At 38.8% G+C, this 129,623-nt stretch overlaps 3 protein-coding genes across 8 annotated transcripts; 2 read left to right on the forward strand and 1 right to left on the reverse strand.

Moving 5' to 3' along the window:
• The first annotated feature begins 14,415 nt into the window (after nucleotides 1–14,415).
• On the forward strand, nucleotides 14,416–32,513 carry LRRC72 (leucine rich repeat containing 72). 4 transcript variants are annotated; one of them, XM_050971725.1, is made up of 10 exons: nucleotides 14,416–14,461; nucleotides 15,092–15,222; nucleotides 16,025–16,098; nucleotides 19,459–19,528; nucleotides 21,589–21,670; nucleotides 22,888–23,001; nucleotides 27,277–27,366; nucleotides 29,274–29,438; nucleotides 30,614–30,641; nucleotides 32,137–32,513. In XM_050971725.1, exons 2-10 carry the CDS (start codon nucleotides 15,178–15,180, stop codon nucleotides 32,300–32,302), a joined length of 834 nt encoding a protein of 277 aa, XP_050827682.1. In that variant the 5' UTR covers nucleotides 14,416–14,461; nucleotides 15,092–15,177; the 3' UTR covers nucleotides 32,303–32,513. The 4 variants fall into 4 exon arrangements, with proteins under 4 accessions (XP_050827682.1, XP_050827683.1, XP_018765025.1 ...); XM_050971726.1 differs by lacking the exon at nucleotides 15,092–15,222 and having other exon boundaries at nucleotides 14,421–14,461; XM_018909480.3 differs by lacking the exons at nucleotides 14,416–14,461; nucleotides 15,092–15,222 and adding an exon at nucleotides 14,817–14,958.
• A 1,087-nt stretch (nucleotides 32,514–33,600) lies between these two features.
• On the reverse strand, nucleotides 33,601–57,147 carry ANKMY2 (ankyrin repeat and MYND domain containing 2). The gene is made up of 10 exons (XM_009086018.4): nucleotides 56,922–57,147; nucleotides 53,768–53,832; nucleotides 45,893–46,031; nucleotides 43,992–44,090; nucleotides 41,768–41,928; nucleotides 40,400–40,614; nucleotides 39,141–39,276; nucleotides 37,284–37,412; nucleotides 36,744–36,885; nucleotides 33,601–34,642 (listed from the first exon to the last, which is right to left on the reverse strand). Exons 1-10 carry the CDS (start codon nucleotides 57,130–57,132, stop codon nucleotides 34,419–34,421), a joined length of 1,521 nt encoding a protein of 506 aa, XP_009084266.3. The 5' UTR covers nucleotides 57,133–57,147; the 3' UTR covers nucleotides 33,601–34,418.
• A 166-nt stretch (nucleotides 57,148–57,313) lies between these two features.
• On the forward strand, nucleotides 57,314–113,722 carry BZW2 (basic leucine zipper and W2 domains 2). 3 transcript variants are annotated; one of them, XM_009086021.4, is made up of 12 exons: nucleotides 57,314–57,461; nucleotides 77,527–77,591; nucleotides 83,744–83,920; nucleotides 85,005–85,108; nucleotides 88,189–88,254; nucleotides 94,171–94,306; nucleotides 98,241–98,350; nucleotides 100,161–100,331; nucleotides 100,724–100,870; nucleotides 104,992–105,130; nucleotides 111,530–111,652; nucleotides 113,266–113,722. In XM_009086021.4, exons 2-12 carry the CDS (start codon nucleotides 77,534–77,536, stop codon nucleotides 113,292–113,294), a joined length of 1,260 nt encoding a protein of 419 aa, XP_009084269.1. In that variant the 5' UTR covers nucleotides 57,314–57,461; nucleotides 77,527–77,533; the 3' UTR covers nucleotides 113,295–113,722. The 3 variants fall into 3 exon arrangements, with proteins under 3 accessions (XP_009084269.1, XP_050827681.1, XP_030085781.1); XM_050971724.1 differs by lacking the exons at nucleotides 57,314–57,461; nucleotides 77,527–77,591 and adding an exon at nucleotides 84,247–84,380 and having other exon boundaries at nucleotides 83,773–83,920; XM_030229921.2 differs by lacking the exons at nucleotides 57,314–57,461; nucleotides 77,527–77,591 and adding an exon at nucleotides 84,247–84,326 and having other exon boundaries at nucleotides 83,773–83,920.
• The last annotated feature ends 15,901 nt before the right edge of the window (nucleotides 113,723–129,623 follow it).

The raw sequence follows: 129,623 nt of genomic DNA on the forward strand, positions 1-129,623 counted from the left end.
TGATTAATTTAGTGTCAATATTCTCTAAGCCATGCAGAATTTCTTCAGTTGTAGTAAAATACGGACATTTTAGGTCTTCCTGACTCCATTGTTGTTGAAAGATGAAAATGGGCAAAATGTAATGCAGCAATAAAGAACACTGTTTATCATGGGGTTTTTTTTTTCCAGATATGGCAGTTTAATAAGCTGTAAAATTTTTCCTTGAGCATTCAAGAGTCAAAAAATGTATGTGAATTTCAAGAATCTGTGGTTGGTAGTTGTGAAATATGCACACAACTGTTCTTTCCTTCAGGTGGGTCCCAAGGCCTATGTTGTGGGCCATTCATAAAGGTGGATAAATATACTTAAAAGAAATGTTTATATTTGCAAATAGATATTTTTGTACTATAAAATTTGGTTTTGCTCAGGTATCTTACAGGTTCGTAGCCATATTCAATCTCATGCTAAAGGTAAGAATTCTGATGAAAATCTTTCACAAGCACGGCCCCTAAGTAGCTCAGACTATCAGATCTTTGTGTTTAAAGCATTGATTGTAACAAAGTTCAAATGCTGATGATACCCACGGCAGCATTTAATCACTGAAATTTTAGCTTGTGCTTCAGTATTTATCATGTTTTTATTCATATCACAAAGCAATCTCAAAGCATACAAACCAGGTAGCTTCTAGATAAGTTTGATCTAGAAGATAAGCTCCAAAAGCACACCTTATGTTCTCCAGGCTATCATCCATCTATCTATCTATCTATCTATCTATCTATCTATCTATCTATCTATCTATCTATCTATCTATCTATCTATCTATCTCTCCTAGAAATACCTTCCTGAAATGTGTGATGTGGCTGTTAAGTTCTCAGAACTAACTCATGCCAGAAATGCTTTCCCCTTAGCCTGCACTGCTCACTAAAGCAGACATCATTCATGTGGCTCACCTCAACCTGCCTGTAGAGCAGAGATTACCAAGACAGCCTTTGCCAATCTGACTGGAAATTTCAGCCCATACAGCCAAGCGAACTACAAAATGGAAACACAGCTCGGGCAGGCTCTTCTATGCTTGAGGATTCATTGCATGTACTTAAGATATGTAACGTATTAGCGAGGTAAAAAAACCTGGATCAAAACTTTTCTCTTTAGTCAGAGTCTAGAGTAATTAATTTCTAGAATATGCTTTTTTTTTTTTCCTTGGTGTCATAGGACAAATGTTTTGAGATGTTCTTAGAAGCAGAGTATTCTACTGAATTTTCTATCAGTAAAAAAAGAATTTTGAAGATTTTGAAAACAGCATTATTGACAATGCATATGCACTTGCCTGAAAAATGCATTTTGTCTTCTATTTTATATTTCTCATGAAGCATGCAAAGAGAGAGATAGAGTGTCTTTTTTAATACTAAAAAAAAAAAAAAAATGGAGACAGAATTGCATCTGTGTATAATTATAGCTGATGTGCTGAAAATTTGCAGATCTATTGTGAGGTCATCCTCAGCAAAACCTCACACAATCACCCCTTTTTGTGCCAAGAAATGAGTTAAATAGCCTGGACTTTTCCACATTGCAGTAGTGTTGGGAAATATTACCAACACCACTGTATTTCTAAAGAGGTATCATACTTTTTTTTTATGCTGGTTTCTAAGTTAAACTTGGCTGTAAATTTGTAAGACATGCAACCATGTAGTACTTTCCCATTATATGATAGATTAAAGAATCTTAAAATACACAAGTTGTTTATGTAAAACAAAGTAACCTCAAATTCTTACTATTCAGATAGCAGCAGTATTCCTGTAAAGGGAGGACATAATTTACTGAAATTACTTTTATTAGGCAAGTCCAATTTTGACTTTTATGAGTAAGTAAGATAAGTAACATGGATTTCTTAAGTTCTTTTAACAACAAACTGAACTATTCAAGTCTTACATTCACTTTTAGGATTAATAATGCTTAACAGATTGAGCCTTGCGTTCACCTAATAATCTAAATTTAATTTTAAGAATGTTAGAAAGGTTTTACTGGGTCAGACCAATGCTCTATCCAGCCAAGTTTTCCATCTTCAGCAGTGGCAATAGGAAAAGTTATTCAGAGATTGACAAACCCAGCTGTTCTCAGAGGTCCATTCCTCTTTCTCTGTCCATGACACACCACTGTTGTGTCAGGGCTGTCAGAGGTACCTCCTCACCCCATTGTGATATTGTCCATCTATTTGTCTAATTCCTTTTGGAACCTCTTCATGTCCTGAAATCCCATGTGACAGCAAATGCCAGAAGTCCACTACTTTGTGTTTAAATAAATGCTTTTTAAAATTTGTTTTAGGCTGATATTCTATTATTTACAAGTTTTCATATTATAAGATAGAAGGAACAGAAATTTTGCTTCTACCTTATCCAGAATTTTCATGACAGTGTCACTTCTCTTCCCCACCTTCTCCTTTCACTAGTGAGGACTCCCAGTCTTTTTTGTCTCTCCACATAATGTATTGCTGAATTCCATATTATTTTGTTCCCATTAGAGCTACATGTTTTATACAGAATGCCAAGACATTTTTTAATTTTCTGAGAGCTTCTCATCAACTTTGTGATTCAGCTGCTATACTGGCAAAAAGAAAACTGAAGTTTTTCATATTATCAATGTGATAGTTGCTTTTCTAGAAAGACAGGTAACTTTTCCCTATTATTTATGCACAGAGATCCAAAAATTACTTCTAGAGAATACACTTTGATTTTCCTCTTTATTAATTTCCAACAACTATTTTATATGTAATGCTATCCATTAACTTAAGGTTTAATATTTAAACAGTACCTCATTTTTGCTGTGGCAGGCTAATATATTTAGCTGTGCTTCATTAATACTGACACTTTCCTCTAGTGTGCTATTTGCTTATTCCTTTAGTGCATTTATCTATATCTACAGCTCTTTTAATTATGTTAGGCTCTCCTGGAATGTCTTTAAAGTGTTGCTCAAAGATTCTGAATCATGTATACTCGTTGCCTTCTCTGACACTCAGTATTTCTTCTGCTCTAGCAACTTCGACCGAATACTTTTCACCTTCATTTGAGGGGTGTTTTTTTCGACCTCATCTGCTACAGAGTTAATTTTGCATTAGTAACAGGTATTATGTACAAGCACAGAAGCTTATGGCCACAGGTAGCTATCTTTTTCTTCCTCCCAGGAGAAAAATACAAGCATTGTGCTGACTGTTAGACATTTATAGAACACAAAGGCCTCATTCATTCTCATTTCAGGGTCATTGCTGTGTGATCTTCTTTGAACAACTTGCAGATAAGCATCAAGAAGTCCTCATGAATAACAATAACTAAACTGTCAGGGCAGTAATAGTATGATTGAAGAGAGCATCCTTTACATGCAACACATAGTAAGGAATGTGGAGAAAATTTCCATGCCTTACAGTTGAGATAAAATGCCAAGTGCCATTCTTAATATCACGGGGAACTGGAATATTGATTGGAAACAAGTCTTGAACAAATGGCTTATTTAACCAAGAAGAGAGGGAGGTTGTGTTTTGGATAAAGCAGAGCAGTGTGTGGGAAGCTTAGAGAATACACTATCTTTCTCTGGCTCCTTTATTCCTCTGTGGGAGGCCACTTAATAGCATTCAAGGAAATGCCCTGATGGTGCTGCTGAGTTTCATATGAGCACATTGACAGGATGCACAGTTTGGCACAATTGCCTATTTCTAATCTGAATTACAAATAGCAGTGGTGGCAAAGATCCAAACTGACCTATATTGGTGGAATAATTTAAGTAATTATTCAGGAAACTGTAATGTAAACACATTTAGTTGTTTATTTTCCTGTGGGGTTCAAAATGCTGCAAGAATCTCATGGTATGCTACACAATTGTGAGTTCCATGCTGCATACATAGATTAATAATATGGTGAGGTATTTCATGAGACTGAGACAAGAAGATACATACAAGGTTCTAAGGAGCTATAAACAGGGTTTCTTTAATTCCTGGATAAGTTTCATAGAAATAGGACACATGTGAAAATTGGACAGTAAAGATTCCCATGCCCAGATCAAGTAGGAATGTCATGTATACTAATTAAGCAAACAGAAACAAGAAAATAACTTCTATGTATTATTGAGGTGCATACAATTCACAATAAGACAGGTTTCCAGTCTCAGTGCCAGATAAGCATAGTCAAAAAAGATAATTGATTGGTTTTATGCACCATTGCACAGTGTCTAAAGGCATTCATAATCTATGGTTGATTGCATTTTGAATATTGCCAAAACGAATACAATCCCCTCACTGTTGGACAAGATCACAATATTTATATTGACAATTAAGAACTTTGAATAATACATGGTCCCATCATCTTTTCTATAAAATTAAGGATCTTTTATGTCTGAAATCAAAACCAGTCCAAATAGTTAGGATTCTGACAGCATTTTTTAATTACAATTGCTTATTTGTATAAATTGTGTCTTTGTAATATAAATATGAAAATACATTCTCACGGTATGGACTTGGATTCAATTAAATTTCCAGTTTTTCTTAAATGTTCTTATAGTAAGCTGTATGCCCTTACAAAATGAGATATAAAGGAAGTTCTTAGTTTGTGAAACTGAGAGAAAAAAGCAAGGTTCCCATTTAAAAATTCTGTCTCAAAAGTTAGCATTAAATACAGAGACATCTTTCAAGAAGAGTGCTCACATTCACTTTGCCATAGCACAAGCTGAGGGAAGAGTATGTTCTCTCTCTGAAAAATGTCCTGCTTCACAGTCAAAATTTGGAATAAAAAGCTATTGAAACATTTCTGAGGGAACATGGGAACCACCACTATAACCTGTGAATGTCCCAGTCAAGCAAGAATGCTGAATCACTTATAACCTACTCAGGCTCAAACTTCACTGTATGCATTCAAGTATTTTAAAAGTTTTAAAAACTATTTTATAGGAATATCTTTCAATCCACTTCCTTTTTTCTCCCTTCTAATTGCAGAGAATTCTACTATTTGGGCATCAAGATGAGAGTCAATAGATCTCAATTTTGTTTCCGTCAGTACTATTTTGTGCTTTGAACTTCGCACTGATAAAAATAAATTCTTTATTAAGCTTCAAAATTTATTGATGGAAATACCTATTCACAGAAACCAATGAGACTAATTTTGGTTGCTGGCTCCCAAGAAAAGCTCTAAGTTATCTAGATATCCTAGAACAAATCTGAGACCTAAAACCAAACCAAAGCCATAAGTGGAATAGGTTCACATCTGCAGTATATCCAGTGAACAAGCAGTTACATTTTGCTCATGGAAGCCTTAAACTGAAATTCCTGCCAAAAATCTGAGAGAGGAGCAATTTTGGGCCCTCTATACTCATTGGACTTGGGGCATAAATTACCTTCTCAGAGGAAAGTACACGCAGAAGAACTGATGCAACTGACATGTTGAGCTGATGCTGGAGAGCCTCTGAGATAAGGGGAATCCCATTGGGAACTGGTGCCACTGCCCAAAGATTACCTCTGAATGTTCTCATTCTGTACAGGCAGAGGAAGAGGGTGCTGGGGTGCTTTGGACACCTAGCAGATGTCAAAGCTGCTGACAACATTTCTGTTGGCTAGCTCAGTATACAATCTGCACTGCATACTGATTTCAGTTAATTCCCTTCTGGACAGCTAATTTTTCCAGCATGGCGAGTTCACTCAAAATTATTTCTGTAAGTAAGAGGGTTTTCATGAGTCAGGCAAAGCAATACTAAGTTTTATAATTCTTATGCTTCCCTTCTATAAAAGTCTTCTGCTTGTGAGTATTGAATAAAGTTGTCACACAGTTATGTTTCATAATGGGATTATTAAGCCAGGGACACATTTCTGGTAGGTTTTATCTTATATTTTATCTCTATTTATTTTTTTCTTTCTTCTTGTCTACTGTTTCTCCAATATCCTTGCGATACAAAATGACATGGGCTGTACAACTTAAGTGATAATGGATAGCTGAAGAAAATACATTGCTGAGAGTCAGGGTATAATTAGAAGCTGCACAATTAAGAACTTTAAAGCCCAGCAGTGAAGTTCTGAAGGCCATTTGAGCGTTAAGATAGAGGTGTCACACTGTGGTGCTTTCAGCAGCTGAAGGCTGCATAGGCACTTGTCCATGTTGGCTGTTCTGCAAGGGCCATGAGGTCAGACTGCCTTGATGAGGGGGATGAGGATGCTTTGAGGTCCAAGAACACCCATTTATTTTACCAAGGGAAGTCTCAGGTGCCAGTTCCATATATTAACTTGAATCACTTTTGAAATTCTGTGAGAATTCTGCAGAACTGCTTTCTACCTTTGTTGACACTGTTTCCAAAACATTAATTGGGATTCCTTTGGTTCTTTTAAGAAATATGGGAAAACATCCCAGAAAATTGTTCAGGATGTACTGTTTAATTTTAGCACACACATTGTATGCCAGAGTTGTTTATATATGTGGTTAGCAGAGCAATAGAGAGGGGGAAAAAAACCTAAAAACCCCAACAAAAACCTCAAACCAGAAAGTCAGTTGCAATGAATGGCAGTTCAGCTTGTTCTTATTTGTGGTGATTTTTTTGCTGTTAATTATTTTGGAAAAAACCCAGTCTTTAATTACTCTGGAGTTAAATATTCAGCACTGCTTACTAGTGACCTAACATTAGCACTAAAAAGCATAAGTATTACTGGCTGTTAATAATGTTGTAATAGTGTATGGTTTAGCCAGTTCTGAGAATTAAGATGATATTGTGTAAAAAGCTTGCAGATATATATCCAATTCAAGCAAATTCCCAGAAACACACTGACAGACATGGGAAATCTTGTAGAAAACTATCAGAGTACAGACTTGGCTGTATTTTATTCCTGCCCTTGTTGAACAAAGTATTTTAAACATGTGAAATCCTTTTTTTTCAAAGGCCTGTTTTTGAAATTTGAAAGTTCTGCTATTACATTTCTCCTTTCCATTCTGAAGTTACATGTTTCCTGGATCTCTAGGACCTAGGACTTTCTAAAAATGTTCAGTTTTCACAAAACAATATATTTGGGCAGCATTTTTTAGGTAAAAATCGTATCACCTTGAATGAGCTAAAATAAAAAAAAAAAGCCAGTGCTCTGTGTGTGTGTGTGTGTGACTAGAATTCTTTTTATTGCATGAGACATATACTTTTAATGGAAAAATATTTCTAATCCTCAATCCACACAAGACAAGGACCTCCCTTGTATCAATAACCTTTAACTAACAGCAAATCTTCTCTTCCCTCAAGGCAAACAATCAGGTAGCTCTGACACCTGCAGCTACTGTAAACATTCACCTAAGAAGGAATCAAACTAGTGGGAGCCTGGGGAAATATAAATACAGCAAATGCATTAAAAATACTTCAGCTGGTGCTTAGAGATTGTGCAATCATGAAATACTACTTTTTTTTCAATTTAAAAAAACCCTATAACTCAACCCCCATAGCCTACTGTGGGGTTGGAGCAATTATCAGATACATTTAGGAGAGGAGGTGTAGTATGGATTAAAGCCATGTTCATACACCAAACTATTTGAGGGTAGAACAAATGTCTAGGATGAAAATTCCTTTTAAGATCTGCTGGCATACTTACAGAACACATCTAGCACATTAAAAAAAAACCACAGATTTTTCTGTAGAAGTGGAAATGGGATCTATTGATATATGATTTTATAATTTGTGCTGGTCTTTTTAAAAAGAAATCCTAAATTCATGCTGACAGACAAGAAGTTAAATTCTTAAAAGTACCACTGTACTTATTATTCCAATTGTCTAAATGTTCTTTATAATTGATGTTTTTTTAAGCAATGCCTCTGTTTTATATATTTGCAAAGGGTTCATATTGGATTTAAATTGTCTTCCGCTACACAGACTATTACTTGCTCAAGTAACAGAATTACTCTCAATATTTTTCTCCCCACTGCACTTGAACACATACCTTTGTTAGTCATGGGCCTAAATAATGCCAATACATATCAATATACATACCATACCTCTACATATCATTGCACAAAATCACTGTGAAAAATGTGAATATGGGCAAAAGAAAATTTTAATCAGAATTTATTAAACTGTTCCTCTGTGACAAGGAAATCATCATGACTACCACCTGTAGAAAAACCTCCAAAATCAGTAACAATTATGTAGTCTGTGAAAATCTTGAAATTCAGGAAGCTGCTCTTCAAGTATCTCCTCCAGCTTTTTATCATTCAATGTTACCTGCTCCCTTCTTTTCCAACATGAATGCAAGAAAGAAGAAACAAAATCAGAAACATAATTATAGTATTTTCATACTGCTGCTAATTGACAAAAATATGAAAGATTTATGAATGTTATTACATGAACCTAAGAGGAAAACAGTGGACTTGATCCTGAAGATCTGTTCTAAGTCTAGATCCTATTTTTGGTGCAGTACAGTGCTGCAATGGTGGCTTTTTCAATGTACAAAAATTTAAGAGACAACGGAGAATTAATCCATTACTTACTTTTGATGCACTGCTATGGTGTCCAGAAGGCATTTGACCCTAACACTTTTACTAGGTTTAGCTACTTTTTCAAAGCTTTAGCCTAGGTACAGTACTGAGAAAATGGCAAGAATTGTAGAATAAGAACAGTAGTAGTAACATAATGTGTAAGTAAATCATTCACACAGTTCAGGTCGGTAAAGCTTTGATAGACTAAACAAGAGTCACAGGATAACAAAGTCTCAAATCAGTGACACGGTTAAGTCGGAGTTTCTCCCAGGCAGAACGCATGAAGAACCAATTTCAGTGCCAGGCAGCCAAGAGACATAATGTATCCCATATTTAGATTAGGATGTATGATCAGTGTTATATAAATAAAGATTTTTTTTTATAATTCAGATAATAATTTTAAGATTCCTGATACTAAGATTGCACTTATTTTCCCTTGAAAGAATGTGCATGCAAGTTCTTACATGAATAAATTCAAACTCTTCTTCAGACTTTAGTTTTATTTTGTATTGCATATAATTTGTATCTATTTAATATTACAGTATAAATTCAGCACAGGACATGTATTATCTTCATGGTATTAGCTGACCAATTAAGTTATTACACTTGTTACTGGGAATGCTTATGCTCTCTGAGCACTTTCTCTAAACCCAGCTGGCTCCACAGAGAGTCTTTAGGGATCAGCAATGGATACAGACCCTCCAACACCCAAGGAAATTGATTCAGAACTGCTTTTGTGCATCTCTGTGTGTTTCAGTCTTGTACAGTCTCATTGTCAACACATTAAAAAGACAGAATACTGGAAGTTTACACCTGATAATTACATTGGCAGATATCACTATTAAATATTATTTGAAAATGAAAAGTTAAGTGCTTTTTTCAGTATCTGGAGGTTACAAAACAGTTCTCTGACAGAGAACTTTCTGAATTAACAGAGGCACCGGATCAGGCATCAGTAAGAACAGTATTGACTTCAACTCGTAGAGAGCTCTGCAGATGTTCTTCTAGAAAACAGTTATTACTTAGAGGTTAAGGTAGTCAGCATTGTTAGGAACCAATATTAAAAGTTTTAAACATGCATAAATATGAAAAATACAGTAAATATTAGTATATATATTTCTATATGTTTATATATCTATTTTATATATATTAAAATAGCTATAAACCATAACCATCGTGGAAGTGCACAGACAATATTTTGAAAGATTAGGATGCAAATTTCTGAGACTAGAGTAGGATCATTTGCCATAAGGATGTTGTTTGCAGAATGTTGTTTACATACCCATAAAATAGTGCAGCAGACAATAATTTCTTCTCTAACTGTTGATCAGACTTAGAAGCCAAACTGCAGGAACACTCCAGCATGCAGAATGGCCAGGGAAAAACGGCAAGAGTTGGCTACACTGAAGTGAAAGATATGTCCAAATTGTGCTGATAGAAAAATAAGACAGAGTATTTATAAAGCTGTTGGACCTCCTCTCCAGAAGGCTTGTCACATTAGTGGTGGTGGTCTTTATAGTGGTATTCAGTTGTCAAATCAGAGTGAAGCTGGATTCAAACAAGGTGGTTCATCCATATGATGCAGTCTACTGAGACAATTTTGCCATAGGCTGAATCTGGACTGTTTTATCTTCTTTCTGTCCACCCACCATTGTGTATCATATATTAATTTATATCCCACAAAATACTAGAAAAATTAGATAATGCTTTCAGGCAGCAGCCTAACCATTGCAGTTAATCATTACCTTCAAATTGAAAATAGTCTAAACTGTTTAGATATAGGATCAACTTGTATTATTTATTGGGAAAAAAAACCAAAACCACCTCCCACAATTCTGCTCCTGAACCTGGTAAAAGGTCACTGGGATGCTATCAGTGCCATCAGCAAGATTAATAGCATGAGTGAGAGAAGTGATTCAAATTCCTGAATGCTTTAGACAGTGCTGAGTATTTGAAACATCTGCACAGGGCTTGCAGCTACTGGACCTAGGAGGGAACTGCACTCTTCTGGAGCAATAGCTGGAATGCAGGTGGGATATCCTACTGATCTTTCCTCAGGCTTCTGGCTTTCACCTGAAAAACACTGATAACATATTTCCGGTTACAAGAAGAAAAAAAAGGAAAACAGCATTTATCTGCAATATTTTGCATTTCACTTTCCAGGTGAAATGTATTTAATAAACTCAAAAACAAATTGTACTAATTTCTATGTATCATTAGTATAACATAGCCAATTTTAAATTCATCCCTGATAGTACTTTTATTCTTTGATGGATGTTCTATAAGTAGCAGAAGTGCATAAACATGTGAGATGGAAAGTAATTCTCTAGCTGAATCTACTTTCTTTGGGAGGTTGGACTAGATGACCTCCAGAAATTCCCTCCAATATAAATTAAGTGAGTATATAAAATGTAGATGCAGTTTTTAAAAATACCCTTGTGGAAAAGCCATACAGCACAGTACCTCTTCTAATATCACTGGCAAAGAATAACTGAATTATGAAAATTATAAACTTTGGTGATTGAAAATATCACATATTAGGCATTGGTTTTAGTATATTTATTTCATCTTTCACAGCCATTGAACAGGTTAAATTACAAAGACCTATTGTGCTATTGGTTTTTCAGTAAAGTACTGTCAAAAACATTGAGAAGTAAAAAAATGGCAGAATGATTTAGCACATCAAATCATTATTGTCCAAGTGTCAGTTGCTGGACTGTGATAAAACTCTTCCATAGAAGAGTTTTCCCCAGAGATGGTGAAGCATGTGGGCAGAACAAGACAGCATCCAACAGAGACATGTTACATTTTAAATCAGGTTTAATGTGAATTTTATTGTCCCTGGCAAATCCGTGTTTCTATAACGTGGTTTTTAAAGCAATACAATGACAATCTCCTATATCTGTGGTGTTTGGCCAAAGCATGGACAGACCAGGAGGCCTCTGAAGTAGAGAACAAAAGGTGTCACTTCCCAAGGCACCTGTAGCCTGATGATTTACAAAATCAGTAACCTCCTGTTCTGCCCTATCATCTTCGTCAGTAAAAGCAGATCTTTCCCCTATTTCTATGTTCTGGTACCACATACAATAAAGTCATGTTGTCTTGTTCCAACTACCTATCCATGCATAAGCACATTAAATATTTTTGCTACATAAATATTAGAAGTTTTTTTTAAAAATATGTATAACCGATCAGTCATTATTCTGAATAACCCAAAGGAAAAATGATTGTTCACTTATGGACAGCAACTCAATTCAGGAATAGTAATAAATAGGTGATAGGCTACATATTTTGGAAAAAAAAAAAAAACCAATACCAAGCCACTGTAAAATACAGTCACAGGTCAGTCTGAATGAAATAAATATTCATTTTCAGCCCAAATTCCATTAAACTCATTGGGTATTTTAAGAGTCGATTTCCAAATGCAGGAAGAAACAGATATTAACTTAACTGAATTTGAGACAGTTTCTATTTAATCATCCAGATTAAGTTTGTAGCTACCCGTTGCTAATAGAGACAAGCACCTTAAAACCCCAAAGCATATCAAAAAAACCCCTCACCTCACGTACATCATACCTCTCTGAGGGAATACAACAGAATACCTTCCAGATGTTCCCTCTCTCTCTCTTTTCCCATATTTAATTACTGAATTTTCTTGTCCTAGCATATTAATTGGACTAATTGATAAGTTACTTTCATTATTAAATGTGATACCTACTTTGCCTCTCACAATTCTAAACTGGTAGCTCTATCTTCTTGACTTAAAACACTGGATTTAAATGTAGAATGAAAAAAATACAGAACTCTAGTACCAGTTTGTTCTTCTCCATTACAGTCCCTTTTTTCATGGTTTTAAATACCCTAGAGATATTTTTAGAAGCTAAAATAAGGGATTAAAGCAATTCCTCCTGTCAGTTTTATACCTTTAACATGTCTAGTTTTCTTATTTGAGGTTTCTATTTGTTTAAAGCTACCTAGCTGAGATGGAAGCCACACAGAGAATTTTTTCCATGAAAATTAGATATTTGCAATATAATACTTGTACTGTAGTTCCATTCCTCCATCATACACACTACATCTAGCTTCAGTGGTCTGAACAAGCAGAGGCATGCACATAATTAATTCCATGAGGGACAGCTTATTCATGTATTTGCACACACAACTCTTGTTCTTTGTATATCAGTTACACATAATTTACAATGACTATTTCTGCTAACTTGAGTACTCGGCGTAAATTAAATTCTAAATAAAGCTCCAAGTTTTCAGACATATTTTTTGTTGTAGCTTGATCAAACATTTTCTTTTGTCCTACTTGCACATGAGTGCGTGCACACACACACACTGGAAATGGCTTTTTCTATTCTTCAGCTTGTGCTATGCAGTAAAATGGTTATAAAAATAGCAACATGGCAACAGTTGCTTGCACATGTGGATGTCATAAACATTTTGTGTTCCTTTACAGCCAAACTCAATCCAAAGCACTGTCACAGCAGTGGGCCCACTCCAGGAGCCTGCACGGCAGAGGGGCTCTCAGGCACCAAGGTGATTTGCAAGTTGCAAGGGAGTAATACATACGGTGTGAATTAGCTGTAAATTAAATGCACAAGTGTTTTCTTTATAAGTGACATGTATTCTGGAGGAATTTCTTCACAGAAAGGGTGATTAGACATTGGAATGGTCTGCCCAGGGAGGTGGTGGGGTCTTAGTCCCTGGAGGTTGTCAGGGAAAGACAAGATGTGGCACTTAGTACCATGGTCTAGTGGGCATGGTACGTTTTGGTCATAGGTTGGACTCAGTGATCTCAGAAATCTCTTCCAACCTAATCAATTCTGTGATTCTGTGATATACATACATAGACACCGGATCTGTGTTTAAAAATAAAGAAACCATAGAAATATTGTTTAAAAAAAAATAAAAGCAAGCAAACATGGGTTGTGAGCAAATATGATCCAGGAGACAGCCCAGAGGTATCCCTGGCGGTATCCCAGTTCCCCCTAGCCACTGCCCACCAGGGTCTCTTGCTAGCCCACCCAGGACCTCTCCCCGAGTCCTGCCTCCCAGTGTGGGTACCCCTCGCTTACCATGGAGCTCCTTCCCCAGGTCCTCGGGCTCCCGGTGTGGGTACCCCTCGCTTACCATGGAGCTCCTTTCCCAGGTCCTGGCTCCTGGTGTGGGTACCCCTCGCTCACCATGGAGCTCCTTCCCCAGGTGCTGGCTCCCGGTGTGGGTACCCCTCGCTTACCATGGAGCTCCTTTCCCAGGTCCTGGCTCCTGGTGTGGGTACCCCTTGCTCACCATCGAGCTCCTTCCCCAGCACAAAGCCCTGTCTTGATTCACGCCCAGGCTGGGGCTCCCACTCCAATGTTACACCACTGCTACTGCAACCACTTCTGGGACCATCACTTCAGGAAGGACATTGAGGGGATGGAGTATGTCCAGAGAAAGGCAAGCGAGATGGGGAGGAGTCTGGAGCACAACTCTTAGGAGAAGTGGCTGAGGGAGCTGGGGTTGTTTCACCTGGAGGAAAGGAGGCCCAGGGGCGACCTTATTGCTCTCTACAACTCTCTGAAAGGAAGCTGTGGTAGGGGTCGTTCTCTTCTCCCAGGCAACCAGTGACAGGACCAATGTCAAGCTGTGCCAGAACAATAAATAATATCCTCACAAAAAGGGTGATTAGACATTGGATTGAGTTGCCCGGGAAGGTGGTGGAGTCACCGTCCCTGAAGATGTTTAAGGAAAGATTAGATGTGGCACTCAGTGGCACAATCTAGTTGAGGCGGTGGTGATCAGTCATATGTTGGACTTGATGATCTCGGAGGTACTTTCTTAAACCGATTCCGTGACTCTAGGTGCGTGCGGGGACTCCTGGCCCCGCAGGTCCACTCCAGCCTGGCCCGACCGCGTCCTGCCCGTCCGGCCCAGCGCCGCTCACTCCGCGTCTCGCGATCCCGCCCGCCGCCCGCCCACAGCGGGGCTCTAAGATGGCGGCGGCCGCCACGGCCGGCGGGCAGGTGAGCGGGCACGGCCTCTCCTCTCTCCTCGGCCCGCCCTAGCCGCTCCTCTCCCCGCCCGGCCCCGCCCGGAACGGCGGCCGCCCCAGCCAGGCCCGGCCCGGCCCGGCCTCAGCAGCCTGGCCTCGGCCTGTCTGCTCGGCACCGGCACCGCACGCCGAGGCCCGGCGCGTTCCGTCCTCCCCCGCCCGGCCTCGGGGCGGCAGCGAGCGGCTCGGATCCTCCGAGAGAGCCCGGACAGCCCTCCCGGTCCTTCCTAGGCAGCCAGTGAGCTCGCCTGAGCCGTGCGGGCCCCGCCGGGGCCGCGCCGTGCTGCGGCGCAGAGCCGGGGCTGACAGGGACGGGGCTCCAGGGTGGGGAAGAGGATGAGATCTCGCATAACGGAGTGTGGGAAATACGAATCTTTGAGCACAGCTTTGCTGTGGAGCGCTACGCCCGGGCTGGTGCTTTCTACCGTCGGTGTGCCTTCCCCATTGTCACGTTGGCACTCCCCATCGGTGTGTTCGCAGTGCCGGAGCCTGACATCGGCACACTTGGGGTGTCTCACAGCTGCTTTTCTCCAGAGATCACTTGATGTTCCATGGGGAGATTATGCAAATGTAGTAACAAAACTATGGCCATTTGTTCCAGACCTTTGCCCTTCCCAACATCTGCGGTTGACAGCTGGCCTGGCCGTGCCCGGTTCTGTCCAAAAGGCAGGGATACAAGCGGTCTGCATGTGCCTGGCTGCCCCTGGCCAGAGACTGCCACAGGTCCCACACGTATGCAAAACCTGTTTTGTGTAGGTTAAGCATACCCAGAACACGCTGAAGTGGTTGTGCAGCCAATACAGGCCACTCTCGACACGCCTGTCAGTGCTTCCAAGCCATTTTGTGCTTGTAAAGTTGTATCAATTTTGTGTTTTAAGCAATATTGGTCATAATGATGTTAGGCACAATAGCTCATATTTAAACCCATTTTTTTTTATACGCATTTTATGAACCACTAGTAAAAGAGATACATAATTCTTACGTTAATGGGTTTCATTGCTTTTGCAAGTTATGACACATCAGGAGTATATTCTGAAAATAAAAATCATGTCTGCATTTTTCAGTGTTAAATGTATAAGCAGAGTTTTCTAGATGCATAATTTTAAAAGGTCACGTGCATAGTTTTAAAGTAAAGCTGCATAAAATAAAGTTGCAACTGTAATGCAAAGTAAGCAGTTTCCTTGTTCATCACAAGTACTGGGTTAGCTGACCTGAGTGAGAAGCCCATTCTCCAGTTAGCATATGTTAATTTCTCTCTTCATGTCTGCCATCTATGATTCTCCACAGGAAAAGAAAATTAGTGTGTGTAGCCTAATCACCAGACTATTTTTATCAATTTAAAATAGAGACAGGAAATTTAATACCTCTTTATATCTCTTAGAACATGTTACAGTTTGCTGTAATAAGGTGCTGTGATACATGTATTAATTTTGATCTGCATGTTACTTTAAACAATGTGTTTGCATATGTTACAATGTAATGACTCCATAGTGATGCAACATATTATACTGACTAATGTACTGTGTACTGTCAGGCAATAGAAAAACAGCTGAAGATTTGTGGCTATAAGAGCAACGTGGATGTCGTAGCACTGTATCTAGCTAGACAGTAAGTAAAACCTTTCTTGCTTTGACTTTTACTAAAAGTAGAGCACACAGTAAATATAAATCTTTCACAGTGCTTTCTGTACCAGGAACTCTGAACATCATTTACTCTGAACATCATTTACATGTGAAATACCAGTAATCATATTTTTATGTAGTCCATACATGTTGTGAATGAAGAAATGGTAAAAGTGCACAGACACACAGCAGCACTGTGCTCACAGCTAACAGCCTCATCCCTAGATACACAGTCTGTCTCCAGCAGCCCAGAGTTGCTTGAGGGTCTGTGAGTTCACAGAGTTGTACATGAATTTCTGCCATGGGGAGCAGAGGAGTGAGAGTTGATGAGCTGATCTCTGCCTGTTCTAACAGGCGCGTAAGACTGGGTGGAAGGAGTATCAAATGAAAGAACATGGGACCTGCCCAGTCTAGGAACTGCCAAATTTCTGACCTCCCTGAAGAAATGTGTTACTGCAATGGCAAAACTCAGTGGTACCACCCTTGAAATTACCTGCATCTGTACTGCTAAGAACTGAAGGGAGGGCAGGGCAAGATAAAGTGAATACAAGCACAAGAATACTTCTTTTGGGCAGGCAGTACTGATGAGAGAACTGATCTCTGAGAGCTTAATGAAACAGCTTGAGATGTAGGGCAGATGAAGAGAAGAAGACGTGCTAAGTGAAGGAAGGCAAACTTTCATGAACCTGTGGGTGATCTAGGTTGATAGAGGTGTATGCTGTAGTATGAACACGCTGAGAGGCTGCCATAGAGGGATGGATACATGACAGGACATACTTCAAAGTTTTGGGAAAGCGTGCTTGGAATTTCTGGCCAGGGCACAATTCCAAGTGTTGCATAGCTGTCTGCAGCCTCCCAACTGCATCCACTGCTCACGTGGTTGATGGCATATAGAAAAACTAACATAGTTTAATAATTCAGGGACAAAGTTTTCAAGGTCTCTTGGTTCAATGAGTGAAAAAAAAAGGTCTTAAGGGATTGAGGGATTTCAGTGCTGTCTAGTCTGTTTTTAGTAAAAATTATATGGTCTTGAAAATCTAAATGTGCTCACTAATATGTTTAAATTCCTTATCACATCTCCTGATTTACATCAAGAAAGTATTTGATGATTTGTGCGGTAAAACATATAGTTACTGTCAAATTTCTTAATATGTGCATTTTAGATAAAATTTAAGGGACAAGTTTCTATAATGAGAAAATTACAAGGGGCAGATATACATACTTTCTAAACAATACAATTATTATACCACACGTGTAAAGAATTAAGACTGTGTATACAGTCTTAATTGGCAGATTTTCTGTTTTTAAATGCTTAAATGTGTGCCCTCCCTGGCTTTCAAGTATTTTTTTGGTACAGAATAAAAAGAAATGCTCACATGGCAGATACATAAGTGATCTGTCTTCCCATTAAACCATTTTGGTAAAGATGAGGCAAAATAGATTCTTTCATGATTGGATAGAAGTGAACTCCTTTTATTCTGTATCAGTTTATATAAACTTGAGTCCCATCCAAGCTCGGTATCAGATCATGCCTCCTTTAGTGTTGTTTTGACATATTTTTCTGATAGCTGAAATAAGAAAATGGAAATCAAATAAGAGGGAATGAGTTTATATTTTTAAACCACTACTGTTAAAGGGACATGAAACAATGTATTTTGGATGCTGAAAACTGTCATCCCAGGAAACGTGATTAACTTAGCAGTAGGTAGAAAAAGAGTGCTGCAGGCCAAAATGGATCAGTTTATAAAAGACATACAAAGTCTGGAAGGCATGTAGAAAAGGACAGGCTCTTTTAAAATGTTAGAGGAATTAAGCTCTACCTGGGGCAAATTAAATGCCTTAAAATAAAATTTAAAAAAAAAAAAAGGCAATACAGCAGACAAAAACCAAAAAACCAACAGATTGAGGCTTGGAGATAGTAAAGATGAGGCTGTTACTAAACAGGGAGTAAAGCCAATTAAATGTAAAGCTGTAATCTAGTTATAGAGTGGCAGTGATCAAGAATATAAGAAATTTTGGCTTTGCTATCTGAAATGTAGTTCAGGGATGCACAGGAGAATTGGATAGAAGCTCTGTAGGAGCTCTGTATGTCCTGTCAACAGCCATCAGCTTGTCCCTGCTACTTGCAGTAGTATCTTTTTCTGTTACTTGTGACAGCAGACACATTAAGTATGTATTTGCAGGGTTAGTTTCTATGACTTATCTGAGGAAGCCAAAGAAACAGTGTAAAGTAGCAACATGAGAGGATAGTCTGATTTTCAGTAATACAAGGGATTAAAAGTATAGTGCCTCAACTTTGTAGGGTTTGCTCTTGACAGACTTTTCATTTGCAAAAGCAAGATGAGAAAAGGCATCCACCTTCCCTTTGCCTGTACCTGGAGGGTGTGTTGAAAAAAAAAAACAACCCAACAAATAAAAAGCATGGAAAGATACAGACCAGACTTCACAGTTGGAAAACAAACATGCCTTTAGCCTAATGATATGAGATTAATTCTTATTAGTCCTATTACCTCCTGAAACACTGGCCTTCATCTTGCAACACATTAAAATTCACAAGAAAATTTTTATTATGGCAATTAAAAATTGTTAGGTAAAAGTAATCTATAATTTTTCTAGTGGAAATTAAGAACATTTATTTATAGCAATGAAAATAAAGAAGAGCAGTTAGTTAAAATCACTTGGCAGCTCACTAATATTTTCTGGTAAGTAGGTAATTTTTTATTTATAGTACACTAGCAAGCTCAAAGTGCTAGATACACAATTAAACATAAAACCATACTGGCATGTGGGAGATCATTTCAGCCTCAGTAGATGCACTAAGTTTCTATGAGAATAGGACAGGAATGGAAAAAAGGCAAAATTTCACAATATACACTAATATGAAAAATAATAAAAAATGCACATTGATGTGCTTGATGTCTGTCTTCTGTTGACTTCTCTGGCACTGTGGCTGGACAATCCCCACTGCACCTTCAAAGCAGTTTTGCTTTTAGCTTCATGTCCCCAGGGTGCCAAACTTCTCCGCCTGTGTTCTGAGCAGGATTTCTACAAAGTGCAAAGTACATGTGACTCAGACACATAACTCATGCTGTTATGGAAAAGCAATTAATGTATCACTTATTTTGTTCCTGTTTCTTTACCACCTGCTGTCTTGTTATGTTTGCAGGTGTGCAGAGTGCTTACACTGTCTCTGCCACCTTCTCTTTGTGTCTTTCTGTACTATAAATTTTAAGGAAGTGTGCGTTTCTGGTTCTTGTCTAATATTATTTATGGAATGTAAAATATCAAATTAGTAAGCACTATTAATGTTAAGAAAATTGTTACTCTTATTTTTTTCTTCCATCAGAGGCCTAAGAAGTATCCCAAGTCTATCACAGTTTCGCAGATTAAGGTATTTGTGGATTAACAACAACAAGGTAATTAGATATTCCTTTAAAGAGCAGAACAATGCATCTATACTCCCTGATTATTATTTTGTGGTCTTTTCTAACATAAAGTGTTTTATCTACTGTCAAACAAATAGATTCTTTTCAATTTCCAGGCTAATTTTAACTGTCAAATATAACAGATTTGAAGAAAACTTTCTTTATTTTACATTACAGAGTATAAGCTAATATATTTTCCTTTAGATTCACATTAACTTTATAAATTTTATTTAAGGACCTGAGGTTTTTTGCTAAGTCATGAGCTCCCAGTGTAATTAGAGTGGACAGTTCTTGGAACAGACTGAGGGGTGATGCAGCTGTAGGACAGGAGTGGATTGCAGGAAATGCATGGCTCTTCTTTTATATTCTGGCAGACATGCATAGTTTATTTCCTGGCAGGCTGGTGGTTGAGGTGAGGCTCCTTTTTGATGTCATACACATGAGAGTGACATAAAACTCTGTGAAATGAGCTTCTCCCTGTGCACAGGAAGCAGCACTGCAGTTCTAGGGATGACATGGTATGAATATTTTACTGTACAGTAGTTTACATGACTTCCACAGTGGCCCCAAATTCTTCCATCTCCAGAATTGGTTGCTCAGGTAAATAAGTAGATCTGTGAGCAGCAGAAAAAATAAATTTGCATTCCATGTCACTTCAGAGCACATGTATATCTGCTGCCCCAGGCTAGCATCAGTTATATGGCATCTTATGTCCAATTCATCAAAAGATCTCAACTAACTATTTTTGAAAAGAGCAAATGCATAGATATCTTAAAATGTTAAACTAAAATCACAGGTATAATAGGGCTTTTCCTTGTATAGTGAAAGGACATTAAAGAAAAAGAAGAAATGGCCTGATGACTAAGTTGAACTGATCTTGCTGATCAAAAAAGATAAATAAATTGGAGTTTTGCACAACTCTCACTTTTCCTACCTAAGCAGTATCACAGAACATTCTTTTGTTGTTCTATGTAACTTATGTGGAGAAGTCACTCAGTGGCTTTTCATAGGAGAAATCTTACTGAAATGCCTCAATAGAAGCAGCATATTTTTCTGTAATTAATAACTTTATCAGAAAAAAAAACAAATATTAGATGATTCTGAAAATAAGACTTGCCAAAAATAGGGAAAACCATTGTACAAGGGAGTGGAAAAACTTCTGTCTTATGCTCTTCCTTCCAGCTTTTAGGTACTGTTAATACACAGAGCAAAGCACATTTATTTTGGAGTCAGTGGCAAAATTCAAGGACTGAAATAATTTCTTTCATAACAAATTACTTTTCATCACACAATTCACAGAGTCAGGAATAAAATTCTGTTTGTTGTTCTTGCATTTAAACTGTAGGACAAAATCTTCAGCACCATTAGTACTCCCATTTCTCAGAGACTATAAAAGGTCAGCTTGCTGCCCCTCTGCAGATACTTTACCTTGCACTGGAGTCAAAAGTGTATTGGAATTGTGCTTCTCCAAACAAGGTGTGATTCCATAGGAACTGAAGATAACTCTTTATTTGAAATACACCCATACTCATACTGGTTTTTTTTTCTATAACTCTAATTGATTCTCTAAATATGATTAGATGACATTTCTGATGAATAAGAACAAATTTGTGCTCTTAGAACCTGCTGGTGAAAAAACAATTTAAAACCAAGATGCTGGGTTTATTCAAATGATATATTTCAGGAATATTCTTAAACCAACATAGAATTATCATGCTCTACAAGGGTCTTCTAACAATAAAAATTATTTCAAATATGCACAGAAGGAAGAGAAAAGAAAATATGGAGACCAGTCATTTAAAGAAATCTGTTTCCAAATACAAACGTTAAATGTGTAGTTCAAAAAATTAGGTAAGGCTCTACTGCATGTATTTGATTTGTAATTAGTACTTCTAATGAAGGTTCAGTTGTCAAGAGAATCCTTAAACCAAGAGTCTTAAACAGGAATTTAAGAAACTACCTGTAGTTAAACAGTTTTCAAGGCCATGTTTATAATTCTCCAACACCACATTCAGAGTGACATTCAACAGTTTGCCTAACTCTAATTTCAGATCCAAGATTTAACCTTCTTGATCAAAAACTATTACTTGACTGAACTCTATCTCAACAATAACGAGCTGACAGATATATCAGGTACCAGTCTTCCCTTTTTAAGTTGTTGACCAGAGACCTATACTTTCTTTTTTTCTTTATTGGCATTCAAATTTATAAAACTGGATTACAGCAAGTAACTTATTGGTTGGAAGATCCTGTGTATGTATAATTATTATTATTAGATATTTAATTTTTCCAACATACTTGAGTGACAGCAAGGTGTTTATTCTGGTTTAAGGGATGAAATGTCATTCGCTTTATGTCAGGCAGTTGTGAAATGTTTTTGATCTTACATGACCATATTTAATAGTGAAAATTTATAACCAAAAGTATTTTTTAAAGCTATTGCCAAATTTGGTTTATTTTAAAAATGTGTCTGTCTTATACTTCTATTTTAGTTTTGCTTGTCCTTGTAGATTAAAATGGCTTTACCAGACTTGTGAATTTGTGAATGAACAGGCCAAAGCATAATACATTTCCAAATATTTTAGACATTTTAAATGTTAATATTTTATTTTTTTCTGTCCCTGGATGAGAAATTATATTGGTTTGTTTCTGTGAGATTTCAAGCAATCTTTATCTTTGAAAGACATAAATATGAATACAGGAGACAATACAGATGATAACAAAATATGGGTAAACAGAAGAGAAATAAAATACTAGTAAAATAGTAGAGAAATAAAATACTGTATATGATTTGGAAAGTGAGATATCTAATCTTGACGTGGGAGGATGTGAACACAGTCTGGGTCAAAACAATATTTTGTAATAATAGCTTTTTAATACATCAATAATTACTTGAAACAGAACTATTTTCTAAGGAATGCATTATTTACTGCTTACGAGACAAAGGTAGTATTAGGGATACACTATTGTTTGTGAGGCAAAGGTAATATTAGGTCAAGGTAAAAGGAAGTGAATTAACCAAAGATTGCAGGGATATAGGAGGAATGGAAGGTGGTAGAAGAGAGGTTTCAATTGAGGCTGATTTGTCGATGCAAGGGTGTTGTGGACAAATGGAAAAAATTGTAATGAAAAAAGATAGGCATGTGCTCAAAGGATGTGACTAGAAAGGTGAAAAGGATATTAAAATATCTTTGATTTATTGCTTAATTAACATCTCACGCAATGTGTTACCAAAAGACAGGCATACATAGATAACTCAAATACCAAATTCAGTGTACAGCATAGAAAAATAATGTTCTAATAAAGGCAGATATGGTGAGAATGATTAATTATTTTTCATTTTATTTCAGGTGCTTTGAAACACCTACGTTCCTTACAGATTCTGTTTCTTCACAACAACGAGTTAAAAAAACTTGGCAAAACAGTGAAGGAATTGAAAGGAATGATAAGCTTGCAGACTCTAAGTAATACCTTAATTTTATTTTGCAGAACAGCAAGTAGTAACTTTTTAGTTTCTTATCAGGATGATTCTTGTCTATTTCCGCATCATTTGCCAATAGCTTTTGAACCTAATTAGCAATTTCAGCCAAATTTGACAGAAGAAAGAGATCTCTAAGACATGAAAATTCCACAAAGAGTACCTCAACTGAGGAAAAACTGCTAAGTGAGTTCAGAAGTTAACTTTTTGGCTGCTGGCTGCCAGTAGCTTTGATGAATAACTTGGAGGGTGTCTAAGCAGTTTACAGTTTACTAAGCTGCCTCTTTGTAATGGAACACAGGAGCAGGGTGAGATTATCATAAAGGTGAAAGGAGTTGAAAAATGGGTGTTACTGCTGTTGAGACTGTGAGTGATAGGTTATAGAGCCCAAATTCCTGCCTCATTTATTCTCTTGCTTATAGAACTTCCTTTCTACATCTTTTTGGCAGACTAGATTTCTAGAGTCTAAGAATAAAGGTACTTTAGGTATTATTCATAACAATGTCTGTTAAGGAGCATACTTTCTGATACACTGGCTGAAAATGAAAATTGCACCATCTCTGAAATTTCAAATGAAGTTATACAAGACAGTGTTGGTGGCACTAAGTTACAATATAAGAAGGTAGAATTATATGCTATTAAGATATTGAAAATGAAAATATAAGCAATATTTTTCCATGATTCCTAAAGGAATGTCAACATAGGTCATGCCAAATGCTTATTACTTGGAGAAGACAGTAAACAAGTTTTGTGCCTTGGTGACATGGTTAAGGAGGTGAATGTCCAAATGTCACCAGGCCATAAACATATCCTTAAGTATTCAGAAAACTGAAAGTCTGATTGTGGGAAAGGAAAATATGAATGAAAAATTAAACTTTTAATTCAACTTGACCCTGAACCAAAACTAAGAAAAACAAATCAAGTGTTCAGGAATACAATATGCCAGCCAAACTATTGAAAGTCTTTTCATTATATGCAAGATAGAAAAATGAGTCCATTTAAGAATGCAGTTGTTTGAAGTGATTAGGCAGCGTCTGGAGAGACATCCTATGTATGAATGGTGCAGTCACTTGAACTTAATGTTAGCTCTACAAATTAATAAGGAGCTTCAACAAATACAGGAAGTTTGTTGTACTTGTTGCAACCATCTGTGGGAAACACATAGCAGATAGTTAAAGTGCTGCTGAGTTATTATAAATGGCAGTTACAAAGGCACAGTGAAAATTGTATGCAAATTGGACCAACCACTGCCATAGAAAAGGAAGTGTTTGAAAGAACAACCAAACAATATATATAATATACTGATCTACCCTAATTTAAAAATAAAATTGTTATTTAGTTCAAATATTTGTACAAGAATAAACAGTAACCAGTGGAAGAAGCTTAACAACCTTAATAACCATAACTTCAAAGTCATTCCTTCATGACCTTTGCAGTCATGAAAAAATTGTCAGCGTGTTTGCTTCAAGGGGATTTTGTAATAATGAATTCTCAAATTAACAGGTCTCTATTGGTTTAATAAAATGCCCTGTCATATTTGAAGTAAATTAAATCAGTAAATGACCAAAATAAATTTTAAAAGTCATATCCTGTATATCGTATTACTATATAATTTATCTGCCTTCTTGCAATATTAATAAATATTAAATGGGTGCAGAATTTGCACTGTGTAGCTTTGCAAAGGGCTGTGCCCATAACTCACTTTTATAAAACAAAACCAGTGAGACTTCTCACTGTTATGAGGTAGATCTTTTTTATTGCTAATCTGATTCTTAAAAAAAGTCACTTGCTAACCTTCAATAGAGCTTATGGATGCTTAACAAAATTTTATTATTTTGTAGCTCTTGGGGATAATAGAACTATTAAAATACACTATTATTGTTTGCTTCAGGAGTAGCATCCAGCTGCCAAAATGTTGCATTTCTCTTCCTGAAGGCTCTTTTGTGGTTTTAGCCACTGCCCTGCACTGGATATGTAGCATAACAACCATCCTTCATCAGGTGTCTAGGGGAGACACTCAGCTTTAAAAGATTTACTGCATGTGCTGCCTACAACTGCAGCTTTTTGGGAGATTCAGAGTGCTTCTTTATGGGCTCACCCTGTGCTCACATCCCCCTTTTGGAATCCAAGATTTTTGTTACGTACTCTGTAAATTGCCTCAACTGATTTATTGTCCACAGCTGATAACATCCTGCTGCTAGACCTCAGAAAACTCTCATGTTCACTATGTTTCTGCCCCATGTGGCAGAGGCACACTGTTTTCCTACACTCCAAATAGAGAAAACAGACAAAAATGTGGAGGAAGAAAGCATTTTCCTAATTTGTACAACTAAAATTGCATGACCTTGACAAGAAAGTAGATAGCTCAGCCAGGAATTGATCCCAGATGTTTTGTAAAACAAAACCATCTTGATCTGTACAAGGGTTGAATTTATTGTAAAAATGAGGAGTAGAAAAGTGTACATTCTCTAAAACAAACCTACAATTCAGTGTTGTTGAGCAGGGATGTAGTCCAAGCAGATTCATCCAGATTCATAAGTTTAATATCAGACCTGTTTTGTGCCTTGGAAAAATTTCATAATCCATCCAGAAAAATTTCACAATCCATCCAGATTCACAAGTTTAATATCAGACCTGTTTTGTGCCTTGGAAAAATTTCTCTTGAATCTTTATTCTGTTCCACTACCAAACCTACGTGCTTTTAGAGATCTTTCTGAAGCCTTTTTCTCTTTGGAGTGCTGTAGTATATTTTTTTGACTCAAGAATAGACTTATCAGATACATACATAATATTCTTTCTGATAAACACTTTCTAGGAAAAAAAATTCATTCAGTTAAAATAGAACTTTATTTTGCTGCCACCTTGTGGGTGTCTTAATAATTTTAAGTACAGCAATTTTAAAAAATTTGTTACAGAATTAAAAGAAAAAGTTATCCTCTGAATACATGAACGGATATTTTCTATGAAGGAGAGGACAAATGCTCATTCCAGCCTTGTTGCATCTTCAAAATACCTGCAAAATCCCATCAAGCATTGAGCCCTCTCAGCAGTCCGGAAGAACATGAAATTCATCTTGTAGATAACAAATCTGTGTGGAATATTTTCTGACTTTTTTCTTCTACTTTCTCTTACTTGCTTCTGTAATATCATCTTCCTCTTCCTAACTGCTAAATGACATAATTTTTTAACCCTAGAGCAAGTATTAGCCACAGTCTCTTCTCAGAAAAACAGATGACTGCAGACTGTAGCAGTAGTTGTAAAAATGACTAAGATTTTTTCCCCTGCTTTCATCTCAAGGTGACAGCCTCCTGATTATTTTTACTGCCTTAGAAGAACAGCATTTGTATAAGGAGATAAAAAGCATTTTTATGTTTTTTATTTAGAAAAGAGGTCCCACCCCACAACACTTGCTTGTTTATTAGCTCATCTGTGAGTGAGCCAGTTTCTATTTTAATCAGCCTCAGATATCACTGTCACTAAACAAACTGATTTGGCATGTGAGCTAGGCTAAGGTTCCACACGTGGCCAAGCAGCAGCACAGGGCTGATACCTGTCTCTGTGTTGCAAAGGTTTGGTTAGACAGGTAATGTGAGCCCAAACATAAACATTTTAGCCAAGTTGCTAATGAGCTTTTGGAACTTGGTATTGGCAGTCTCAAGGAAAGCAACTGGAACCCAGGTTCTTAGGAATTTAGGCCCTCTGAAACATCATTATCTTATGTTTCTTGAGTTTTCAAAACCATCATCTGTCAAAATAACAGAAGGCTGGGTATTTGCATTTTTCATTGTATTTGTGGGATACAGCCTCTTATCAGCTCTGATAAAGTCTTAGGTGTCCTAAAGCTCATCTGATATTAAGCTCATCCTCCTACAAATTTTGTATTATATTTAAGCTGTCACACCTAAAAGACCATTGCTATTTAAAATAGGGATTACCTAATACTATGTAAGAAAATCAAAGGCGAACACTTCAGTGTATTTTGCTATAAAGGTATGGAGTGCATAATGACACCTTTACTGAGTGTAAATATACCTGTGGTATATTGCATACTCTGCATTAAGTCAGTTCCTGCAGTCCAAGTTTAGATGAGTAATTTCACATGTGTAAAGTGTTTACACAGCCTAAGAACAATTTGAATTTGATATTTTGTATGAAATCTTTGGCTCCTAGTGACCTTTAATTTTCCTGCCTTGAAAAGTTGTTGTTTTGCTGGGTTTGCTTTTTTTTGACATTGGGGCTTTTTTCTGTGTATGTTTTGCAGACCTATTCCATAACCCTCTGGAATATGATCCAGACTACCGGCTTTATGTGATATACTTCCTTCCTTCAGTTCAGCTCCTTGACAGGAAGTGTAAGGATTGCTTTCCTCTCTCACAAAGCATTGACAGTTGCTTTTGATTCTAACCAGTTGGGAACATAGGTGAAATTATCCTATCTGTTGTTTTACATGCTTTTGTGGATTGAGCAAGAGAACTAATGAACAAGATATCTGTTTTTTGTAAGATTTATCAAGCAAAAAGAGTTTGCATGGCATAAACACTTTCTCAAATGTTTTTGATTTCTTTTTAAATTGTATTGGTTTTTCTTGTATCTTGGTTGATTTGGGTAAAGATAAAAACTTGTGCTTAGAATCATGTACCTACCTCTGTGCATTCAGACTGGTATATTCACATGGGTGAGTGTGCTTACTTAGGTTTGTACATGTTTCTGTACAGTTTAAGTATATATATGCACATTTCTTGATAAGGCAAATGCAGACCAAGCTTTCAAATATAATAAATATTCACAAGTTATCAAGAGATCTTTCACAGCTTGTCTACTGAAAATTCTGCAGAAAAAAAAGTTCTTTAGGATAGCCAGATTTTAAATCAGTGAATCCATAAACATGCCACAATGTACCCAGAGAATCACCTTTGGTTATTTTTATCCCTGGTGTTTGGAGAGCTGTGTGACTGACAGGATTGAAAATTACTGGAGAGCACTAAGAAAGTAGCTGATTCCTACCTCAGCTCTGTAAGAAAGCAGCAAGGAAAAATCAGCACCTTCTTGAAAAGGGACTGAGCAAGGCAGATGCAGGACATCTGCAGGTGCTGGGAAGCTGTGCAGCTGTTGTGTAGGAAAGCTGGTGGATGGGCCCCAGCAGGTGCTAGGGGCTGATGAGGAAGTGCTGGATCTGACCAGGTGCCCATTTGCTTACACAGTCACTTTGCACAGGTACCTTCACTCTCCTGAGCACTTGCTCTTGTGTTACACTTGTGCTTAGCACGTCTGCCAGGCTGTTACTAAAATACCACTTTTTGACTGGGGAGTGATGACTGAAGCTTAATGTGCTGAAAAATACGTGTTGCATTTACATGTCTAGAAACACTTCCATAAAACTTCCTGGACTTCATCTCCTAACTACAGTTCTACTCTAATCAGTCCTGGATTAAGACTTGAGGCAGTAATTTGTATCAAGCTCTATCCTGGACTTTCTATTTAGTGAAATATTTCTCTAAAACATTACAAAGCTCCTTCACCATCTGTAGAACATTACCAGCATAGTCCTGGCTGTCTCCTTCACACAAGACATGTGCTCATGTTCTACTACCTTCAGGCATGACTACTGCAGTTCCTTCCTAATTGGTCCCCTAGACACCATGACTCCAAAACTGAACTGAAAATGCTCCCTGAACTGAAAATGCTTCTGCCAGTTACTTGTTTTAAAAGTTTAGCTGACTTCTGTTCCATAGCTGAAGTACTAGATTAGTATAAGGTTCATAAAATTAATCCACCATCCCAAATTTGATTTAACAGCCTCCAACTACTTGTTTAAAAATTAAAGTTATTTCTCTTCAAGTGGAAAACAGGAAAAAAACCTTTCTTCTGATTGCACTCCTAGGGTTTTCTGTGTAATTGACCAATGGGAATTGAACTGGCCTTAAACCAAGACTTGTTTTTGCTATTCATAAAGACACTTCCAAATCTTTACTTACTTCTGCTTATTTAAGATCTCATTTAAGCAGCACAAAAAATCTTGCTTTCTAGGCTCTTCATTTAAAACTTTTGATCCTACTGCACTCAGAAGAAAATATTTTACTGTATAGGGCTTCACCGTAAAGCCTTAGTATCACTCCACGTTCCCATTTTGAATTGTCATGAAATTGTGTAATTAACATTATTATTGTTAAAAAACTGCACAGAAAACCTAGGAATCACCTTTTGTATGCTGCCTTTTCAACTGACAAAAATAATTTTTTTTTATATCCCTTTTAACAGTAGTTACACAAAGAGAAAGGGAGTCAGCACTTCATCTCTATAACCCCAAAAGGGCTTGGATGATGCAGTCAGTAGCTTTTGGGAAGAGAGCAGACACATCCCTGGGGACTACGGTGGGATCTGGCAAATGCACTCAACCAGCCAGAAGACCAATAATGCCCTCAGGTATTTATATACTCAAAGGAAGGCATACATTTTTAGGTCATTTGAATTGGAAATATTTTCTTTTCATTCATCTGATAAAACATTGTTTTTAGTAATAAAATATAAACGCATTGAGAACTCAGCTGGTTTGCTTCATAAAGTAAGTAGCTGTAGCAGCAGCAGCAGGTAACAAATGAATCCTTCTACTGAGAGTATTGTGGCAGGTAAGTTCTAGTCATACCCTACAGTTACAGAATTGTCCTTAAAGATAACTGAAAAATTTTTTGTCACTATGAGTCTTGTGTTTAGTTTTACTTATATTTAAAACATCTCAATAGACTTATGACTCCAAGTGCTCAGCATCATAGAGTTTTGATGCCCTCTAGTGCTTTTACAAGATAATCTCCCGAAGAAAATATTGTCTTCTAGTGTTCTAAATTTTATGTATCTAGTTTTGTAAGATTTATGCTTTCCAAACTGGGAATATTTTAATGATGTCTCATAACACCATATAAAGCAATTTCTAGAGTTCTTAAAACATTCAGATCTGGAAGGCAGCATGATCCTGGCACAAGAATACCACCTGGAACCATGAGACTTGTATCACAATCCAGAACCAACTTTGAAATCCCACACAACCTTGTCAGCTTTTGATGTTTTAAAGACAAAAAAACCCCATTGTGCATAGATAACTGAAATTGTTGCACTTTAAGTAGTGTAGATGAAAGTTTAAAAAGTAATCAAATACTTGCAAGTTTTTTTAAATGTATATATCACAATAGTAAAACTGAAAGCACTGTATTTAACAATGATTTTGAAGAGGTTGGGAAAAGGAAGATAGTTTAAGCATATTTAATAATTTTTTTTGCTGATGATTATCAAAGCAGGCAGACAGCTGTCTTTATCTCTACCCTGCAATCACACACATCTACAGTGGCATCATTTTCTGTGAAAGAAAAAAAAGCCTGCATGTGTATGTCTACAGGAAATACAAAAAACTTAAAACTACCTACACTTAAAACCCAGCAAAGACTTGCTTCCATAGTAATTTAATAAAATATTATCTTAAACATTTCAAATCATGTGCTAGTTTTCAATTGATTTGACAGCTATGTAGGATCAGGATAGCAATCAATTCTCAGCTACTCAAATTGCTGTATAGCCATTAACATCATAATTTGAACTTTCTCTTGTAGGTCATGAATTTGGAAATAACACTAATAAGTAAGTAATGTTTTCAGTGTCTTCTTCCTTTTGCATCTCTGAAGCATTTAAGTTCCTCTTCTATGTCTAAAAAATACCCTAACTAGAGAAAATTTCCAGTAAAAATGAGCTTTTGGAACAGTTTCAGGTCTTTGTATTCAGTATAGCTGCAACTCTACACTAGGTTTGCTATCTAAAATTTAGTATTGAAAGGTATTCCACATTTGGAAATGGGTACATAAAAATGCCATTTATTGTAGATCAAACACTGATCACTAGAAAAAGCATGCTCAAAGTATTAGAGCATCAGAATAGCTGTTCTGTATTATGTCTCACAAAATGTCCTCCTGACTGGCTGCTCAAAAACACACTCTCTGGAAAATATTATGACTTGTGGAATGAAATTGTTTTATTCTGTATGTGATGTTATTTTTATTCTGTTCAGTTTCAAAATCATAGAAATAAATGTAAAACTTTTATCTCTGTGTCTGGATTGAGACAGGAGAAAGGTTGCATTTTAATGTGATGACATTTTAGATGCAAACTTTGAAGATTTACAAACATTTACAGCAGATTTACAAACTTTGGGTATCAGGCTTGGCTTTACTTTCTAGCTTTACATATGAGAAGATTTGAAAAAGGCATTGAAGGAAATAATAAGAACCTACATATAATATCCTTTAACAGTACTAAGAGCACAGCTCTTTAAAAATCAAGTTTTATCCGTTGAACAATTAAGTTTTACCTGCCTTCACTGCAATTAGCTGTCCTCATAGTTAGAATGGATGTACAGCTGTCTGAAGTCTTATTTATGGAAATGCTGAGGCTTTGCAAGGTGTCTTTTCATGACAAAGTGCATGACTCAGAGGAGACAGTCCTGTGGCTTATAGGAGGTGTGTTACTACAGGGACATCTTTAAGAAATAAGTTCTTATCAGATAAAGTTTTAACACTGTATGTGAGTTGGAAGGTTTTGGTTTCTTGTCAGTGCTGCTTTGATGGTGTGAATCTGCTGCTTTTCTCTCCCAGACAGCAGCTGTGGCAGTACACATGAACACAAGCTCACAGTGATCTGGATTCAGAGCTTGGAGAATGGATATTTGCCTGTGGGCTAGTTAAGAGATCCACAGTGAAATAAATGTGTATTTCCATTAATGGGTACCAAATCACTTGCATCTTGTCCACTGAATCAGAGCATTAAAAGCATACAATTACAACTTTTGTGGGGGAAAAAAAAATGAAAACAGAGAAACATTTTAAAGTCTACTATAAATGTTTTTAAAATAATTTATAGCGTGATTTTTTTAAATAGAATCTCATGACTGACCTTTTTCATTTTGTTCTGCTTTCTTAAATTTGGTAGAAGTAAAACTTCTGAAAATTTAAAAATTTTAAACCCTCCCTCTTTAGTGTCATCATGACTGCTACTTTCATTTTCCAGAGAGCGTGTGTTGTGAATTAATTCTGAAGTGCTTTGGAAACGTTCAAGTAAAAGACTTGCTCTGTTCTTTTTGCAGAGTGCCATTTGAGGACCCTGAAGATGCGGTTTTAGTGCGGGCAATGACAAGATCTCTAATGGAATTTTCCTCTGTGGACTGGAACAAAGTAGCCACCTGTCAAGAAAGGCGGCTTGAAAACAAAGCAGAAGAGCCCCTCGAGAAGCTGACAGTCCAGTTTAGATGAAAATAAACCTACTTCTCTAATTTTAACCCCATAAGTAGGTTAACAGCTCAATAAAACAAGTACACAACAACACGCATCTAATTAGGTGAATTTCCAGAAAAAAAAAGTTAGTGTAACATTTCTTTTATCTTATGTTGTGTAGAGAGTGAAGAAATTAGATAACAAATGATAAACAGTGGCAATGTTGTAATAAAAGTTGCTTGAAATGCAATCCTTACCATAATTTTGTTATCCGAAAGTACTAAACTGCACACTAATTTTTAGGAAACTAAGGATAAAAACTTTTATTTCTTATAATACACTTCCTCACACATTTCTCCTTCCATTCTGTCAAGGCTTAAAGTCAATGATGTTTTCTAAACATTCCAAAGCCCTTCTTTCAGGTTGTAGCTTGTCTGCTGAGTTCCTTCCTTCTCTCCTAAGTTAGCACAGAGCCACAGGATGGTCCGTGCTGGCAGGGATCTCTGGAGCTTATCTAGTCCAGCCTTCCTGCTGGAAGCAGGGTGGAGATGAGGTTGTCTGGTGGCCTGATGGGGAATCAGAGATTTCCAATGAGCAAGGCACTGCCACGGGGAGAATGAAAGTAGGGTTGGTGCTAAGCCCCAGACGCTGTGAGTGGAACAGGGAGGCAGCAGCACTTCTGCATTCCCAGACCTCAGAGTGGAGGGTGACTACAGCATGACTACAGATCTGAGATCCAGGCAGGCATTTCTTGCCTGCAAACTGTCATGAAGTTAAATTTGTATACTCAAATTACAGGACTCCCCTGCATGTCACACGAGAATGTCACCATGTTACAGACGCAGGAAGCATAATTGCCACATAGCCCCTTTCTTTTAAAAAAATTCCCTTTATTCTTCACAATCTACTAATCCTTGAAATTAAAACACAAGTACATTCCCTGCACAGGTGGATTTAGGTATCTTCACTCTTACAGTTTTGAGAATATTAAACAAAAACTTTCAACATATTAAATAGTAAAAAAATTAATAGTGTTTTCTCTGTTTTGAGGATAGTCCTTACTCCTCTAATTAGAAGAATACTGCTATATTTAAACACCACTGATTCAGCTGACAATAGGAGTCTCCACTTTTGCCATCCTTATGCAGCAAGTGATATTTTCAGTTGTGGCATTTCCACTGATTTAATGAGACATAGAAATAAATCTGAGTGAAAAACAAAGTTGAGGGGAGCTATTTTCTAGATCTGGTATTTAGCTGAAAGCTGAAGTGAAATCCCAGTTGTATCAATGCACACATGAATGTTCTCTTCCAATTCACTGTGACCAGTTCAGCATGAAAAATCCTAACCATTTTTTATTTATGAAATAATTCACAAGCAACATCCCGCTGTGCTCTAAGGCATCTTTACCTGAAAAATTTAGAATGCATTATTCTTGTCAGTCAAAATATTTTGAGTCATTCTGGTCTTCCCTTCATTAGACTTTGGAATATTTCTGACCAAACCAATAGTGAAAACCACATTTCACCATCAGCTTGAGACACCTGAAACAGCAGTTTCATTTACTACAGTTGCCACAAAACAGACATTATTTTTGTGCTCTCACTAGTCAAAAATATTTACAGTAATGTCATGAAAAACTGAGAGTTCAAATGAGTATCTTCAGAAACTTAATTGCTACTGAATTCCTTCAGATAAAGCTTCATAAAGTGCTGAAGAAAAAAGCAATTTAATAGTTGGCCTTCCAGTGCTTTTAATAACAGGTCTATGTACTTGCAGAAAAAAAAATTAAATTACAATTAAAGTAACTTTTACGTTTGGAAAACATGAATAATCCAAATCAAATGCTGTTCATTTTTCACTATGTGGCTCATTAACCACAGAAACTCAGTTTCACTAGGCTTATTGTTGGTATACATACAGATGGATCTATGCCACTAATTTTTAGCAGATAATAAATACCTAACTTGACAATTTACAATAAAATCTGGAGTATTTCTAGACAAAGTAGTCAGTATTCTATCTCTTGATGAACAGAGACATTATGTCTTTTAAAAGAAGTCTTGCATAAGCCATGCTCCAAGAACTCAGACATGGTCAGCATAAAAAATTCTTTAGTACCCTTGAGAACTCTCAGTCCCTTCCTACCCTCTTCTTACTCCTCAGAATCTTGAATTTTTTGAAGATCAATGTCATCTAAGGCAGTTTCACTCTCCAGTGGACTTTCAGGTTGCAGGGCTAGTGCCTCCATCTCTTTGGTAAATTCAGGTTCTTCTGTTCCATCAGCAGGATGATTTGCATCCACATTTTTTGTAGGATCTGGACCAGGATCTGACTGTTGTTCACTTGTAGAACTACCCTCTACTAGTTGCATTTCATCTGAACAAAAGAGAAATCACACAATTAATAAACACTGAACTCCTTTTTAATTGTTGAAAAACAGTAACACTAGGATACTTTGCATCAATTACAGAAGTGATTTATTTAGAAAATCGTTATTGAATAAACCCAAAACACTAAAGCTTTGCTTAAGTTGGTATAAGGTTACTCTGGAACTAACCCTATACAAAGCTTTCATTAATTTATCTTCCATTTTTGCCAGACTACTTTTTTTTTTATTATCGAGAGGAGCAAAGTAGGATACTATAGTAATTTTCATTTTCAATTCAAACATGCTTTATTGACACTATACTAATCATCAGCTTTTCAAAGAATAGCTGCAAGCCAGTTAAACACCAAGTACAGGTGGGGTTTGCTTTAAATCAAAAAGGCATGGACATGACTACATAGGAAGTATTTCTGCATAAAACAGACTGAAGAAATTATGTGCTTAAAAACAATGAACTTTGGTTGAAATGAGTCATCCTAAAATTTGTAACTTGACTGGTGGAACAGAATAAACTATTGCACCTTTACTCTTCAAGCAATGTTTTCTGAGAAAAAAGAAGTGTTAAATAACTTTTTTCACCTGATTCTACTAAGTAGGGCTTGCCTGCTAGGACTTCTGAAAAAAAGGAGGGGAAAGCCTAATTGGGAGAAGTAGTTATATCTTGGTTTATTGTTCTCTGTTGTGATTGATAGCCAGCCAAGAACGGTCACAGCTAGCTAGCCACAGCCCTGCCAAAGCCCTGCCAAGGGCTGGCAGTGAGCTAAGAGCCTTCAGCACAGGCTGAAACGTGGACTTTCTTGACATTCACCCCTGTACAGCAGAAATACTGAAACTCTTTAAGTTTGCTTGTAGTTGCAACTGTCGCATTTGTTTTTTTTAATTATTGCTTTCCTGATGTACAGGATTTGTAGGGGGTATTACTAACTTTCTGACATAAAACTGCTGTTGATATGAAATGCTCTGACACACCACCATTCACAAGGTGACCTGAAGCTCAGATGACTTCAGTGTCTTACTAACAGTGCATAATCGGATAAGGTCAATAATGTGCTGGCCGTCTAATTGAATCAGTTAATGAAGATTAACATGTGGATAATGGAGGAGAAATGTAACAAAAAATGTTAGCTTCCCTTTTTAGGCAGGAAGGGAGAAGAGGCACCCACCAAGATCCTGATTCTCCCTCTGAAAAGGACAGCATGTGAAGCATCATTGCTCACAGCTCGTTATGTTTTGTTGTACTGGTATACAACATATCCAGGGATTTCTAATATCCTTGCCTCCAACTTCCACAGTCCCATCCAACAGCAGCTCTTGTAAAAGGATCAACAGAGGAAACTGTTGAAAACTTTAATTATTACTGATTTATATCCTGTTATTTTGAGTACAGCTGAAGCAAACAATATTACCACTGTAAGGCAACAAGAATTTGTGCAGTGCACTTCTACAATCCTTAAAACAAAGGAAGGGAAATCCACTAAGTTGTAAAAAAGTGATTTAATTCCCTACCTTCCCATTATTTCACTTGGAGAAACATGGAAAGGGGCAATACAGTGTTTATTAGGTCATTATGTTTTAATTACTTTTTTCTTGAAGGGAGGAAACCACTATGAGAAGTTTAAAGACTACTGCTTGCTTTCCTCACATTTGAAGCACACCACACAATTGACTCGATACTGTGACTATGAAGAGAAGTATTATGAGAGATGTAACATCTACATTAACCTTTGCAACTGGAAGCAGCAGGCTGCTTGCTTATTATCCAACTTGTCTTAACACCTCCAACAAAACAGAGCAGCAGAAAGTTCTGCACTAGCTTGATTAAAGATCTGGAGTTTGAAACAGTGCAGTGTAAATCAGAATGCTTCCATTATAGAAATCTGTGTAACCACATCATTAAAAAACACATTTGGAAAGTATACAGCATTTGTAAATTTAAAGGCCAGAATTCCCAACAAACTCAGCTTTGCTGTTATGTTTCATCAAAGATTTTTCTCCCAACCTCAGCTGTTACAGTTTTAAGACCTGTTAAATTGCTCTTTGTGATGCAGTTAACACAGCATTAGTTTCAGCAAGGGAGCAACAGATCCGAACCTTTCTTTTGCTTCTTTTCTTGTTTCCTTTTCTCTTTGGCAGCTTCTAGTTCTTGTTTCTCATGAATTTCCTTCAGGATCTTGCAGACCTTTTTGTGGGTAAACCAGTGTATTTTCTGGCAGTTCTGGTCACAATACATCACCTGAAAGTTACCAGAGTTACCAATTAATTTTCGTGTACGAAAAGAATTTCTTTGCATTTCTTAGTGCAGCAAGTTAAATGTCTATGTATAGCACTTAATGTTATTTTTAAGCAATTTTTAAGGTCATATCGAGTGACACTAACCTATATAAGAATCTATAAAGAGCAGTTTTTTATTAACTCTAAACATACAGAATTTTTGCTATTTCTTCATTCTTAAGTGCACACACTTGGAAATCCAAGTACTCCTTCCTACTTGTGAATTTCATGCATCTTTCAAGTAGATGGCTTGAACATCTTCAGTGCAGGCATGCATGACGTTCTTCCTAAGTTTACACAGTGAATAGAGAAGGATTCAAAATCCTCAGCACCTCAGTGCAACCTCTTTTTTATTCTTACCATTTTACATACTGAGCATCTTTTGTCTGCTCCCTTTCCCCCACAAGTTGTACAGAATTCAGCATCCACAAAACCCACTTGGCCAGTAATCGCTTGTGTAAGCACAGAAAAAGCTGTGGGGTCAGAGCCCTGAAAGGCAAGAAGTGGTAATTAGATTAAAAGCCAGCCCTGTTGCAGAGAGGGACACACAAGGGAAAACCAGAAACGATGAACACGAGCTTCGGTCTCACTGAAAGTGCTGCAGCAGTAAAAACATAAAACCAAGTCACAGAACTTCAACTAACATGCACAACTTAAGATTTATCTTTAGATACACTTTTGTATATGAAGCTAACTTAAGCCCTGAGCTTCTGTTGTATTTCCTCTGTAATTCATTGATAAACTCTACGTTCTTTACATCTGTATATCCTATGCAGCAGATTTTTGCAGCTCAGTTTCTGGCCTGGCACACGAAAAAATGTTTCTTTTGTCACTGTTGTGCTCAGTGCACACAGGTGCTACACACCAAATGGTCAGAATTTGAAATTTTCAATTAGTTGCATATTACTATTTAGATGTTATCTGCAGCATCCTTCCCATGCAATGCAAGCAGTAAGGTTTAGGTAACAACACATTAAAACTATTCTTTGGGCAATGATGTAAATATTTGAAGAAAAACACCAAGTTGTTCTGGCTCTAAGTAATTCCTATAACTGTCAGACTACCATGGAACATGCACAGTCATAACTACTATGACAACACTGAGATGCCCTGACTGAATCCAAGTAAGTGTGCAATGGCAAAGGTCAAAGGCTTCCACATAAATAAAAATTACAGTATGTCCTCCTTTCCAGCTCTGCATAATAGACAGAAATCCAATGAAATAAACCACTGCTTTAAAGGCATGAAAGACCGCAGGCTGTCCTAAGAAAAAAGCAACAGGAAGTAAAATGTTTAAAGAAAGTTGTAATGCATCACAATGGCTTATGTTTTTACACTGTGTTTATCTTCCTGGCTTAGGCAAACAGTAGAGATTGCACTAAGCCTCAGGACATTTTAGCAGACCAGGAGACTTAAGATGGAGGCTATTTTTAATTGGCTCTGAATAATCCAAACACGTCACAAGATTGTTCCAATTCCCCAGTGTTTGTGCGTACAACATCTCGCTCTTAGAGACCAGAGAACATTCTTAAAAAAGAACAGCCACTCTTGTGTAAAATTTATTATGAAGCAATAAATAGTCCTAAAATGAAGAGTGTGCTAGCAAAGACCTAAGAGGACAACTGAGGTTAGATTTTTAACTTGTAATTTTGATTTCCTAATTTAGATATAAATTTTGCTGCACATTGCATCATCTTGCCTCTCCCTCTCTGTGAAAAAATGAACCTTTTTCTAACATCACATATTACCAACTTCTTGTGTACAATAGAGCAAATGAATGCATTAAATCTAGGAAATTATTCAATCTTTAACTGAATTTAGACATTGTGAAAACAGAGTGCAAATTAAGGTTCATTTTTATCTCACTCTATGATTTCAATAAGTGAACTGGCATAGAAAAACTGAGAAGAGGAAAAGAAAGCTCAGAGACAAGAAAAAATTGCCTCAGTTTTCTTTAAAAGCTGAGGTGTTTAAGCATTTGTTATGGGCACATGAAAAGAATACTAGTTGAAGTACTTTAGAGCATTTTCCTGCACTACAAAAAGTAATATCCAGCTCCAGATAGTTTAGGGACATCAAACCCTTTGCTTAAGGATTGCAGGGTTGTAATATGCTACAGAAGTTGAGGACAGAAAGATGTCTCTATCTGAATTTAGTATGCAAGTTACTGAGGAAAGATTTTCTTGACAGGAAAAGGTCACTATTCACACTACTTACTATTTCAACAGGAGCAATACTTCTCACAAGCTGCTGGAGCAACGTGGCTTCGCAGTAAGGAAACTTCCGGATACTTTCTCGAATTAGCTTCTCTTGATACACAGGGAAACCATCTTTATCTCTCCCTTTCAAGAGGCTAAATTTTTTAAAATGCATGTAAAATAAGAAATCACATAGTAAATATTCAAGAACAAACACATACAGCATGCTATATGCTTCCCCTTTCAGATTATAGAGAAGAATTCATAATAATTTGGCAACTTCCTATGTTAAGTTCATATGTTAAAATGCAAATGAAAGTGTTTTTATTCTAATGCACAATCATTGTGAAATACACAATATATAAATGCTCTGAAACCAGACTTACTAATTCAGCCACAGAGAAAAATAATAATCTATAGGTATACTATCTACTATCTACATCTCACTAAAATATCAAAATGCTTTGTGCTGTTTAAAAATGATCACTGCAATAATAAAGACTGATAAATGAACAATACCTTAAAACACAAATTCCACTTTATTATAATAACATGTTGTAGTCCTTATGCCTCTTTGGCTACTGTTTTTTTTTAATATGGATCACTAATGAACTATTTAATTTTATTATATGAAAGTTGACTTCATAATTTATTTTCAGTCTCACAGAGGATTTCAGTAAAAATCCACAGTGTTGTATGGGGAACGTGATTCTTCTAAAAGTCAGGTCACTTAATATGATACGTAGTATCAGGCAGCTGGTCTGTAACTCAGTAGATTTTGAGGATCTGCCTAAGTTATTTAAGAGGGTAAGTCTCACCCAGAGTCTGTGGGATCTGCAGTTCTCACTTGCTTAAGTGTTTTTGAAAAAAAAATCTCAACCTGCATGACTGCTGAAGAGCAAAATGGCACAAGAAATGTTCCCAGAAGAACCATACTGGACACTGACAAGTTCTTTTTCCAAGCCTATGACTCCCCTCTTTTTCAATCACACATTGCTGTCTGCTGCTTCATGGTGCATATGTAAATGCCAACTTCTAACCAGTTTCAGCAGAACTGAAATTCCAGGAATGTTTCCTTTCTACCCAGGAAAGGACAGTGTCACTTTCGACACAGAAAAAAGGCAGACTTGAAGTAAATGCAGTTGGGATTACTTAACAAGTTATTTGCCATAGCCTTTATCCAAACCAATTCAATCTATTCCTTCAGTTGTCTTTTTCCTGGTATCAGTAACACCAGGGCATATGTCTGCTTTCAGACCTCTCTGTAGAGATACTCACCTTTTGATAAACCCATCTAGTTTATCCTCTCGCTCTTTTAAAAATGTAATACATTTCTGGAAGATGCAACTGATATAGTGCATTTTCATAGCAAGAACTTCATTCATGTCTTTCTGCTTCATGCATTTCTCACAAATGAGATCCAGAACCCTGTAACATTTCTGCAGTGCTTCTACTTCGGCCAACAGAGGGTTCTCTTTCACCAGCAACACGATCTAGAAGAGTGAAGAAAATGTAATCCAGTTAAGATTTGTGCATTGGCATTAAAGCTTACATAGCTTATTGTAGCTAAATTTCAATGCAGTTTCTAATATTCTTCTACTTCCTTCTTATGCAGTCTTCCCTTCCTTTTTCCAGGCATTATTTACCATTCTTATTCAACATGCTGTAATTCACAATTCCCATATAAAAAACATTTACAACTACGATTGGTATTAAAAATAGCAAGTTTGTTTTGTTTTTTATTTTTAGAATAAGAACCTGAAGAATCAAAACTACTTCTAAAGAAAGTTAGAGAAACTACCTACACTATACACTAAAATCTCTTTCCTTTTGAATGCTATGTCTTGTATGATTTATAGACTTGTATGACGTAAGCAGTTTCACAGAACACATCAACCTCACATAATTAGAGTAATAAATCACATAATAAAGTAGAGTACTTCCTGTAGCCTAGTAAAGCACTGAATAAAATATTCCAAGAGGAAACTATGCTCTACTCACTCAATTAGCTGCCACTGGTGCACTACTGTCTCTGTGTACTGCAGATACCTGGCTGGAAACTGTTACCAAATTCTGGACTTTGATTGGCAAGCCCAAGGAATTTGTATTTGAATTTAGGTGTATTTATTTCTCTGAACTACACTGGAGTAGCAAACCATAAAAGACATTATTGTCAGCAATATCCTGGGAAGTAAAATAAACATTCTCTTGCACAAACTTTCAGAAACAGCAACAGTGGTAGATGTTATTGTGGTGAACCAGTGGTGAAGGTAGGAAGATACATGATGAGAAAACCATTGAGAGAACAATGAGATTTTGTTAAGATAGGACATCGTTGTATATTTCCACTTCAAGTGGGGCTGAGAAATTAAGCCAAAAAAGACAGCTATTTATGGTTACTGATATAAGAAGTAAGAATCTCTCCACTTAAGGGTGTTAGTTCAAGATTCTGGAGTATGCAAACACTGAAATAATTTTTTAATCACATCTAAACATTGAGCCTGCTTCTTCCTCATTTTCAGAAGAAGTTGAATTAGCAGATAATGCTTTTGATCTGAGTTGAACTTGCAGAAGCGCAGAATGCTTTCTGACACAAAGAAACCACTCCCACACCAACAAACACATACAATTTATGTATTACTCCACCTTAACAGGATGCATGTTGGTAGTAGTAATAATTTTATGCAGAGGCCCAGCTAATTTTACTGGCAGTTTTGGTTCTTTGTCTAAGCCTTGTGGTTTAGTATAGTAGTCCAGCCTTTCACGTGGAAAGAAGTTGTTGATGACAGTCACACAATCATGTTGACCTAAAGGCACACAAGAAAAAAAATCACCAGTGAAATAATAACAAGAAAAAAGAAACCAAAAACACCTCAACCCAAATGTAATATAAGCAATACAAGTGAGAATTACTCACATGCAAAGGAGCTCTGCATGATATATTTTGCACTGTAAAGAGGCAACTCTTGTCATTCTCTCGTGTGTAGCTTTAATCTTCAGTAAGTGTTATTAACTTAGTGACTCCCAGCAGGGAATGCCCTCATGAAAATTAATTCTGAATATCCTGTCTGCTTCCTGCATTCTCCTTTCCTGGTAAGCCACAACTAAGAGAATAGTCATTTCTCCCCAGTTTATACTATACTAGTAGTCTCATACTGCTGCTATAATTTTTCAAGATAAGATTTTTCCACTTTGTACTTTTGAAATTAATGACATTTGCATTGAGATTCATAAGTTTCAGACCTGCAAGCAGCTACTACTGTATTAACCTAAGATGGGAGAAGTTATAAGAACAGAAAATGAACATGTTTAAAGTTTACCAAAAATAAAAGGACTGTAATGAAAGTAACAAGATGAGAAAAGTTACATCCTCTTTTTGTTTTCTACATCTGACAATACAATGGATTACTTGACTAAAGGGAAAGTAAAACTTATCTTTTCTAGCTCAGGACCACAATCTTTGAATTGATTTGTCTTGGCACTAATCCTATAATCAGTAGAAGACATGGCCAATCAAATTCCAACATTTAAAATCCTCCACTGTTTTATAACAGACAATTCTGAGCTAATAGAGCACAGTGTAAGACAAATGACAGGGGAAGAAGTATCCTCACTTCCCACACACAGGCAGATGAATTAATGTTGATTGGACAAAGAATAAAAAAGGAACAGGAATAGATTCCAATGAGCAGACTCTTACAGAGTAGTGTATTTCACTATGCCTGAAAATATTTATGCTACCTTGGTAATGTGATGAGATTTTAAACAAGAATTCTCAAAAATTATGTTGGAGATAATATTCCCCATTCACTCCACACAGCATCCCACCAGAAAAGACTCACCAAATCCAAAGGATAATTAATGGGAGTAGACTTCTCTGATACTTAAATGAATAGTTAAGGTTTTGCTGTTTGAACCTCAAGTGAGCAATGTCAGCCTTTTCTTCTTTAAAACAGCAGAATGAGCTAATGGAAACTGAAACAGCACTATTCAAGGAAGTAAACCTAAATGGCAAGGTAGCCTTGAATTCAGAACACCAAAAGGACTTGAAAGGGAATTCTCAGGCATTCAAACACCATGAAAGATTTTGTTTGAAAGAAAATACAGGTCTTCATTTCTGGGAAGCAATTGCTGTGCCATTGAAAATGACTCCACTTAACCTCTTAATATTTTATCAATTCTCCCTGCTAGAGAAGAAGTGGGACATTAAGCCAGGAACCAAGTATTGTCAAGGAGGGTAAAAAATTTAAAAAGAGCTTATAAAAACAAACAAAAAAAGACCAAAAAGACAGAAAAAAAAACCAGCAAAAAAGCCTGCTGCATGTTTTGCCAGGGATTATTTTGCATGCTGGAATGATAAATCTTTCTCTTATTCTAGTGAAGTTCAGGTCAGTAAGTAGTGACTGCCTCAGAAGAGGTTCCAAGACTTCTCCCTCTCCCAGGAGCCAGGAAGAAGGGCAGGGGGTGGCATGCTGCCAGCACTCAGCTGCAAAGCTCAGCTGAGTTCCTAACTCCTGGCACTACAGTTGTCCTTTCCCACAAGAGAAGCTCCAATTAGCACTTGGTGCTGCACTTTGGATCCCTCCAATGTAACCAGCTTCCTCTTACTATTTCCAAAGCACTGACATTGCAAAAACTTACACACTTATGTATCATCTGTTCTCACAGGTAAGATCATCTGTGTTTTTAGGAAATCAAACATGGGAACAGGACACAAATTGACTCTTACATGATGAGATGTGGAAAACAAAGCTCAACAACATGTCAGCTCAGAACAAGTCATTAAATAATGTTTTTCCAAGAAAAAGCATCAGACTCTAACACTTCACTTCTTTAGGAGTTTAGAAAATTATAGCAATTTTCATCTTACCCACAAAAGCAGCCATCTGAGCAGCTGTCCTTCCCACAGAGTTGACAACATCAGTTTCTGCTCCAGCCTCTAACATCATCCAGGTGATTTCTTTGTTTCCTGAATTTGCAGGAAAGATATGGGGAATGAGCAAGGACAAATCAGAACTTGTAATTCTCTATGCTTCAGAAAAGATGTACTGAATTTCTTAAAGACCAGGAACAACACTGAGGAAAATGAATGTTCTTAATGTCATTATTTTAAGCATGGATTAAGAGAAAGGCATGTGCTTATTTAGAGTTCCTAGTGGGTGTAACTCTGCTCTCTGTAATGCACATTCAGCTTCCCGTGGAGCTTATGGCAGTCATCGTCATGTAGCTACACTAGAGGTTGGTCCCTCTGGACAGCAGTATAGAAGGAAATTCTACTAATCTAGTTTAACAGTTTAACTACATTTGCTATTCTAAGAAGAAAAACACATTCAGGACTATGATGTAGCAGGTACACAGTGAACAGAACAGATTGTTCCCTTCTCCACTGTGGGAACTGGGTGTTCAGACTGGGCTAAATACCAAGCAAAATGGAGCTAAAATTTGATGGGAAGATTAGATTACTTAATTGGTGCCCTTCAGAGACTAAAAAAGGACATTTGTCACCACTCCTGCTGGTTCTGCTTTCAAAGGTATTCTTACTTTATCAGTTTTTGTGCAGATGCTAAGTACAGAAAAGGGAATACAAAAAGGGGATGGTGGATGAAAATGAATGTTTAAAAACAAAGTCGCTGCATGAGTAGTGCTCATGTACCTTTTGTGCTCAAAGATAACAGACTCTAAAGTCAACATTCAGAAGCTTTCACACCCAGGATGTCAGGCTAAAAGCTCAGCTGTGAGAAAATGGTAAAAATACAGCATTTTCTACAAAGCTGCAGTCATTTAACAGCCTCTAAGAGTTTGTTCTCATCTATCTGCTGCAGCTGTGATATTGCTCAATACCACAGAACCCTGGAATTTCACAAATCTTTTTACCAAAGTTGTAGCTGAAAAACAAACTGATGATCTAGTTAAGGTTCATGTACACACATAAGCCTTTTAAAAAATATTTATGATGAATGAAGGCAGTTTAAACTCTACCTGCTAAGAACCCTGACTCCCCTAGAATCTCATTTTTGGCAAGACATAAGTGGCCTAGTAAAGAAGATACTTAAAATAACCCAATATTCCCAAATCAAATCTTTTCTCCAAAAGGAACAATGTTTTAATGTAGTGTCTTTTTCTCACTTGAGGAAATTACTGTTCCAGCCATCAGGGAAAAAGAACAGCAAGAGGAAAGCTGCAAACCACCACTTGAACAGGAGAACATATATACAGCTATTAGCACTCCCACGAAAAAAAATAACGTAAGAGGAGAGTGAAAATTATTTTGGGAAAACATGGTTTTAAAACTTACTAAATACATTTTTAAAAGCCCACATGACAGTTGGAAAAATAATGTAGGAGAAAGACAAAATTTGAAAAATATTGGATTGAGAAGTCTTATATATTACCAAAAGCTACTGATGCAGCATCATTTTCAGTGTAACACAGTCTAAGTAAACAAAATGTATCCCACTCCACAAGAAAACTGTCCCAGGAAAGGGAATGTTGAGATCTCGAACAAACAGGACAAAGAAGGTACAAGACAAGTAGACTGTATGCCTCAAAATGCTGAACAAAATATATTTTTATAGGAGTCTGAACAGAGGTTCTCCTGTTACACTGCCCACAGGATTTTACTGATCATGATGTAGTTGCACGGTTCATATAAATAACAGCAAACCTGAATAATAAAAGCATGTCAACACTTACTTTTAAATTATTAACTTATGGCAAATTGTACTCATTGGTGTCACAAAAATCAGTGATCTGAGTCTAGTAAGAAGTTACCTGAAAGTCCAGCAAACATCAAGGCGGTGTATCCATGCTCATGTTCATTGCAGTTGACATCAGCTCCGTGTCTCAACAGCAACCTGCACATGTCCACCTTCCCTTTGTAGGCTGCATGCATCAGAGGGGTCATGCCATGCTGGCAAAAGAAAGGAGAAGCAAGTAGCATACAACAAAAAAATGTTACATCTCTTGATCTTCATACAACTGATCATTTTTACTTGGCCATACATATTCAATGTAACTACCAAAGCTCCACGTAGTATTTTATTTACAAATAACACGGAAAATCTTCATGAAAAAATATGGTTACTAACATGCAGCGGATTTCCACGTCAGTTTTCTTATGCTGTGCTATAGATTTGAAAACAGAGCATGGTTTAACAAATGAAAACCATTTACAGTCAATTTATCATTGTCATTTTATGTAAGACATTAGTGTTGAAAACACCTAATCTTTCTGCTAGTTGGAAAAGCCTGGCTTAGAAAACTTGTTAGCTTCCTATGTTACTCTTTTCTCCCCTGCTGTGACTTATATGATAAGCAGCTAGAAAATAAGACATAAGCTGTTGTTATTTTGAATACTACAAAGATTTTCAGTCTCTGAAACCCATCTTGCTCATTTTTAGTCATGATTAAAAATGGTAGTTCTGCCATACACCTCTCTCCCACTTCTCCACCCCCTTGGCATTGTGTCCATGATCAGCCAGAGCTCTGAAAGCCCTCATAAAGACACACAGCTCTTGTCAGACTTTAACAAACCTGGCTGGTTTGATCAATTGCCCCACTACAAAAAGGATTTGCTTCAGCATGGGAGGACTGAGCTGTGATTATAAAAGATAAAGCTAGGAAAACCCCAGAGGAAATTTTTAGAACTAGGGTGAACTGTTAATGCAGGCTCTCTCTTCAAAGGCAGGGAGAAGTATGCTGCTGGTTGATAAAATTGCATGACACTCCATTTTCAGAATATAGTGTGCTTTTTCCAACATGCTGTTTATTTTCACTAAGCATCAGGTCAGGCTTCATGTTATCAGCCAAGACACTCTAACTGTCCAAGAACACCCTCCAACTCTGCATACCAGGGAGAGTGCTTTAGTTTGTCCCTCAAGAAAATCAAAATAGCATTTTGTTCCTTTTTTTGTCAGTCAAGGCTGCGTACTTGAGTACATTCATGTACTGCAGCTCTGTAAATGTCTGGTAATGTGATACTCTGAAATAATGCAATTGTCAGTTTGAGCCCTAATGTATTTCTTGTTTCGATTTATGATGAGTGAAATCCAAGTAAGTTTAATTTACCAGCATGACTTAAAAACTTCTAAAGGTGAGGGAAAATGGAAAAGTTAAAAGTATAATCATTTAAAGGTATTACAGTTTCATTACTCTCCATCCTAACTGAAAATAAGAGAAAGTGCTTACTTGATGTATCATATTTTAGTAAGCCACATATTTTGGTAAACTGCAATATAAACTGACATTGAAGAACCAAAATACCTAATGAGATCCCTTCATGAATAAGAAACAGACTGCTTTTGCTAGATTTCATTTGGGGTGCCTCAAATGTTGAATAAAGACTTTCTGTCCTACTATATAAAATATATTTTATTCTATTATATTTCATAATGTTACATCAAAAGCAACTTTACAGGCCAATCCCAGTCTGGAGTCACAGGAGGTATTTGTCTCCTTTAGCAGCACAGAAAGGTACTGCAGTAAGGGAATATAAACACAGCACAAATTTGATGGGAGAAAGATTTTTAAAAAACAATGACTTTTAAGTTTGGTCATATCTTGAAAGCCAGTTGTTTCAATTAAGATTATACGACAGTAAAGAACTGGGTTTGTTTTATCTTCTCCTCCCAGAAAACTGTTTGTTAAAATGCTTTGATTTAACTTTGGAAGTGTCAGGCTGTGGTGTGGATCAAAAAACCACATCAGCCAGAAAATATATGTATGGTTGTAATAAAATTGGATTTGAAGTCACATTAATATCAGTTTTTCACATTCACAGCAAATAAAAGAGGGTCAGGAAAGAAACAAATTTATTTGGAAATGCTTGGTATCCTGTATTATGTCCCTACACTGAAACTGGATTGACTGCAAATACTTTTCTCAGCCTGAATGTCAAAGACAGGTCCAGCAACAGTCTTTTCTCACAGATGACATTTGGATTGTCAATACAATGTACTTAAAAGACAAAACTTGCAGATGGTTTATTAAGCATACAGATGAAACAAATTTTTGTTCTACTATGAAACATCAGATGAAGGATCCTTTTTCTAGCTGCTACCATGCAACATTCTTCTGACCAAAAGAATCAAGCTTTTTTTTCACAGGCCAAAAGTGAATTCTTCCCAGCTTTCTTTTTTTTGTAAGTATGTTACATGGTAACACCTCTTCTCTTCTGCAGGGCTGAAGTATTTCTTGTATGTCTCACCATTCAAGAGGAGTAGAGTTTGCTGGAGAAGCATTTTTAGAGCTATTTTAGAGGCATTTTTAGTGCCTCTAAAAACTACCTAGCACTTCTCTTGACTGGGTTCTCCAGCTCACCAACCAACAAGGCCTCTGTGGCACAACAGGGCTCTTGGCACAGCCAGCCTGGCCATTACAGACCATCCTTCCCAGTTCCTCATATTGAAAAGAACCCATAAGCAGAGTGAGGAATGGGATTCCAAGAACTGCTGCCATGGTGGGGAAATCAATTGATGAAAAAAACCCCAAATGACAAACTATGGGGTCAGTGGAGGGGCAGACAGATGAGTACCAGAACCAGGGAGGGGTTGGACTCCATCACCAGCATTAAGGAAGAAGAAAACAGGTCAATATGTCTTCAGCATCCAGCTGAGGTGTACTTGAACAGGATAAATAAAAACAAATTTATGAAAACAATAAAATGGAAAAGCAACCTTCTGCCTCCTAGGACCTATAAAGGAAGTTTCCAACAAAAAAACTGCTTAACCTTCATCACTAGAGGAATGGGGAAACACAGAACAGCTAGGAAACAAGAAGTGGAACAAACAAACAAACAAAAAATACACAATATCTCCCACTCCAGTGACATGTGCATATTTGGCAGAAAACCTCTCCATTTTGTGAACATTTAAACACTCATGATGACTGTGTAAGAGCACAAGCATCACATGTGTATTGCTTTGTGGCTAACACGATGAAAATTTGCCACTGAAGTAGCCACATAAACCTGTGTTACGCAATCCAAATGCTCCCAACATTCCCATGCTCACTTCACCCTTCTTCTCAACCATGGAACCTAGTCAAGATGCGGCACACAGGCTGGAGTACACTGGAGCAGTCCCTCACCAGGTACTGGGGTACACTAAGGCACTGCACATGAGAGCACCAGCTCTTTTTCTCTTATATAGAGTGGGAAAAGTAAAAAAAAAGGAAAGTGAAAGGGCTGTCAAAACCCTAGCTGAAAACTGCTGTAGACACTTGTATGCCAGCAATTTTAAAGCATCCACATCTCCCTTCTCCACGGAGAATTGGATTCATTCCTCCAATGAGGAATGCAGCCCCACATTAACATAGAAAGAGTGCCTTATTTTACCCTTCAGGTTCAGGCAACAGTTCAAGTCAGAAAATTATAAACAAAACACATAACTCTGGGTTTGGCTTTTACTTGAGACAGTATTTGGGACATTGCTAAAAATGATGTAAAAAGAACAGGTGTTACAAGGCAGAAATACTTGTTGATGTATCTTTTCAAAATCAACTCTCTTGTACTGAATGCTGTTAGTCTAGAAATACAACTTGACTCTTTGCTGGATGAAAGCCTCTAGATATTTCACCCTGCAAGCTTTTGAATAAGACTGCCCTTACACATCTTAAATTTCCTAAAAGCAGGATTTGGAAGGAGGTCAACAGCTACATGCACAAATAATTTTAGCTGTAGCTAAGTATGGACTAATTAGAATATGAAATACTGTTCAGTAAGTGTCAATCACAGCTACAGTTCTCCTTTATAGTCATCCTGCTCAGCTGTTGGTTTCACATATGTAACACATTAGATTCCTCTGATGATCTTTCAGTTCATCTTCAGTGATGAAAACTTAAAGCCTACATCAATCAGCAACCTGAATTGAAAACAGATAATTCTTACTAGCAGGGAAATTTTCTTTGGTTTGTGTATTTTGAAGTATTATGTAAAAAACATCAAAAGACAAAACCCTTCCTCCTCAACCAAGGCCAAGGATCTGCCATTTTCTGCTAACAAAGGATTTTCACACTAGAATAGCAAAACAGATCACCTGAGGAGCCCTCCACTGAACTTACTCAGTATGAGCAAAGCTACTCACATTTCAGCCACGAATAAGCAGGCTGTTGCTGTAATTCCCAGGAAGTGTTCGGTTCTGTAGCATAGAGAAGTGGACTCTTTCTAAATGATCCATTACCAAACTGAACAGCTGAATTACCCAACTAGAGGAAAAAAGTAACGCTGCTAATGCCAGATGATAGTTCTGTAAGAAGATTACGAACAACCTTACAGTTATTTTAAATAAAGAAAAATGATGTACTTTTCAGGTCAAGTGTGTTGGCTTGATAACAGAAAATAGGGGATATAGTACTACAGTACTCCTTTGCAACCTTAACTACCAACGTGACCAGAGGAAACTTCCACAGTTGGAAAGCCCATGTGCTTCCTTGAGTCTGCCTTTCTATAACAATCTGAAATATTTTAGCCACATGCTGCAGATGGAGATCAAGTCAGCAAAGTGCTGATAAAAAGTCACAGTATTTACAACCACTGCACTCTCAGGGGAAAGAAAAGTTCTGAACACTTTCTCCCATACTAAGTTTCCAAATTATCAACCACTCCATTAAAAAATTACTAAGTGTGCATTTAAGTTAAATATATTTGTTTTTATTTTACATCCATTTCTACAGCCCACCTATTTGCCCCAATGTTTGAGGACACCTGAACTTAAATGTCTCTGAAGTTCTAAAGTCGCCAAACTGTTAAAGACCAGTTCTGCAGAAAAGCCATTGCACTTGTTTTCATAAAGACATTGATTAAGACACAACAAAACAATTTATTTGGTAAAAGGGGTGCTGAGAAAAAACAGGACTGTATCTGCTGGATATCTCCAACCTTCTGGAAGAAACCTTCTGGAAGACGGACATCTGGGAAACTCATTTGAGTGAAGGGATCTTACTCTGTGCTGACACTCCCAGCGGAGCTCAGCAGACAGCAGGAGGTGAAGGGTATGAGGGAGTCTTGGAACAAGGGCAGGAAAAGCAAGCAGACTTGGAAAGTAATTTTTTTTATTTCTAAATACATGTACCAACGGCAGAAGCAATGCTGAAATATTGCATCCAGCTCATATGTACATTTTTGAAGTAAGAAGCTGAAACAACTGGAAAGGATTTGAAAAAGAGCCACTATTATAGCTCACTTGCTGCAGAAACATAACTTTTGGCAAGATACTTAAAAGGTCACTGCATCTGGAAAATGTTAAAATGTGACTTGGTCCTTGTCTAAAGGTACATAGAGAAAGGACAGCTGATTGTTAGTAGTTTTTAATCTACAAGAAAGTGGATCCAAGCAGTTAGAATATACAGTCAAACCAAAAACGAAAGGAACAGATTATGCGTGGGTTCTTTTTAAATTAGGAAGTGCACTATATAACAACCTGCTTCTGATGCCGTGAGTTCTTCAGCCCAAAATTATTAAATTGTGATTGCATGCTTGCTGCACCACAGCTAGAAGACAGAATTACATTCAACCTGGGCTCATTCTCTGGATTCTCTCATGTAAAAAAGTCTTCAAGGATAGAAATGAGCTCCTAACTGAATTGAGCTCCCACTTTAATACCTAAACATTCCATCTTCAGGTCTTCCTTACTTCTTAACATTACCAAACTAAGTAACAGTAGTAATATAAACGTGAATTTCAAGATAAGCAACTAAGGCAACAGAGAAAAAAAATAAGACCTGTTGCACTGATAGCAGTCTCCAGTTGTGGCAACAATGAATAACAGACTAAGCTGATGCTTAACTGGGATTTCACACACTCTTACTTATGTATAGATATTAGAATAACACACTAGAGCGAAAACAGTTATAAAAGAAAAACTGTAACCCTCACATAGCTGATGGATTCAAGGAACCTGAACCCTCTCTTGTTTAATGTGCATGATTACATACCATTCTTGGGAGTAAAAATGAGTCTGCAAGAAGTCCATTGCATAAAGTTTTAAGGGCCTTATTTGTATTTAGTCAGATACGAGCCTTAGGTAAATACTGTTAATACTATATCTTCTACAACAATAGCCTGAGGCAAAATCCAGACATGGTTTCTTTGATTAAGCCATATCCTCTCAACACTAATCCTGGATGCTGCACTTATACTGCAGCAATGCTACTGTCATTCAGCACAACTTCAGCAACTACACCTAAGGAAAACCTTTTGATGTTCATACAATAAAGCACACTTACAACCAGACTTACATTGTGTCTTGGGTTCCTAAAGTTCACTGTACAGCTTAGTTTGACTAGCTTTACAGAAACTTGTTGACATTCACACAAGAGAAATTCAAATTTAGTGTTTAACTTGAGAACAATCAGAAAATTGATCTGTTGGCAGAAAAAAAAAAGGCTAACAATATCCCATGAAGATACTGATAGAAGAAGTGGCAATTTTTCTCCATTCAGCATTCACGAGACCACATCTACAATATACCCTGTCCCATTTTGAGCCTTCCAGTGCAATAAAGACATGGATAAACTGCAACAAAAATCAATGGAGTACCACCACTACACAGTAGGAACCTGAGCACTTGTGCAGTGAAGACAGAATGCAGGAGCTGGGCTTGCACAGCCTGGAGAAGAAATTGCTTTTGTGGGACCCAACAGCAGCCTGCCAGAGCTGACAGGGAGATCATTGAGAAGACAAACTCCTCACTTATCGTGGTAGGGGACACTGAGCCTGAACTGAAGCAAGTGAAACACTGTTTCACTGAAATCACAGTAAGAGAGTAGAAAAAGTTTCTCAGAAATATTTTACAGTCTCCATCCTTAGAGATTTACAAGGCCAGACATGTCAAAACTCAGAGCAATCTCATTTGACCCTGGAGCTGAAGCTGCTTTGAGCCAGAGGCTGAACTAGACATATTCCCAGAATTTCCCAGTGATACCTATGAAACAAAAAGCTGTGAAAACAAGCAGGTTAACATTTAAATTGATAAATTACACAGATTTAACGTGCATGATGGGGAAGTAGTTTTTCTTGCATGTTATATTTCATACTAATGGTACATGCTTTAGAAATACATTGTAAAAAAAAAAAAAAAAAAATGGAAACATGAACATCACTTAAGGTTCCTATCTCCACAAACTTATTCCCACCTTCAGGTAGCACTTCAGGATTTATTCCTCTACATGTTTACCACACCCACTTGTATAAAAGGCTGTGGTTCCATTTCTGATCGAGCTAGTATGCTTATGAGACCCAAGCATGGGATGGAGACAGGTGTTGTCTGTCACAGAGGGACTGAGCAGAGGGACTACTGCTTGAGAAGATTACAAGAAGTCAGGGAGCACCCCCAAGTGTTTTGCTGCAGCATTTATCTTACCTTACAGACAAAGCTCATGCTGGAACTTGAGACAAAATACAATGTAGTACTTTAAGCAACATTCATCTTTAACCTTTCTTAAAAAAAAAGTAAGAACTCTTCAAAGGTTCATTATTCAGTTCCAGGCTGGAAATATCTTGAGAGTAACTCTGATTTTCAGGGCTATAGCAACTGCTGTTAGAGAAATGTTATTTAACAACATGAAGGCCTTCAGACCTAGCATTTTAAACTTTAAACCTTATTTTAACATTATTAAACTCAGTATAATGCTTGCACAGTTTTGCAGTACCTCATCTAGGCAATTGACACGGACATTCTTGCTCCCCAGTAGCCTTCCAGCCTCCTCAGTGTTTCCTTTAAATAAAAAAACACAGAGAGAAAAAGGGGTGAGAAATAGAATAAACTGAGAATCTGGAGGAAAATGGTCATTTCCATTTCTCATTAGAATCAAAATCTTTGTATGTTACCTGCTTAGGATGTAGATTAACCACCAATAAATTAATTGCACTTAGTGAAGAAGCCTAGGAACAAAGAGTGTTATGTTCTAGAAGCTAAAAGCCAAGAACTCACAACATCAAAGAGGAGTTGGAAAGCATGAACTACAATTAAACATCCATTTTTTGTGAAGTAACTGATGTACAGACACAAAAATGGGACACTCAAACAGCACATGAAAAGCTCCAAATGAGTATCATGGTACTGAGCATTTTAAGAAATTTTGCTGCTTCATCTCTTCCAGAGCCTCTTTTGTCTAAAAGAGCAGTCTACATTCTCAAAAAAAGAAATTACCTCACTTTAAAGACTTTTTGGTTTTAATGAAACATGCTTTATCATTTACTCACATCATTTTTCCTGTTTCAATTTGAAATTTGCAACGTAACATATTCACAAAAGTGGAATGAATTTGCTTTTGCTAACAGAGAATAGAGATAGAAAGGACAAGGACCCAGGTAGCTTAATTTCTAAAAATTGCCAAATGCATAAGTGGACTGAACTTGGAAAAAAAATGTGCCAGGAAAAACAGGCTACACCTGTTTTTCAATTCTACTGTCCCACTATTTTTCAATTCACTACCAAAATCCTTTTGGCTAAGCCACAGGTCTAAGAACATGATTTAAAGTCCACTGGAGGACTATTCAGATATTGCCAACACAGCTTCTACATGCACAAAGAAATAAAAGAACATTCCAAGAGTCTGAGTTTGGAGAATATTATTGCAAATTAACAGAAACTTCTAATTACTGATTCAATCATCAGCAAAGCTCTTTCAGCAGTGATGTGCTTAATAAAAATAAGCACTGCATCACTTATTTTAATTATTTTCATGTTTATCTTCACTCTTTCAGAAGTCATCCAGCAATTTTTCAGCAAAACAGTTCTTGCAACTTCAGTTTGGCTAAAAAATCCCATTGATATACTAGAAATAATTTATTTTCATAAGGCTTTTTGATGTGGTTTAACTACACTACATGGGCTTTTACCATTTTTCATTTAATTCATTAATTTCAGGAAAAAAAGACAATTACCTGAGTTATCTCACACAATTAATAAAGACTCATGACTGACAGGGAATCATCAACTAACTTACTCCCCCAGACATACATATATTCTAAACATGTTAGAAGCTTCTTAAGAACTGGATCAGTTTTCAGAAGAATATCCCAGCCAAAGAACAAACATCAGTAAGAGAAAGTCTTCAAGGGGTGATCTTCAAGCAAATTTTAATACAAGCAAAGCAAAGTTGCATTTACAAACTCAGAGTTCTGTATGACAAAACACTGAAGGATTTTCAAACAAGACTCTAAACTGATGGAAGTCAGACTTCCAGAATTGGCCAGAGGTAAAAGTTGGAGCCAGGCACCTCATAGTGGTGGCATGGTAGGAAGCCACTACCAGATACACTGTGCAGCCTTCCTCCTTGGAATTTTTCAAGGCCTGATGGGATAAAGCCCTGAGCGATCACAACTGACCTCACAGCTGATGTGTTTTGAGCAGGAGGTTGGCCTAGAGACCTCCTGAGGCCTCTTCCAACCTCAATTATCCCATCATCCTAATCAGAAGCATCAAGTAAGTAAGACAGAGGTTTCTTCAAGACCAAGGTCTGAAACTCTTATTAAAGTGAGTCAATCAAACTAGTTCTGACTGTCCTACGCTTGTGTCTCTGACACAGAGGAATATTTTAATGCAACTGAGAGTGAAGCGCCAAAACTGTAGTAAAACTTTCATGGGTTCAAATTGCCTGGAAACTACATATAGAAATGCATAGAACACAAAGTGTTTGTAGTTGGCCTCCAACTAATGAACACTGCCCACGACTTTCAAAATACCAGCTGGAGGGTAACTATTTAGCTGGGGTTATGAAATTCACATTGCTGGACCAGGAAACCCAAATGACAGCAGGTTCCCTGGCAACAAGCATGTGTGACAGACAGTGTGATGAAACTGTGACACTCACATGAAATGTAAAACCTCAGAATAGGTCAGGTTAGAAGGGACCACAGTAGCCTGGATATCTGGTCCAACGTCCTTGCTCAAGCAGGCTCAGAGCACACGTCACAGAATTGCATCCAGACAGTTCTTGAATATCTCCAGTGAGGGAGACTCCACAACTTCTCTCGTTAATCTGGTCAACTGCAGTTGCATGGTCAACTGCACACTAAAGAAGCCCTTCCTCTTATGCAAGTGGAACTTTCTGTGCATCAGTTTCTGCCCAATGCCTCATGTCCTGTTGCTTGGCACCACTGGGAAGCACCGGGGTCTATCATCTTGACACCCTTCCTTCAGATAGAAATTGATGCCCTCTCCTCTCCCTAAGAGAACAATATAAGCTACTATAAGGAATAGTAAAGTAGAACATTATAAGGGATAGGAGGCGCACAACACCCCAAACAACCTCAAGTGCTGCCAATGTGAGAATAACGTGTCTGCAAAGATGCCCTGGTCTGGCACCAGCACATGCGAAAAACCTAACAGCACGCTAGGAGACCGGATTATCCCCAAGAAACCTTTTTCTTTTTTTTGGCAGTGGACATTAACACCAATAATTAGGCAAATATCGACATTGCCAATAAAATGCAAGCTTTCCTTGGCAGAGTTAGTCCCGCCCAGAGGAGCTTCCTCAGCGCCACGGCACCGCAGCGCGCCCCCCGCTGCACTCCCCGGGAGACGCGGGCCTTCTCGAGAAGGAAGCGCCGCTCTCGCACGGGAACAGCCGCTCTCCCCGGCAGGGAGAAGGGTGACTGCCCGAAGGCGGGCGGCCCTCAGCGCTGTGACCTGAGGAGCGCGGCCGGGGGCGAGGGGAGCCCGCGGCGAGCGGCCGGTAACGGCGCCTCACCCGCCGCCCCCAACGTGCGGGGACACGAAATCCCTCCCGGGGCACGGCCAGCGGGGCCCGTGGGAGCTGCGGCCCGGGGCCGCGAGCGGCGTGGGCCGGGAGGGCTCACCTGTGGCGATCACTGCCAGCAAGTCCTTCTCCTCCGCGCTCAGGTCGCCTTTCCTGGGGGGAGCCATCGCGACCCCCGCGCAGGGTAAGGCGGGATCAGCCCGGGACGGCGCCCGAAGCGCCCCCTCCCGCGGCACCGCCCCCGCCCCGCTCCTCATGGAACCTTCCGCCCGCAGCCCCGCCCTGCCGGGGCCGACTGCGGAGCGAACCATTCCAGCCCAGAGATGGGGGTCACTGCGTGCCAGCCTCTCGCTCTCCTACAGCTTCCCACGCGGTGCTGCCGGAGAGAAGGAGCCTGTCCGCTTTTATCCGTTCTTTTCAAGTTGAGAAATGCGTTGTGCTTTTCTTTTGTCTCCCCTTTTTGGGTTCTCCGCGTCTCCTTCGTTTCTCTTCCCCGGGGAGGTGCCTGGAGTGGTGCGGGCGGGCGGAGGCGCCCGTGTGTCAATGTGTCCGTCCTTCACTCCTCCATTGTCTCCCGCCGTCGCTGCTGCCGTCGCGTTCGCTCGCCCTCCCCGCCCCGGACCGCGCAACCACCCGACAGGTGCGGCCGGGATGGGGAGAGCGCCGGGCGGGAGCCGTGCCGGAGCCCCGTCGGAGCCCCGCGGCCGCGCTGCTCAGGCGACGGCAGCTGCTGTGGGGCAGCTCTGGCCGGGCATGCGGGCGCGGCGGCCATGGCGGGGCAGGGCAGGGCGGGCGGCGGCGTCACAGCCCCGGTGTGGGTGCTGGAGCCCGGGTTCGGAAATGCCGCCGTCCGCGGGTTTGCGGAGCACCGGCGGCGCCGGGTCCGCTGCGGGAGGGCTTCGGTGCAGGCTCATGTGCACACCGGCCCTTCCTGGCGTGCTCCTGCTTTCCTGCCTTTTTATGGCATCAGTTGGTTGGGTGGTTGGGCTTTTTGTTGTTTCATTTTTTCCGGGAAGGAAGAGCTTTTTGTTGGGCTAAAGCGGCCGAATGGAGCCGTGGTCGTGCCACGGCATCGTGTCCGCAGGAGGAAGCGGGCGCTGATGGATCGGGAGGGGAAGGAACGCGCTCAGGGTGTTCAGAGCGGTGCCTTTTGTTGGCGCCTTTCTAAAATTAAACTGTTGGTGGAAAAATAATCTTTGTTACAGATCCAACTTTCCACTATTCCAGTGGAAGCTCGGTAGACATAGGGACCTGTCCCCTCCAAGGGACAGAGACTGAGGTTTAACATCTTTGATTTTTGCCTGTGTTTATATCAGAGAAAAGAGCAGGATCCTGGTACTTGATACTGACTTTAACCCTCTTTTGCCCTACTCTTAAATGTATATTTTTTGTATCCTACCTTTTAAGGAACCCATTTTTTTTCCTGTAACTAATTTTTGAAGGCACGGCTTTATCAGCAAGTCGAATTTTTCTGTTCCTTACTAATGGCAGGTCTCATACTGAAATATTTAAATACATTTTGGAATTTCTCTTTTTAATACTGATCTTGTTCTCTGTTTTGATACCTGTTGATGACTTGTTGACTGACTTTCAGAAATGGTGAAGTGTCTCTCATAGAAGAGCATGCTCTCTGAATATAGTGTATCTTTGTTACTATTTGGGTAAAAAAACCAAAATGTGATACAATTTTATTTTAAATAAAATTGTGTACCTTGCCATGATTTTAAAAATCATGGAAATACAGGGGTGTACCACCATCTGGTTTTACTTGCATCAACAAGTGTAAATAAAAGAGATTGGTTTGGATTTCAGATTATAGCAGATTCCCTTGACGTTTTTTGTGGGAAACAAAAATGTCTTGAAGGAAGTGCCGTTGAAACACAAGTGCTTTTAATATTCTGATCCAGAAAACGATCCCCATGTAGCACTAACAGAAGTATGTCACTGGCTCAACCATGAAGGCTGAAATTAGGATTTAAGTGGTCTTTTGTTGGTTCACGGCAGGGTATGAATTTTACCTGCTGTGAACAAATTTTGTGATACTACAGTGCCCCAATAATCTCTGTGGCACTATTAAATAACAGCCTTCAAGCTTCCTTTTGCATTTAAAAAACCCCACAAAAACTGTCATACATTTAGCACAGAAAGGTAAGCCTATGACATTCCTTTTATTTAATACGAGAATGCCATTATTGCCATCCTGCCCTTGTTCACAGAGATCCAGTGAGGCTGCCTTTTCCTTGGCAGCCTCACTGGATCTCACTTGGTGACTAAGGCTAGAGGAGTGTTCCATCTGCAAGGGTGATAAAATACTTTCAGTGCTAGTTAAAACATGTTTCTCACTCTTACCTGGCTTCTGTGTGACCTTCAATCCTGTAATATGCAGATATTTCAGATCTTCAGATTATCCTTGTGAGAGTGTGAGGAAGTGGTATTGTCTCCATTTTATGAACATAATTTGAAGCATGGAGGCAACAAGTGATTTTTTTACGGCAGTGTAGGGAGTCGTTGTCTCAGCAGAGAACTGGAACATGAAAATGTAGGTTCTGTGCCTTTGTGTCTTTCCCTTTAATGCATTTTCTTTTATTTGCTGTATCTGTTTGTTTCACATATTTAAGACATGTGCATTACTGCTTGGTAATTAATAATTTATATTTTGGGTGTTACAGAGGGAGAAGGAAATATTAACCTCACTATGATTCAGAATATTTTCTCGATTTTAAATTATATGTTTACATATTAAAAATTCCCTATTTCCTCATCAGGTAATACATCTGGTACTTGTGATTTGTGAAGCAAGAACCGGTGGTGACATTTTTCCCCAGCAGTTTACTGATTATACTGCATGGAGGCGTGCTCAGGGGTATTTGTGAGAGCTATTGTTACCAATGTGTAGGGGATCCTAAGTGCCTGTGTACAATTGTCGGGGTAAGATTCATACAAGAAGATAACAAGGATTTCTTTAATTGAGTAACATTCATTTTGGGAGAATGTACAGAGCAATAACCTTTTTCTCAGGGCAGTTTGGGGAGAAGAGACTGCCTTATGCCTTAGAGAGTGCACCATGAAACTCTCAGTCTTTGGACATGGAAGAGAGGGAGAGGAAATGCTGAACTGGTTTCACTGTTTTCTCTCAAATGCCCTACCTTCACTTCTGTCTTGGAGGGTTGCCTGAATTCTGGGTGTGTACCCTGCAGAGGTCAAAGATCCCATAGTCGCTTTCAGTGCCTGGGCCTGGCAGGGTCAGAAACCTGTCTGACCCACTCCATTTTGTCTAGGGGAAAATAAAATAATAGGTCAAACAAGTATGCATAGTTCTTTGATTTATTTCCTAGCTCCCATCTCACTGGTTCAGCTAGGGATTTCCTCAGCAAGAAGTGGTGTCCTTATGTTTACCTTTATATTTGGTAGTCTAAAGCAGGCTGGTAGCCTTTTTAAATTTAGGTAAATTGTGTGTGTGTAGCATCCCATGATTATAACTTTCATGACTGCTTGAAAGAGGACTGCTTCTTTCCTGTTTGTGAACCTGCTGCTTCATGGTTTTGTTCAATCCCCAGCCCCCAGTTCCTGTTTTGGGAGCTGATGAGGAATTGGTTCCTGTTCAGCCTTGACATGCAGTCAAGCCTTGACAGACCTGTGGTGTCCCCTACCATTGTCTTTTTGCTGAACTGAAGTGTTAGGTGTATGTAGAATCCATTACATATTGTGGCCAAGTGTATTTTTGTAAACTAGCTCTCTCTTCCTGCATGCCCTGGGCAATAGGAAATCTCCTTCAAGTGGAGTTGAGCCTTGCAGACAGACCCCCACTGGGTTTTGGTCTTGCTGTCTCCAATCCTTATAATTATATCCTGGCCAAAGTTAAGAGGATCTAATAGGATTATTCATTTAGATCAATTCAAGTTCATGCAAGTTCAAGGGGTTTTTATTGCTAGAAACATCCTCTGTTTTTTCCTCTCAGATCTCACAAATAGTAATCTCTGGTTAAGTTACTTCCGTGGCCCCTGCAGCCCAGTTGATTGGCATTGTGTAACTCTCAGATTTCTTTAAGGGCTTTTATTGTATTGTAAGGGATGCTTTTTCAACTTTCATGTGTTTCTGGAACTCAGGGCAGCCACTCATCTTTGTTATGATCTGTCAACATTTCTAAGACCTGTTTTATACCAGAGGGTAGATTATAAAACCACGGAAAAATAGCTGAAACTGGCGAGTGCTGATACATGTGTTTGAGCACAACTGGTGTATCCACAATAGCTACACACAAGGTATTCCTGTAGATAAAATGCTAATCTGAGACCTCAGTAGAGATCTTGGCTACTGAATCCTTGTGAGACCTTGCACAAAGTTAGGCTTTCTCTACACTTTGAACTTCAGAAGCAAATCTTAGGACTTGACTCTTGCTATAGCCAAAGTCTGGCAAGAAGGGGTTTGTGCTTCTTTCATCTTCTCTTGAATCCTGACTTGAAGGATTCAAGAGAAGATTACATATATGGGACAGAAGGACACCAAAGTATTTTCCAGAAGATTGTCTGATGCAGACTACAGAATGAGCGCAGTTGAGGTGAGCAGTGTTCTCCGGCAGGAAATACAGGTCAGAGCAGCGTGAAAATACCAGCTTGGGGCTTGAATGTCTGTATAATGGTAAGGCACTCCTGCCTGGGCTTAGAAGTCTGATTTAACTTACGTGTTGGTTTACTCCAAGACTTGACCTGATTGAGGAGAGCCAGCTTTGGTGGTTTTGCACCTAAAATATATCCAGAATTGCAGTCGCCCATAGAATTTTCTTATAAGAAAACTGTTTATTTGTTTATGTTGCAAAGTGCGTTTTTCAGCATATGCTTTTATTTTTGTGTGTCTTTAACTGCTAATCATGCCAGGGCAACCAGAATCTTCCCACAGGGTGTGAGGATTAACAGAGAAAAGAAGAAATTTTGAGGTTCTCAGGTATTGTGATGATGATCATGGGCAATGTAAGTGCCTTAGATGAATGTGCATTTGTACTACCTGGTTAAAAGCTTCCTTTGAAAAAGTCAGCATTGCTTTCACAACAAAATCAGATATGTGTACTTCTTTCTTCTTTTATATACCCAGGATAGGGAAAAAATAAATTGCTCTTTTGCAGATTGAGTTCACGTTCACTCATTTGTTTTTTCTAGGTGGTTCTAGTATGAGTGGCTTGCTCAGACAATACATGCTTTGTGCTTTTCACGTGTAGCTCTAAATCACTGTGGTTTTATTGAATTAAAAGAAATCTAAACTTTAAACAAATCATTTCGTGCCTATGAATTCCACATAGTTAGGTACTGGCATTTTTTGGAACAGATGGCATGCAAGCAGCTTTTTGCTGTAAAGACTGAGATGTGTTTAGTGACAGCAGAGCAGTATGTGTCAGAGTATGCCTGAGCACCTTTGCAAGAGTAAATTCTTTCCCTCTTAAGCTTTGCAGGTGGTAGCAATAACCCAGTAATGCATTAGCACAGCTTCTGTAAGAGTTGGTTTGCAATTGCTTTTCAGATGGATGTTCCTAAAATAAATTCAAAATTTCAGAGAGATAAAGCAAATAAAATTACATGAAGGTGCAAGGGAGATGTATCTGTGTGTAGGAGGAGATTGAAAAATTACAGCACATACAGAATTTTTACTGGTTTTAGGGATTCATGAGTGCAGTACTGGGAAAAACAGTGTTAGCAGCATTTAGTCAGTGACAATCAAACCTTTCTTTGGTGAGGAATGGTGGAGGCACTTGGGTTAAACATTTAATGAGATCTAATTAGTGAGTAATTTTTTAACCTCCAGACAGGATTATTTAAACTCTGCTTACAGTCATGTGCAGATATATGTACCTCTTTGTAGGCTTAAGGTTATTGTTTAGGACAGAGGAATTAGATCATGCATTGAATGGATGTGTGCTGTTAAATTCAGATTACTTTAAGAGGCATCATCTTTTATTCCTCGTTTTCTGTCCTCATTCCTCCTGTGCAAATTCAAGAATTCCTACATCTGTGTTGCTCATAAGGCAATAGACTGTCACCCACATCTGCCTCTCTGCTTGAGCTTACAGGTGGAGTAATTCAATTTTTATATTTTATGAGCAATAAATCACCTTTGAACTGCGATGGTTGCCCATCAAACTGTAGATTTGATTTTTGAAATGGTTTATTTTTCCATGTGATCCAGTGTTGATTAAAAATGACTCTTTTCCTCTTCTACTTTAATATGTAAGTACGCAACAGTACTTACATATTAAAGTAGCAACTGTCTGTTGAAAGATAAATAAAATACTCAAGGATCACTCAGAGGTAATGCTTGTGTGTGAGAAGAACATTGACAAATGGAAAAAATATTTTTTCTCCCTAGAGAAAAGTCTGTGGAGTGCAATAATCCTCTACCATGCCTGAAAGCCCCTTTGAACTTACTGGACCATAGTTCTTAAATGTAGCTGTAGATCTTGTAAGAGACTGCAAAAGTCAAAATAAAAAGCCAAGCAGAGTCCAGAACCTATGTGCAGTGATGTGGTGGCCATTTTACTGCACTGAAGTGCTCTTTACTGTTCTTGCATGCTGTACAGCTGAGAGCAGAATGAAGCACTTGAGTTTCAGGGTTTAACAGCTTTGGTCTTCTGTAAAGTGTGGTTGTATAGTGCAGGCACAATACAGGGAACTCAGATTTTTTAACAATTTGCTGGTAAAACTTCCAGCTTGGATCGCTGTTTGTGATAGGGATGGTTTAGTCCAAGTGTGGCAGCTTATGTAGATCAGATTGCAGGACTGTTCTCACTCCATCTCTAGATATATTTTTGTTGGCTAAGCTGATTTTAATAAAGAAAAACGTCTTCCTCACATGTGCCGTATAAGACATAATCACTGTTTTGGTTTTTAAATTACAGCAAGTCAGGAAAATACTTCCAGGAAGTAAATCAGTAATAATTCCTACTTTTTCTGTGAGAGCTTTTAGTTGCTATGTGTCTAGGAGTTTTTGAAATTCGAAATGAGGTTTTTTTCTACTACAGAAATTATAGAATGGGTTTTAAAATTCACCAAGATCTTCATACATATATATGTTTTTCATTCTGTATAAGGATTTGCTCTGCAAAATCTGAGCTATTCTTAGGTTGGATGAAGAAGTTGTATAGAGATCACTTACAGTTTTTGCAGGCTCATAGTGGCAGACAAAGATTACTGCTTTTGTTCAGCCTGTAAGACGATGGATTATCTCTAGTGAGAATTAGGACTGAGGACAGACAGATCAGGCAAAGGAAATGCTAGACACAGTCTGGGATAGAGGTTGGCCAGGGACATTTGAAAGGAAGCATCTTCTGTGATGTCTTGAATCTCAGTGAGTTACACCCTTCTACAATTCCTTCAGTTACTGCAGGCAGACCAATTAAATATGACTTTGGGGTTGTACTTGCTTGTAATAACTACTCTCTCATGTGTTTCCCTTAGATGTGTTTTCATGGAGAAAAGAAGTCTAAGCAGTTCAACGGTTTTTAATTTGCAAGCTAAAGTGATCCTTTCATTTTAGGTTTTGTTTCCATAAATAAAATCTCTAGTTCTCTAGAAATGTTTTTAAGAGGGAAGATATATTCAGTGCATTCAAGTTATACATTAGTCATTTTCTTCTGATAAGACATGGGTGAAATCTTGGGAAGATATTACTGAGCCTTAGATATATGGCTTGTAATTTATTTTCACTACCATTTCATGCCTTGAGCAACAGAAAATTAGAAAAACAAAGTATGCTACTTCTTTCAAGTGCTTAAAAGAAGTCAGCCCTTTAGAAGAGGGGTTAGTGAGTTTCTTTTCAATTTACAATCTTCTCTGAATGCACCAATATTGATGTGAGTTTGGTTTGAGTCTGGTTGCTGGTTTTTTCTATGTCTGTGCACCTTTCTGAAGCTTGTGTTAAGTCTTTTTTGTCTTAGGTCTGCTTTGGCTATTTTCTTAATGTGTGCTTTCATGTGACTGTGACCTGAGGATCCCAAAATCATCAGCCAGTGCAATGAAAACTCAGTGTTGTGCTCTTGAATACCATATTCTGCCAAGATGTTTGTGGGTTTCTTTCTCTACATTTTATACAAAAAGAGATCCCAGTCAGTGTGCCCCCTGGGCCACGTGGATCTTTGGCTCTGCCCTTCAAATTTATCATCCTGCCCATGGGTCTCAGCTGCCTTCCCAGCATGAGGAAACACCTACTTCTATGCTCAAACACATGCATGAGGTCGCTTTCCCGGTTTTGACTTGAGCTGTCTTGTTTTGTGGGGCCTTGTTAAAAGGCTTCTTGAATTAGAAGGAAAGGATGCACATAATTCTCTAGAAGAGCCAAGGGAAGGGATTTACTTTTTCAGTTTATTCCTGTTAAATTGTTTATTGGTGTATGCTGAACAATGTCTTTTTCCCAATGTACTCTGCCATCAGGTTGTCAATTTGCATTGCTGTTGGGCTTCTGAGATTCTTCATGATGACAGTGGACTGGTTTGCTGGTGATTCACACTGCTAAATTGTCAAGGCATCAGACTCTCAGGTCTCTCCTGTGAGGAAGTTGTGTGATTCTTGAACTTTTGTCTGTAAGCAGTGGTTCCCAGCTCACTGAAGCCAAATGTGACAAGCCAAAGCATTTCATGGGTAGCCTGTTGGATGCTAGAATTAGTTTAGTATCTTAGTGCCCTTCCTGATCTGTATTTTGTTGAGCTATAGGAAGGCCTCATTCTTTCCCCATTTTCCTTTGTCCTGTCAGTTTTAATAATTGTTGACCTTTTTAGTAGGTATTGGCACTGCAAAAGCAGCATTATGGTATGAGGAGGCAACGTAGTCTTTTGATGCTGAGGGAGAGCTAAATCTTGGTGATGGGAACAAGAACTGTAGGCCATGTTCCCCATTTATTATTTTCAAGTTGTTACGGGTTTTTTTTGTAATCCTAAGATAAATTACTTAATTTATGTTGAAAACTAGGTTACTAAATTACTAAAGTACCTTAATTCATGTTCCTGACACTTGGTTAGGAAAAGTTCATATCAACATATTTTTGTCTGAAATATCAACTTCATTTTTGAAGCGTTGTCAAGAATAGCAAAAAAAACCCCAAACAGTTATTGCAAAGCCTCCAATTGAGAGTCATGTTGAATATCTGCTCTCTTCTGTTTTAGAAATGAAAACAAATTAATTTATGTTGTCACTTCTACCTTTGCATTTTTATCCTCCCTTAGCAAAGAACATATGCTAGCTTTACTAGTTATTCAGCTCTACAGAGTGTATCAAACTATGCTGAGCAACTTTTGAGGTGGGATACAAATGTGTTGGTTTGCATGGCCTTCAGCAGTCAGTTCCCTGACGTGGAAAGTTTGACTGTATCCAGTGACTGAATGGCTCTACATTCTAGGATTTAGCTAGGTTAACTGCCGTGTCTTTCTGAAGCCTCAGAGGGATCAGCCAAGTCTTTCGCTGTGGTTTCTCAGTTCAGCAAAAAAAATCCTCTAGGTGTCTCATTAGTAAACCTTTTATATTATTCATAGTTTGCATCTTCATAGGAAGTGAGTTGTAGAACTCTAATGTAGCTTTTACTGGTGTTTTTGCTCTCTTGTACAAATGTATGTATGCAAACACCTACAGATGCACATTCCATGGAGCCCTTATTAGGTTATCTGCAGAAGTAGGTTGCTGATATTGGTCTTTCCAGTGCATGAACAGTGTTGTTGTAAACAAGAAAATGGATTTCCCTATTAATAGTGTCAAATATCATTGTGCCAAGCTGATGTTGACATAGGCCAAACAGCCACAGAGTGGATGCATGCTTTCTCTGAAGGAAGCGAGGCTGTCTGGCATAGTGATGCTTTATGCCCTTTAAAAAATACACTAAACATATTCTGGTTAGAAATCCTTAACTCCTGCAGCAAAGCTTGGCTTCAGAAACTGGGTTGGGAGTGGGTGGACGGCTGTGGTCTGATATTGAGGCTGTGCTCTCAACGTGTTTGTGGTATGCTGCATTTTGAAACTTCTCAGCCAACAATGAAAGTTCTATGAATTATTTCAGAAAGATGAACAAGCAAGTCTACTGAATTAACTACAGAACTGAATAGGAAACAAATGGTAATTGCCTTATTGTTAATTTTGGGCGGGTAACTAAATTTTTAACTCTGCCCGAGATGTTTGTAGGTAACAGTGAGCTGTAGACTTTCACACAGATGGCCAACCTGCAGGTGTGAAATTTGATCCGATTCAGATACCTAAAATGTGCCTTAAATCTGAAGCTGTGAAGCTGTTCACCCATCTCACTCTAAGATGGGCAAGCAGAGCATTTCAGATAAGCTTTTTTCTGGAAATGTTTGTGTTTCTCCTTATGGTGGAAATAGGCAAGAATTGCAGGGTCAGGCTAGGTGTCATAATTCATTTTTAGAGGCAAGTCAAATACACCCCATATTTGGGTTCTGACAGTTGGCTGTTTAGTCAGGAAAAGTCAATAGGGGTTTTGACTTATCTGATTGCCTTCTAGAATGATCAGCAGTGAAACATGGAGTGGTCCTCACCACCAGTAGTATCAATTAAATTGCTGGGTTTGGCATTGAACTAAACTGACTGACAGCTCTCTGTACTTCTGTTACCAGTGCGTGGGCACAAAGCACCGCAGTGTATTCAGCACTGCTTGCTGCCTCTGTGGTGGAGTGGGGCAAATTATTGTATACCTGCTCTGATCTACATCTGGGTGAAACAGATGTCTCAGTAACTTCTACTAGCTTCTTGTAATGCGATTAAGCTGTTGGGAGATGACGCTAATACTGGAAAACAGATACAAATTAGTGACACACCAGGCTAGTTGCTCTATTTTTTTTCCTTCTTCAAGTGATTTATATTGTTGCTTTATTTGACTTCCTTTTGTGGCAGTGTTTCTTAGTTCTGTGATTTTGGCCACCTGTATATATAAATGGCATTTTGAGAACTGAGTTTTCATCTGATTGCAGTTATGATCAAAATTGCATATAATTACCACTTTTTGAGAAGCAAAACTTTCATAGCATTCATAATAGCTATTGCTTGCAGTGCTGTGTTTATAAATAACTGTGAATTCTTTGGGTTCAGCTTGATGTATTCCAAAGTCTCCTGAATATAGATTACCATCAAAGACATATTCTTGGTTTTCTGCATTTATATTTCCAGACGAGTCTTGTGTTTAATGTCATTTATGTTTCAATACAGGATAGATGAAGATCAAGGAAAGCGAAGTTAAACTGTCAAAATTGAGAGAAGATGCAGTGCTTTGAGAATTTTCAGGACTGTGTCTGTGTATGATATTCCAAAATAAGGAAAACTTTGCCATACATGATTGCTTGATATTTGAGCTTTGGGTTAACAAACCAAAACTGATCTCCCATTTCTGATATGTAAATAGTGTCTGAGTGCAGTACTCTAGGATCAATATCTTTTAGATATTCCACATGAGGAGGGTATGATGTTTAATACCTAATTTCCTCACCTGAACGTAGTTAAGATTATGTGGGATTTCTGGTTTAGCAGAGTAACACAAATTGTACTGAAAATGTCTTACAAATGTAAATGACACGTAACAAAGTAAAACAGTTGCAATCACACAATTCAGTCACACTACTGATGTGATTCCCATTACCAGTCTTGACAGTATTCTCTCTGGGCACCCCAGTGTTTGGGAAGAAATACGTGGTTTGAATCACAATATGTCTCAAAGATTTTTGCTCTCTGAAGAAAACTGGTTTGAATGTTTTCCCTCATCTTATAAAAAGCAACTAAAGTCCTCCTGCAATATTAGTAATACAACAAGCTGACCCAGGATAGTCCTCTTAGGATTTTTGTTTACTTCTTCTCCTAATCTAACCTTACTCAGGTGCCACCCAACTCTTAGTGCTATGTTCCTAATACTCCTGGGTGGAATATGGTGTCATGGGTGAGTAATGTGAGTAATGCCTTGTGTGTTTGTGGATATAAGAGACAGCCTTCTCATACCACAGCTTGGCTTCTGGGAGAAATTTGCCTTGGGTCTATAGTCTCATCTCTGGAAGTGGCCTGTAGTGTTGGTAGGTGAGAAAAGAAAAACAAAGAGAGAAAAAAACAAAACAAAACAAAAAAAAAAAAAAAAAAAAAAAAAAAAAAAAAAACAAACAAAAAAAAGGGAAAAGAAAGAAAACCCAACACACAAACCTCAAAACCAGTATAGATTGAAGGGACTGCTACATTTCTCTTTCATGTCCTGTGAAACTCAGCGATTTTCAAGCTTAGAAGGTTGTATCATTCATGTTTTTAATAGCCCTTGACAGACTCTTGCTCTAATCTAGGTGCTTTCAGGTTTCCACATAGAGGTGAAGAAATGCTGCTCTGAAGTGAGGCTGAGTGCTGGTGTGGGAGCTGCCAAGTAGTGGGTAGCATAGCAAGTGTCTGCTTAGTCTTTAATAGCTGTTTTTCTGACTCACCTAGCATAACAGTTGATTGTGTAAGCACCCCATGGGTGGCCTTTATTTCTTTTTTCCCCCCAACATGGAACTTGGATGTGAATTGGTATCTATTGCCATGGAATTATCTTAGCTTGATCTGAGAGGGGTTGTACTCACCATTGCCTAAAAAGTAACTGTTCACAGGTTGAAGCAGTCCAAGCATTGATTGCTTCTATTCCCCACTCCAGGAATTTATTTAGCAAAACTAGTGTGTTCTGTCAAAATGTTCGCCTGCTCTGAGGAGGAAGAAGCAGCCTCAGGGAATATGGGACTGCTTTTGGGATGCAGTGTGACAGAAGTCAGTTAGAGATTCCTTTTTTTTGTCCAAGTGAATACTGCTAACAGCATAACCAGTGTTAGCTGGTATGTTTGGAATACTAGATATGGTGAAAAGTGTTGTATGTTTTCACTGCTGGCCCTTTGTGCCAGAAAGATCAGAATTCAGATACCTGGCAGCTGGTAGATCAGAATTCAGATACCTGGCATTTACCTCAGGTAAAAAAAAAACCATGCATTATCTTGGTGAACTCTTTGCACATGCTTTGAAGAAATAATTAGGGAGTTCTGAATTGAAACTTGCTTTATTGCTTAACGCAGTTGTTCTGTTAAAATCAAGGCCTTCACCAATTGCAGGTGTGTAGGAGGTGCTGGCTATTAATACATCCCTCCTCCCATTACTGTATTTAGTTCATGAAATAATGAGCTGCTAGCATCTGGGGAGCATTGCTTTCTGGAGAATGCACAGATTGTATTTATTTTTATTTTTAACCTTAGCCTTTAGTTTATCAGTTTTCAAGTGTTGCAGTGCTGTGTCCTGGAGGCAGTAGTGATGTCCAGTGCTTTTGCTGCTTCTCAGAGCTTTGAGGTAGCAGGAAGAATGGAAGAGGCACATCTTCTGATTTTATTGTTGATACTAAAATTGTATGAGTAGGGTCAATATTATAAAAACTTCCAGTGGGCTGATACATTAAAAAATGCATCAGCACACTGGAAGTTTTTATAACATTGACCCTACTCATACAATTTTTTACATTAAAAAAAACCAGAAGCAGACTTAAACAGAGGAGTGGTACTCTACATGAGAAAGCTGATCTTCCTGCCTTCATTACAGAACTGTTATTGTGTTTTCTTGTGTCTTAACAAGCTTTATTTTTGGGAATGAAGCCTCTCTGGTCCTTTTTTTACCACGTTTTCTTCCAATTCCCTGTATTTATTGGTTTATTAGAGAACTGGTTCAAGGGAACCCTATAAAATAACTCCATTATGATTTCTTGCAAATGTACTATGAACAGTGGCTACTGTAGTTCTTCCCCAAACATTAATGAAGGATTGAACTAAATTGCTGCAGTACCCTTACAGTCATGCTTTTGCAGAATTTCAGCTGCACCATTTTCCTATAACAAAATCATCTCTGTGGCAGTTGCTAAGACATTTATATTTTTCAGAATGATCAGGACATGTAATGTCTCCAAATTTGAGAGCCCTGTTTTAGCATTTACACAATACATTGAAAATGGTGTTTTGTGTGAGGAAAAAGCTTTGTTATGCTAGCTTTGGAAGAGTTCTGTCTTTCTTCCACTTGTTTTCACAGTTCACCTGACCCTGATCTCTGCCTGATGCTGTTTATCCCCTTCTTTTTCTAAGAGGTTTTCCTCTTGGCAAAGTATGCAAGCTTGGAGTTGGCATTTTACCTTCAAATGAATGTTAATTGGATATGAATTGATTTGTAGCTATGCACCATCTCCATTATCACAGCCTATTCCATTTAAGAGTATAGCACCTAAGAGAGCTCTCAACAGTGAGAAAAGCTCCTGCTAATACCTTGTTCTTAAAGAATTACATCTAATTCCTCCTCTTTAGTTGCTGGACGAAATCTTGTTGCTGAACAACAACATTTTTTGTGTGTCAACCTGAGTGTGTGATTTAATTTTCTTAACTTATATTTCTACCTGCCAATTATTAGGAATTTTCTACTTTTTTTTTTTGTTTCTTTTCTTTCACTGACTGTGCCATGACTCATGCACTTTTTGTGATTCCTGATGAAATGACACAGAAGTCCATTGTCTCAGTGCTCAGTTTACAGTTCTCTTGACACCACAAACTGCATTTGAAAGTGCTTCGGTAGTGTTACTCATCTGAGCCACTTCTGTAGAAATTCCTGGTTAGTGACCCAAGAGATACCTGCTGTCCTGAAATAAGTGCAGTGAGGTGGCTCTCTAATGCAGTGTGTGGTTGTACATTTATTGGTGGCAGTGGGAACTGGGGTTTTTCTGACTGTTTTTCAAGAAACATCTTCCTGTGCATCCCAGTTTAGCTGTTAGGTGATGTGGTTTATGGTGCAGACTTCAGTGAGTCTGTCTTCTCATTTTTCTGGGTTTATCATGTTCTTAAATGCTATCTGCATGTCCACCAAGTCTATCTACATGTGTTTTAAATAATTCCAGTGGCAGTGACTCTATCACTTCCCTGGGCAGCCTATTCCAGTGCTTCACAATGCTGTCAGTGAAGAAAGTGTTCCTACTACCCAATTTAAACCTCTCCTGATGTAATGTGAGGCCATTTCCTCTTGTCTTGCTGCTCCTTACTTGGAAGGGACCAGCTCCATCTGCCTCTGGCCTCCTTTCAGGTGGCTACAAAGAGCAGTATGGTCTTCCCTTCCCCCTCCTTCTCCAGGATAACTCTTCACAAGCTGCATGCCCAGTTCGTTCCTGGAAAACCTTGCATGAGCACAGGTTTGTATTTATTATTTAATGTGTGGTAAGTTTCATTCTCTTCAGGTATTCATTTTGCTGCAGAATTAAATCAATTCCTTCTGTTTCATGTCCTTGTTTTCTCTCTCCTGCTAAGCATGCTAATAAGGGACAAATATTTTTATTGAAGTAGATTCACTTTTTACTGTGGACCAATACTGTTCTTTGATTAAAAAATAAACATTTTTAAAATATTTAAGTGCCTTGAGAGTTTCTGGAAGGCTCTTTAGGGAAAGACAGGGCATGTGGTTCAGCAATATTCGTATTTCATGTAAACATTAAAACCCCATGTTGATTGTATTTACACTGCAGATTCTTATGTTACTGTTTTGTCCCTGCATGTTGCTGCTGAGGCTGTAAAATCAGGGAAGGGATTTTATTTTAACGTGGCAAGAGCCTGACTCTGGCTTTATTGTTCCTAATGAACAGCACCTTTGGGGTAAAGTTTTCATAAACATGGCAGCTGTGCTGGTGCCTCTGTTGCAAGTCTGCAAGATAATCCTGGCTGCTGGTGCTGCATTTCCTAGTGATTTGTGCCATGGTTGAATTTATGGACCTCCAGCTTATTAGTGACTTCTAAAAAAAATCCCAGTGTTTTAGGAACAAAAGGCACAGTGTCCTGGTGGAAAGCAGGAAGCCTGATGAGGATTTGTTGAGAGCCTGTGTCTGGATTGCATCTGCTCTGTCTTCTTGTCCCCTTACATTGCTCTGTTGCTCTCTACTGGTAATGATTTATAAGTTTTCCACCTACAGATTTTGTTAGCTTATGATCTAGCTGTCTGCTGCTTTTCAGAGAGCAGAGACAGCTGCTGGCTGCGTGCTGACATGTTTCCTCTCTGGAAAAAGTGCAAGGGCAGCTTTTCCTCTATGCTGCTCAAGTTCAGTAATTTGCATTTAATGTAACTTCTTGTCTTGCTGCTGAAAGGGGTGGAAAACTCTCTTTTACCCCAAGCCTGGAACTGTAACTGTGAGAGAATGAAAACACCCAATAACATTGCTGGATAAATAAGACCCAGTAAAGCTTTTTAATGTCCTGGATATTCTTTGGTGGGAAAGAAAGATTGCCTTTGATATGTGGGTTGGGATGTTTCCTTCATAGCAACTCTACCCATCTATGCTTCTATTTTATTTGCCTTTGTGATGAGTGCCCCTGTCTTACATGATATCTGAGCAAGGGAAGGAGATGGAACTAACTCCTGCCAAGCATCTGTTCCTGTGCAAGCTGGTGGTGCTGTGTTGGTGGTGATCTGGCAGCTCTCTCCATCGCCCTGTCACTCAAACGCCATCGGCGCCAGTCCCCACAGCAGCAGTATCCTGTGGAGCTGTGCTGCTTGCCCCCCTTGCCTCCCCAATCCAGTGGGCTGCCCAGAGGGTCACTGCCTGCCCTGGGGGCTGTATTTTGTGCCCTGCACACAAAGAGCTATAAAATCCTGGTAGTTTTTATTAAACTGTTGTTCTTTTTCTTATGCTGTCTGGCATTGATTCCCTTCTCTCTGTAACTAGGGCAGTGAAGTTTCGCTGCTGTGAAGTAACTGTTCCCAGATTCATCTGAGCATGTTAATGTTTGAAGAATCTCAGATGATTCTGATATTTTGGTCAAAGGAAGTCCAAAATTATGCTTAAAAAATAGTGTTGCTTTGAATAAAGGTTTTCAGTATTTTTTTTTTTCACTTTGAGCAAAATGTTTCCAAGAACAAATGGTAGAAACTTCAGCCTTACCAAGGCTTTAAATAATTCAGGAGTTAATCATCATAAGAATTTCCCTGTGGTGTGGATAAAAGACTACATTTTTCTAACTTATTGAGTTCATACTTGCTGAAGTGGTGAAAAAACTTTTACTTCCTCTGCAGGTTTTATAAATTAATTTTATTAATTAATGCTGGATTTATTAATTAAAACTGTTAGAATTTTTATTAATTGTGTGAGAAGGATTGCTTGATTAGAGTAACTGCTATATAATATGTATCTGCATATCTACAGTTGTATATGTATCTTAGTTTTATTTTAACTGTTTAGGGTCTTTAGCATGAAAATGAGGAGCAGCTGTAGAGAAAGCTTAGCTCCTAGACTTCAAGCAGTCTCAGGAGAATGTGACAACTCACCAATTTATGAATTTTTAAAGTATAAATCTGTCTTACACAATTCTGTTAACAAGAGTTGGAGTGAAATTTGGTAAACTTTAAAGTCACACATTTTTTTAATTTTTCTGATGAATTTTGTAGCTGCAAGTTAGTAATTAGCAGGCTTAGACATTTTTTTGTTTGGAAAATGAACCCATTGTGGAGGCAGTCCCAGGTTCTGTACTGCTCTGACATCTGCTTGAGTACTGAGCAGTAAATTGAGAGTAAAGCTTCTATTGCTGAGCCTCTCCCATCTTCTGCAGAAGAGTGGAGTCTGTGAAAGGAGTGAGCTTTCATTTCCATATCTCTTGCTTGTCTTCCTGCTGACAATTCATGTAAATCCTGGAGGATGTTGGGCTGCAAGATTAAAGCTTGGCTGGTGGTTTGGGTTTTCTTTTGGAGGCTATTCCATTCCTACCCACATCTATCCTTAAGATCCTTGCTCCACTGAAACCACCATGACTGCTTTAGCTGCCATTTCAAAATTGGCATTGAGCCCAGGTGCTGTACCTTTCAAAATGGAGACTATATGTAATAGTTCAAGGTCTTAAGTGATTTCAAGGCTGTATTCTGATGCAATCAAATGTGCTGTGCAAGTTTATATGCTTTCACCCTGAATTTACAACCTTCAGCCACTACTTTTGTACTGTTGTTGGTTTCTTATTGATTAAAAAAAAGGTTTTGCATTGCATTCACTTTTGTGAATTTTAAACTATTATTCAGGCATCTATTGTGGTAGCAACAGCACTTTAAAGTCTCATTTTCAGGAGCTGATGCCCTTCTTGATTGTTGTATAGATGACTGGGTTAGTTTTGCTCAGTCTCAAGATGCTATTTCTTAATGAAGGATCCTGGGATATTGCTTGAGGCAGTGCCTTATAAAGCCAGACCCTCACTCGAGCAGATTAAAGCACAGTACATTTAGAGCTAAATATAGAAGAAGGCATATCCTGTGTTCCTAGTAATTAACTATTCAAGAGTCTCTTCTGTTGCACTGAACCTCTAGTCATTAAATCTGCCACAAGTTGGGAGTCCTCCTTAAACTGCTTTTTAAAAAAATCTTTGCCCAGCTGTCTTAAAAGATATATTTTATGTTCACAGGCAATAGTTAAAATCTGTGATCAAGCTTCAGGTGCGTGCAAGTGTTTTTGCAGCTTAAAAATACACTGCATCCAAGGAAAGAAGTCTGGTGTTAGAAATTTATTTATGCATTTCTGTCTTTTATAGAAACTGGGAAACTGTAGCACTATGCTGGGTTGAAGGCTTTTGTGTGTTCCTTAAGGAAGTGGGCACTGTGACCTCAGCATGACAGCATGCTTGTGCTCTGGAAGAGCTGAGAAAAGTGGATTCTTACCGGCTGTGTGGCTCGCTTGACAGTTTCTTTGCAAATTTCTTAGGCTCCTCTTGCCATCCCGTGAAATGAATGTTTTAAGAATAAGGTGTAAGGTGTCCAGGCAAAACATGAAAATACCTAGGTGAATGTTATAGATCATTCTCTTTACAAATAACTGAAGGTCAGAAAGACAAAGCAGATAAGTATGTCAAATCTAGCCAGTCACTGGCTAGAGGCTGGGCTGTTGCTTATCCCTGTAGATTGCTAGATTATCTGCCTAATTAACTTATAAAGCACCTCCTGTTCCTCTAACACCGAGCTGTCTCTTCAGGGGAAAGAGCCTTTTGAGCTCTGCTGTGAAGGCACTCCTGGATCCTACAGCACTTTGAAAGATCCCATAATATCCTGATTTGCCGTGTTTAACTCAGCAGATGAGCAGAACGTTTTTCCAGAAGGCTGTTAAGTGTTGCAGTTGTTTTGAAATGTTCCTTGGTCTCTTACAACTGCAGCTTTAAATCTCAGTGATGAGAGTGAATCTCATTTGAACTACTTGTTGTGTATTTGTGGTTTTGTGACTTACAGTTAGCAAACCTTGACTCTGACCTGTACTGGCTATTTCCAGTTCATGTGCCCACATGCAGAGTTTTTGACTGTGGATAAGTGGTAAAGCTAGACTAGAAGGAAGTGATTTGCCAAGCAAAACATTTGAAATGCTGCAGAAGTGGCCAGCTAGGGGTGCTGCCACTAGAAGTCTGGTGAACAGGAGTACATTGTCTAGCTGGAGCATTGTTAAGAGAGGTAAATGAACTTTCAGGGGTAGAGAAAACAGTACTTGGATAGTAACATGTGATTGATGGCTTCTTTCTCAGCCATGGAGCTTGAGTTTCTTTTCATTTGTGGTAGGAAGCATCTTGGCAAATCTGTGTACTTCTAAACTAGACCTGCAGAGTCCACAATAAAGAAATGCAAATAATACATATTTCTGTAAAGCTTAAGTTATTAGAAGAACATGCTCAAAGGATTAATTTTGGACAAGCAACTCGTGACACAGTGACCTAATGGCCTGCAGGGTGTGAAGAAGGTGGCCTCTAAGTCTCAGGGCTGGCAGGTGCTGTGGGCAGGACACGGTGATGACCTGTGGTGATTCCTAGTTCTGCAAAGCTTCCTTTTAATTGCTGCTGTTTGCATCCAGCTCTTGGTTTAGCTGCTCTTTGCATAAGCTGAATTTTGTGCAATGAAACTGATTGTATCCAAAGCTTAAAAATAGTTTTGTTTTCTTTAGATAAAATGACATTAATATATTATCACTTCCCAAATTTTTGATATTGTGTGTTGATATTTGCTGTAAAGATCTGAAGTAATACAAGCCCAGTATTTTTTACTGTGGTATGATGTGCCATATAGGTCCTTAACTCTGTATTTATGCTCAAAGTTGATGGGGCAAGGGATTTGTTTATCTTCTATTATTTTTACAACACCCACATGCTTTTCAGAACTGAAAGTTGCTAAGATACTGTGATGCTTGTAAGAAATGTTTGATTAGAATTTGATGGTTAAAGCACTCTCCTTATGGTTAGACCACAAATTCTTGTCTTTAGCTGGACAGTGCACAACCCTGGGCATGCATCTGCCTTGTGACCAGAGACACCATGTGCCATGCTGAGCCTCACCAGGATGGTTCCCAGTCCTCTGCCTTAGTGGCTTCTGTGCCCCCAGCATCCCCATGAGCTGCATGGGCAGTGGTTGTGTACCCCTGCTCCAGGAGTAAGGGCGGTGACTCCATCATCTTCCCAGTCAGTTTTGCATCTTGATGTTTTTTTACAGAGATGCCAACAGCCAGGTTTTAAGAGAAACAAATCTCATTAAAGTTATCCTTGGATTGTAGTGCTCTTCATCTTAAATATAATGTGAATTACTATTGGAAAATGTGTGAAGAACTTTACCTGTCATATGTTGGGATTTTGCTACACTGAATCTTTATTTTGCCTTTAGATTGAACTGTTGCTGTAAATGGTAGAGTATAAATATTTTTCCCTTTTTTTCTCTCTCCAGAAATTTTATGAATAAGAATCAGAAGCCGGTGCTAACAGGCCAGCGGTTCAAAACTAGGAAGAGGGGTAGGTTGCATTACATTTTTTGCTTTATTTTCTTCTTTGTTAAAATAACTAGAAAAAGAGCAGGTGGAATGGTTGAAAGTTCAGCTAAAGGATTTTTCTCCACTTCTTTTCAGCCGAGTTAAGATTGAAGATGTTACTTTTAACTAAGCTCTATGAATTCTATTATTTTCACTATATATCTTAGGACTTTATATAAAATTTGAGTTTTAGCCATGATGTCCTGTGGAGGCTTCAGTTAAAGATTAGATGCTAAATGAATTTATAATATATTTGCATATGATAAGGAAAACTTGTTACATGTTTGGTTTGGGTGTTTCTTAAAATGTCCTTTTCAACTAAGAAAGCAAAATATGAGCTTTTATTTAAAGGTAATATAGAGAAAATCCTGGGGGTTTTTTTATTTGATTTTTATTTTTACTTCTTTGACTCAAATCAATACCATGTCTGTAAGTGAACCTTTCATATCTAAAAAGGAATTTTCTCACCTTCCTTCTCCGTGAGATGGTCAGATCATATCAGTGGCCCTGCTTTCAGGTCAAAGGGAGGTCAGGAACTTCCTCTTTCACAAATATTTATTTCTCCTGTGTTAGTATAGTCTTTTTTTTTTTTTAATTGTTTAAATGAAACAATTGTGTGAGTCCCAATTTACTCATTGTGATACTGATTTTCTGTAAACATGACCAACACTTTGTTTGATTAAGTACAGTAGAGCATCTACTTTTAAAGAAAGCTGAGTGGTGCTGATTGTACCATCCAGGTATTCTGGCACAGCAGGTGTCATCCTAACATGCTTGCTCATACCATACTCAGAATTCATTTGTTGCAGTTTAGGTGGCTGGATAAATGCCCAAAAGTCTGAGGCAGAGAGACAAAATACATGTAATTAATTATTTTATTCCCTTCCTGTTCCCCCACCAAAAAACAAAACCAGAAGTCTGGTTTGTGAAAAGAAGGATCACATTTTTTGGTGGTATAATAATAGATTATTACAGCAGATGCAGGTGGGGTTCCTATCTGTCATGAAACAGACTTTTTCCATCTTGACTTGCCTGTTTCTGATCAAAAGCTAACATGTCTTAAAAGCTTATCTAAATGTCTTGTGACAGAAAATGTAAATATGAGCATTTTCTTAGCGATGATGAGAGAAAAAAAGAGTTGGTAACCTTTCTCAGAAAATTTCAAATTCTGTCACAGCTCTGAAGAGCTGAATGATGAGTGTCTAGACATCTAAGATGATCATGAAGCTTAGGTAGGAATTGCAAAATAGTTTGGTTTTAGTCATGTTAAAAAGCAGTCCCAGCTTTCTCTCATCTTTCCTCCCTTGCATCCAACACTTCTTCAATTTGTTTCACTATTACAGTCTCTTAAATGCAAAATATCTTTCCTATGGTGCATATGCAACATTTGTGAGGATAAGTAATTAAAAAAGAAGCCAGTATTGTTTGTAATTAAATATCATGGTGCTCCAGTAATTAGTGGAATTAACTTTCTCTCAGTGCAGTCGAGAACATTGTGCAGTGGGAGCTATACACTGCATTAACTCACAACCATATAGATGTAGCCAGAGGAGTGGAATTAGCAATCCCTAAAGAAATCTGTCTGTCAGATCAGCCAGTAGAAGCAGTCAGACATGCACACTGCTGGACTGATCCCATGTATTTTTCAGTCTAGGTCAGTCAGTTGTGGTAAATATGTTATTTGATAAACTTGTCTTAGAAAATATTCCCTCTCTCACAGAGACTTTCAACTTACGTTTTCCACTGAGTTGGGCATAATCTGTCACAGTACAGATTTGGTCTTTGGCTCCTATTTAATGCAAGCAATAATTAGAATAAATAAAGATACTTGATTTGCAATTCTGTGCCCATCCCTTGGATTTCTGTTTACAGAGATTAGAAGTAGCCCTAGATATCTCACTGATTACATGGAAGAAAGAAGAGACATGGGGGATGGTCTGAAAGATTGGTTGGAGTGTTTCTTTTGAGAGAGGTTACTTAAATGGGATTGTGGATATTACATGGCTTTAATATAGAAATTTTAACATGCAAACACTTTTTGTACTCAAAGCATAAAATCTCTTCTTCAAAAGTGCTGTCATCTTGGTTGCTTTAATATTTTAATGGCCTGCTTAGAAATTTGTAGATACTTGGTTCTTTCTAGAGGCAGAGTGTTTGAGGAAAAGAAATGGTTTCCAAGTATGTTTATTCTCTTATGTTTCCAAATATTTTTGTATCACAGCAGTGCCACAGGTTGTTAGGTCTTTGGCTTAAGACTAGATGATACTGTTAGGTTTTGTTTATGCTGAGTTTCAGTATATCAGGGAGTCCCAAAATGTCACCCAGGTAGGACAGAGTGCAGTAGCTGTGGTTTGACCATGACATTTCAGTTTTTGGAGACTGTTCTGTGGTGTGTAACAGGCAGGCAGGTAGGGGATCTGAAACATGCATGTGCTGGGAACAGTGACCTGCTTGTTTTTACCCATTTGTGTCCCATGATACTCCTTTTTCCCCTTCTGCAGTCCCTGGGGCACTGCCATCTCAGCAAGGTGTGTCACTGCAGTCAGGCATCTAATAAAACTAATTGCATGTGTGAGCTCTTAGCCACTTGGTCAGCTAGCTGCAACTAATCTCAGGTTGTGAACAACTTCTGAGCTTTCAGAGAGCAAAAAAGAATAATACAATGTTTTTCAATTTAAAGTTTGGAAATACGCTTTGTGTAAAAAATATCTTTGAGAGAGAATCATGGAGGAGCAGCTTGTAAATCTCTTTCTAGTTATATTGTTTAACCAAATGAAAGAAATAAGCCTTGAATGCAGCATATATATAGTGGCAGACATTCAAATAATTTTAAAAAATTTGAAGGAATAAAAATTATGCTGTTAAAGGAAGAACCTTCCAAGAGAAGGAGGCATCTCACATTTCCTATCAATCTAGACAAATAAAATAGTTTGGTCAGTTCTTGGTATAATCTCTGTACCTTTTGAATATTCCTATTTCAGTGAGGGTCAGCAGTAGTTGGTGTCTGGCCAGTAGTTGTGATTATGGAGCTATATTTATGGAGATAAGAAAATTATCTAATAAAAAGTCAATATTAACACTTTTATGTTACCTTGTTTGGCCCCTCTTCTTACTTCATGTTATCTTTTTTCTTCCACAGAATTACAGTTGTGGGCCTTCTGTTGAAGTGATAACATTTATTAAGGACAGGACTATGAACATCATTTGTGATTTTCTTAGAAGCAAAAGATAGGAAATAAGGATCTAGGAACATGCTGAAAATGAAAAGCTGTGTATAGCATTGCTGCAGTGGATATTGTGTTCATCACATCTGCAAGCTACACCTGCCTCTGCTAGCCCATGATTGGATCTGTGCTTGTTTAGTAATTGTGCACTTGACAGCTCAACAGACTGTCACCACTTGTTGGTGATGGCTTCTTACTCACCCTCTTGTAATACATCAGCATATTCCTCTTCAGTACATTAGCTTGGTAGGAAAATGTTTCAATAAAATTATAAATCATTTTTCATGCAATGAATTCACCTCCTGTTCCTATGTAAATTTTTAGATTGTGATAGACAAGAAAATAATAGGGTACTACAGATGAGAGGAAGACTTCTGGGGCAGGGGAAGAATCTATTTAAAACAGCTAAGAAATATTAATCATGGCGTTTGTGTTTGTACTGAGCACTGTGTACCCATGATACCAAGCATATAATACCTTCTAGTTTAGATAAGAACATCTTGAATTTTTAGGTAAAATACATTTGAAAAAGTAAAACAGGATTTTTTTCCATCTCTTAAAACAAAGGTCTGTCTTGTTGCTGGTTGATGTGTCATCAAGCATTTTTAAATTTTTTTTATTCTTCAAATAATACATACTTTTTTGGCAATCCAAAAGAGAATAATTGCACTCAGATGCTTGTTTATGGGTGGAACTGTATTTCTTGTGCACAAGTAAAACTGCCTGAAGTACACATACTGAAGTACTTATTTCAGTAAAAGACTGGTTTGTTTCTTGGTTGATTGGCTCCTTTGTTCTTTGGTTTGGGTTGGTTTTTGTACTTCAAGTTGGAGGAGAGCTGCAGCTGAGTGTTTGGTAACGGGTCTGGTGGCTTGGATGGGATTCCAGTAGTATGCTTCTCTGTGGGCATTTTTCCTTGGAGCAAAGGCATGTACTTCAGTTCTCTCTACCTCCTGGTTTGGCCCTGATGGCCATGCCCTGCAGATAGGAGAGGTGGTTCCCCAAAACACAGACTCCAGGTTTTCATCACAACCTAAGTCAAGACAACATGGCTGAGAGCCTGAAGATCTCCAAGGTCTGGTGTGAAGTAAAAGCCTGGGAAGAAGTCATTTGCATTTGAAGGGGCATTATTGAATAGTGAGTGTATTGGGTGGTGAGAGCTGGTGGTGGAGAATCTAGGTTGGCCCTGTTTGTGTGCACCACTTTGGGGGAGCCAGAGTTGGGTGCAGATGGTTGCTTGAGCATATGTATGGGTGTCCATGGAGTTGTCTCAGTTTTGGTCTGAGGAGGTCAGATTTGGGGGATGGAGAAGCAGTCCATGTGGAGATGGGTAGTAGACTCAGTCATGAAAAGCTCAGCATATCAGGGGATTTTTGAGAAAAAAGGGGATCCTACTTCAGTGCTTAATGCTTGAGAGACAGCCCTTGAACTGCAGCTGGCTGTGTGCTGCCAGGCTCCTTGAAAGGACCAGTGGACTAATCCCCTGAGCTTCCCAGTGGCCTGGGACACTGAGTGGAAGGAACTGCTTTATGCCTTCCAGGTACAATTGCTGTGAAAGAAGGGTATGCATTGGAAGTGGAGGAGAATGTGCAAGTGAGGTACTGAAGGTACTAGAATGAGTGCTCCCCTAGTAGATGCAGCAGAGAGAGAACTTTTCTATATGAGAAATAGAAAAGCTATCAAAAGTAGGAGTTATCTGTGAAATAGTTATTCAACTGCCATAAAAGCACTGTGGCAGGAAGGAAGAAATTAGGGAAGAGAGGCTGTTAAAAAGCAAGGTCTCTTGTTTAAGGCCTGGGATGAAAAGCTGCACTATGAGTAGCAGAGACCAGAAGTCTGCAGCCAGAGGATGCATAAAGGCCAGAACTTCTCACAAAAAGCCTGCAAGAGTTGCAGCTGGTATATTTCAGACTGCATTAGCATATGTTTAGACAGAAATTTAACCAGTCCTCAATTATTTTAGTAAGTAAAAATCTGTGGATTGATCCTCTGGATATTTTCCAGTTTTTCAAGAACTTGTATCAGTGTTTGTGTCAGCAGGTGATAACAACCCTTGGTATGAGTGCAGAGAACTGCTTGCAATTTTGTTTCTGAAGTTCAAAGTTATTTTAACAGTAACAGGATTTCATTTTGTACCCTTATATAAAGGCAGGGCAAGTTTTCTTAAGAAGCTTCAAGTGGCCACAGTTAAGCTGTTAACTGTGTGGGCAAAAAGGCAGCAGGAGATGTGGGTAAATCTGCATAAGAGTTAGCTGGAGATTGCAGTTGTTTCTGTTGTAACTAATGACCTTGACACAGGGACTTCGTCTGGGGGTCAGGCAGTGCCTTAATTGAATTCAACGAGGGGCAGCTGTGGAAAATGCAATGTGAGTGCTGTGTTCCTAGTGCTGGTTAGGTATATGAATATAAAATATGAATTCTTGGTTGTATTGTGTTGCCTTAAATGTTTATTCAAAAACTAATTTTATTAATGACTATCTCCCATTTTTCCTGAAGAATCTTTTTGAAAACATTTTAGTTATGTGACCTCAGTTATTAAAAGAGAAATAGCAAGAGATGAAAAGTTCATACACTGAGATTATGTACTTATAGCGTGGCATTCACTTTATTGTGCTCTCAGAGCAAGAGAAGAGTATGAAGTTTGAAAACAATCATTGCTTTTCCTCTATTTATATATTCCCATATATTTATGGGTGTTTTGGTGTTGGGAGATGAGGAGGAGCGGGGAAGCAAGGGTAAACATTGCAGAGTTTCCAGAAATGACACAAACTAACTTCTGGTGTGTTGACCAGAATGACAAGAGTATTTTAGGCGCCATGGTCCTTTCAATTGCTGATTTGATACAGGATTTTAACAAGTTTTAAAACTGACATTCTCTCTCTCCATCCTTGTTTTTTTCTCTCTGTTTCAGATGAAAAGGAGAAATTTGAACCCACAGTCTTCAGGGATACAATTGTCCAAGGCCTCAATGAAGCTGGGAATGACCTGGAGGCTATAGCCAAGTTTCTGGATGCAGCAGGCTCACGACTTGATTACCGCCGCTATGCTGACACACTCTTTGATATTTTGGTAGCTGGCAGCATGTTAGGTAACCTGCAGAATATCTGACCGAGAATTTTGATGATCAGCCTTGCTTGCTTCTTTTGAGATGCTCTCTTCATACAGTGAAAATTATAGCCTGTATTACAATTCCACTGCTTGCATCTCATATTATAGCACTGTTTGTTGTTTGTCGTGCAGTAATACCTAGGTACTTTCTGGATTCTGCTCTGAGAAGCCTTCAGTCTGAGCTAAACCAGCAGATAATTGCAACAGCAAAGAGAATGAGAGATGCTAACTAGGGGAAACAGAAGGATTTATTAGCATAAAAAGGTGCACTCCCGGTTAAGAGCTGCTGCAAATCTTGCTTTGTAGGTGGTGCAACAAAAGGTAGCTCAGAGAAGTGAAGGATAATGAGGTGTGCTTTGTGGATGTTCATGGGACTTTTCTACCAGGTATCAGTGGCAGCTTCTGGCAAAAACATACTTTTCACTTTCCTCTTATTTTGAGTAAGTTATCTCCTTTTACTGGTCACATTGCTTTGACTTCTGCTTCCTGCTCTTTGCTATGTAAGGAGAAAAGATTTTTTTGTAAGATTTGAGGTAATGCAGGAAACAGCAGCTAGTGGAAATACCTAGGAAAAAAACTCTCAACAAAATAAGCCAGTGTTTTGAATGTTTACATGAGCTTGGTAAGCATGAGAGGGGTTAGCAGGATATTCCGAGTACTCAGATTGCTAATACAGTGCTAATACTTTTCTCTTTGGGAACGATTTACATTGTTGTGGTGTTAAAAGTAAGAATTAAAATAATGTGTAAGGGTTGTGCTCCAGCCCATAGTTGTTTAATCACTCTCAGTGTTCTCAAGACCAGCTGAGATTCCTTAGGGTGAGCTGAATCACTCAGTCCTGTGAGGACTGTGTGATGTACAGTGCAGCATATTAGCCAGGTGTTCCTTCTGTCAGATGCCAGCACATCTTAGCAAAGTTTGGTCTGTCTCTGTTTCTCCCTCTCCCCTGCTAACTGTTACTGTGGCCTTTTGCCTCAGTGATACTAACCTACTAGACTTATTAAATCTTACATTCTTTAAAGTAAGAAATAATTCCTTGCCTTTTTTTTCCTCCTTTTTTACAGCTCCTGGAGGAACACGCATAGATGACAATGACAAGACCAAGATGACCAACCACTGTGTATTTTTTGCAGATGAAGATCATGATGCCATCCGAAATTATGCTCAGGTCAGCAAAGGCATAGCTGATTACTGTTTTCCATTTATGTGTCAAAAGGGATTATAGTGGAACATCTGCAGACTGTCTCAGCTGCACTAGGCTAGCTACAGACCAATTGAATATCCTGTTAATCATTAATCTGCCCTAACATAGACATTTTAGGTAAGAAAATAGGATGTTTGAGATAATCTGATCACAGTTGGCAATGCTTGCTTTACAAAAAGCAGTCTTTCTTATCACAGTCTACCATTGGTTGAGTCTATTTCTAGACACCACCCTTACTGATTTTGTTGACCTTTTCTTTGTGCAGACTGAAATAGTTATATGACCATATTTAAAGAAACACATGCACTGTATCAGAAATTCAGCTTTTATAAGCAATGGTGCGGCCAGCAGGATCAGGGCAGTGTACATCTCCCTGTACTCAGCACTGGTGAGGCCACACCTCAAATCCCTTGTTCAGTTTTGGGGCCCTCACTACAAGAAAGACATTGAGGTGCTGGAGAATGTTCAGAGAAGGGCAGTGGAGCTGCAGAAGGTCTGGACCACAAGCCCTCTGAAGAGCAGCTGAGGGAACTGGGGTGTTTAGCCAGGAGGAAAGGAGGCTCAGGGGGGAAACCTTATCACTCTCTACAATTCCCTGAAAGGAGGCTGTAGCCACATGGGAGTCAGTCTCTTCTCCCATGTAACAAGTGACAGGATGAGAGGAGATGGCCTCAAGTTGTGCCAGGTGAGGTTTAGATGGATATTAGGAAGAATTTATTCACTGCAAGCATTGTCAAACATGGTATTAGACTGCCTAGGGAAATGGTGAAGTCACCGGTCTCAGAGATGCTTTAAGAGATCTGTAGACATGGTAGCTTAGGGCCATGGTTTAGTGACACTTGGCACTGCTGGGTTAACAATTGTACTCTGTGGTCTTAAAGGTTTTTTCCAACCTAAACAATTTTATGAAGTATGTGAATGACAGAAAATATAAAGCTCCCGCCTCCAACCTTTAGTTGCATAACTTGTTAGGATTTGGGCATATATTCCAAGAGCTTTCATTTCTCCTACATATGTGATGTATAATTTCTTCCTGCAGGAATAAGGCTTGCATAAATAGGCCTATGTGAAATTTATACAAAAAGCCAGTGAACCCTAAAAGATTCTTGAATAGAAACTAACTTTGCATAACTCCTTAATAGAAGGTAGTAATTATATGAGAAATTACAGTAAGAATTCTATGGAAAGTTCAAAGCCACCATGCAATTCTGGATACCAGCAGGATTGCATAAAAATGCAATACCCTTGCAACTCCCATATGTCAAAACTCTTATTGTTAATTAAGTATGTATTTATCTTTTTAAATCACTGGGTATTATTAGAATGATGGAGACAGTGGATAAAAGAATAAAAGCTGCTGTCCCTGGTAAGATGTTCAGGATGATAAGTTCCTGGAAAGGTGCATAGTTGATTTAAAGAGATCAAAATCTGCATTGGTAAAAAAATGGTTGCTTAATAGCAGAAGGCTCCTTTAAAAAACATCTTTAATAATCTAATTTAGTGAAATATACTTATTTTTGGAAAGGGAGTCAATATTTCTTACATGTCAGCTTTATCCTCTCTGGAAAACAGGGTATTCTGCTTCAGGAAAATCTCTGCTATCAGTAAATTCATTGATTCTGTCTTGAATTTTAATATTTTAACAATCTTTTGAACAAAAATTGGCAGTGCCAGTCCTCTAAGGAGAAATTTAAAGTATAAGATTGCGTATTGAAAAATGGAAAGGAAGGCTCCACCTCAGGATTTGAAGGAGTGGAATTTTCAATGGATTGTCTGCACTTCAAGCCAAAAGCCACCAAAATAAATCAACATTTTGTAATTAATGCCTGAAGAGTTGTGCCCTTTTATTGACCTTGCCATTTTTTCATGCATAATGAAAAATAGAGCTCTTACTGTATTATGAAAATGTGGAGTTAGTCTAAAATAGTTTTATTTAGAAGATACCCAGAAGGTAATTTTTTACTGTCTCCCGAGTAGCGTGGCTGGTTTTTTGTGGATTTAGTTATGGAAACGATTGAAAGTGAAGAGTCTTCAAGTCAAAAGACTGAAGCTAGTGTTGATATTTTAGCAGATTATTTGCATATTAAGTCATGCTTCTGTCATTTACAGAGACTCAAAAAAAATGCCCAATTTTGTTTGGAAATATTAACAAGAATCTTACTCTTTTATCTTTATCTTATTTCATTAGGATTCTGTGTCTCTACTTCTCAGCATGGCCACACTTGATTTTCTACTTTTTCTGAGCCAAAATACTACCAGTTAAAATGTTTGGATGTATTTTATATTATGGAAAGTGAATTGAAGCTTTCTAAACCTAATTTTCCTTCTTCCCCCATCCAGTGTGACAATAATGTCATTTGTTCCCCACATAAACCTTTTTACCTGTGACAGCGACTCATATGCTTTGTGCCTTCATACAGCAGTGCGAGTGATGATTTCATTTCTTATCTCTTCCTTCTTCACCTTGAATGAACTCTGCACCTGTGCTGCTTCTGGTTTCATGATCTGTGGTCTCATGATGGGAAACAAATGGTCAAAACTGGGGAACAAGTGGTTCCAATAATATAATTGGTTCAGAAGCTTTGGCAAATGTTCTTCCTTTCTCTGACAGTAGAGTGTTTTCTTGTAAACATTTATGTTAGTTGATTTACCAAGATATTGCATCTTTTGAAGATGTCCAGCACCCTTACTCCATCAGCCTACAGCTGAGAGCTTCCCTAGGGCTGCATTACTGGGTGAAGAGTGCAGTTACCCTTGCTCTCCTCCTCTCCCTTGCTTTTATCTATGGATAGGGTGAAAAGCAGAGAAGGAAAAAAATTTTGAAAACTATAATAAGATTCAAACTGTAATAAATTCTCCCATTCAAGCTTTGTTTTATGAAGCAAGAATCACAGAATTGAGAGAAGGGTGTTTTGTGCTCTCCATGTGGCAGACAACACTAGAGAAATCATTGTGCCAGCTGCTTATTTCCCTTTACTTTTTTTTTATAAAGAAAGATGGTTGTAATTGTTACACTTTTTAAGTTAATCTGTGTTTATCTCTAGGTCTTCAATAAACTTATCAGGAGATACAAATATCTGGAGAAAGCATTTGAAGATGAAATCAAAAAGGTAATGTTGGTGGCAGTTTGTACTAGAATGAAAATATTTTTACTATATTTCTAATATAATTGTATATGTACAAATGTGATGCTGCTAGGTGTTTAATTTAGCTCTACTGGAAAAGAGGATGGAATCTACAGGAGGCAGCTTTACTCTGCAAATTCAGCTCTGTGGGAATACTGCAGGAAGCACTTGATGTAGCATATTTCTGAGTTAATGATTCCTTTGGTTGCTGTGACCAAACTCACTTTCTTATTCAGACTTCTTTGTGCAAAAGTTTGATACACTTTGGGTGTACCTCTTAGTGAGAAGTGGTATTACTGTCCTGCAAATAGAACATCTCTCTGTTTTTTTTCCAAAAAATAAATACCAATCTGCTATGCAGAATGCCTCTTGGTGTATGAGTATTAAACCATTCCTGCACTGTGGAATGAATCCTAACCACAAGTTTTTTGTATTTGAGGCCACAGATATGTGTAAGAGAAAGTCCTCACCAGTGGTGGAGTGCTCAGGATTTGCCTGTTAGTCTGTAGTGGCTATTTGTGGATACTGTTTTGTTTTGTGATGCTGAATTCTTAGGAGACAGGACAAGCCAGTGTAAAAATGCTTGAAAAAAAACCATACAGAATTATTTTGTCTATTTTGAGTTCCTAGCAACAGATGTAAATATCTTTTTCTAATGTCCTGAATAAGTAATGAGAACTGCACTGTTCTGTTACTTAACAGGCATGCTAGTAGTGACAAAACCTGTCCCATGATTAAATTCTCATGTGTGTTCAACATAAAAATGTGTTTCCATATTATTTAAACATTAGAAAGGTTGCTGCAAGGGTCAGATGAGGGCAGATTTGGAGCTTGGTACCTCACCAGCACTTCTTTTATCTGAATTAATTTGGCTTTGATTTATACATTCTTGCTCATACAGGAAATTATTTTTACACTTGTGGCCAGCATGCCTATCAACTGATGCTGATTACTCAGTACATCATTCTAAAGACCTAAATTTACCTCTATCCCCACACAAATCTAATGTTCCTGCTGTTAATTACTGTAATCATTGACATGAGAAGCGCTGACTCACAGCATTCAAGTTTCAGAGAGTGCTCAGCATATTAAGCAAATGCCAATTCAAGCCGCCTCCGCTCATTTCTGTAACTTGCTTGGCTTTACATCCTCTTAAGCTTCCAAAAATTCACTCTGCACTCTTAGTGACAAGATGAGACTATGGCACCTCCACTGCCATTGCCCTTGAAACCCTTGAGGACTACTTGTAGGTGCCTTTTGCTTACCTTCTCCCTCCCCCTGCTTGCGTGAATCCACAAAGTGGCTGTTTTCTCATTTATGAGGCCATAGGGTTTTTAACCACTTATTCCTTTAATCCCTGCATGGTGTACTTTGTACAGGAGTAGCTGCTCATGGAGGTCCAGAAGATAGATACATTTTGCATTTCCAAAAGGTGTTTCTGCTAGACCAAAGATGGCTACAGTTAGTCAGTGGTTTGATATGTAAGAGAGTGACTTGTTAACATTTTTTTTGTGGGTCACTATCCCAACAATGAAAGTGATGTTTCTGGCAGACTCACTGGGCAGATAGTGTGCTTGGGGGAAAATTAGCTCTTCTCATAGAAAAAAGCATGCCAAAAAAACCAAGGCAATGCCAGCAGTTTCACGCTGAAGAAGCAGATGCTGTCAGAGGGACTTTTCTTTCAAGATAGATTATCTTAGATAGCAGCATTTGCACAAGTATTTGCTTTATGTCTTCTAGAACACAACTTTCTCATTAGGACATTATTTTCTACCATCCTTCCCCTTTTTGTCTGCTTCTAGCTTTCAGTTGTTTTATTTCTTAACTCTGTGACCCCAAAATTGCCAGTTACTCATTTTTCTAATGGCATCAGCAAACCATATATCTAAAGTTTTACATCTAAATTATTTTGTGCAAGCAATTTCAATAGATGATGTTTAGATGAATTGCTCACTTGCTGTGTTTTGATGTAGGCACCTTAAATTCATATGAGCATGACACAATGTACTGGTATAGGCCCAGGATATTTTGCAATAGTTTCAGTAAAATTCTGAGTTCCAAACTTGTGTTCTTCTTTCTCTACATAGGTATTTCCTTGGATGAAGAATCCAGTTATTATCTGTCTTATTTAGTATGTTTGCATGTTTAGGCAATTTTCTATATATACTTTTTTACATCAGAATTGGGATAAGTACAGATTTTATTTATTTTTTTTTTTGCTTTAACAGTGGTAAATATAACTGAGTCATAAGAGGGTGTCTGAAGTGCTGGGATGTGTTGTGACATCCCCTATTTGTGTTCCTAGTTTCCTAATGAAATAACTGTAAATTAAGCTAGGAATTAGGAAATAAGAGAACAGCATTCTGATATTGACTAGGGAGTGAGCAGAAATGCTTTAAGTCAGCCAAATGAAAGGCAAGACTCAGTCAGCAGATATCTGTTGCTATATTAGCTGCCTTCTCCATTGCTGACAATTCAGTGCTGTCTGCAGATGTGACATACTGTCAACAGCAGACCAGTTCAGATAAATTAAGACATAAAAAGAAACCATGCTCCCTGTGTGGGTAGAGTTTCTCAGTTTTCACCATTTAAGATTTCTGGATCACAAGAGATGATCAGAAGCACTTGTTTTTCTTGTGTGCTTTTTAATGTTGCATGAGTAGGTTTACTTGCACACATCTTCTCTGCCCAGAAATTGTACTTAAAAGACTTTTTCTTTAATGACAAAAACAACATGGAACATCACATGAGGCCTGCTCTTGTGCTTATTAGGTATTCTGAATTTCTGTTTATGTAGTTGGGAGTTCTTATAGATATCATAGAAATGCAAACTAATGAGCCAGAGCTGCCCTTTTTATGCCTGGAATCAGTTTGTATTTAATGAAAGCAGTAATGTCTGTGCTTGGCTAACAGCAGGGAAGCATTAGCTTGGAGAATGTTCTGTGGGTGGCTGGGAACTATTCTGAAGTGTCTTGGATGTTTTGTGACTTCCATACTGAGGTTTGTAATTGTGATGCTAAAAGAAGAGTGCTTAAATTACCAACAATAAAAATCTGAAGTAACAACTTTGAACTGAAATTTAGGTTCTGTTTCATGATTTTAAAAATGTGTTTATGAAAGATTTGGGTTTTTCTATCACCCAGTCTCCCCCTAAACTATGTTTCACAACTGCTGGGAAGTACAGAATAGTATCCTTAAGCAACAGAAAAGGACAAGTCTAGGTTTGAGCTGATTTTGAAAAATATTAGTAAAATAAAAATTAGGCAAGTAGCACCAACAATACTTTAAGTAGCAAAGGATGTGTAGAAGATACAGGTTCTGTTTAAAACAGAATTTTACATTAATGGGTGTAACTGTTCATGATCTACACATGACTGATAAAAGGATTGAGGTTGGAGCTCAGAAGCCTGTTACGTTAAAGCGGTCAGTGTGACCACTTTCTAATCAAAATCCTCATCTACTGGTTATTTAGAATAACCAATATTGGTTACTTAGATTAATTTAGAAGCAAAAGAAAAAAGATTTAATTGGAGTACACAGAAATCTGAAGCTGTTTCCTCTTTATTAACAGTCTCAGTACTTCCAGGAAAGGGTTCAAATTCTGTTTTTATTTTTTCTTATGCAGATTTCATTGTAGTACAGTGTTATTAATAAAGCTTGTATAAAAAAAGCTTTAAATCCACAGGCTTCCAGTTTACACTAGGATTATATTGAAATTCTGTAAGAATGTTCTGTTTTCCATTAAATGTGGCCCTGGAGTTCCTTTGCCTACACCATTGTACACACCAGTTAGTTGCTGCATTTGGCAGCACAGCACTCCATTTGTTTCTCAGTCATATATTTAGAAATCGTAGCTCCATTCTTCTGCATCCCAAATTTTCATGCATTTTGTAGTTGAGCCACAGTTTGCTGAAATAAAATTACACCTTGAGATTTGGTAGTTTCATAATTGTTCTTTTAAGCTAAAAGTGTGTGTTTCAGTAATTTGGCTGAAGCCCACTGAAAAAAATAAGAATTCCCAGTGATTTGTCTGTGGCTGAGTCATTCAGTCCTTTGTAAGCTGTAATTTAAAGCTGATGTTATTATGTAAGTACTACTGTATGAATGAGGGTTTTTTTCAGTACTGTTCACTGATGCAGAGCAGAACTATTCATAAAACACTGCATGAGATTTAATAACTTTGTTAGTTACCTGAATTTTTAAAACATCACTGCATTCAGAAAATTTTACATTTGTTAATAAACTGCTTCGATATCTTGGAGAAGATCTCTCACTGTCCATGGTAACAAACAAGGACAGGGACATGTGTCATTTTCTGTCCCTTTGTATGGGTAGAATCTGATCATTAAGAAATACCCTAATGTGGAAACCTGGTGAGAATTTTTCTTTCAAAACAAACTGTTTTGCTTTAATTGCATTTGTTGCTCATGTAGAAAAGAAAAAAGGGTGTCCTGACAACAGAAGGTCAGGACATCCTTTTGGAGGAATGCCATTTGTTGTTCTTTTTGAAGAAAAAAAGAGTATTCTTTTTAACTGCACAAAATTGTATCTGCAGTACTATTTTTTTCCCCTTCTTCTGTGGCAATGGTAAATTTGTAAGCTAGCATTTGATGGAATCAGCAGCATTTTGCATTGAATGAAGCTGTCCTGTATTGTCTCACCTCTTTTTTTTTCCATCACCTATATTGTGGTCACTAACAACACATTAAGAAAACACTATTGTTAACAGTAATGCCATTGACAAGATCTGATTCTGCATGGCTTTTTTTCTGATATAAAGGAAAAAAGGCATAATGTACTTCATCAATGTACTCTCAAGTCAGTAATTTTAACATATGAAATTAGGATTTTAAAAGTAGACTTAATTGCCAGTTTTAGAATTAAAAGGTGTATATATAGTTCAGATCTTCCACGATGATGAGATTTGTAATTTTTCCTCAAGCTATTTGTTTTCTCTTGTAATTAGTACTGGGAATGGCAAGGTCTTAAATCAGCCTGTGTTCCTGTCTGTCCTTTGTCAGCTTTATCAATAGTGTCTGAACTTGAAATATATTTCTTATTTTAGCCAGTAAAAAAGTCTGTTGTAATTATGCTTTGTTCCCTTCCCTAAAAGAAAACCAGGAAGTTTTCCCATCCTTTTATTGTTTCCATGAGCAATAGTTTTCGAAAGCTAGAAAACAAATTGTAACTCTGTGTGGCTTAGCTGGAAGTGTGAAGATGTGAATAGGCAAACCTGTAGTTTCTGTGTGTCTCAAGCCTGTGGCAAGTAATTTTGTACTTATACACAGGCATACTTTTTGGAGAAGAGAGGTGTTTTATGCCTGATTAAGGCCTTATTCTTCACAGAATCATAGACTGGCTTAGGCTGAACCTTAAAGAATCATGGAATGGCTTTGGACCTTAAAGACCATGTAGCTCCAAACTAGATTGGCCAAACTGCTGTGGGCAGGGACATGTTTCACTAGACCAGGTTGCTCAGAGCTCTGTCCAACCTGGCCTTGAACACTGCTGGGGATGGGGCATCTACAACTTCTCTGGCAACCTATCCCAAAGCCTTGCCACATTCACAGTAAAGATTTCTTTGTAATATCTAATCTAAACCAGCTTTCTTTCAGTTTGAAGCCATCCCCCCTTCTCCTGTCAGTACCTGCTCTTGTAAATAGTCTCTCTATCTTTTTTGTAGGCTCCCTTCAGGTACAGTCTTGTGTTCTTAGAGAAAGTGAAATTACAAGGGGTCAGTGAAATGACACTGTCATGCTTCTGGGTAGAATTTGATGTGATTGCTGTAATTTGTATTGAGACTTCTCAAGAAATAAGAAATAAAGCTGTTAATATTAATTACTGCCTGTTGTCTACCTGTGCCTCAAATAAATACTTCTTTTTTTCTTGTCTGGCCCACAGCTCCTGTTGTTTCTTAAAGCCTTTACTGAGACAGAGCAGACAAAACTGGCAATGCTTTCTGGCATCCTGTTAGCCAATGGGACTCTTCCTGCTACAATTTTAACAAGCCTCTTCACTGACAATATAGTCAAAGAAGGTAATTTTCCATATCTGTTTTTTTATCTTAGCTTTTTTACAGGAGATGTATTTTATTACAATGTATTATTTATTATATGTGTTGCAATAAAATGGAAGTTGGAAACTTGTGAATGTACAACAGAAGCGGAATTTTAAAGCAGAAGCATATACAGACAGCAGTGCCCAACATACTTTGTCAAATCTTGTTAAGAGGCCAATCAGACAGAAAAAAGCCACAAAACAAAAACAAACCTCACAGGATTTATGGTTTTTTGGAAGTCATACTTGTGTAAGCACAGTTGTAGAATTTATGTATTATTGTGGTACTGTAAAGTTGTGAAGTATAATATCTGTTCCTGAGATATATCTGACATTTCTTCAAGTGTTGCTAATATCTTGTGAGTGAGAATTGAGACAGATTCCATGTAAACCAAAGGGATATTGCAGAAGAAAAATCAATCCCTCACTTTGCCTTAATAGTAGTAATGATCAATGACTGATAAACTTTCTCATTAATTTGTCTTTATTATATAATGAGTAAATGAGTTCTTTCACTCTTAGGGTACAATGCCTTTTTGAGATTACTTTATTTAAGGATTTTGTTATATATTTATAGCATGTACCTTGGAGTCCTGATTTTACAACTGCTTGCTCAATTATTTCTTTCTCTGACAGTTCTGACTACCTGGCAGAATTGCAAATGTACTGGTAGTATTGAACAGTTTTCATGACTTTTTTTGGTTATATTAGAGTTATGTATTAGCAAAAATGTATTCTAATTTTCATTTTAAAAAAATTATTCTAACTTTATGGTCTCATTTGCAGCATGCTAACCATTACATTCGTTTTCTAAATGCTGCAGAAAGAAAAGCCACAGCTGCAGCTTTGCTCTGTCATCACTCATGGCTCTTGAAATCAGAATTAAACTAGGAAGAATCTCAAACAAAAGCACTAATTGATGTTTTTAGGATGATTGTCTGCAATGCGTTTAAATGAAAGTCTTCCTAGTTATGGGAAGACAAGAGGCATTGGAAACTCCAAAATTTTAAAAATCATGGAAATTGTTATATTTTAAATTTAGCGTTTTAAGAATACAATTCTTATTTGCATTATGTGCCTTACATTTCTAGGAGCCCTAAGCTTTTGTCAGAGCCTACATATACTTTTAGTTCTTGGTTTATATATACTAAAAATGCATCCATGACAGATTGTTCAGACAGTATCCTGGGGTAGATATTTTATGCAAGAATAATTGAAGATCCAAAGATAGTTTAAAAATGGGGATCAAAGCAAGGCAAACCAGATCATACATGAATAAACTCAGTTTTTTTTTTTTGATTTACAAAAAAACAATGCTGCAGGCAGGTGAGGTTAAAATACATGAGGAAACAGGTGAGCTCAGGGACTTGTTGATCAGCATGGGACTTGTAACATTGGCTAAGAACTGACTGAAAGTGAGATCGTGTGGACAGGACATCTGTCAAGTTTGAGAGCAAATTGCTAATTTATTTTTAGATTACCTTATTTCAGTGTTGTCACTACTTTTACTGTTCTATATAGATGGAAAACAAGATATTCTTTCGTGGATTGCTGACATACTTGTAGTAGAGACAGAGAAAGGTCTATGTGGTGGTGGAATCTTGCCAGAGTTAAGTGTACCTTTCTTGTCCCCTATGCTGGCAAAGTAATGCAAATGCAAAGAGCAACCAATGGGGTTAGTCAATAAAATAAATTACTGAAATTACTTTCTGCAAATAAGGGGGGAAAAGAATGAAGCAAACAAAAAGAGAAGAGCTGTTTAAAGGAAAAGTGGCAGCATGTGCACAGAGCATAGGAACAAGCTAGTGATAAATTTGGGCTGTAAATGAGAAGTAAGTTTGAAAATATGTGGGTAGTGAAGCCCTAGAACAGCCTCCCCCTGTCATGGTGTAATCCCAGCCAGCAGTCAAGTCCTACACAGCTGCTTGCTCACTCCCACACCAGCAGGATCAAGGAGAGAATGGGAGGGGTAAAATCTGGAAAACTCATGGGTTGAGATAAAGCTTAGTGGGTAAAGCAAAAGTTGCACACACACAGAAAGCAAAACAAGGAGTTAGTTCACTGCTGCCCATGGGCAGGTGTTCAGCCACCTCCAGGAGAGCAGGGCACTGTCACATGTAATGGGTACTTAGGAAGACACTTTAAATGTTCCTCCCTTCTTGCTTCTTCTCTCCACTTCATATACTGAGCATGATGGCATATGGTCTGGATTGTCCCTGTGGTCAGTTGGGGTCGTCTGCCCCACCTGTGTCTCCTTCCAGCTTCCTTGTCAGCAAGGCAGTTGGAAAAGCAGAAAAGATCTTGGCTCTTTGTAAGCCCTCCTCAGCAATAACAAAAACGTATCTGTATTATCAATCCAGTGTTAGCATAAATCCAAAATAAAGCCCCATACAGCCACAGTGGAAAAAAAATAGCTCTACCCCAGCTGAAAAAAAAAATTAGCTCTACCCCAGTATCTATAATACTGACACTGGCATAGAACTTGCTTTGTTTTGTTTTAAGCTGAAACTAGAAAAAATGTGTAGGATATGATAATGTTTGGTGGCAGAGACCATTCCATTCAATTTTGGTATTGAGCACATAAGCTCGTGGATATGCTGAAGTGTGTTTGCAAGTGGAAGTTATGCCTAAGTCACCTACTGGTTGACCAGGCTTTGTTAGTCTTGGTTAGTCAGCTTGCAGCACTTAGGATTGCTGCATCATGTCCAACATGTAAAACAAGCCCAAGGAAGTATTTGCAGGCCTCTCTTGGCCTGCAGAGTGCATCCCTGGTTTCATACAGTACTTCTCTAAGGATCACGTCTTACGACTAAGCTCCTGAAATTAGTTTGACAAAACTGCCATAACAGTCAAGATGTGTAAAGACTGTCAGTGAATTTTACAGTGGTCTGGGAATAGTCTCTTCTGTTCTTGTTTGGTGACTCATTTAGTCAAAGTATCCTAGAAATAAAAATAATGAATATCTATCTATAAAGCGGCTAAGAGTGATGAAGCTCCTCACCAGTAGGTCCCATGTATCTCTAAGAGCTTCTGGACTATCTGGAGGTGAGACAGAAAACTGCAGTGGCCAGCTGTAGTCTAGGATTGTGCCATTTGTTATGCATTACCATTGTCACTACCTTCAGTAGCCCTGATGTTGGTATGAGTGTAGTATGGAGAATCATAACTGACCTACTGGTGACCTTCCTCAAGGATGAGCTCCATCTCCGAGACCTCTCGGCTTCCTTCAGCTCCCTGCACTTGCAGTGCAGAATCTGGAGCAGTCGTGGTGGTGCTGCTGCTCTAGGAAATAGGAGATGTGGGCTTAATGGTTTATGAACTCCCCTGGGAAATCCACAACCAGTGGAGGTAGAGTTAGTTTGATTTAATCCTTTGCCTCAAGGAAGGAATTTTTTCACTTAAAATAGTATTTGTGCCTGGTGCAACTGGCTACTAAATGCCTCCTAGGAGGTCATAGTACAGTCAATCACTTGAAGTTGCAAAGTTATTTAACCCCATTCCAGGATTTGCTAAAAAAATTTTCAATATATGGTTTTTTTAGTTCTTGTTCTTAATTGTCCTTTATTGCTTTGTGCCTTTGTTTCCTACCCATTTAATGCATTATTTTTCCTTTTGCATTGTACTCAGTCTGTGAATTGGGAATGTAGGAAAAATAATTGCAAAGAAAATCTTTGAACAACTGAATGGAGATGGGCAATACCAAATGAAAAGATTTTCAATCTTGTATAATTCAGAAAACTAATTTTGCATTCGAGAAGAAAATAGGCATTTCAGCTCTACGTGTTTGTTTCTGTTGTCATAAATGTATTTTCATTCTACAGTCTTGTAACTTTTTTGTAATCTTGAACGTCTTATAGTCGGCTCTAATTTGTGTTGAAATTTGCTGAAACAGATTTTGTGCTTTTCTCTAATAGGGATTGCAGCCTCTTTCGCTGTAAAGCTTTTTAAAGCATGGATGGCAGAGAAAGATGCCAATTCTGTTACCTCTGCTTTAAGAAAAGCCAACCTCGATAAGAGATTGCTAGTAAGTACAATATATTTTCAATAATCTTTATCTCTCCCAGGGAAAAAGAAGGAAATGAAGTGCAGATGGTAGTTTGCTGTAAGCATGTTAACTCCCCCTCAGACTGTGTTAGCATTTCTAAAATGTTTTGAAACACAGCAATATTGTTATGGCTGTAGCACTGATACAGGTTCAGGAATATTAAGTATCACATGTTTTTACATTCTGTCTCTATTTTTCCTGTAGTCAGATGCCTTCTGAGAGATTGTATATATGGGGCTTGGGAATTAAATAAATGGGTTTTTTTTTCTAACCACTGCTAACAAAACTGCTAACCACCAGCAAATGGGCATGAAAAGCTCTATTTCTTTAAATATGTTTTCCTTTTGCAAATGGTATATAAAGTATAAGGAGTCAGATTTGAATGTACGTTTCTGAAGCAGCAGTGTTTAAATAGTATAGTAAATTAATAGTAAGCTGATTTTCTGCAGCAGTAGCCATCTAGGTAGCACAAATGGTCCTGCAGTGGTGGCAGCAGACCTAGTAGGTACAGTGCAGAAGGCTTTCAGCCTTAGGACTCAAACCCTGTGTTCTGGGTTTGTAGCAAGGTATTCAGACAATATATAAACATGTAGCAATTTCATGTGTTTTTTTCTCCCAGTGTCTCTCTGAGGTTCATTTGGGGTTTTTTAATCCTTCGGAAAGATTGCTGCTGCAATAATGCAGTCAAATACACATCCTGTGTAGCCTGGAGATTCAGCAGTATTTCCTGTTTCTACCTCAGTAATATGTAATTAAGCAAGTATCTTTCAAAAGTAAGGAGCCTCCCACGCCCCTCCATCTCTTCAATTTGTACTTGATTTTAAGTGTCCAAGTCATAAATAATTTGCCATTAACTGGGAAAGGGGCCAATTACACTGGTTTTTGTATGGGGAGGGCAGGGAAGAAAACTGCATCTTACTTCTCTTTCAAGCTTGACTGACTTAAACTTTCAGCTATTGGCCTTCATTACTCTTCTTTATTAAGCAACTGTAAAGTATCAGATGATGTTGCCTAGCATAGATGCTTTCATGAAAGTTTCTTAATTTCATTAGTCAGTAAGTAAATAGATGGAAAGTCTCCAGCTTCTTTGTTAGAAAAAAGTGTTATCCATCCCACAGATCATTGTTAAGACACCAAGAATGGGTGGTAAGCAAATGCCATTGAATGCTTTCCAAGGTGGGGCATTTGCTATAGTGATTTTTAAGGATAATTTTAACTTTTCTAGGTAGCTGGACTCTCATAAATTGACAGTGCTTTTTAATTAGAAATGCCTACAGGAGTTAATTTTAGCAGTTCATAGTGGATTTTGTGATTTTTTTTTTTTTTAATGATGTTTTAGTGGTAGGTCAGGGTGCCTGGGCCACTTATGTATTGTTCAGTGTATTTTTCTTAAGAGATAAATGTGTGGATGCACTGGGAGAGGATGATAAATGTGCTTTGCCATCTATTCCTTTGTACTTTCCCTACAAGACTCTTGGAATCTGGAAGAAGTATGGTTCTTCTTAGGACTGCTTTGAGCAACATGTTTGGCTCATGGCTGTTGATAAGATCATGCACTTCACATGGAGTGGGTATTAGCTTATTTGTGTAACTGGACATCATCTTTTCCCTCCACTACAGTGAAACCCTGCAATATGAATGCAGTGTTGACTTTCAACAAGTGTGGATACAAGCAGTGTTTTAAGTGAAGTAACAGGTTATTCCCACTGTTCATTCTTAAAAAATGTTCTTTCCATTCTGTCAGGAGTCATAGTTGGTTATTTAACAGAGAGCATTCCTGTCTTTTTAGGAACTATTTCCAGCCAACCGGCAAAATGTGGACCATTTTGCCAAGTATTTTACTGAAGCAGGTCTAAAAGAGCTCTCAGATTTCCTTAGAGTTCAGCAGTCACTGGGGACTCGTAAAGAACTTCAAAAAGAACTACAAGAACGTCTCTCTCAGGAATGCCCAATTAAGGAGGTAAAAGTGGTTTTTTACAACTTTCTGTTTATATAATAATAATCAAAGACTTAAATCAACATTAGGTAGAGAGGAACAGATTTCCTCTGTTTTTCTTTAAAGTATTTTAATTTATTCATCCGTTCCCTCTCTGCTTAAGACTAAAGCAACCAAATATCCTCTATATTTCCAAGTGTAGTTGTTTGTGGGATGGGGGTGGTTTTCCTTCATTTATCCTTGAGAATGTATTTCCTTTAACTGCATTAACTGTTAGGTTGGAGGGGAGGGTCAAAATCTTGTTCTAATTTTGTTTCTTAATGCTTCTACCCCATGATGTTGTAAATGACTACAAGTGTTTGGAAAGTCAGTATCATTTCTGGTTCATTGGAAATGTCCCTTATTTCCTTCTCCAGGTAGTGCTTTATGTAAAAGAGGAAATGAAAAGAAATGAGCTGCCAGAGCCAGCAGTGATTGGTCTCCTTTGGACCTGTGTCATGAATGCTGTGGAATGGAACAAGAAAGAAGAGCTGGTTGCAGAGCAGGCTCTCAAACATCTAAAGGTGTGTGCATGGGTGAAGAGGAGAAGAATGCTGTGAATTCACAGAATATATTCTTTGGCTATCAAAGTTTTTTACCTGTTTAAATCCAGGAGATTGAGATTTTTGAAGGTTGATGCTGAGCATACCAAGCATTGTGTGTAGTCTGACTTCTGTCAAATGGATGCTGAGGACTGAGGTAGTTCAGATCATTGAGTGCCCTGAGTCCCACAGTGCCAGGGCAAGCAAAGGTGGTCACAGAGTTGAGCCTCTCTTCCTTGTGCTTTCCCAGGGTGCCAGGGCCCTGAGAGGTCCTTGCACTGGGGCAGGGCTAAGTAACTGTTAGGACTCAGCCTGCTCAGACCTGACTCGTAAACCTGACTAGTAAGCCTGCAGGAACTGCCTTTGCAATGTCTTTGCCAGAAGCAAAGACATTTTGGGAGCATGGTGAGGCAGCACCTGTGCTGGCTGTGCAGAGGGCTGGATAGATCCAGGCAGGAATGCCAAGGCCAGAATCTGTGAATTGGTTGTTGCCAGTGTTGGCTGTGGTAACTGGATACTCAGTGACCTGTCAAGTGATAAGCCAGGAGCTGACTTGGACTGTGTGTACATACTCTCTGATCCAGCTACTGTCCTTGAGGATGAGGGAACTGAATACATGGAGACAGGCTGCAGTATTGCAGTACCACCACTGCATGTTGGTACAAAAACTCTAAAGACCTTGAGTTAAAAAAGAAGCACCAAACCAATGCAGAAGCATCAGTCACTGCCATCATTCATATTCCTCATCTAAGTCTGAAGTAATTGTGCAGTGCAGGACACTGGGTCTGAGAGCAGAAGCTTTTCAGCAGACTCAGTCTTTTAAGAAGGTAATCTCTGACCAGGAGAATACTCCCTCATAGCCAGGGCTTCAAAGGTTTGCCTTGGAACAGAAGCAATCTGGGATTTATTCTTTATGGTAAAATAGATCTTTCTTCATATTGGATGTGTCCCCATACTTGGGTGTTCCCATGTTGGTTTAGCTCCTACTGCTGCTGTCCTTTTGTCTGAATTTGGTTTCCCAATATCTTAAAAATGAAGTCACTTGGGATATTGTGTAGTCTTTGATGGTAAGACTGAATGCCTTCAAGTTTTCTCAAGTGGCTCAAATAGCAGGAGAAGGAAGATAGTTTCCAGAAGGAGGAGAGACTTTGTTTTTCTTGTTCCTTTGATGTAAAATTTGATTATCTCTCTTTGAGTTGTAACAAAGTATCCATTGAGTTTTATTGTCTAGTACTGCAGGGCAAATTAACAAACACTTTCTGGAATATTTGAATCCTGGGAAAAGAGAAACATAGCTGGCTTTGTACAAATCCTTTTGACTGGATGTTTAGTCCTGTGCATCACCCCAATGAATTAGGTAAGGTATCTTGTCTGCATAAGATCGGGATCTTTCTAGGTACATCCACTTTCTAAAAATGGAGGAAAATTTGTTTGTGGTATTTACTATTTGCACTCAGGAGTAAGATTTTAATAGAAGCAATGGAAATAGAAGTTTAGACTTTCATAGCTGCTTCTTTACAGCTCAGTCTTCTAAAATGAAACAGCTTTTTTCACATCCCTCCAGTTAGGATAGGTGGAGACAGATCTTGGATCCTTCTCTTAGGCCTTTCAGCTACCTCAGTGTCTGAGCCAACTCCAGAAAGTGGATTAATAGTGTTAGGATGAGACAGAGCTTAGTTCTGCACCCTCCTGTGTGTCAGTGTCCCAGGAAACAGTCAGGGAGTTGCTTTGACCTGGTGCTGTGATCAGACTGTGTATGAATACATACTTGATGTGTGACATGTCAGATGGTGGGATTTATTCTTCTGTGGCTCCATTCTTGTATCACAGGTAACTTTCACGAAGCACATTGCCGGAGCTTTGACATCTGTCTCTAACTTACCAGATTCTTTCAATAAGTTGTACACAAGGTACCCGTGGTGAAAAGATGAGATGGGTCAGAACACAGAGCATTGACCTAGTTCACAGATCTTAAAAAGCCTTGCTGGATGGGTGGCTACCTAATAGCAGGGTTGAGGCGAGCAGCCATGAACCAGCATACTTGGGCAGTGCAGTTAAAGTCATGTGTGCCATCCGTATGGCAGGACCAGCAGGAGCTGACCTCAGGAGGAGACAGGGCAAGCTGTTCAACCCTGGATCTCACAGAATAAGCTCCTCATTGTCCCAGTAACCTCACCATGACACTGGAGGGGCTTAGTGCCTTGGCCTCCTCCAGTGCAGAGAAGAGATGCTCTCCATGGGTGAGGAGAATCTTTCAGGCAATTCTCACTGCAGGCAAGGTTCTGGTGAACTTCACAGCAGTGTGGGTGATGAGCCCCTGCTCCCTAACATGACACAAATGGAAAATAATGCCACTTGCTCAGCCAGCAATAAGAAGGTTCCTTAGTCATTTAGACATCTGTAAAACTCGTAACTGTGAGCCTGTACCAGTTGAGAAGTAAGGGAGAAATGTGAAGGGGATAAAGTCAGATGTGGCAAAAGAAAGACAATTTACTTCCAAACTGAAAACCTAGGATTTTTATTAGAAGTTATTAATGTTTATAGACAGCAGCACTTCACAAACATGTGGATGGGGGTGAGTTCTGCTGAGTGTATTAAATAAACCAACTGCACTGTATATTGCCCTGCCTGCCCACAGTTTGCCTAAATACCAGCTCAATGCTACAGGGGCTAAAAGGGGAAAAAGAGCTAGTCACCCTGTACAAGTTTTTTAGTGCTCTTACCAAAGCACTGATGTTTTTTCTAAAGATGTGGCTATACCTGTCAGGAGTGGAAAAACTTGGCCTCTGGTGTTAGCTATATCTACCCATTTTAAAGGAGTTCCTTCCAAAAGTACTAAATACTGTCAGCCTGCTGAGCTACTTGTGGCTGTTTTGATTTCATGCTCTCCTAAACAGCTGATAATTATTGCAAAACCCATTTTGGAACAATCTTTCAAATTTCAGTTGTTTTTCATGTGTTTTACTAATTATTTCCATGGACCATATTGGATAAAACCCTCAGGATTAGCCCTTTGTGGAGAGGTGTTGAAGTGCATTTTTAAATATGCCCATCAGTGCTGTGGGTAATGGGTGGTTTGTCTCCTAAGACCAGCAGTAGCCCTGGTCACTCAGACTACAGCTGTGTGATCTCAGGCCATTGCAAGTGGAATGCAGCTGGAAAATGCCAAACTGGGGCTTACTGAAAACTTGGAAGAAAGGCTGATTAGTGCAAGAGCAGATGAAATAGTAATATGCAATATATTTTTGGCTAGGGTCTCTGAAGATCAAAGGTAATTAAACTTCATCTCTGAAAAATGCTCTTAATATTATCTTAATTTTAAGATTGTGGTCTTAGCTGAACTCATCACAGGCTAAGATGACAGGAAATTGGAGAGATATGGATATAAACACTAGCTTTTAAGGAAAGATAGGGTCCTTCAGTGTAATTTTTAGTTTTAAGATCTGAAATGAGAGGGGGAAATTGCATAACAAGTAAGTTTTTGCTTTATTTTTTATCATATTAATAAACACCAAAAAAAGACTATGAAATGTACTGCTGCTGTCTTGTCAGAGTAACATTAGCAGTTAATACTGTGCTTAGAAAATGGTGCTGTTTCCCAAAGGCTGTCATGATATTCTCAGTTGTGGTAATGAGAAAAAATAAGGACAGTTGATCATAGTTAATCTGGAATAATTTACTTTATTTCAGTTTCCTGGGACTTCTAAAACCCCTGTGAAACTAGAGACTTTTTTTCATGTATTTCATCCTGGGATGTCTTACGTTATGAACATCTGTAAAGCATCACTCCTGAATGAACAGAATGCTGCATTGTGAAGTGTATGACAGAAGTAATGCCAGATTGTGGGCTTTATAAATTGATTTTAAAGAACTCAGTAACTAAATGGTACTGAATTTTAGCTTTAAGCATGCAGGACATGCTACAAAAAATCATGGATATTTGTGTATACGCATTGTATGTGTTTTAGAAAATGCAGTGTGCAAGTAAATCTAAGGTTTCAGTGAAACATTTTCAGGGATGAAATTCATGATGTTTATTCTAAAAAAGTTAATTTTTAACTATACTGACATGCATTTTATTTTTTACCCTCTCTTCCTTTCAGCAATATGCCCCCCTACTTGCTGTGTTCAGCACTCAAGGCCAGTCAGAGTTGATCCTACTCCAGAAGGTGCAGGAGTACTGTTATGACAACATCCACTTCATGAAAGCCTTTCAGAAGATAGTGGTACTCTTTTATAAAGGTAAAAGTGTAGAATGCACTGTTGTATTCTGTGCTTGGATTCTCAGTGTCAGCCACTCTCTTATGATATTTAACCAAGTAGTGCATATGAGAAGGCTGTGTTGGTGTTGAACTCTGGAATACTTTGTGGTTTAAAAGTTCAAAGGAGTGTGTGGCAGCAGGAAAAGCCAAAACAAGCCCATGTCTCCCTCTGCTGCTTTCACCCCATTCAAGAAATGTGAGCAGGATCAAGCACTGTCCACTCATTTCAAGTGCAGTTTAGTCCTTGTATAAAATCACTTCTAGGAAGACATTTCTATAAATTTCTGGCAGATTTCAACAGACCAGAGCTTGGTTTTAAGAAACCTTGAGAGTGCAAACCCTCCTAGCAGGAAGATTTTTCAGGGGTTTGGAGTTGGAGGGGTTTTTTTACTCAATCCCTACCAGAAGGATCTTTTCATATGCTTCTTTTCCTGCCAGTTTTTTGCAGGTGCTATAGTTTTGATGGATTTCATTTTTATTGTGAAATTGACTTCTTCACAAGTTTATTCTGATCAGGTTGTCATAGAGACTAATGGTCTTGCACTGCGTGTGATGGGTGGGTGCCAAACAGTTTGTTCTTACATTCTTGCTATAAATAGTTGGAGGAGAAAAATCAGCAGGAGTAGAAACCTAATGCTGATCTTTGTTCACCCTGTTGAGTCCAGGTACATGTTCAAGGCAACTGAGTTCCAACTGTTATAATAATTTCATGGTTTCAGAAGGCAGAAGGAAGGGAGTCATGTGGATTTATTTCTGTCATGCTTTCAATACAGCATGGCCTCCATGATAAATGAAAAAGCAATGCACCTTGTCCTTCTGCCCTCCAATTCTACATTTGTAAATACTATTAATGACCATAGAACAACTTGAACCTGCAAGCTGTTGCAGTCACTTGATTCAATTTTCTTTGGAAAAGAACATTTGCTTCGGATATGGTGAATGAGAGGCGTAATTGCTGTGCATTCAGAGCATAACTGATGGTCAAGCCAGAAATAGTCTTGTGTAGGATTGCTTTCAGAATTTTTGTAGATTCATTACTGTGTTGGTCTGCAAGAGCAGTTCCTGAAATTCCAAAGCATTCTAAAATCAAAAAGAATATAAATCACTGAATTGTATATTAAACTTAGTATGCTTGAAGAACCTAGTTCTCATCTACTCTGCTCACCACACATGCTCTTGTTCTGACTCAGGAGATTACTTGGGCAGGCTTGTTTGGAGGGCTGAGAAGACTTCAGCCTCAGCCCTACAGGTGCCTCATACTGTTTAGTATTCACATGATGTCTAGAGGAGTGTTTGGAGTTACCGTGTGGTCTGTCCAATACGTGCTGTGCCTGTATTTCTGCATGGAATCTCTGGGGCGAGCGTGCTGCAGCACCTGCCTCTGCCATCTGATGCAGTCATGTGGCATCACAGCTGCCAGCCCTTCCTGGCCCTGTTTGGGCTGAAGCTGGATCTGCCCTGTTTGACAAACCTGCTGCCCACTGGCAACTGTTTGCCTGACCTTACAGCCACTGCCATAGGGCTCTTGTGGGTGCTGGATGCAGGGAGCATCAGCCCCATCTTGTTTTGGCAGCTTTGGAGCTCAAAAGTGTCCATTAGGTGAGGACACTTGTCAACCAGGGAAGATTCTGGGAGCACTAGACCTTCAATTCCTGTTTCTTCCACATGACTCTATTGAGCTTTAGTGGCTCATGGTGTGGTTTGTGCAGTGCTATGCTGCCTGCCTCTTCTTTGTTTCATTGCTGGTAAATTTCACCCTCTCCTTCTCTGTTCATATCCATCTGCTAAAAACAAGCCATCGAGTCTTTTTAGAGGCATGTGCTTTATTTAGATAACTTCCCAATGACAATGTATCTTCTGTTTCCTAATAGAGGAAAAAAGACTTCCAAAGCTGTTACTGGCTGTGTCAGTGGTGAGGGAGCAGCAGACACCCCTCTTCCCCTTTCTGTTGTTCTTAAGTATAACATGCCCAAGGTCTGGAGAGGTTTCAGGGTCCCTAATGAACTTCATCTAGTGACAAATAAAGGTATCTGAATATCTGAATGGGCAGATAAAAATGCAGCTTTGTACCAGCATGAGTCCACATTCAGTTTGTTGCTTGTTAGTCATTATGAGGGAGTGCTTCCTGGGCATAAAAATAGTCAGCAGTGATGATAGGCACGTAATGCCAGTCACGCTTTGACTAATTTAGTTCTGTGACTATTCTCATCAGGATGTCCAACATCTTGCATCTCAATGCTTTCCATATTTCCATCATGAAATAGCCCTTGGATTATTTTCCTGTGAATTACCTGGTAATACCTAAACATGTTGACAGCTGGGGCTCATTAGCACCTAGAAGATCTTGAAAGTCTGTGGTGTGTTGATTTTTTTAATTTATTATTCTGTCTCTAAACAAGATGGAGCATCCATTTTTTCCGCAATGTAAACCCAAGCCCTATTTTCCTTTAAGTAGCAGCAGCTTCTTACTGGCTCATAGGTATAATTTGCAAAAACAGTTCTGAAGTTGGTTAAAGCTTGTTAACGTTATTATTATTATTATCTCTACCCTTGTGTTCCTAAGACAGTATAGAGAAAAATAAGCTGTCCAGTTCCATACTGATCCCCAGCTATGATGTTTCTTCTCTGGTTTTCACTTTAAGCCAGTACAGTTGTTTATCAAACAGCTGCATTTTGACCAAAATCCAAAATCCAAAAGCCAGTTGCAGAGTAAGAATTGCTGAATTCTGAGTGGCACTTAGTAAGTTTGTGGCTTCCTTGCTTGCATTGTAAGATGTATGTTGTTTGCTAGTTCCTTCCATGTTGCAGTGTGTCCCTTCACTGTTTGGAAAATAAGCACTGTTGTTACTGGAATATATGCTGTATATCATATTCACCCTTTGATCCCTTTTTTTAAGTTTGTGAATATCTTTGAAATTTCAAACATGAAATCTTGACACTGTTGAAATTAATGATTGTTCCTTTCATGAGGATCAGAATTTCACCCTTTGAATGGCAAACACAAAGCCTCTGTGTACTTTTTCATTAAAATTCAAGACAACATTTACAAAACACAAGAAGAAATAACTGATTGCAAGTGTGTATGAAGTAGGACTCTGATTTGAGGCATAATTAGACCTCAGAGATATTCTTTTGCAGTACAGAGATACAGCAACCAAATGATGCAGACTGACAAAGATTCTCAAATTCTGCAGGGAACACTTAGAAGAAAAGAATCTTCAAGTTTCACTTCATACAGGGGTTTTGTTTTTGATGGATTACAATTATCTTTAAATGTCTTAATTATTCAAGTACTTTTTGTGGTACTTGATGCAAAATTTTCCTGGGAAAAACCCAAAACAAACCAGGAGGGCCTTAACTGTACTGTGGGTGACATTCCTTGCATTGAAAGAAGCCTTGTCTGAAGGCTCTGTTCTCCCAGCTGAGTTAGCTGCAATAGAGTTGAATTTTGCAGATTGATTGACTGTGTTGGCAGCTGCCAGGGTGTGCTTTTCCCTTTACTGCCCCTGGCTATGTGGTTTGAGTTAAAAGCAGGAATTCATTTGAACTGGGTGATTGAGTGCAAAGCTGAGACCTGAACTTCAAGTAACTTTCCAGTTAACCCTGAAGAAAAGAGACTGGGCTGTTCAGTCTCTCTGCTCTGCAGCTTCTCCCTTTCATGAGGGACATCCCTGGAGGCTCTGGTCGTGGGTGGTTTCAGTGGCAGTTGGCTGCACCTGCAGGAAAAGCAGCTCTCCGGGGCTGACATCACCTGGGACTGCAGTGAGAATGATGTGCACACGCCCACAAACTGCAGTGCTCAGCTTCAGCCATTAAAATATATCTATAATCAACTTTAATGAAGAATAACTATATATATACAAAATGAGTCATTCCCTTCATCCTCCTTCCATTTTCCCTTCCTCCTCCTTCCATTTTCCCTTCCCACTGCTTCAAAGAAACCTCGAGCTATGATTAACTACTCCCTGCCCTGCATGATTGTTGCACTGAGCATCTTTGTGCAGGTGGGAGAATGTCATCCCTTATGAGCACTGGAGGCATGATTGTATTACACATAACATTTCTTAGAAATTGAAGGAGCGTTGCAGTTGTCCTTTTTGTAGTTCAGGCCATTTTGTTCTTCTCTGCTAGGGTAGGAGGTTTATTGCCATGGAGTTAAATACAGGCAAATTTTTCGTCTTCCAGACTTGTGAGTGTTTTCATCTTTGAGGCACACAGTGAGATTGCATGCTGCTTTTATCAGATTGGGGTTTTGGGAAGGGAGGGAGAAATTGCACTTTCCCCTTTGGACACAAAACATTGAGCTTACGGGCTTCAAATAAAAAAAACCAACAAACCAGACTCGAGTCCTATTACTTCTGAACTGAGCTATGTGCCTACCTGAGGTGTTTCCCTATACAGTATCATAATGTCACCTGTCATGAAGCTTCAGCACTTCTATACAGCAGCTTCATACTTGTGAATGTCCACAGAGCCCCAGAGCTTGAGCTTTACTTTAGCTTTTTTGGTTGTTGGTTTGTTTTTTTTTCCCTGAAACCTCTCCCAATTTTCTTTGCCTGTCTTATGTGCCATACCCTGAGTAACTTTGCAGATATAGTTGTGTGAACTTAAGGACTCTGAGATAAATGTAATCTTTTTACATGCACTTCTACATTAAACTGAAAGTTCATGAGTCCATGTGAAATATTTTCAGGTTTGCTAAATTAAAATTCAGACTAATTAAATATTGTAATGCCTTTGAGCTGCTACTAAGGACTACCAGCAAACCTCTTTCTTATCTCCAGCGTTTCTGTAACATTGGAGAAAAAGTTCATTGTGGCAGGCTGTGATTTCAGCAAGATGGTGGAATTTTTTAGTCCCTCCTGTAGGTTCACTAAGCACAATATATATATATATATATGGAAAAAAGCCTAGAGCCAGCTCAGTCCACTTTTCCCTGCATTTTCTTCAGCATTACTGCTGTTTACTGTCTCAGCATAGCTGCAGTAAACTGCAGAAGAGGTTTTATTTTGGAAAAGTGCCTGAGAGACAAGGTAATTTCCAGTCACACACTTTTACTAAATTCCTAATTTTCAAGGAGATTTCACATTCAGTTACTGTTGAATGTCTTGGAATAGTTTTGATTAAGTTCAAACATATCCCTGGTTGCTTCCATCTGTTTATTATTCAACAGCATATGTGAAATGTGTCTCCTCTGTCTCATTTGATCAGATGCTTTGGGGTTTTAATGTCATTTATTTCAGTTTGTCTTCTTCCCTTCCCTGCCACATCTGCTGTAACTTTAGGCTGAAGCAGAAGGTGATGGTCAGGGTTGGTGCCTTGTTAAGCTAATACCCAGTGGGTGGGACAGCACCAAGAAGCTCAGGGAAGCAGTGAAATACATAAATGTGTTGATTTTGAGCAGGGAGGGTAGTTTGTTCAAAGACAAAAAGAATGGAAATTTTAATGAGTTGTAGAAAGCTGTCTTTAGTCTTTTAATAGAACAAATACAGTTTGATTTTTTGTTGTTGTTGATGTTGTTGTTTGTTCTTCACTCTTGTATTACATAACTGCCAAAATGCCATTGTGGATCCCAGATTTTGCCTTTACAGCCATCAATTACTGAGATACTTGGTTTGGCTGGATCACAGAAGCTTTGTCCTGGGGCTAGAGGTCTGTTGCTAGACCTAAATTTGCATATATTGGTAACAATAAGTGTCCTTGCTATTTATTAGTATTTCTTTATTCTGAATTGTACTCAGCCTCACATGTCCTCACTGACAGCTATTTTGTTCCTGATTATTGACATAAAAATGTCAGCTGTGCTGTCCCTCCAAGCCAATCCCTTAAAATGGGTGGTCTGAATAGTGACCTTAAAACTTATTAGCTAAAAACAATATAAGACCTTTAGGGGAAAATTATTACCAAAAAAAATCCCTACTGGCTGTCTCTTAAGTGTTCAGTCAGGAGGTATCTGTCACTTCAGACTTCTAGAACCATGCACAGTTCTGTGATATTACAGCAAGAAAAAGCATGGCAATTCTTATTGTGGTAACTTTCAAGATGTGCAGGCTGATTATTATATTTCTTTTATCCAGCAATCTTATGTGGTATATTTAAAACACATGAATAAAGAACTCTTCTTGACAGAAGCACAATTTGATACTTTATTTTAAGCCTAAATACATTACATATTTTAGTGCATCTGGAACCCATTATATGCATCAAATATTCTGTATTTGAAGCCTAATATAGATCATGAAAAGCTTGTTCCACTGCAATCATATTAGTTGTATGCTGCCTTTAAAAAAAAAATCTTTGTCCTCTCATGTTTAAAAACTGTTAATCTCTAAAAAATTATTATTTTTGTTTTGTTTTCAAACACTGATCTGTATTTCAGCTGATGTTCTGAGTGAAGAAGCTATCCTCAAGTGGTATAAAGAAGCACATGTTGCTAAAGGCAAAAGTGTTTTCCTTGACCAGATGAAGAAATTTGTGGAGTGGCTGCAAAATGCTGAAGAAGGTATGAGTTCATTTGAAGAACTATGGTTGTCTCTTTGCAAAAGAGATTTTTTTTTCCACATTTTAGTTGTACCAGGATATGAAGTATTCAGGACTCGAAGTACAAAACAGTGGGCATGACCATCTCAGTTGTTTCCAGGCATGCTTACGACTAACAACACTTGCTGCTTTTTCAGTGATTATGCTATCCCTGTGAAGTCCTTTATTCATTGGGTATCACTTGTCTATAGATAAACTCTTTTAACTTCTGCAGGGAGGAATTGTGCACTGATGACAGCATCAAGTACCATGGTGCTAATACCTGCAGCCAAACAGTTTTCTCTCTCAGTGCCTTTTTTGCTGTTGTCATGTTTAATGGCAGAGAACATGAGTTTGCCTGCACCCTGGCCCTTGAAACTGGCTTTAGCTGAATGGTCAGGTTAACATTATGTGGTCTGTATTTGCTGTCTTAAAATGGTTCTTGAGAAGGAGAACTAGTTTCTTTAGTCCCTAACTTGGTTTTCCTCATGTTCTTGATAGGAAAATACTTCTACTGAATAAGTTACCTTTTTTTTTGCATAGAAAAAGAATTCCCCATCAGTTGGGAAGATAAATCCATGTGTAATAGATATGGATAGAATTATTAGGGTCCATTTGCATCCATTTAATGTAATTAATTTTATAAACTTGGAGGGAATATGTACTAGGAACAGCAATTCACATGTTCAGGTGGCAGTAAAAAAAAAAAGGCAGCTGCTTTCACTCTTAGATTTTGGATGGGCAAGCTCTAATTAAGCTTTTCTAAAACAATTTCTGCTTGTGTGCCTCAGCTGCTCTTTATTTTTATCCTTTCCTACATGTTCCCTCTGCCAGATGTCCTTAATTACAAAGTCCGGTACAAACGGAGACAAAATGTTTCTGTAAAAACACGCAGCCCATGTTTGCCCTCAGAAATCTGATCTATGGTGTAATGTTTGTTGGCAGTGAGCCCTTTCCTGTCAGGTGAGCACAGAAATACAATATGATGCAAAGTAGCTTTAGGTTACAAAACCAGCGTGTGTCTTCCTGCTTCTAGGTTACTTCTACTTCTTCTGCTTCCATTACTAAATGAACTTTATCTTATGCTATAAAAATAATTCTAAAAATTGGTTTGCACATGTTTCATACCTCCTGTAGGGTAGCCTTTCTAGATAGGCTGGACGGTGATGCTGATGGATATTTGCAAAGCAAATAGTTTTAAGGGTGCTTCCTGGATGAGAGTAGTACAGTCTACTCATAGAGATTAGAAGAGTGAGCAAATAATGCTGATCCTTTATTAAACTCAGCTCCAGTATACATTGTGGCTCTGTAGATGAGGACCAGAATCATTCATAGCAACATGGTGAAAATTTTAGTGACAGATCTGTAAATGAAGAGCTCCACCATGGAGGGCAGCAGAGTAAACCTTCATCTCCTGAAGCTGTGTGTTTCTTTCTTGTTTTCTCTGTTTGATCTGCCAACCTTTCCTAGGAAATACTAGGTGTGGTGAAAATTTTCATTTTCGTTTTGGAAGTATATCTTGTTATTTTTATATAATTACTCACATCAGTGTTCTTGTGCAACCTACATGAAGTGTTTCACTCTCTTCTCTTCCAGAGTCGGAGTCTGAAGGGGAGGAGAACTGAGGTGGTTCCACAAAGCACAGTCTCAATCTAGGTTAATGCCAAATGCGCTTGGGAATGCCGTACTGCTCAAGCAAAGAGGCTTTACTTCAGTGTCATACAGAAAACTATAGACTAGACTTTCCTTTTGTTTAGAAGAATAAAGGTTTTTAATGGAGCCCTGAGGCATTAGATGCTTTACTTGGGACTCTACCTCTGGCTCAGTGTACACTAACTTAGGCAAAGACATTCAGCAAGGAGCCATATAGAAAAAGTGAAATTAAATACGTATGGACTCCTTTTTATTAACGGTCTTTTTCAGGTACTATGGTATATGAACACTCCAATTTCTGTTTATAGAACTGTTTGGTCTGTGTTTGTAGCTCAATATTGGCTTGTGTATGTGATTTGACACCACCACATTTTTTTGAATAAATGGCTTTTATATCTTAGTTTTGTGGCATTAGTGTGTATGTAAAGTTCTGGCTTGCCAAAGTTTTTATTATTCTTCAAGTAAAAATTACACAAGAATGGCAACAGGCCATTTTCTTGCTTCTTCTTTGAAGAATCAGAAGATGTAGTTAACTGGTGTAGGGATCACTGCTAAATCTTTATTCCCATCCTTACATACAACTTTGGACACGTTAACCATATTCTGCAGCAAATATTGATTGATTCTGTTCCTTAATTCAAAGAAGATATACAGGAACAAATCTGTGGAGTCCCAATTTTGCAGGTGCAGTTTATACAAATGATATATAGAATAATATGTTCTGCTCCTTTCAAACTACAGTCAGTTATTGGTGATTCCTGAATTTAGAAAGAGAAGTTGTCTCATTTTAGAAGAATTAGCTTCAAAACGTGCATGACTAGAAGTCCTTACATGTGAAATCTGAAATTTATTTACATCAGGTTCAAAAAAGCCAGGCTTGTATTCTTATAAGGGAAAAGCATGACAGGGCATAATCCATTAATGAAGTGTTGTATTTTGTCATAAGAAACCAGTAAGCTAGCAGATAGTACAGATTTTTCTGAGGTAAAGTCAGCACTTCATATAAACCACAGATGAGTCTCAGTGTATGTATCTAGATTTACTGTAAACAGCAGTTAGCCAGTGGAAATCAAGTGCTATTGAGTGCCAGCTTTCCATCCAGTACAGCATTTATTTTTCTAACCAGGTATTGATCTTTGGAAGGGGAAATATATCATGGTGATGTTTCCAGTAAGTTTGAGAAGACCAGAGCCAGTCACATTAAAAAGCAAAAGTGATGCATTAGCTACATACTTTCCATTTTGGTCCTTGTTATTACAGAAAATAAATTTGCTGGGCATGAAAACACACACACAAAACCCTGCAGCTGTGACGTGGTAGTACTGAGTCATGGATATGCAGCCACTATTGCTAAAAACGTCTTAAATTCAAAATTGCTGTTTCCTGAGGTACTAACGAATATTTAGTTTGGTGTACATAAAACCACGTTTCTGTATAATCTTAAACTTGGGCTGATTCTGAAGGTGCCAGTCTGGAGTAGTGTGCAGAGATGACAATCCCATTTCCCTGCTCTGAGACTGCCAGGGAGAGGCAGGCACGGCTGGCTGCGGGCTGGCTGGGCCATCTGCTGGAGACAGAAGTCATCGGCTGCAAGAGGCACTGCGAGGCCAAGGGCAGAGATCTGGGGTGCCTGCTGCAACTGTGCCCCCAGCACACTGCAGGAGCAAGCAAAGCTGGGTGGATCCACTGCACTGAAGTTCAGGTGGCTCCAAGCCAGGCACCTGATGATGGTTTCAGGTCCCTGCCAAGTTGAGATATTCTGTGATTGCTGACACAGTTGTCCTAGCTCCATTTATAGACATTGTGTTGGAGAGAAAAGGGTGTTTTTAGCACAGGGCTGCTGGCCAAGTTGAGACTTGTCATTTAGAGCATGGTGAGGAGTTGCACTCTGGGCTGACAGGAGTTGTTCACTTTTCAGTCACACAGTGCCCAAAACCCTACATCTTCTGTCTTCGTATCATGCCCAATGTGTAGCTCTGGGGAGCCCCTCTCAGCTTGCCCTCCTGCAGGAAAGTTATTCGGCACTAACAGTTTCTCAGTCTAGTTTTCAGGAATTTTTCCCACTTAATCTCTGAGGTCAGATGGGAATTTACATGTGTATTTTTTCATCCAGCATTTCATAAACATGCTGGTAATTGAACTAGGTAGGGCACAGGTACAAATAGATCTGGTTTTCATCAGACTGAATATCAGTACAAAACTGTGTAATGATAAGGTTTTTCAGGAAACCTGTAGATTAGAAGTTGGGCAGAGCTTTTGATGTGACTCCCTTCAGGGAAAGTGCCCATCCCTTGAAGCCTTCAGAGAGTCTACATTTCAGTTAAAAATGTTCCCGACCCAAGGCATTTCTTCAACACAGCTCTTGAATTAGTGTTTCTCTGCTAGAGAAATCAAAGCTACAGTCAGCACCAAATACATGTTTTAAATATGGAATCAGTTGTCTTGTAAAATTAAAAAGATACTTCATAGAAAATGTGCTTCACATAACATACTGCATTCCATTTTGAAACTGCAATCCTAATGTCAGAAGTGTACATCTTTTACTTTACAATAAATTGCAATAGGGTGCACTTTAAAATGAGGATTGCTGAATTTGAAGGTGATTCTTCTATTCTGGCCTCTCCCTGAGGGTTTAACTAAGAAAGCCAAGTACATTGCTTTAAAACACTCCTCTGGTACAAATGCTCTCCAGGAGAGAGACCACATCATCCTTGGGATGATGCAACAGTGAGGTTGGTTAAAGCACTGGTTATGAATCTGACAAAGTTCCTATTTCTTGCTGCTCCAACTACCTTATGCATTGCAAGCTTGTCTAACTGTGTCAAGCCCTGAGCAAAGGGAGTTTCCAGCCCACTGCAGTCAGTAATCCCACAGATCACAAACCATCATTGAGCTGACACTCCCTGCATTGTTTTCAAGATTTACCCCAAGAAAGTGATGACCTGCTGTGCCAGCATCCCCCTTTTCTGCTTGGCCAGCACATCCCAAACACAGCAGCCAGACCCATGCCAAAAGAAGTGATGGAAAACTCCCCAACCTCATCCCTATGGGAGCTGCAGGCTGGCTGAGTAAGGAAGGCATTTAACACCCAGGGAAACCAGCATCTGCCAGGTGAGAACCCCTACAGGACCCCAGAGTCCAGTCCATGACCACACTTGGGAGAGGGAGACATATGTAGGTGGTCTTGTGTGTGTGTACAGTTAAGATTTTTCCACAAAAGTGGCTCTTAAAGCATTATGGAGCCATTTTCTCAAGTCTTTAAAAGCCTTCCCCCTCCCCAGTCCATTTAGTGACAAGGTAGCATTAAACAATGCTTCATAAATGGGTGGGTGTGGGAGTCGTGTTTTCCTTCAGTGCTGCCATAATCCACAGTTTAAGAGCAGGGCTCTGACAGAACAAGCACCCATGCACTGAGCGAGCAGCACTGAGGGACTGATGGACCAGGGAGTGTTGGAGGCCCTTCCTCCCCACTCCAGCTAACACTGGGGCTGATGGTGGCTGGTGCAGCTCTTCATGGGGCTCCTGCTCCCAGCACAGCTCCCCAGGGGTGGTGCCTGGGTCAGGGCACTGACGAGCAGCTTTGGTTTTTCATTAGCAGCAAGAAACAAACTGCTCATGTTTGTATTTGAGCAGCACAGCTTTATTTCAGGGCAGCTTGTGTCTGTCCTTCAGCAGCAACAGGCCATGACTTTAAGGCAAGCAAGGGGCAAGAAAAGCTGGCCCAGTCCTTTATGTTCACTAATGTAAGGGTGTTGGGTTGCTGAACTCTGATTTTCTGCTTTGAACCCCTTGCTCAAAATGTGACCTACCAGAAGCAGTGGGTTCAGCCTAGAGTGGCTGCAGATGGGGAGCACGTGGTGAATCAGTCGTGCCAGGTTTGTCTGAGCAGCATTTGGAGAATAAAACCTCTTGCTCCCAAGCATGCCTCTAACTGGTAAGCTGCCTCAGGTTTTTAAGCTCCTGTCATGTTCATGGACAAGAATAACTACCTTTAAAATCATATTTGCACTTAAAAATGGTGATTATCTAAAATAAGTCTTGTGGGCTGGGACAAACTGGTCCTTTCTCAAAGAGAGACACAAATAACATTGCATGGGTTAATTGCAGCAGCCATTCAGCTCTCACTGAGCTATGCTGGTTATTAAGAACCAAAATTAGGACAAATTACATAAGTCTATATTTTTCAAAAAAAGTCACATCTTTTGATTTTGAAGGGGGAAAAAAACCCCAAGAGTTGACTTCTTCCACTTTTCCACCAGGCTTTTGGTTTTGGTTTTGCTATGATATTTTAAGTAAAAGTTCTTGCTCCTTACCAGCCCCATGGGCTTTTATAGCTTCATGCAAATGAAAACAAATCCCAGGAGGGGAAGTTATGCCAACACCTGCAGAAGACACGACTCAGGCAGGCGAGCACTCCTGGGCTGTGCATGTAATCTATATTTGGTACATGTCACAGAGCCACTGCACTGGTGTCCTGGATGACTAAAATAGCTCACTTGCTATTTTTTCCTGTCAGGAATCTGATTAACACCACGGTGACAGCTTCAGTTTCCTCCCAGAGAGGATTGGTAGCTCACATCACACCACACACCAGCAGGGGGTTCAGATGCTCCTTTCCAGTTTACCAACGTCATTCCTTGATAAGAAAGAAGTCCTGAGCTTACAAAACCTCAGTAGGAACTGTGCAGGTTCAGTCTCACCTCAGCACTGCTGCCCTGGGCCCCAGAGGCCCTGCTGGGAGAGCAGTGTCCTTAGTGCTCATGGCAGGAGATGCAGATTAGGGGAGTGAAGGGGATGTGCTTGTTTTTCTGCTACCTGTCCCACCCGGGGGCAGGACAGAATTGCACTTGTCACTCTCAGCCATCAGCACTCACGTGTGGCTCTGTTTCCAGACACAGAGGATGTGCCCCACCCATGGACAGGCTTGGCTGGACAGTATAGAGGGAAGAGGCTGGTGTTAGAGCTGCTAATATGACCAGCTCCAGACAGGTAACATTTGGGTACCACAATCTGTGCCTCCTGTGGCTGCCAGAAACTCGATTGCCTCAGCCCAAGTGTCTCTGATAAGAGTTCAATGTTAACAACTGCTTGCTGTGCCCTACACTCACCACAGCTCTTCTGCTGAGGGTGTTACAAGATTCGAGTGCTATTCAGCACCCTTCACCCCACAGGACTGCAGGGAGACTGCAGACTGCTCTGGAACATCGCCAGCAGGGAGAAACACACCCTGAACACCAAATTTTGCTGATTTAGGAACACACAAGAACAACAACAAAAAAAAAATTGATTCAATCCACAGTGAACAAAAGACTGTATCATGGCAACTTCATAACAAGAAGATACATTTGTTTTGCAGTCTCTCAAAGTGCATCAATTGCCTGAGATTTTTCTGTTTATTTTTCCCTGATGAAATGGGCAAACATAGCACTCTCCATATCGTTACTACTTATTGCTGGGATATTTGCATAGCACCGACAGCCATAAATTATGCTGGAAGAAATAAAAAAACAGTATTGTTGATGTATCCCAGGATAGGATCAAAATAAGGTTTTTAGCCAGACCTATGTTATTAAACCCACTAGTCTAGCTGGGAAAAATCAATAAGCTTTCAACTATACTTCCTTGCCCAGGTCCAAAATAGAAGCAGCAGCCTTGAAAAAATAAAAACCGACTGCGAAAAACTGATCTAAAATTTAGTTAGATTTGTATCAGTCAGACCACCTGAGAGAAAATAGATGGTATCTGTGACACTGAAGGGGATTCTAAAGGGAAATGAGAAGGCAGATAATTTACAATTTGTGGAATAAGTAGAACAGTCAGTGAAAGAAAAGGTAAAAAATTGTCACAGCATCCCTCTCTTTTACTGATGACATAGAGAAGGTGAATTTATCATGAGGCTTACTGCCCATGTCTACATCAGCTCTGTTCCCCTCAGTCCCTATGATCCAGGCCCTTGGGATAATAGCAATGTAAAGACATCTTCTGAAAGAACCTGGTGATACTCTCTATTCCACAACCAGAAATTTTTCTGATGTCAAGATATGGAAGCAGTGGAAGACCTGGAAGATTATACTTACTTCTCCCACCTTTTGAAAATAAACCCCAGTTTTCTGTGATTTTATCAAGACAATGGTATTCTGGGATTATTAGAAACAACCTTTTTTTTTTCCTTCTGGTTATCACAGACTTTGTATCTTCTGCATTTTGCTTTAAGAAATCAGTGAATCCAGAAAATTGAACCTGTAAAGCTTTTCCAGAAGAACCCATTAATGTTGACTTCTAATCAAAGGGTATCTCATCCTTTTTCCAGCTGAGAAAGTCCTGATTTCTCTCTCCCATCACAAACCACACATAATTCAATAAATCCTACATGGAAATGTCTTCTGCTCTCAGACAGATCACCTCTCACTTACTGTGGTTTCTTACATTCCCTCAACTTCTCAGGTTGGCCCAGATTTCCAGAAAGAGTGGGAAAGTGTTTTGTTACACTCAGCTGAACTTCTGGACCTGCAGTCAGAGCTTTCTGTTCTCCCATGCTGCTGAAGAGCCTGTGCAGAGACACATCCTGAGCACCTCGCTTGGAGGAAGGAGAGGGGATCCCCCCTTTCCCAGGGGCTGAGGCAGGCACCAGAGCCATGGCTTCAGCCCCCTCTTGGTGTCCCTCCAGCTGGCACACAGCCTCCCTGCCGGGCCCAGGGGAAGCAAAGCACATGAACCACATCTGGCACAGTTCCACCGCTCCGCAGGGAAATGTGCGACGGTACTAAAATAATCCCAGCAGCCAGATTTGTAGGGATGCAGTCCCTAGAGATCCCAAATAGGCCAGCAGCTTGTCAGGGGAAATGCCAGCAAACACTCCAAAGACAGAGACAGGGAGAGAGAGAGAGGTAGCAATCCCAACAGAAGTGTAGGATGCAAAAAACAGGACAGAAAGAAAAATCGGGGTATCTCCATCATTCAAGGTCACGTGTTGTCCCTTCTTGCACTAAACAGCACTTATGTAACACTCCCATGTCTTGCCCCTCTTGCAGTCACACCAGATTCCTGTTACTGATGAACAGAGACTGCTTTATTTCTACTTTTTGTTTCCTGTTTCAGCTTTTAACAGCATTTTATGCATAATCACATTCACAGTTCTCTTTACATCTTTATTTTTTTTTGTTTTGTGGAGGTAAGTTTTAGTATGTTTATTATAACTGGCTATGATTTAGTGATTTTTGTAGCATTTGTGTCATATTTATGCTATAATTTAGTTACTGTAGCAGCAACTAATTTCTTTTTTAAGAAACTTTCTTGAAACAGCAGCTCATGGTAATCCTTTAAACTGAAGGATTCTTCAGGCAAAATGCAGCTCAGATGATACAGGCACACATTTGGATGATTTATGTAAACTGAATAAAACTATCCTCCCTTCAGGTACTAAAACCCCAAATGTTTGTTTATGCTCTGCCTGTGTGCAGCTTCACCTTTATGCATTACTAAACTTGACTAGGGTGAATGAGACACAAGAATCAGATGTAGGCAAGAAGAATCTGCATGGATGAATCAAAGACATGGATATATTTACTAAAGGAGTCCTAAAGCAACTGGTTCTCATGACCCCAAACTCCAAATGGCTTCAGCAGGGTGTGGGAAGAGGTCTGCACGCTGTATGGGCAACTGACTGAAGGGAAACACATGGTGGTGCTGATGCTGCAAAGCAACCCTGGAGTTTTAACATGAAAAAAGCACAGAGGAAAAGTGTGGTCTTCTGGGGAGCACTAATCCTCAGAGAGGAAGCAAAAGGACAGCATCTTCCCATATCAAAGGAAGAATCCACTAGGGACAATTGTAATAGTATAGATAGGAACCTAAATGTAAACTAGAGGAAAAGCACTAAAGCATGACCTTCTACAAACATAACAGACAGCAGAGCAATAACTTGCCAGTCCTGCAACAGTGGGAGGTCTGAATCATGCTGTAGATGACATTTTAGCTGGAATTTTGTTTCCATACTGAAATTCATGTTAACTTTTCTCACCAGAAGTCACTTAAAATATCAGGAACCCAGAGATATTCTGAATTCCCAAGGGGTTTTAGTCCAGCCCATGAAATGGAAGAATCCAGATAATCCCCCAAGATGAACAAGATTCTCTCATCACAGCCAGAGACACCTTCCTGTTTAGAGAAGGTGTTTGCAGACAGATCATTTTATTACTCAGCCACTTCTCACCAATCACTTTTTACTGCTGTGCTAGTCTGTAATGGACAGAAATATCTTCTTCAGTGGCAAAAAACCCCAAGAAATCATCCAGCTCAGGAAAAAAATATTAAACAGATAAAGTGATAAAGCACCAGGGAAAAAATTTACTGCTGAATAAAAATATCAAGCATACTCTACCCCAAATGCAGAGGTGCTTTGGTTAGTGCAGCTTTGGTTAGTGCAGCGTTTGACACAAGAGTGTCAAATAAAATAATGAAATGAAGCACTGTCTTAATAGTCTTAATAGTTAAGGATTTACCCAGCCTTTGGAGTCAATGCTTTAAGAGATCTTCTTTGTTCTGTCAGACCTGTGACCTTACTGTCCTTTGACTCAGAAATGGAGATGACACTCAAGGAAGACATTAAGATGCCTGTAAATGCTGGATGAGTTCTGACAGCACAGACTTAGCAGGGTGAAGTGGTGCTGTCCCAGCCCCAACACAGGTACAGCAATGAGAAGCAGGTAAGAGAACTGAGCTCCATTTCCTTCTTTCTCAAAGAAAAGCTTCTTTGCACCCATAGGCAGAATTGAGACCAGAAACAAACCCTGGCCTCCTGCTGTTGACAAGAGGACCATAAAGTCTGTCCCATTTTTGTCAGCATGTTTCTATTACCACTTGTATTACCTAATAGCAATATTTTATTCCTCATGCCAGCAATCCCACTGAACAGGTACAAGGTGGCACCACAGTTCACCCAGAGGTGCCAGTCCTCCAGACCTCTCCACTCCTAAACATGACTGACTGCTTGCTCTCCCAAAATCATGGGAAGAAATATTTCCTGAGGAACAGCAGCCTTCAAGAGCACTTTACTCAGAGTATGTAGTAATTTAAGGCTGAATTCTCTAAAAAGATTCATTCATATTTAAAATGGTTTCCTACTGCTGAAGCAGCCTTGTTTTCCATCAGCACCCCAGTTATTGCTTTCTCAGTGTCTATGTCTGTCTCAGTGGCATCAACAAGGAAGCAGCACCAAGCATACTGCCAGCTGCCAGGACTTGGGCTGCTCCAGAGAAACTGTGCCATCAAGTCTCAATACACCTCTAGGAGAAAAGCCACCCCCGGGGCAACAGGCTGGCGGCTTCCCAAGCTGCCATCTCTCACTCATACATAGAAGGTGTAAATAAAACACAAGATGGTGTCAAAAACACTTTCCAGCTGATACTAGGAAGTAAACTAATTATTTTAAACTTGAAAAAAAAAGTAACCATCATTTAAAATTGCCGGCAGAATTAAGTTTAGATTAACTTTTAGACTTGCTTAGATTTCAGTGTACATTCTGTAAAGCACAATAACTGCAAATACTCTTTTTTAGGATTCTTCGCTTACTTAAAAAAAAAATAGAACAGTATAAAACCCACTTTATTCTTCCTTCATTCCTAACTATTTGCTTCTCCTACCCTCTTGCAGAAGGGTTCTTGACCTATGTGAAGTAAACAATTAAATGGAAACTGTGTTAGCACATTGGCAGAACAATTCTCTTTGTCTGTGTAAACTGCATACTAAAAAACAACTGAAAAAAAAAAACCAAGCCAAATCTAATAGCTGGCCAATTAATACAAAACCATTTTCAACTGGTGGCTATCTTGATCAGCACTGACAGAAACCCACAGTTTCAAAAGGGCAAACCTTAAACTGGGAAGGCAGATGGTAAAAAGAGACAAATCTTGTGATGCCAAGAAGAAACTTTGGTGGAAGATAAGCCATGATCTATCAGCTTTATTTTAGAGAAATTGTACCAAGACAATTCAACAGACAGAAAATTCCTGTGTGCTTAAGGGATTAATTACTTATTGCAGATACCAGTATCTGACTGTCAGCTTGTGTAATGTCCCCAATGCAGATGTTTGGGTACTGATAGCAAAAAGCACTGGCAGTAGACTCCATAAGCAGCTAACTTGTCAGATAAAATATGAAGCTAAGTTTAAATGGGTAAGCCTATATACTGCTTAGCTTACATAAAGCCAGAAATGCACTCCACACCAATACAAATGGGCTGATTTTCACAGTGATATGTCTGCCACAGTACTGGATTTACATAGCTCAAGAGCAAAGCAGAGAATTCAGAATAAGCACAAGAAGCCAGGGTTTCACTGTCAAACCCTGGGTTACCATCTGACACTTCAAGTAACAAACAAGGTTTGTTTCTTCTATTTCCATATTACTAGATACCCATTCTGCTGTTAGTGTCATCTGCTTACAAGAAGACTACTGGAAAATAAAGAGCTGTTCTTATAGATGAACATACTCCTGAGCTCTCTCATTGCTTTAAATTTTTATGTGAGGACCTGGTACGCTTTTAGTGCCGTCAAGGGAAAAGACCAGATGAGGAAATTGCTTCCCAGCTTGTCCCCAGCTTGCACACAGATGATGGTGGTGATGCAGCAGAGCTGGCAGCAGCAGCAGGTCGATTTCCCAACTAAAGGGACGTAGCTTTTTCTAGATGCTCCTCACGCACGCTCAGAAGTGCTGAACTCACATTACTGGCAGCTCACAGCTATAGGTCTTCTGTTTGCAAGAAAAGAAGCTAGGCTATTCTAATGAGATATTTTAAAGAAAGATTACTTGCTAGAGGCATATGGAATTATCACTGAAGCAACTGCTTCAAAATGTATGTCAGGTATCTAAATTACTTATGACACTGGTTTAAGGTTTGATATTAGGAAAGAAATTAGGTTCTTGAAATTTAACTTCTGAATTTTGAGCTATTTACTGTTCATGATTTCAAGGTTTTGCTCATAACCCAATCATCTCTTTCTGTAAAGTTCTTACCTCACCAAAGGAGCACAGCAGCTAACTGTACCACAGCTAAGCCATGCTAATAGAGCAGGGTGAGAACACTGACTGTGCTTTACAGAAACCACGGAAAGATATAACAGATAGAATGCCAAGTTTTGGTGTTTCTCTTTGCCCTGTGAATTTGTTTCACTGGGGGATTGCTGATTTGGATGAAATGTCTCTATTACCCTTCTGTTCTTTAGCAGGATATTAAAGAAAAGTACCAGTTATGATATCACAGGGAAAAAAAATTAGTGTTCTGGCTCCTGGACAAATGACATAGGAATGACAATGGAACTGTGTTTATTTAGTCTACAAAGAAGAAGGCTGGGGGAAGATTTTACTGCAGTCTTCCACTCCAGAAAGTGGAAGACTTTTCTAACTCCAGAAAGAACTTAAAATGAAGACAGAGCCAAGCTTCTCATTTGATACAGCAAAAGAGCAAGAAAACGGCCACAAGTTGCAACAATATTAATTCTGATAATGCAAAGGTTTTCACAGTGAGAGTACTTAACCACTGGAACAAGTTAGGGTTGCCCTTCATCCTTAGAGCCATTCAAAATTTGATTGAATGTCTCTCTGGGAAAACTGCTTTGGCTTTCAAGCTGAATGTAGGGTTAGATGACCCCCAGGAGTCCCCTCCAACCTGTGTTCTCCATGGTTCTGTGACAGGCACAACACAGCTCACATGCACAGGAGGAACAGTGACACAGCCAACACACACACACACCTAGTGATGATCACTTAGCAAATCAACTTACATCAGAACCTTGCTGCTCAAATTTCCTTTGTGATGCCCAGCTTTTCTCCCCACCCTTACACTTCCACCATACAAGGTCCTGGTCAAATAATCCTCTTCTGTTCTGCTATGTACTTATAAAGAGTTAGGATTTCTGCTTCTAAGAATTTCTTGGAACTCTCCCAGGGAATCACCTGGAAGGGCATTCAGCAGATGGCATCCATCTTCCCTTGAGGTGATGGTTTCCACCTGACTGTGATAAATGGGAACTCTTCAGGATGCTGTGATAATGAGAACCCACAGCTGACATAAAATAAAGCAAATAAAACCTGCAATTTATCTGAAAGCTATTTACTCTCCCACAGCTAACACCCCAGTGTTAGTCCACAAGCATTAGAATGTCCTGTTAATCACAGAGCTGTTAACTTCTATTTGCTGTTGAAGTTTGCAGGGTTTATTTCAGACCTGAAGAAGAGATGTGGCAGTGGGTCAAGTACCAGTGCATTGCCATGGTCCCCTTCCCACGGAAATAAAGTATGATACACACAGTCTCCCAGAGTCTGCTTTCCTGCTAGTTATCCACCTCTCCAGAGAGACACACAGGTGCCTTATATGTAACAGGCCAAGTAATTTTGGATTTGTCTGAAGGAAGCCCTAGACCACTTCACTTCCAAGATCCAGAATTCTGCCTTTTTCTCTTCCAGGCTTAAGTAAAAGCAGCCCATTTTCAGAACATTTCTGAATCCTGGCCCTGAATAGAAGGACTGGGTTTTGAGTCAAGTCCTTCATACACTACTATGCAAAACACCATCATACTGCTATTTTCAGCTTCTGGTTGTTTCCTTAATACATTAGATGTAACAAACTGTCCTTATCCTGATCCTCTATCAGAATGGATTTTAAATGTGATGAAAGGTGATTCTTACAGTTAAAATCTTTAGAAATCCCAAGAGGTAGCTTCTGAACTTATAAGTATTTGTCTCTTGTACTACTTTTAGCAGGCTGGCCTCTGAAATACACTTTCCCTTTAAAGTCTGTCCTAGGGCTATTTCAGTTCTTTGTTTTGTAGTTTTGCTTTTTTTCCCCCTCACTCGTCCACAAACTTTAGAGGAACAAACTTCACCAAGCCTGTTTTCTCTGGCAAGCACTATTCATGAGACAATTCAAAAGACATGGGCAACAACTGAGTTAACAAGGAGACATGCTATTGTTACACTCCAATGTTATTTTCCACCCCTGAATGGGATATCTGGTGGGAATCATAAAGAATGGCTTAAAAAGCAAAGCTGGGCATACAGCCACCCCATCCAGGACAACAGTTTTGCACTAGCCTGTATCTGCTTCTGCCTGAAGTAAGTCTCCCTTCTAGGTAGTTTCCTAACAGCAATTTAACTTCCCAGGCTTGATCCAAGAGTTTTATGCCATTTGGATTTTGGTCAGAAAGTTTGTCAAAGAATACACCCATTATCTGTCTCTCCAAGACCAAAGATGAACAAACTATTACTTCCTTTGTAACCACTTGTTAGATTTATTAAACTGAACAGGAGCTATGTCTTTGTGCTTTTGGAGGAGCTAATTTCTGACCTAGTTGTGGGTTTTTCTAGCCACACTATTTAAATGGCCCATTTTCCTGTCCTAATTTCCCCTTCTCAATCTACAATGCTCCACTTCACTAAAGAAATAAATAAAAATGCCAAACAGTTTTGTACATTTTTTTTTCTCTGCAGAGAAGATTCCAAAGAACACAGACAAATTTATTCTGTATGCCAGGCTCGCCTCTCCACCGTGTCTGGCTCGTAATGATCATTGACAAGACACAGCACCACAACACCTTGAGTGTCAACCTGTAAGACAGCAAAGATCCATGCAGCAGCTACACCTACTCATGCTGTTCCTCACTGCCTAGTGCCAGAAATGGCTTCTTTACGGTTGGTGATGGAATGGCACAAGTGCAATAGCACTGCTGGGAACTGGTTTTGTTCCAGGAAGCAGGGAGAATTTCATGACTGCAAGCAAACACCACGGCACAGCCAATTCATTACGAACACCTCAGGAAATAACTGGGGTATGTCCACAGGACATTTGTGCTGTACTTGAGAAAAAAAAAAATCTTGATTGTTACAGCAGATAACATTTTAAATGTATGTTTAATTGATTCCATATGTTCAGTCATAGGTTACAGCTAAGGTGACTAACTGATGTGACTCAATAACTGAGGCAGTTCAGGTGATTGAGATGACTCAGATTTTCCTGTCCAGTGACACAAGAAATGACTGGACATTGGAAACTCTACATCCACGGAGAAAACGATGGGTGATAAGCAGCATTTTACTTCACAGCCTTTGTTGATAGATTCTATGGTCATCACCAAACCTCAGGCACACTTAACTGGCACAGGAACATGCTTTAATGGTCAACTGCCAAGGAAGGATAAGCACTTTATTTATTCCAAGTAAAGCCAGCTGAAACCCTGTCTTGTTGTGCATATACACTTTTCACCTAAAGACTTACATCTAAATATGTTAACTGTACACAATAAATATACTTCTGGAAATACCTGGCTTTCTTAAACCCTGTTTTCCCCCCTCCCTGATTTTGATGTGCATGAGAGACTTTATACAAATGAGGAAAAGAAAAATGACTTTACAAAACAAAGAGTGAAATAAATTACCTAAAGTGCTGTCAAGGACTTATTGTAAACCTGGGGAAAATAAAGCGATAAAAATCAATTTTGGCAAACAATGCTTCACTCCCAACATTTTAGACACTCCATAGTAGTAGAGAGTAACCAAAAAGGTCACACTGTCTTAATTTTAAGACAATAGTATACACTTTAGGAGAACTTTGTACATACTTGAGCCTTCACTTTTCAAATCTGTGCCTCAGAAGTGGCACAGGCCTTTAGATTTCAGGCACATAATAAGGTAACAGAAACCAGCAGTACCCATGTGAGGCCACAGCCTACAGACACAGAACAGATCTGGCTATAAGCTGAGTTTTCATTTACTGTAAGGGGCTTCATGCAGCAATCCTCCAGAAAACAATCCAGCTGATGCGAGTTTACTGGGAAATGAAGAGTAAACCACCGAAACAGCTTCATTTTGAGCTTTTTGGACTAGTAAGGAGTGTACCAGCATTGAGTCCCAGTGTTTCCACTCCCCTCTCCCTTTGCAGAAGCATTTACTTTTTGTACAGTCTTGTAAGTGCATGTCAGCAGCATTACAAGTGCCCCGTGTACTCTTCCCCTCACTGCAGTTTCCCATGAAAGAAAAACTAATCCACACTCTTTGTAGCTCCTCCTGCTGCCAGCACTGCCATTGAAACACACCATAGAAGGGCGGGAGAACAAAGACTGTGCAAGGAAGCGGAGAATAAGCACCAGAAAGACAAAAAAGTGAGGAAAGAAAAGGAAAAGGCATATTCTGCTTTTGGTTATGTCAGACAGCTCAAGATCTGTGTAACAGATGGGAGTGCAGAGTTTATCCCCTGTAAAGACAAGGGCTGAGAAGACAAATACCTAGGATCCTCACTTGGACCAGGTACTTAAACATCTTAAAAAATATAACAGTATTGCTATAAATATTTTCCCTACAAAAATGACAGATTTCCCTCTAACTGCAGGAGAGTCTTTTCACAGCTAGCAAGTCATAATTAGCCATTTAAAGAATTGAGCCAATTTAATTCTAGCCAGAAAACAAGCTGAGTGCTGAAGCCTGATGTGAAATGGGAGCACAGACACACTGCTGATCACCATCAGAAATTACAGACATCAGCACAGCCGACTGCTGTATCACCAGAAGTGCTATTTTAAATCCAAACCTTATTATTCCAAGTTTGTACTATCGCTTGTGAACAAAATTGGAAGGGAGATGGAGGAAGGACCCCTGCTACATTTGTCATAGATCTATTTACTTAACTGGAGCCTTTGAGTGCTTACATTAGCTGAACTATGCCCAGAGTTTATGGTCAGAGGTGGATATGAACACGTTGCATCACACATGGTTAGATGCCTACCTGAACACGAAGCAGGGAACATGTAAAAGGTACTTCCCACCCATGACAGGCTGTAGGAGCTGTGTCCTTTAATAAGAAACACCAGCATTAATTAAGAAAGTGGAGGTACAGCTTTTAATAATTAATAGTGAAAGAGATCTTCTAAAATGAAGGGCAGTGGATGATCGTATTGAATAATTCAGCACTATATAAGGAAACAATGGCACAGTAACTTTAGATGTTAGCATTTGCAACAAAATCCAACAAAAACATTTGATATGCTGTTGGCTGCTTGTGTTCAGGAAAGGGCATACATCCAAAATACACTTTTCTATCACGTGGACAATTTCTGAAACCTGTCTTTACTGGTTGGTAAAGCTGCTAGTAAAGTTACATTGAAACAAATTATTTTTATACTGGGTTTATGCTCTGCCAGAGTTGGGCCCAAAGGATCAGAAGTATGGCCCGGTTATACAGTAGCTCCAGTCAGTAAATCTGCATTCCCAATAGGCCAAATTAGCCACAACATTAAGTCAGTTTAATTATCAGA

The sequence above is a fragment of the Serinus canaria genome, chromosome 2 (assembly GCF_022539315.1).
Source record: "Serinus canaria isolate serCan28SL12 chromosome 2, serCan2020, whole genome shotgun sequence".
Taxonomy (NCBI): domain Eukaryota; kingdom Metazoa; phylum Chordata; class Aves; order Passeriformes; family Fringillidae; genus Serinus; species Serinus canaria.

Excerpts from the sequence above, each read along its gene's own strand:
- LRRC72 (XM_018909480.3), top strand. The coding sequence starts at position 14,827 with ATGAGATCTCGCATAACGGAGTGTGGGAAATACGAATCTTTGAGCACA. Across the intron at positions 16,099-19,458 it reads GCACTGTATCTAGCTAGACA|AGGCCTAAGAAGTATCCCAA; the intron begins GTAAGTAAAACC and ends TTCTTCCATCAG. Across the intron at positions 29,439-30,613 it reads AAGACCAATAATGCCCTCAG|GTCATGAATTTGGAAATAAC; the intron begins GTATTTATATAC and ends TTTCTCTTGTAG.
- ANKMY2 (XM_009086018.4), bottom strand. The coding sequence starts at position 57,132 with ATGGTTCGCTCCGCAGTCGGCCCCGGCAGGGCGGGGCTGCGGGCGGAA. Across the intron at positions 40,615-41,767 it reads CCAACATGCATCCTGTTAAG|ATCGTGTTGCTGGTGAAAGA; the intron begins GTGGAGTAATAC and ends TCACTCTTCTAG. Across the intron at positions 34,643-36,743 it reads AGAAAAGAAGCAAAAGAAAG|ATGAAATGCAACTAGTAGAG; the intron begins GTTCGGATCTGT and ends TCTTTTGTTCAG.
- BZW2 (XM_009086021.4), top strand. The coding sequence starts at position 77,534 with ATGAATAAGAATCAGAAGCCGGTGCTAACAGGCCAGCGGTTCAAAACT. Across the intron at positions 100,871-104,991 it reads AGGCTCTCAAACATCTAAAG|CAATATGCCCCCCTACTTGC; the intron begins GTGTGTGCATGG and ends TCTTCCTTTCAG. Across the intron at positions 105,131-111,529 it reads AGTGGTACTCTTTTATAAAG|CTGATGTTCTGAGTGAAGAA; the intron begins GTAAAAGTGTAG and ends TCTGTATTTCAG.